Raw genomic sequence first — 130,667 nt, 5'->3', positions numbered from 1 at the left:
GCGCTGAGGTCCCTGCCACGGAGGGAGTCGCAGCGCACACAGGGAGCCCAGGCTGTTGAAGATTTGGGGCAGGCCTTCAGCAATGAGGAAAGTCAACTGGGGGAGAGCAGGCGCATGTGTGGGGCAATTGGGAGGGATGGCAGTAGCGGGTGAAGTGGGCTGGGGAGGGATCCCAGCTGCAGGGGAGCTGGGGCATTGGGGGTGCGGGGCAGGCTGAGGTGACAGGCCATGGTCTGTTCACAAAGGGAGCTCGTTACCTCATGAAAGGACCATGTTTGATGAGTTTTGCTGCACATTCAGAGCAGGAGGGGAATAGGAGGAGGATTATGGGCTGCATGGGCCGGCAGTGAGCCGCACAAGACAGTGTGCGGTGGGCTGGCACAGGGGGCATCAGGAATGGGACCTGAAGACATTTAACACGCAGGGTCCAGGCTGGGCCCCTGGCAAGCTTGGAAGGGTGGGGGCCTTTCAGCTGGAAGGACCTGCTGCCCAGCCTCCCATCGGCACAGAGCCAGCATGGCTCTGCTCACCCGGCAAAGCGTGTGAAGCCGCTGGCGTGACTAAAATGGAGCTTCAGAAACTGAAGGGAAAAAGCGAAAATGTTTTACAAAGTGAAAGCTTCCGGGAAAGCCTGAAAACGTCTCAACTAAACCACCCACGACTAACCTGCTGACAAGTGACATCGCTGGGGCATACGTATGGTGCGCTACAGCCGCATGAGCCAATGCAGCTCGTCAGGCAGCTCGTCGTAGGTGACGAACCGATGGAAAGGCGACAGCACGGGTGGCGTTGCATGGCCCCTGCGCTGGGAGTGTGCCATGACTTCAGGCATGGGACAGACAAGGAGAGGAACTTTGGAAGCTGCTAGCAATGCAAGCATGTGCTGCAGCTCACGTGACTGTAAGCAAGCGAGAGCAGCAAGCCGGGTGATAGCAGCACAGCACGAGGGGAAGCCAATGAGCCAGTCCAGCAGTACAACAAAATAAATCTCCTGACAAAAACCTGGTTGGATAAGTTAGTACAGGCACTGCTGGGGGCTAAATTAACTGCATGATTAAACGACACCGACATCAAGCATCGCACTTAAAAATGCTGTTATAACTTACGTTTTATGAACTGCCTCGCCTGTTAAACACCAAAACGATTGCGAAACATACTCCTGGATGGAAGCTGTAAAATGAACAATTGTGAAACATAAATTCAACTGAATGCTTTTAATCCGTCCATCTCCAACCCGTAATTGCCCAACTGCGTGCTCCTTTAGTCTGCCTCGGACGCACCTGTTGCTGATGGACATGGGAGGCTTGATTAGATGGGCTAATGGTTTGCTCTGCACTGGCCATTCCCACGTTCCATGTTCAGAGACGAGCCATGAGAATAATTAAAGGATTGGGAAACCTGCCTTATAGGGCAGACTCAAGGGACACAATCTGTTCAGTTTAACAAAGTGAAGGTTAAGGGGTGACTTGATCCAGCCTATAGGTCTATCTGGGGAACAGAAATTTGATAGAGCACTCATCAATCTAACTTAAAGCTAGACAAATTCAAACTGGAAATACGTTTGTTGTTGCTGTTAGCAGTGATGGTAAACCACCATTGGAACCATTTACCAAAGGTTGAAGTGGATTTTCCATCACTTGAAATTTTAAAATGACGCTTGGATGGTTTGCTAAGCTATTTGCTCTAGTTCAAACAGGAATCAGTTCAGGGAATTTCTCTGGTCTGTGTTACGCAGGTCAGTATAGATAAGCAGAATGGTCCCTTTTGGTCTGATAATCTTTATATCTATGTTTGTGGCTCTCAGACGCTCCCGAGCACTGGTGGACGGGTCTCTTATGCCCTCACTGATGGGCTTTTGCTTTCAGGCTGTTTCCCAGATGCTGGCACTGGAATCCAAAATCCAGATTCTCAGTGCTGGTTCTGCTTTCTCAGCCTCCCCAACCCATGGCTTCCCCACCCATTGCCCCAGTACAAGAGTTTCATTCCCAACATCAGCCACTGGAGGCTGTCTCACCCGGCCCTGATAGCTGCTGGCCTCCTGCACGTGGGCTGGCGGGAACACAGAGAATTCCTGGAGATTAGTGAGAGACCGGGACATGGGAAAGAAACATCTCCAACTATAATCACAGGCAGGAGATGTAACCATGCCCATGCCAGAGTCACTGGGGCGCAGGGCATCCCCGCTGACAGACTGTCCTGATTTTTAGGGGAGCAGCCTGAATTGCGGTGCAATGTTGCCTTTTGTCCTGAATTGAGCCAAAATGTCCCCCGTTCATGGGACATTACTGTGTTATGGGGACACCAGTAACAGAGACTCACTCTCAAATGTCAGCACATGGGAAAGCTCCCTAGAAGTGAAGAGGGAAGGAGAACCTCTCTCTAGAGCGTAGGTTCCACCCTCTCATGCAGAACAGAGACATGCATCCCTGCTCCAGGGTTCCACCAGAGATCCAGGAACTCATCCTCTGTTCAATTCTACCAGGTTAGCGTCATTGCGATTGGCCCCTAGTAAAAGTCTACAGCCACTCTGCAGGTTCCATCTCTGTTCTGCTTTTCCAGAAGGGCTTGCCCAGCTCTAGTGCATACACAAAGGTGGGCTTCTGGGTCACCTGCATGTATCTAGGGCCTGCAGGGGCTCAGATCTGACTCTCTGCAACCAGATGGAGGGACGCTGCAGAGGAAACCAGGAGATGGAGCTGGGGAGAAGAGGGTGGGACTAGATGACTTCCTGAGGGCCCTGCCAACCCTCATCGTCTATGATTCCATGACGTCAGTAACAAGGCAAAAGTCACTGGGAGACTCAGGGTCCTGAGTTAGTGACGCTGATGGAGATTCACCTAGAAGAACCATCAGGAGGATAAGGGCCAGTCTGTGGGGTTGGTGGGGACTGGAGTCTCTTTAGGCGGTGCAGTGGAGAGGAAGCCGTGGGGAGGGGGAAGGCAACCGCCATGTTCAGTTCAAGTGTGTCCTTGCCCTTCTTTAGCCTTCCCCGCAGGAGCACTGCTTCTCCCCATTGTCAGGGAGATGCCCTCGGTGTATTTCCAGGCAGAGCACAAGGGCTCTGCTGCCCCCGCCCAGGCCCAGGAAACTGATGGACATGGGGAGCCATCACTGACATGTGATGGGAGCGGCGCTGTTTCATTTTCCCTTGGAACCATGGCATCAGCACAAAGGTCGGGGACAGTACCAGCCTTTGGCATCAAGGCAGCAGCAGTGGTGTCTGGGGCCTTAATTGGCTTTTGAGTGAGGCGTACTTGGGCACAGATGTGGAGCTGCTAGGTGCAGGAACCACTTCCCGGACTGGGGAAGGTGTTTTTGGTGGATTTGGTGCTGAGGGAGTCTTGGCCCCAAAGACTTCCCACAGGATTTTGATTTCCCCACCGTTGGCTACAGTGTGGGACTGGGTTTCTTGGCCAGTGGAGCAGGACTCTGCATAAGGCACCCATAGGCACAGCCAAGCAAAGCCACTCCGGGGCCTACTGGGAACCTGGGGTGGTTCTGCGGCCATGGTCCAGAGAGGCTCATGCAGTACGAAGGCTGGAGCCTCAGTGGAGGGCGTGACAGCCGTGCAAATGCTGCTGTGCCCTCCCACAAAAGGCAGGCAGGCTGGGTTTCTAACTTGGTGGACAATCCCAGGGCAGGAGGCAGGCGGTTCAAACACTGCCCCCCCGTGCAGGGTGCGCCATGGTGAGTGCTGGGCACAGGCCAGAGTGTGAACGCGAACTAAGAACTGGAGCAAAACTACCCTGAATGTGCACCATGGAAACATGCTCAGCACGAAGCACTGATAGCTATAGGCACAGAAGAACCAAGGACGGAGGCCCAGCTACCAGCCAGGGTCAGAGGTGGGCACGGCTGGCAGGCTCCTCCATCCACTGTCTCGGGGGCTCAGAAAGGAACTGCCCCAGCGAAGGTGTGCACCTCCCTTCTATAGCCTAAGGTCCCTGGCCAGCTGGAGGTGCTTTAAAGCACCACCATGGCACTAGAAGGACTAGCCACCACTGTACTGTCTGAGCACCTCACACGCCTTAATGCATTTATCCTGACACCACCCTGGGAAGAAGGCCAGTGCTAGTAGCCCATTGTACTGCAGGAGAAACTGAGGCACAGAGTGGGACTTGCGCAGGGTCTCCCAGGCCAGTGCTGGATTTTTTTTTTGAAATGGTGAAGCAAGAATTGACCCAGGGCTCATGCAGCCCAGGCAAGTGCTCTAACCACTGGGTTACCCTTCCATTTTGCTGCAGGCAGCGGTAGGTGTGACTGAGTAGAAGGTGCTCTCCTTGCAGAGTCCGTGCTGACCCTCTGACTCTTTGCTTCTCAAAGTCTGAAACTGGGGTAAGCTGCACGGGTGCAAACTAGCTCCACCCGCATGGGTTTGGGCTGGCGCACCTGCCCTACTTCTGAAATCCTAGCATGGCTGAAACAAGAGGCAAAAACCAGGGTGGTAAGACTCTGGTGGGAAAGGTGTTTCAGCCCCAGACAGCTTTAAGGCTCCGCTTCCCTGGTGAGTCTCACACTTTACCCTCAGGCTCCTCCATCCCATTTACTGATAGCCGTGGCCATAGTACTCATGCAAGTATCAGAACAGTCACGATTCCCCCTCGCTGCTGAGCACCCTCTTTTGGTTGGTGCAATAATGCCAGGGAACCAGCTTAGTTTCCATTTTCAGGCTCCTTAAAGACATAAGTACAGGTGGGGCCAATATTACCCCCTATCTGGGGCTGATTTACAACCCTGGGTAGTGAAAATAGTCCTTGAAAGCCCCAAATTAGTTCTCTCTCCGCCAGTGCACGTAGCCTGTGAAAGTCTGCAGCCTCAGTCCAACAACACACCTCATACTGCAGCTCTAGCACCTCGTGGCACACCTGGACTTTCCTTCAGTCCCCGGTGGTTCTATTAGCAAGACAGCTGCCCCAGGCCGTTGAGAGGGCATCTCTCCCACCCTTTCAACTGCTGTGTGGGAGGGCAGCAAGCTAACTCCTCCACTGGGCTCCCTCAGCCCTCTGCAGCCTTCCGGCCACTAGCCTACCGCTATTGTGGCCATGGTTGATAACTGCTCTCATTACACGCCTACTGCCACACGGCACGCTGGTTGTGCTCAACGCACAAGGCACAGCTCCGTACTGGGACACGGCACGTTCATGCCAGCAGACAAAGAAATCAAGCCTTTGCTTTCATCTGCAGGGAACACTGAGGGAGGTGACCCCAGGCAGGGAAGAGAGGCAGCTTGACTGATGGAAGCATCGGTGCAGCCTTGGCTTCTGCTTCAAAAAGAGCAATGGGGGAGGGGGCCTTTTGAGATGCTGAATTTGGCACCTGCTCAAGATTTCCAGTGAGGCCTTTCTGCCAAAGGACTGGCACGTTCTAGGCGCGGCTCTCCTGAAGCAAGGTACATCCACCAGGCATGGAAACGAGGCCCGCCGACTAAGGGGAGTCCCATGGCCCTGAATAAGCCCAGCACACACTCTTCTCTAAAGCCTCAGCCCTCTATATGTGACACAGAAAAACTTAAACAGCAAAACATTGTAATTGTGTGGCCCAAAAGAAGTGACAGATGCGTTATCATAGTAGTAAGTTTGGCACCAGTTCCCGGGGAATCGTTGTGGTCAACATATGAGAACCCCAGATTATGAACCCTCATAAAGGGTGAAATCCAGCCTTTTGCAGAGGGTCAGCCTGAGGCCTGTGCACCACTTATGGGTCTCAAATTGCCCATGTCCTCTGCCTGGAGCTGAACCAAAAGCTGGTCACCTCATTCTAGCACACTATGCTCTCTTATTGGGGTGAACACACCCTCGTTAGCACCTGCTCAGGGATTGTATTATTATTAAAATATACAGCACCTCACGCTTTATAAATTACACTTCAGCCAATTCGTTCAGTCAGACGCTCACACATTCACTGTAATGTTAAGGTTATTAACTAATTTTTTAAAAGTTAAAAGACGCTTAAGGTGGCAAAGGCAATTATTCAGAAGTTAGGTAAGGCCAGAATCAAGGATGCCCTTGTGCGGCTGTATTATAATACAGTCTTTTGTTACATGAGCACATTTCCCCCCCCCCCCCCGCCGCCTACACAGAAGGGACCGTGCTCATATTTCTTTTCATTCTCATCATTCAATGTGTGGCCCCATGTCTTATCTTCTGGAGCATGCCATCCAAACCTTGCACCAAATACAGAATTATTGATTGCCTCATGGACTTTTCTACAGTGCTCTCACAGCAGTATCTTGCAGTGAAGTGGTATTATTAACCCCATTTTACACCAAGGGAGCTGAGGCACAGAGAGATTAAATTTAAATTGGGCATAAGTGCACACTAATTGTAGGTGTCCAGCTTGAGACAACTAGGTCTTCGTTTATTTCAAACTCCTTAGCATCATCTAGCACGTTAGATGTTCAGACCAGCGCTCCCCTTGACTTCTGTTACAGCTCAGTGCACAGAACTTCTGCAAATCAGGGCCCCAGTGTCTTGAGTCAGATACCCAGAAAATAAACATTTGGGTTTAAATGATTTCCCCAGCATGAATCTAGAATGCGGTAGCACATGCAGGGGTAGAAGCTAGTTCTGCAGGTCAGCATTTGAGTGCCTTATTCATGAGCCCATCTTTCTTGTCTCTTCCTGCAGTTCCCTGCCTTGTTCACTCCACCCTCTCCAAGCCTTTGAGGAGCACAGGGTTGCAGAGGGGGGGAGATGGATGTCTTTGCTCAGGGTACCCCTCTGGCTCTGATTCTCAGCCTTTGACCTCACTCCTGTCCCTGGTTTTTTTCATTTGATGTCCCCAGGATTTAGTTGCAGCCTGCGTCCAATAGCTCCTCCCCTCAGTTGCGGGGGGTGGCTGTAGATCCAACTGTCCCAGTACCAGCAAATAGCTACACACTTGCCAACTTCTGCCCCAAACGAAGCTGGGTATCCTAAGACAACAGCCTCCTTCCTCCACAACTCTGCTTCATCCCCAGGGCAGCGCATGTGTCGAAAAAACCCCACGCACCTTGTGGGCATGTCATTAAAGACTATCATAATGTGTACGTACAAGGGGAGGCTGAATTAGAGTTGCACAGGCAACCTTAACTGGGGCATTTCCTTACTTCTGAGTACTTGACTTTGCCGTTGAACGTTTCTCTGCTGTAGTTTTTTTTTGGAGGAAGGGGGATGGAGACAGACACTTTGCAGTTAGTTTTGCAGCTATTGTTCAGTGGCAAATGGGTGGGGCAATGCCAGAATCTGCTGTTCCATTGTAGGTTGTGTAGGGAAGTGTTCTCTAGTGGTTACAGACCCTCCTGCTGCTACTTTCCCCTCCCCCGCTCCTGCCCCATTCTCTCCTCTGCTGCATGTCCCCCTGCCCCGGCTTAGGGGGCCCAGACAGCGTCTATCCTCTCACCTCCGCAGCACCTGCCCAGCCTTGCTCCTGCCCCCTGGCCTCAGTTCCTCCCCATGGTTCCCACCCCCAGCTTTTCTCCTCCCCCCACTCGGCTCCTGTCCCTCCCTCCCTGTCCTCCTCTTGTGCCTTCCCCACTCTCCGTCTCCTGCTCCCCCCCCCCCCCCCCCGCTCCTATTTCGATCCTCCTCGTCTGCCTGAGCTCCTGCCCCTTGCCCCATTCCTTGCTTGCGTCTCCCCCCATTTCTCATCCCTCTGTATTTGAGGCAGGCTATTTTCTCCTCCCCCCACACTACCCTGGAACTAAGTCGCCATGGCAGCGCAGGCAGCAGCCTGGACGAGCTGGGCTGAGTACAAACCCGCCTGGAGCCGATGGGTCCGGATGGGGCCCGGTTAGCCCAGGCTGCCACTCGCCCACTACGGCCGCGCGCCCCAGCTGTGCCATCACGGCTCAAGCTAGGAGCTCCCCCACCCCAGCGCCGAGGGTAGACAGAGCCCTAGCGAGAGGAGGAAGGTGCTATCCAAGGACAAGCACCTGGCAGCTTTTATAACTGACCAAGTCCACTTTGTTCCTGCTTTTCTTGGGACCCATGAGAGGGGCAGGGTGGGTACCAGCCCTGGCTAGGGGCAGAGGTTGGATCGTTCAGGCCTCTGGCTGATGGAATATGCCAAGGTGCCTTCTCCAAAGGCAGGAGGGCTGGTGGAATCCCAGGACTGCCCATTCTGCCATCAAGCGCCCTGAGACCCGGCTAGCCAGGTGTCTGTGGGGCGGAAGCAGTCTGCACTGCTGCCTCCATTCCCCATGGCAGAGCTGCTGCAGTTCCTGCTGATACGGACGCTTCCCCGTTACCAGGAGCTCGGCCTGCAGCGAGAGGGTAAACGCCCGCCTGTGTATCCATCTCTGTCTCTCTCCCCACCTCCGCAGCAGGCCAGCCTTGCTCTGGTTCCTCGTGGCTCATCTGTGCTTGCCTCTCCTTGGTCTGCCCAGTCTCTTTTTCCTTGCTCTCTGCCTTGGTCTGGCGGCTGTTTGGGGCAGTCTTAGAGGGTAAGCTCCTCCCGTAGAGATCATGTGCCATCTGTGCATTTGCAGTGCACAGAACACAAGAGGGCCCCATTGCTGACGACCAGGGCCTCTGGGCCCCAGCACCATTAAATAATTCTTATCTATGCCCCCCCTTTCTCTTCCCCCAGGGATTACCCCACCCCTAGGAATCCTTTAATCGCTGGATGCTGGTGTGGAAAGTGATGGATAAAGTGAGAGACTGTCGCCACGCCGCTGTAAGCCAGTCGTCCTTCCCTCTTTAGAGATCTGATGAGCGACGTTTCCCCCAGGTACCCCTCCAGCCGAATGCAATCCAGGGGAGTCTGTCTTTGGGGTCCTTTTTGGGGGTCCATGCTTCTGGGTTCCTCTTTTCCAAACGAAACGCCCATGAGGCTGATGCTGTCTGCTTGGAGCAGGAGCTTAGGGGCATGACCGTGATTTAGGAGTGCCTCTGTTTGCTGCAGATTATCCCCCGTCAAGTTTCAGGAAGAAGCCAAGCGGCTGCTCTTCAAATATGCTACAGCTGCAAAACAGCTCATTGATGGCAGGTTGGTTGAGACTCCCCCTCCCCGACTGTTCTCTGTTCATTAGCACAGCTGTTATGGAGTTTAAGGCCTTTCTAGAAGCGGCTGCTCCTTCCCCATGTACTCTGCACAGTGCCCAGCCTCTCTAAAAGAACGAAGCAGGACTAGGAAGAGCCCCAAGAAAGCGAATGGAAGTGAGCAGAAATGCCGTGTGGGGGTGGTAGGCTTTAACAGGGACCCCAGGGCACCCCTTGTAAGTCACACACTGACTACACGGCCCACACGATGCAGCCGATGGGAGGCTCATGCAGATTTCATCTTTAATTAGGTCCTCACTGGGGCAGAGGGCGTTGTTACTCCTCCCCTTGAAGCGTCTGTCATTGGCCAGTGCTGGAAATGAGAGATGGACAGGTAGGTGCCCGTGGCCAGAGAGAAGTAAATAAAGGAATTGCAGAGAGGAAAGCAGCCAACTGCTCTGTAGCTTGGAGAGATCTGAGAGCGACTCATTGCAGGAGCCCTGCCTGACAGCACCAGGAGACTGCCTGGAGGAAGATCACACTGCAAGGTTCCCCACTGATAGGGGCACTGTGTGGGGAAGCGATTCAGCAGCTGTGGGTTGAATTCCCCTTTGCCTCTTGCATGCAGAATTGTGGCAACAGGCAGCAAGAATGTGGTGAAAGAGCCTAGAGGACACTGTCATTGGGCTTTGATGGGCCCATTCGGCCTCCAAAGAGGAAACATGGTTCGTATCCTCATCCCAGCTGAGTGTCTGGGGGAGGCTGGAGGGCAGGGAAAACCCCTCGTTGAGCTGGTGGCAGTTTCCTTCTCACTTGCACTCACAATAGGCAAGAGGACGGCGTTAGACGCTTGTGTGAGGCCAATGGGTGCTTCTCTGTGGCCCACAGGACCACCTGGAGCACGTGCCCAAGCAGCAGGGGCTGTGCCCCCACTGAATCCCAGGATGCCATCAAAGGCATGGGCAGGGCGATTTATCACACATCGCTCGCGTATGTCAGGCCCATGTGGGAGAAGCATTGCGGTCCTCAGGGACAGGGGTATAGCTAGAACCAGCCAGCCAGTCACAAAGCAGTGCAGCACATGGCAACACGTTGAGACAAACCACAGTGCAACGAACCGCAGGAGCAGCTCATTCTCTCTCAATCCTAGAGGGCGTGCTTAATTCAGGGGGGAACAGAGTCCAGTGCTGGCCTCAGAGATGGGACAGGGCATGGATGGCACACTGGGGACCAGGCACGTCCCCTCCTGAGACTGGCCAATATCAGCTAGCAAGTGGCATCGTGGAAGCAGACCTAAGTCTTTGGAAAGAAGTGGAGGTTCACTCAGCAGGTCATCAGGATTGGCTGCATTGAGGACCTATAACCTTCCCTGATGTGCATTGGGGTGGGTTTGATGTCCTCCCCTCCACCCTATTAGCCTTACTCTCCTCCCACCATGTATGGGGTGGAGGTAAGGCCCATTCCTGTCTGTTCCAAGCTGGCCTTGACCCTGGCTGTCTCTCGCTCTCTGTCCCCCATAGCAGAGGTGGAAGCTCTGAAGATCCTGGACTGGCTCACCTACTATTTACCCTTGGAAACTGCCCAGTCCCTCCCCACTGTGGAAATGTACTTGGAGAACATGACAGAGGTACGGCCCAAGGGTTGATGGGGGAAGAGCGAGCTGCAATCACTGCAGCAAGCTGGTGAGGGCGCAGCTCTGGCCCAGCCTTCTCTCGCTATCCTGGAGGAAGCTGTGCAAGAGCAGAGAAACTTGTGTCCCATCCTGATGTGCCTTCCCTTGTTAGTTGAAGCTGCACCGGAGAGCTCTGCCAAGCTGCTGATCTCCATCACCATTCCTGAGTGACGGGACCCACCAGAGCCAGCCTTGAGCCCCCCTTCTCCTCCCAGCAGATGATGCTCAAACACATGGTGCCAGCTTTTGAGCCAATGAGCCCAACTACTGAAGCATGTCACAGCTCCTCTGCCCTGAGTAGGCTCTGCTGTTGCCTTTCTCCCCGCTCCTGGGTCCTGACTGGGATGCACTTTACACTAGTTGAGGGGGGGAGAGGCTGATAGTCGGAACTGCATCCCAGGTAAGAAGGAAACTGTGATGTGACCTACCCAAGGTGAGTGGGGATGTTGGGTCAGGCCAGAGCAGAAGATACAGAGTCACCCTATTGGGGTGGGAAATGTCCCACCCCTTGGGACATGCTGCTGAGTGCCTCTCCCTAGTGCACAGTCTGGGCTGCATCTGCTTGAGCAGAGCCAATGCCCGGGCGAGTAAATGCTCTGGCTCTTCTACCATTGGGTGGGTAGGGCTGTTCTCTCCCTCTGTTGTAGGCAGTTTAGCAGGGTACTGGTAGACAGGAAGTACTTACATTTCACTTGTCAGCTGTCCTGGGCTGCCCAGCAATGTGACTTTTCCTAGCCGGGATGGTAGGAATTCCCTGCTCTGCTTTACAGAGCCGGGAGTTGAGCTGCTTGAGTTGTAGCGCTCCCTCATCTGTAATTCACTGAGCCTGCTGCTAGGACAACCATCTTCCTATTGCCCAGGGCCAGTCGTCCTGCAGTGGAGTCACGGAGTATCCATGGAAAGCAACACAAACTAGTGCACTGCTGTCAGCCTTCGGAAGACACTTTGTCCATGACTGGGCACCACAATCCTCCCTACCAAGTTTTAGTTACATACGGCGGCTCTACCGGAGGGGCCAGGTCCCCTGCATCTTCCCCTGTCCTGATATCACTCCTTGGTGGTACAGGACGAGGAAGAATGACAAAGGCACTGCTCAGTGGCTTACTGGGTTCCTTTTTCTTCTCCGGGGCACAGCAAGGCCTGCCCGCCTGTCCCCTTCCCTCACAGAGATGTTCTGCAAACCCACCCACGTCACAGCCATTTTCTTCCTGCAAAACAACCTGGAATTCACCAAATGGAAGCCCACAACACAGCAGTTGCAGGAGCTCATCTCTGCCTATAAGCACTTTAGAGAGACCCACAGCTCCTCTGGTTCCTCCATCACAACAGCAGACAAGGATGGGAGACAGGACAAGAGCATAGTGCTAGATGGGAGGCAAAAACCAATCCATGCAGGCAGGGCAGGTGATCTTGGAACAGACCCATGGTACCAGATTCCTTGACTAGACGCTAGCCCTGGCCAGTTACTTTCTGAGTGGGCCTGTCCTCTTCTAGCAGGGGCTCCCCATTACTAAGGGCCAGGTTTCCAGAAGAACTCGGAACATTTGGTGCACAATGGGCATTGAGCTCTTTGGAAATTCTGGCTTCCAGTATTAGGAATAAACTTAGCATAAATTTGAAAATTAGTCTGAAATCAACAAGATGAAATTCAGCAAAGACAAGGGCACAGTACCACACTTCAGAAAGAAAAATCAAATGCACAACTACAAAATGGGGACTAAGCAGCTAGGCAGTAGTACTGCTGCAGAGGATCTAGAAGCTGCAGGGGATCCCAAATTGAATATGAGCCAAGTCTGATGCATCTGCCAAAAAAAAAAAAGGCTAATGTGATTCTGGGGTGTGTTAACATAACAGGAGTGTTGTGTGTCAGACAGAATTGTCACTCTACTCGGTACTGGCGAGGCCTCGGCTGGAGCGTTGTATCCGGTCCTGGGCTCCGCACACACTTTAAAGAAAGATGTGGACAAAATTGGAGACATTTGAGAAAAGAGAAACAGAAAAAAAAAAAAGTGATAAAAAACCTGACCTCTGAAGAAAGGTTAAAAGGAACTGGGCATGGTTAGTCTTGAGAAAAGATTGAGGGGGGGAACCTGATAACAGTCTTCAAATGGTAACAGATGTTATAAAAAAGGCTGTTCATCAACTGTTCATCTCCACTGAAAGCAGGGCAAGAAGTAATCAACTTAATCTGCAGCAGGGAAGATTTAGATTAGATATTAGGAAAAACTTTCTAAGTTGAAGGACAGTCAAGCTCTGGAACAGGCTTCCAAGGGAGGTTGTGGAATCTGTTAGAGGTTTTTAAGAACAGGTTAGACGAACACATGTCAGGGATGGCCTAGGGCAGTGGTTCTCAATCTATTTATCATAACAGTGTGTCATGTGGGCCGCATCCAATACTATCTGTATGGCCCTGAGGATGTCACATGTGCTGCAGCTGCGTGCTGATTGGGCTTCAAGCAGCCCATGGGCTGTAAGTTGAGAACCACGGGTCTGGGGTTACCTGGTCCTGTCTCAGTACTGGTTGCGCGCGCACGCACAAGGATGTTGATGGTCCTTCCAGTCCGACATTTCTTCGATTCTATGCGTATGAGCAACATGTAGTCTGAACTGCCTTTTTTTTTTTTTTTAAATAAAAAAGTTGATACTGTTTTAGCGTGAAACTCCTCTACCTTGCCACAGAGTCTTTCCCTCAGTCTACATCAGTTTCTGTTGAGGGTAGCCATAGCTTGTGGCTAATGTGTCATTTTTCAGAAGCCTTCCTCTCGGTCTTTTAATCTCCTAACTTTTGGCTTGAGATTTTTCTTCCTTAATGTCCTGGCTGTATTTAGTAAAAATCCACCTTCTAGTTTATTTTCACAGTATTACTGCGTAAGATCCTCCTTGGGATGGGAGGATAAATGTAATTATAGGCTCTAGAACTTCATGACTCAGCTACACGCTGCCCTGTCCCAGTCAGGAGACCAGAAAGAAAAGGATGCTGCAGCAACTGGCCTTCAAAGAAGCCATTATTGGTAGTGCTGAGAAAAATCTTCGGTGCTGTTTTCCGTTGAAGTTACACTATTGGCAAAGGAAGAGACCAGCACTTGAAGAAGAAAGGAAGGTTACTTACCTTATAGTGACTGGAGTTCAAGATGTGTGGTCCCTGTAGGTGTTCACTATGGGTGTGTGTGCGCTCCATGTGCCCAGGACCAGAAATATTCAATAGCAGTGGCAGTTGGTCTGCACCTGCGCCCTTCACTTCCTTATGGTCTCAACCGAGGGCAGAGAATGGCACGGATCGACTGCCTCTCCAGTTCCTACTCTACCACAAATCTGAGGATCTGAGCAGAGAGGAAGGAGGGCAGGACGTGAATACCCACAGGGACTGCACATCTCAAAGGACTCCATTCACTATAAGGTAAGTAACCTTTTCTTCTTGGAGTCCTGGTCCCTACGGATTTTCACTGTGGGTGACTCCTAAACAGTATTCATTGAGGCGGCCAGCGTGAGGACATGCTCCGCATCACAGTTTGGGGGATTGCAGAACCTTAAGGAACCATCCCCAACGAGGCTTAAACCAAAGTGTGAGTGCCTGGTAAACATGTAACTGGAGCCCCAGGCTGTTGCTCCACAGCTCTCCAAGAGTAGGATTCCTTGTAGGCAAGACACGGAAGCAGCCTGAGGTCTGGTATGAGCCCCTGCCAGAATGAGGAGCAGGGGCTTCTGCAAGGTCAAAGCAGAGGAGGCTGCAGCTGGAAACCCGTTTTGAGAGTCCTTGGAAAATATTGCCTCTCCTTTCATTCTCTTTGCAGTGGAAACAAATAGCCTCCGAGATCATCTGAAGGGCCACGTCCTGCCAAGGTAGAAGACCAGAGACCTGCGTATGTATGTCTAAAGAGTGGAGTTTCCCCTGCTCCCTTGTATTATGACATTTCGGGTCAGATACAGGTAGGTGAGCCATCGGGTGCAAGTAAAAGTCAGAAGGAACTTTGGGGATAAACTTGGGATGCAATCTCAGGGATACTTTCTCTCTGTGGAAGATTGTACAAGGCAGGGCTGCCATAAAACCCGCAAGCTCATCCATCCTCCCAGCAGCAATGACAGCCATTAGGAAGACCACCTTCACTGTAAGTGTAAGAGGCAGCAGGAGGCTAACTGTTCGAAGGGCAAGTTCGTAAGTGCCAACAGCAGCAGGTTCAGATCCCCGGAGGGTGCAAGCCTCGATGCCGGCAGGAATGTTCCAATGAACCCTTTAAAGACCTTTACTGCAGCGGGGTGGGTGAAAGCAGGGGTCTCCGCTCGAGGATGAAAGGCGCTTTTAATGGCTAGATGTAGCCATAGTCATCCCAGCCGTGATGTTTGTAAAAACCCACAGCCTCGCAAAGGTTGAAGGGGAGCATCTTGTTTTGGAAATGCTCTAGGCCCACCGCAAACCCTAGGAATCCCCTGTGTGCTGCATGTCTATATGAAAACAAGCATCTTTCAAATGGAGACCCGCCTTCATTCACGGAGGGGATGGTGGCAGCTAGGGTCATCCTCTTGCATCTTGAGTGGCAGATGAAGACATTCAGCCACATGAGGTCTCGGATGGGTCTCCATCCCCTTCTTTTTGAGGATCAGGAAGTATTTGGAGTTCAAGCCCCTCCCCCTGCAATGAGGGGATACTGGCTCCATAGCCCCTAAATAAATGAGAGTCCAGCTCCTGTCTGAGAATGCTCTTGTGAGAAGGGTCCCTGAATAGGGGCAGGGAAGGGAGGTTTGGGTGGCAGCAGAAGGAATTTGATCATGTTGCTGGATGCAGTGATGTCTAAAAACCCATTTTGTTGATGTCATAAGCTGCCACATCAGAAGGAAATGTGCCAGGCAGCCACCAAAAGAAGTGAGGGAGACTAGTTGGGTACAGATAGGTTGAGGGCTCTTGAGAGTCCCAAAGTATTTTCTTGGTAGGCTGCTGGATCTGAAGAGTGGATAGTGGTGGTGCAGGTGGGTCTGCCAGGCTGCATCCACTGGCATTTTCTCAGTGGCTCGTAGGTCCTCTGGTGACAGAATGGCTGAGGGGTGGGGGGGGGGGGGAATCCATGCGGCAGCATCTTAAGAATATTTCCAGAGAAGAGCTGGGGTTTACATTCCCAAGGAGGAGAGCACGAGTCCTTAAGGGAGTGAAGAGACTCATGGGTTTTCTTGCTGAAAGAGGTTATCCTCACAAGGGAGATCTTTAACTGTCACCAGGACCTCCTTGGGGAATGCTGATGGCTACAGCCAAGAGGCCTGCCTCATAACCACAGAGGTCACCATGGTCTGGGAAGCCACATGCACTGCATCAAATGCTACCCGCAGGGATAATTTGTGAACAGCTTCCCTTCATCTAGGATCACCTGGATCTAGGATCTTCACCTCCATCTGGGATCGCCTTCTTGATGTCTTACCATTCTCCATCACTGCTTTGATCCAGAGTCTGAGAGTACACCCCCATCTAATTAGCAGTTGTACTCTTAACAGCTGGGATTATATTCATATAAATTCTACTCCAAGGTTCTCTTCACCCAGCAATTACCTTTAAAGTATGTATAACACTTTGCTGTAAGTACTCAGTACCATGTGCTTCAAGGTTTTCTAAAACTGCAGCATGGGGGTTGAAGATGTGCGTGGGATCTTTACATTGGCAAGCGATCACAGATACATCTAGATCAAGAATCATAACCACCCATTCAGCCCGACTGGTGGAAGCTGTAGCATAAACAGAACTCACCAGGTCACCTAACACTACTGAGTCTGCTAGTACAAAAGGCCAGAGATCACACACAAAAAGTAAGAGCCAAGATATATGCACACACCTCTATTGATAAACTGAAAGGAGCTCCAAGTAATAATGCAATGCCATTAGAGTGAACATGCACATTGGCAAAACTTGATTTCCAATATCCATATAGAGTTTTATTCATTTACTCTAACTGGCATATGCAGAGATCGAGTTTGAGCTTGAAAAAGGCTTTTTGTTTTCTAACACTGAGCTTTGCAAGTCTAGGTAACAAAGTCTAAAATGCAAGAACTGGCCCAAAATAGAGCTAGAAGAGACCTACATTTTCTACTCTAAAAACCTACAAATGCAAGGACACCATCGTTAGCGTGGCTAGGTAATTTTCACCACTGGGGCACATTGCTTAGGATGACATACCATGCACTCCAGAAGGGTTAAGCTTTGAGTCACATTCTGATGAGTGTCCTATTTTTCACACTGGGAGAGGTTTTCTTAAACTGTGCGGCAGAGTGGGTCCTCTAGCCCCACGTGGGCATTAACGAGCACATGCCTGGCAGAAGGGAAATGATTTAAGGGCAAGAAAGTAGATGATGGGCATGGGAATCTTTGATTCCTCTTTGCCATCCTACCATCATGTCCTATCCCAGCTTGGCAGAAGCAAACTGATGCAACAGACACAGAACTTTCTTGTAGATATATGAACACTTACACATGCCAGTATTACATTCCACAAATGCACATTTTACTACTGCTAAAGCATTTTAAAAAAATGTTTTGTTGGTGCTTTCATTTCAGAGTGTATGCAATTTGTAGTGGCATAAGGAAGGGACCTATCAAAGCAGACTATGATGACAGAAACTTGTAGAAGTGGCCTTGAGTGAGTCCCATACACTACAGTCAAGCAGAGGGGGAGATTATACATCAGAACATACAAGAAAGGGTGTCTAACAAACCATACATAATATAGTTTTTTTTCCAAACACATTAAAGGCAGCTGTCATGACTGCCTCTTTAGGCAGTGGAAAGGAACAGGCAGGAGGATACTTCCACCCTTTTATAACCCAGCACTCTTGTGAAGCCAATCCTTCAGTCTATTCCACACAAAACAGGCATAGCGCACAGTAACCAGATTGCAGGCTTCGTTGCCAACAGAAGAAGGGCCCACTTATACTGACAAGTTTACTAGCATAGAGAATCACAATAGACACACCACCATGTCCTTCACCAGACTTTCCTCTCCCATGATGCCTAGAAAACAGTCTTTTGACCATGGCTAGGCGGATGGTAGACAGAATGCTGCTCATTATATACTACATCCTACATATTCCATCACCTTATACTCCCACCCACTCCCATTAGGCTGGGTCTGACACGGCTTTGCACCATGCCATAATCCTACAGGGCAAGCTCTCTAGGGAAAGGGACTGTATCCATATGGCACCTAGCAAACTAAGGCCCTGATCCTTGCTTGGGGTTTAAGTGCTATTGTAATTCAACCAACATACCACCAAATCTGGCCAATTTATAGCTTCTTTGTTCACCTGTGTCGTCTGGATCAATCTGTTAATCCTCCGGCCTGTGTTATAACATGACTCCCTGCAACCATAGGATTTTTATGCATATGGGCCCACCCTAGGAAGCTGATGGGCATAGTGGAAGACAAAGTGCAAGAGACAAAAGCAGAAGGGCACTAACAAGGTGCCATCTTTTTACTAGTCTACAATGGCAGCAAGGTTCACATTACAAATGTTGGGCATCAGTCTAAGCACAAGGCTTCAATTTTCAAGGCTTCCTGTGGAATTCAAGCCACATTTTTTAAAATGTAAGTAAGATTAACAAACATGGGGCTGGACAGTTTCTTACTTCTGCCACGGGGCTAAAGTGAAGTAAAGGAGGCTAAGTCATTGCAGGAAGATTCACACAATTCTTCAAGATTTAAAAACAAGATAATGTAAACTGTAGCACTACATGTACAATTTAAAAAAAAAATCACACCCACGTAGGATTGGCTAATCAGAGCTATAGAAACATCTATTAAGCAGAGTTACAAGAAGTAGGCTTCAGGCTTGTGATTTACATAACCACTGTAGATTTCCTGTAACTCCAATCATTTCACTTGTGGCTATTTCCTTAGAAAGTCTCTTCGGACTATTGAAAACAAAAATCTGTGAAAAGGAAACAGAAGACTCCTTCTGCACCCCGCAAATTACTAACACTATTGCTATACTGATGATTAGGCTGATCTTAGCCTAGAGGTTGGGGAACCATCTTTCCTCTTTTCCCACCACCTCAAGAACAGAGGTTATAGCTACTTTCCGCTGTGGGACTGACGGGGGAAAATGAGACTGATCTATTATTAAGGACACCTGAAACTGAAGTATTTCTGCATTGCATGGATCAGAATGAGTCCCAAGATCGAACCAGGTTTCCCTCCTCTCAGCATTTATAGTCAAACTGACAAGGATCAGCACAGAACTGTGGAAGGTACAAGGAGGGAGTTTATTTATCAGGTTTGATGTATTGCAGCCCTTTGGATAAATCAAAATGATTGGAGCGTAGGAATCCAGCTGGATTGTGCATGCCCTCTGACTTAATGGTATCTTCATGACATCCAAAACCAAATTTAATTCTTGGATTCAAGGACGATCCTTTACAGGAAGAGGTGGTGGGAACCTCCCCATTCAATGTCAGAAGCCTATTTCAATGTCAATGGCTGCACTATGAGCTCTGGGTCAGGAGGTAGGTCTGCTGCTACTTTGTCATCTTATCTGGACAAAAAACAAATCTAACGGGCATGTGCAAATTAAATCTTTCCAGCTGCTGATTGACTCTCATGGGGTTATGAGGTATGCTGGAGAAATGGGAGACATATCCCGTTGCATTCAAACCACTGAAGTGAACACTGAAATACACTCGTACACAATCATATGCAGATAGAACATCTTTCCCCACAGCCTATTGCATGAGTTCACAGACATTACAGACAAGTAATGTCCATTGTGTTTAAACAGCTCTCAACTCTGCCCTAGAGGTTAGGAAGAAGCCCATTAAAAAAAAACAAAACCAAGAATATGGTCTTTTTTATTTTAAAGGGGGAAAATATCAGTGCTATAAACTGAGGTTAGTTTTGAATTTTGTTTTATTTTTTATCAGCCAGCTGTCCTTGCTTTTTTAAACCTTATTCCTCCACGAAAGTAAGGAGATCCTGATATAATGGAAGTCGGGCAGAGAGGCTTACACTTGCTTTTGATTATCTAACATGGCTTAAGACACTGACAATATATGTTGCCCACTGTAAACCCATTATAGGATCAGCCAGGTACAAGTATACTGCTTCACTATGCCTGGCCAGAACCCAGGGAATAGGCTTGGAATTCTCCGTGCAGCTGAGTAGGTATGATTGACTGAGGCAGTCTGAAGGATCCCCACCAATTTAAAGAGGTTGTTGAGAAGCTCAGCCAAACAGGCTACAGCCCACAATACTGAGCTCAGAAAACAACCGATCAGCTGCTTTTGGGAGAGTGCCCCAGAAGCCTGGGTACTTTGGAAACATGAATAAGATGAATTCACATTCTACATGTTCCTAATTTTAAAATGCTAAGAAACTCTAAAAAGCCCTATTTAAAAAAATTCCAGCAAGTCAAAGCTTTCTACCCAATTTAAAAACCAATGCTGGATTTGAGCCACGTGGCTTATGGTCAAACTTTTTTTTTTTTACAGGTTCTCATTCCAGGCTATGAGATCTATATATTGGGTGGGCAGGAGGAAAAATCTGTAATACTATATATGCATAGACACAGTATACAGTATTCACTTAAACATGATTTAGGATTTTATTTATTTTTTTTTGCCTTTTTGATCATCAACACCCTGGTTTAAATTCCTTTGGGACTTCCCCCACACAAGATCTCCTCATTCAAACAATAAGATTGCTCAATTTGGGGGCAAGTGCTCATTTTGGGAGGGTGGAAAAGAACTCGATGCTGGCATTCAGTCCCAGCTCCAAGAAGCTAGACTGAAAAGGGGGCCTGAGGGGGGAGAAGAGGCTAAACAGAATCAAAATATTTAGCAACCCCTCCCCCCACCAAAAAAGCATGGGATACAAGGAAAAAAATCAGATTACACACAGGGTATATATTTTTACACACACTTTTACACACATCTAGATATAGTACATGTAAAAATATATGCTATACATACGTCCACTCTCACTGAGGTGCTTTTAATACACCATCTGCACGTGTGTATGGGTATGTATACGTGTGTATGCATTAAATATACAGATCCTAGTAAGTGTATATGTGCATATGTACACATACATACAGGTAGGCAGGTTGCTAGCCTGCCATTAGCCACTCTGACCTTCCTTTTTGTACAAAACCCACAGTCCTCTGCCCGGAAATACACGATCATTCCACCCTTCCTCCCCTTGAAGCAGGTCCCCACTGTGTAGCAGCTGCTTTTTCAACAAGTGATTCTCAAGGAAAATAAAATTTGTAGAAGGGGACAAAAGTGTGTGTGTGTGTGTGTGTGTTCGTTCCACACTTGTTCCACCACGTCATCTTTCCAGCTCCCATCCTGTGCCTGGAGTGGGGCATCTTTCTTTTGAAGTCGGCCTACTGTGTTCTGCCCCCATCACCACCTTATTGCACACGTTTGCTTCCAGGTTGCATTAACAACTCTGTATTACATTCCACAGATCTTTTCCTGCTTTCATTTCAATCAAATATATAGATATGTGAACACTGCTGCCCTGCCCCTGCACCCATACCCTCCCCCCCCCACTAAAGGAAAAATAAAGGCTGCTCGTTAGCAGAGTGCAACAACAGTACACGCTGAACAGATGTTCTCTTCGGGAGCTCTGTGGAAGAGAGGTTATTTCTAACACAGTAAACAAAGCCATGCAAAAAGTGGGAGAGCGGAGGTGGACAGGATAGAATCAGAGGTAGAAGAAAAAAACCCTAAGGATAAGGAAGAACAGAGTTGAGGAGAAGGAGAAAGAACGCAGCATGGCAAGTGCTCAAGGCTTCATTTTTTTTGTCGTCCTCTTCTTGTAAACAAGCTAATAATTCTCATTAGATTGAACAAGTAAAAAGATTGAAATTCCAAGTCGGAGGGGCTGGGTTTCCAGGTGTCTGTCCAGTCTGTTCCACAACACCACAGCCAGTGAGAAAACAAAAGGGGAATTTTGTTGTTGTTGTGTGTGGGATTTTTTTTTTTTTTTTATCTTCATTATTTAAAACAGAGAAAAAAAGCCAAATTGGGAGCCCTTTGTAAGCTTGGCTCAGTATCTCTAGATCGAATAAATCACACTAAGAGAATTTTTTTTCCTTTTTAATGACTTAGAAAAATGCATTTTTCCTTCCTCTTCCCCTTTGCTCAAAGGCGGGTCTGTGCCTCGGGGACGTAGATTTCAATGCTGTCCGCACTCTCCGTGGCAGAATTCTGCCGGACAGAGGCAGCCCGTTTGGCTGCCATGAGACGCTTGCGAGCTTCCTGGCGCTGCTTATCCACAGAGTCAGAGGCTTTGTCACGGTTCAATGGGGTTTTGGGCTTGGCTGGCTTCTTTGGCACTGGAGGGGGTGGTTTCTTCTCTTCCTTTAGAGAGACAGTAAGAAGAAAGACAAAACATAAAATAAAAATGCACTTACAAAAGTACTCTCTCTTCTGAGCCAACAAGTAGAAGGGATGGTTTGTGGCCCGAAGAGAGACACGTCTTTAAGCACCAGAGAATCAAGTGAAACGAGGAAAAGGATTCTGATACAAGACACTTTTGTTGTATCGTTTTTACTCTTTGCTTTTCCATTTAACAGACAGTGCATTTAATCTCAGTCTCTGGTGGCACAGAATCCCACCCCGGGAAACAGATCTAGGTTTGCAGGTTGCTCCTCGGGCTTAATGATGGATCAGAGCATGTTGAGAAGATTAACAGAGATGGAGGCAGAACAGCAGTGTTCAATACAAGTTTTAAAATACATAGTGAGTTGAGGCAATCCTCCCCCTCGTCCCCCCACCCCCAGAACTGTTGTAGGATGTAGGCATAGAAACACAGCACACATCTGGTGACATGGTTCTCATAGGTACTTATTACATCCTATTCAGTATAAACTGAGCCTCTTTATCCAACATCCATTAAAAAAAAGCCTGTCTTCACCTCCTGCTATGTAATTGTGCCCTATTCACTCATCTGCCCCTTTATCCCCAAACACTTTTTTCTCCAAGGTTTCAGGAGTCTCCAAAAACTGTCATTTTAATTTATTGTATAGGAATCTTCTTAAAGCACCTCACTGGAGGTTACGGAGTGTGTGTGGGGGAAAGGGGGAGACCTCTTTCTGCATCTCAACATACAGGAAACCACTATTATGATTAGATGCATTAAACAGGTACAGCATCCACAGCAAACAGAAGACAGCAGCATTCCAAAAATCTAATCCATGAGATCCAAGCCCTGTGTTCTTGATCTACAATAGAAGGGCTATTGCTGACTCAGCACAGTGCTTAGTATTGTGGCCACTCTGAATTGCTCCATGCTCACCTTCTTCTCCGGTGTTTCTGCCAGTTGCCAGCTGTTAGCCTTTAAGTGGTAGAGCTCATCAAATTTCATGCTGATGTCTTCAATGGACAACTGCAAGAGATCCCAAAACCCAGCTAGGTCCTGGGCTGTAGGTCTGGGATTGGCATTGGGGTTCTGCAAGGGAGAGGATATCAGTAAGAAAATAATCAGTAACAGCATGCCACTGAGGTCATGAGACTACAATCGTCTGTGCCATTTTACACCCTTTGCAATTCTGAGCTCTTGTCAACAGCTACTGACTGCAATTGAAACTGCAAAAGTTTCTCTCAAGTGTCCACAGGAAGAGGCCAACCAAATGTCTCATCTTCACTATGCAGTGCATGTTCTATTCTGTTTTACATAGGTTCTTATATTGTACTCATCAACATAGTACGAGTGCATTTGACAGTGCTTAAGTAATGTGACTACATATCTGTCACGTTTGTTCTCTCATTCTGTTCCAGTGCAGTACCTTGTTTTGGTAGGGTTTTTAAAATATACATGTTGCTATGTTACAGAAGGCACGGTCAAAAAACATGCCTTGCGCTTGGAGCGAAGATGGTGATGATTAGTTCTTGAGGGAATTCATTCCACAGTCTCAGACAAGCCCCTGGAGAAAGTACCCTGTCCCGCAGAGATATTACTCATGAGGCCGTGTTCTTGGCCAACTCACAAACAAGGTCTAAAACATCCTGACAGCATTCACCACAGAAGAGACCTAATCAAGAATCCAAGTACATGGTGGCAGCAGAAAGCAAGATGGCTGCTTAGCCTGGTGAAGTTCCTATCATGTTGAAAGTCTCAAGTTTGAGTTCAGAGACCAGAAAATGTGGTTTTGAGACATCTAGATGCTATAGTAATACTTGAAATAACAAAGACTGGATAAAGCACGATCAGACCAAATGGAATGCATAGAAATGCAAACAAACTGTTCGTTTCTGCTAGAACTTGGTCAGAAGTAAAATATATTCTCTCTGAAATGGAACTGTGGAAGTTTAGCAGGAACCCAAAACTGGTTTGAAAGTTTCTAAATAGGTGTCAGAATTTTCTCCAAACAGTTAACTGTTCCAAAGAAACCGAAGTTGGATCCCTGAAGAATCTGAGCTCCGCACATGGGCCTGGCTTTTAGACTGCTCAGCACACACAATTGGCGTCAGATTTTTAAAAGATCTCAGTACTCAGCATGCACCCCACATGCTGAGCTCTCTTGAAAGTCTGGCCCCTGGATCCCCTGCCAATGCAAATGTCATTACAGCTACTGTCAGCAAAACCAAAAAGCAGACATTTAACACTATCCCCTATTTTCATGGCCCATAACTTTTCCAAGAAATGTCCACTGAGCCTGCAGTTTCACTCAGATCTCAGCCTGAAGGCTAATTATTTTCCCCGGGATTTCAACAAAAGCTGCTGAGCCCTGATTGAAGTGTTTCCTAAACAGAAAGGGGCTTTCATGCTGGGATAAACCTAAAAATACAGTTTTAAAAATTGTAAGTTTATCCTGCTGAATCCTCAGCTAGGACAAGCAGCTTTGCCATGTTTGAAGAAGTCTGATTCACACACTGCATTTTACAAGCAACTGGAATCAGTCCTGTGGGGACGGTTCCATCAGCCATGCAGAGGAAGTGTACTCCGAGAAGGCTTGGGGGCTTTTTACAAACACTTCATTTTTGGCTAACCCTTTGCAGTTCACCTTGAAAAGCACTTCAGAAGTAATAAAAGATGTGGTTCAAGCAGGCATCCTGAGTGCACAACCTCTCTGCTGCCTGTCAGGATTCAAGCCTGGAGTAAATTTATATTGGCAGACATTTGTTTCAATCCTCCCTGATAAATACTTCCAGCCAAATTCTACCTTCACATAGGTGTGCTTGGCTACCATAGATGTCAATGAGAATCATGAACAGGTATCTCAAGGCAGAACATGGCTTTAATGTTGCACACACTAAGAAAATTTGTCATGTGCCAAGCTACCCCTCTTTGGTGGCTAACGGACAGTAAGTGCGTTAAGAACGTTGGCCTCCTGTTTCTGCACAGCTTGTGAGATGGGTTTAGTTTTTATTTAAAAAGCATAATCATCTTTGGCACCAGGAAATGGCCAGGTCATATTATAAACAGAGCTGCTTCAGCTTAGCAGTACAGAGCTGTGATTAGACTATTGCCATTTTAAAACCTGGGCAAGCTCTTAAAAAGGCCTCATGTTCACACACAGCCACATACCAACCATGCTATAGCAGCCTGCCATTTACAGTGCTTATGAAGATATACTTTTTCGAGTTACTTCTACTCACCAAGTTTTGCTCGCAGAGGCCCCGGAACTGCTGGAACTTTTGTGACATTAGTAACTGTGCGCTGCCCACTGCGCTGAGGACTTTTCCTAAGACTAGGAAGAAACAGGAATTTAAGATGTTAGATAAAAAACAAAGACAGATGAATGCAGCAAAAAAAGTTTCAAAAGGTCAAGATGCTTCCCAGCATTTATTTGTATCAGCTTACACTCATTCTCCAAGGAAAATTGTACACTTTGTTCTCCCTTGCTCTACTGCCAAGAGAACCACCAAGGATGGCAGCTAGCCATGCTGCCACAAGATTCTCTGTTTGCAAGAGAGCTTTACTGAAGTGCCAAGGCAAAGGAGTCATTTTAGAATATGTCTACATGGCAAAGACACCTACGGCAGCGAGTCTCAGAGCCCGGATAACTGACTTGGGCTCATGCTATGGGGTTAAGAATAGGCTGGAGCTACCTGAGAGTGAACATCTACACTGCTATTTTTAGCCCCACAGTGCAAGCCCAAGTCAGTTGAGCTGGCTCGGAGACTCACTGCTGTGGGTTTGGTTTTTTTTTTGGCAGTGTAGTCGGACCCTTAGAAGCCAATCTGATATCTTCTAGATCCTCTTATCCCTCTGATATGCATTTCAAGAAAGTGAATTCCAGAGACCCCCTAAGACAGTTAATTCTACAGAGAAGGGAAGCCACATACCAGCTGTGATGGACTGCTTCACTTATTGTCCAATCTGTACACAATACTATCGATATCTATAGCTCTATGCTTCCTAAAACAGAGCAGGGCACTAAAATCATTAGATTAGAGCCTACAGCAAGGTTGAATGACAAGTTTTTTAAGGCACAATCTATAGGCAAGCCCCTACTGCATGAGCAATAACCCAGACCTGCAGGCACACGCACTCAGACAGACCTTAACCCACTCTTCCAAAATACAAGAGGACACAAGGAGGGCAGACCAATCATCTCTTTTCACAGAAAGGTTTAAACACTGAGCAGTTCATAAATATTTAGCAGAACGAAGTGTTGAGGTCCCGGATTTAAAGACTCTTCCGCACAGAGTGGTCAGAGGAGCTCTTAGGTGTGGAAACATTGTCCCCACTTGCCACTAGTAAAAGTATTTGGGTTTTTTACTACTGGGGGCTCAGCTGAAGACAAAGCAAGAGCTCTCAAAGGCACTGCAGGATCATATGGCAGTGAGGAACTTAATGACAGATCCTTTACCTTTTCCAGGCTTTAACTTTTTTAGTATTTTGGTCCGGTTTGTTGGGCATGAGCTGGACTCTCTTCAAACACACTTTCAGACTTAATTTTGCATTAAAGAATTGGCTACGAAATATTTACTAGATGGACCTCATCCCCTATTAAACCCTTGCTCAAATGAGCAAGGGCTGCTCAGCCTGCAGTTCATGCTATGTGGGGAAAGCAAAAGGCTGGTCCCTTGATACTGCCCTTGCAAGTAAGTGGGTAAGGAGGGTCCAAGAGAGGTCACAGTCCTGCACTGCCCATCTGACTTGCCAGCCAGCACTGCTGATTTGGTGTACGGGAGCTGGGGAAGGGGAAAATGAAGAGTAAAAAGGGATGAAGTAGCCCACTCCCCAACAATGGAGCTGTGATTTGTGACTGAATCACTCCTAGAGGAGTGCAGCTTGTAGCATTACAGCCCAGCCCTAGGTAAAGGTCATGCCTGCAGTATCACCCACGTTTACGTTCCTAAGTAACCAAACTCTCCGTTTGCTCCATGAGATTCGAGAATCACTCTAAAACTTATCCCATTCAATCCCCTTCTGGCCAGGGTAAGCCTGTTTTCCACAGCATATATACTAGGTTTTCCACCCATTTCCTTTGTCAGATTGTTCCACATGCTAGCAAGTCTTAGGATCAGTCTACACAGGGATAAAAGACCCATGGCACGGCCATGGATGGCCCATGCTTGCAGGATCAAAACATTGCTATGTAGATGTTTGGACTCAGGCTGGAGATTGAGCTCTGGGATCCTACCCCCTTACAGGGTTTTCAGTCCCACAGCCTGAGCCAGCTGAGCTGGGCCAGCTGCAAGTTTTTTATCCCTGTGTAGACATACCCTCACTGTCAGGAAGCTTCTCCAATTATTCAGCTTCAATTTTCCTTTCCTTAAATTTCATCCCATCACCAGTTTCTGTATCAGGCCACTACGAACAGGTTTGCCCCATTTCAGTTATACCCATCGTACTTCTCCAATGCCATGCAGTTCTCAATACGCACCTTCTTCAGAGAGATTGTTCTCTTTGGTCTCCTGGTCCATCTGACGGCACCATCCTTCTAACCTTTCTGTTTCTGCCTGCAGCAGTTTCAGAAACCAGTACCCATCCCGCCTGCAGGCTCCTGGTTGTGTGGGTTCTGCTGGTGAGTTGGAGGAGGTCTCGAGCCAAGGGTCAGGAGGAGGGAGGGAGGAAGGCTCTAGGGCTGGGTCACTGCTATCTCCATAGGAGAGGTTTCTCTTGAACTGGGAGGGCTTGGCTGGTTGCCTGATGCTAGCATCAACGCTGACGGAGTTGTGGCGTGGGGGGCAATCAGCAAGGCTTCTTTCAGAGGATTTACAGCTAGAGTGATTCGGTTCCTGCGTGTCAGAATCGGTGTCCTGTTTGGAGGACATACTGCGAGAGTGGTTGTTTCTGCAGAAAGAGCAGGAGCAAGAGAATTAAAGGTGGCCCTCCAACTGGCTGGATTCACACGCTGGTATACAATGAAACCGTTTGTTTACGATGTGTGCAGCGGAGCCTTGTTCTGCCCAGCCCATCCCCTTACACACGAATACACACACCACACATGCAGACAGACAAAATTATAGGGTTGCCTGCTTACTGCAATAGTCATTCAGACAAAATGACTGACACGCATCTACAATTACATCCCTGGTTAGGTTTTTATTTCAAGCTCCCATTGATTTGGCTGTTTACATTACAGAGCAAGGACTTTTTTTTGATAAAGGCATGTATGGCTGACAAAGGGGTTCTGTGGCCCCCTCCCCGCCACTCAACACAGTACAGAAGCATGAAGCTGAGGAGACACAAAGGTCTATGCTAAATGGGAAAATGAAGTGTAAAGGGATCAAATAAAAGAGCCTGCATCTTTCACTTACCGCCACTCGCCCTCTACCTGCACTCCGATGGACTGGAATTTGGTGACTGGTGGAGGGGGCTCCTCTTTTGCCACTGGCTGAAGGCAGTCAACCTTATTAAACAAAAAAAATACAGACAAGGAACAAAACACAAAAACTTGCTGCTAGCATTCACGTTAGTAGAACAGGAGAGCTGCACCCACCCACACAACATGCAGATGCTGTAAACCTATTCGAAGGCAGTTCCAGGATGGATGGCACAATACCGCTAGCCCAAGGAGGAGTCACCAGTGCCCCAATCTGCTCAGGATATCAGATTTTATTCCTGGCCCTGCAGTAGCCAGACAGCCATTCTGGATCTAGCTCTTTTAACTGCCACGACAGAAACAGGTAGGGGAAGGATTTTTGCACCTCAGAGCAGTTACATGTACAAGGCAGGCAGGCAGGCAGATGGCTGTTCTGAGACTAGAGAGGGTAACAGACTGACTGATCAAGGGGTATCCCTAGAACAGGGTTCTCAAACTTTCTGAAGCCAAGTACCTGGTCATTAACTTCTGCTCTCTCCACCCAAGAACAATGTGGAAGCCTCTGATGAGTTAACTGAAGCACTAGGTGAAATCCAGGTGCTGGAGGTAGGGAGGAATGGGTCACAGCACGAGAACCTCGACCCCACAATTGGGTCAGGGAGGAACTTAAAAGCCTAACCATTTCAAAAAGGGAATTCTCCCCCTACCCTCCACCTCCACCCCATCCCAGTTTGCTCTAACTCCCACTATTTCTGTGGGGAAGAATCAATATCAAGGTGACATTGGAAGCTACTCTGCCAGCTAGACCTCAGCAGCAGAGAAATTCACAACCCAATTTAAAGCCTAATGTTATGTCCAGTTTGCATGCCAAACTTGCAGAGCATTCAGAATGATTAACTGTAGACAAAATTGGCAAACCAGGACTAGCCTGTCTGCTTTGGATATGGCTTCAACAAGGAAGAGTTTAATCTATTTATATGGATATAAATATTACTCTGGATGAAGAGTTGTTCCTACACATTGAACAAAACTGGAAAGTCTGATGCTGTAGAAGACGTGTTTTAAACTGCACTTTCAGAACGCATACTCACACCTGCTGAACCCACGTTTTGCATTTAGACTTGCAAGTGGGAAGGCTACTACGTCAGCATGTCATAAGGTGACATATGCAGCAGGAACTTATGGACACAACAGATGAGCAAAATGTTTAGCCACCTGCATTTAAAATTTTGTCTAAAGCAAAAGGCAAACAGCAGATTTGGAGAAGTTTAAAAAAAAAAAAGTCAGCCTTTGCAGGACAAAGCATGGATACACTTCTCCCTGAGCAGTTTTCATTGGGCTTTAAAGCCAGCAACTGATTTTCATTAGTTTGCATGTAGATTTACATGGTTTCCAGAAACAGAAGTTCTCAGAGAACCAATGCAGGTGAAGGACGGGCACTCCCATGGGAAGACTGTATCAGAGCCAGGATGCTATAGCTCAGTAATTCTCAACCTCTCTTGACTACTGTCCCTCCATTAAGGAGTCTGATTAGTTTTGTGTAGCCCAAGTTTCACCTCACTTAAAAACTACTTACTTACAAAATCAGACATAAAAATACAAAAAAGTGTCACAGCACACTACTACTGAACAATTGCTTACTTTCATTTTTACCATATAATTATATAAAATAAATTTACTGGAATATAAATATTGTACTTACATTTCAGTTTATAATAGATAAAGCAGTAAAACAAGCCATTGTATGAAATTTTAGTGTGTGCTGACTTTGCTAGTGCTTTTTATGTAGCCTGTTGTAAAACCAGGCAAATCTCTACATGAGTTGATGCACCCCTGGAAGACCTCCGCATATCCCGAGGTATGTGTATCCCTGGTTGAGAACCACTGCTATAGCCATTACATATGATACTAGCCCTAAATATGCTTAATAGTTCTGTAATGGAACATTTGAATCTTAAATGAAGTAATGCCTTGAATTTTTGATTGAGAGCAAGCAGGGCGACTTCAAAATACAGTATGGCACACAAACTCGCATTTGTGTATATGTACTTTTGGCAAGAAGCCTCTTTAAAGAGAATTACCTATTTAACAGAGCTCCATTATTTTCTGACACTTCTTTTAATTCTGCACTGAACATAGTCTCTTTTGGCCTGTTATAGGAACATTTTGTTATACTTCACCTCTGGGTGCACTGGAAGATTGTTCTACAAACTGTTTAATTTCTTTAGCTATTTCAGCTGCACCTTTAGTTACAATACACATATCAAATGGATACATTAAGAACATTCTCTGTTACACAAAGGAGTACAAACTATTCCATACTTGTATTCCTATAGACGACAGTTTCCTTTTGGGGATATTCTCCACCTTAGGCTCTTCACTAGTCAGAGTTCCTTTGTCACTTTTCAAGGTTGCATTTTTCTGGGGTAACTCTGGAGCATCTCTGGCTGGAGTCACAAGACTGCCTCTTGTCACGCTGGGTGTTCTGGTGCTATCTAAGCTGTCTGAAGAATTGCTCAGTCCCGACTGGCTGTTGACCTCACTCTTGTGGTCCTGGCTATCTAGGTAGGTGTCCTGGGCGGATTCAGTGCTGCTCTGCACGGTGACTGAGATGAAGGGCTTTGAGGTGGTCCGAGGTGGGACGGGGGGAGGTGTCTTTTTATATGCCACTAGGCATGATGAACCTGCAATAGTAAAGGTGGAAGGAGCGAGGGAGGGAATTGAAGAGAATGTGATAGAGATATAGTGAAAGAGAAAGAAAAAGCAGGTCAGTTATAATATTCAAGAGAAATCGCCAAGTAGAAATTTGAAGAAATGCAGAAACATCAATCTAATGCCAGCAGCTTGTACTGAGTGACCCACACCACAGCATTTAAAGGGGAGAAAAAGCCAGCACTACCCTGCAATGAAGTTCAAGAGAAACACCGTGCTATATGAGAGATTGAAAGGTGGAAAAGCAGGAAAGAAGATCCTGCCAAACTACTAGAGTGTTTGGCGGGGAAAGGCTACCACACAGTAGAAATTCTGAGGAACCCTGATTTTTTTTTAAAAATCTTATTTAGTGTTCTGGTAAAGCCAAGTATCTCAGTTCTTTGTTCCCGTAAGTTGACAAGTTTCTGTATCCGGACCGGCTGGTGTTTGTTCCTACAAAAGGGAGAGAGTCCATAAGGGTTTCTTCCATCAGACAGTAGCTACAATGTTCAAAAAGCACTTTTACAAGATTAAAAATTCTGAAGGTCTAGTTTTTAATCTTCAATGATATTTAGGTGCTTAAAGATGTGGGATTTTCAGAAAGGCCTATGTACATCTTTAGGTCCCTAAATACCTTTGAAGTCTGGCTCTGAGAGCCTAGTACATTATTTGCCACTATTAATTTGAGAACTGGAAACACAGGTATCCAGCATCTTCTCCAGCATGTGGCTTAGTTCAGGGAACTGAAAGTCATCATGGATTCATGGAGTTCTCATAGGGATTAAAAAACATCAGTCAGTACAGTGGTTCTGAATACAAAGCAATCCTAGCAATAAATTAGTCAATAGCCATCCTTGTGCCAGCATTCACTAACTTTGATATGGTAGAAGACTTGAGACAAAAGATACCTAGGAAATATTGTATGTGCCAGTCACGGTTTTGTATTTCCAAACAAGAGATGTAGGTATGCACTACCACCTATAGAAATGAGCTGAAACAGAGTTCTTACAGAACTTCACATAGTAGGAAAGCCTATAAGCTCTAACCATTTAGGAGTTTAGTCTAGGATTTTGAAGGTGTTAGTAACCTAGTGTAGACATAACAGTGCGCCTTTAGGATTCCCCTGAAGGTTTAACTTGATCAATTTAACATGTGATAAAGGCGCACTGTGCTTTGTCTATACGAGGCTGCTAACACATTTGCTAATACCTCCCAAATTCCAATCAGGAGAAGGCCTTCATGTTAACAGTCTTATAAGCACATATCACACTCGGCTGTGATAGTGAAAATCCACTAGTGGTAGTGCCTAAGAGAATTTAACAAATCACCAAGAAACATTGGTCTAAGGTCGAGTACAAGAGATCCACCTTCCCACTTCTGCAACCCAAAAGCAATCATGTCCTTCAGCCAGCTGGACTTATTCCATTAAGTCACTCAAACTAAGTGCAAAATGGCACCAAAGATAGCCACAGACAACATCGGAGAATTAACCAGTGGGAAGTAAACAGCAGCCTACATTATCACTCATGTTTTAGCATGGGCCAGTTGGCGCCCTTCGTTGTGGAGACTGGAGCAGCATGCAGTCAGTATAGGAGAACCTACATGTTTTGTTTCAAGTGCTTTTAGATACTCTGTTGGAAGGGCAGATTATTTTCTTCAGTTATCTCCTTTAAATTCCTGGCAGTTTCTGTACATGTATGTGTGACAAACCTTTCTTTTACTGTGGTGAGGTCTATGCTAGAAAGTTTTGCCCACATTTCTATACTGGCAGAAGTTCTTGTGTAGACGCAGCTTATGCTGGCAAAAAAGTGCTTTTGTCAAGGTAGCTTATATCAGTTTCCCAAGTAAAATAAGCTAGAAGTTCTTTTATGCTGCTATAAGATGTGCTTACACGCTAGGACTTTTTCTGGTATAGAAATGTTGTAAGAAGTTACACCCCTAATAAATACTGCTCTACTGGCAAAAGTTTCTAATGCAGACCTGGCCTGTGTCTGGGACAAGTAGAAACCATCCTGCCTGGTTTTTCCCACCCTGCCTGACAATGGTGCTACTATAATCCCTTTATTAAATACCTGGGTCCCTCTCATGCAGACACTCCATTCTTCTGGAACTGGATACAACACAGCACTAATAAAACTATTAAAAAGGTTGTTTAAGTTTAACCAGGTACTTTAACCTTAGGTGAGGTCATCTGCCATCATAACAATGAGGTCCTATGACATAGCCTAGATTACAGCAACACTAAAATGGTAAGTAGCTAGTGTTTTTCTGCTGGACTGTAAACGTATACAAAGAGTACAAACAGTTTCCCTGGCTGCAGTTTCAACCCACCATGCTGCAGAATGATTGGGACAGTAAATCAATTTACTATCCTACTGATGTGAATCATTACTTGTAAATGATTACTTGTATGCAAAACAAAAGAGCGTAGTGGACTTCTGCCAAACCAGTCACTATGTTCAGAACAGGAACATGCAGGGGAGGAGGGGAACCCTCACTGGAAAAACGGTTTATTTGGGGTTGTCGAGCTAGACTAACACCAGGCCCAGTAGTCCAGCTTCCACAGGCTGCAAGGACACTCAGGTGCCCTGTAGATTCATTTTGAAGGTGCTCTCTCTTTTTATTCTTGTTCCCAGTGATCAGCAAAGAAAGTGGTCTTGATGTGTCTAGGGACAGTGAATGCAAGGAGAAGGAAGCCTACAGAAAGGGAGCAGTAAGATAGTCTACATTAATGTCAGCATTCTCAGTAAGAAATGTTACAAACAGATCCAACAGTAAAAGCAGAAGAAACAACTGGAAACAAGTCAGGGAGTCAAGGGCAACGGAGGACAGTCTGGAAAACAACATGATTAAATATTAAACCTACTCAAGTACTTTGCAGAACCACGGAACAAGCACATCCGACCCTCGCAGCAAATGGAACAAAATCTATGTTGTCAAACAGACTAAAAGAAAGTAAACTGCAAAGTAAACACTGCCAGATCTTGGTCTCTAGGCCAGCATCTCTCCTTCCCTCAATCCATGCTAAATTAAACTACAGCTATTTTAGTGAAGCAAGTTTCAGAGCTCTGATATTCAGCCACTTGTAGAAGACACTGGATAGCATTTTTTGGAACAGTTAAGTAATTTCACAAGCCATAACCCAGGGGGTGCTGGTCACTTGCAAAAACATGCCCACTTCACCATGCTTCAAGCAGGGTTTCATGCCAACTTGTGAACGGGCCCATCCCAGAAAAGGTGGCTCAATTTTGAACAAGAAAATGCCAGTGGTATCCCCTCCCCATTGCAGACACTCCTCCCCCCCTTCCTGCACATCTTCAACCCAACAAAGTTGTTTCAGCTGTTGCCAGCTCTCCACCCAAAAAATGAATTCACTGCTGTGTCATCTCAAATCTAGCTACAGTGGAGCATTTACAAAAGGCGCGAGTAGACAAGTAGCACCCTGCATGTAATCTTGCCTCCAGCAGCCACATTTGCTTACAGAAACAGAGGACTTTCCATCTTTTGGTTGTGTGCGTATAGTCCCTAGCACAATAGCTCTCTGATGGGAGCCTCCAGGTGAGACAGCAACACAAATATTAAATAATTTTAAATTGCAGATTGGTTTGGAGTCATGAGACTTACAATGTTACATTGCAGAACTGTTTACAGGTCATGTTAATTTCTGTCAGGATAGGACAGTGCAACTCCGGCTGGGACTCATGATGCTTATGAGGTCCTCATCCGCTCTCTGCTCTGCGGGCAGAATTTATAAGTCTAAGGACAAGTCCCAGGCAAAGAGCAAAAACAGTGAAAATGTTTCTACAACAAGGTTTCTGGTTTACAAGCACTAGAATCTTCCCATTCAAAAGGTATTTTTTGCTTTTGAGTCCTGTCTAAACAGGTTACTAAAATTCTTAGTGACACTGTAGTTAACTGAATTGATTGGGGGTGAGGACAGAGCATTTGGGCTTTTATAGCCTTCCTGGCACAGCTATTTTTAGAATACAACACACTGAGAAGTTGGCATCATCCATTTGACTTCATCTGCTGCTTCCAGCCAGTCTTGGCCGATATCTACTAGCTCACTCTCAAGCCAATTTTAGTTTTTGTCTTCAAGATTCACAACACAGTCTATGCCTAATCTTTATGATTTTCTCACTTCCTATGGGAAAGCATGCTGATTGCTTGTTAAGGGCTAAGGTGCATGAGCCTTAAAAAAATCCAACATCACCTACTCAATGCTTTGAGAGGTCCTTATTCTTCATAGCACCATTCCACTACTTGCCTGCAACATACCTTCGTACAAGGCTGCGCTGCCAGAATTACAACCAGTGTTTTATTTTTTTATTTAGATATATCAACCGTTGCTGCTGTAAATAATGCAATAGGCCCTGCAAGACATTGGCTTTGTTGTTGCTGTTGACGAAGCCAGCACAGTCACGGTGGATTGCCTGCCCATTTCTCAGCGAACTCAAGGGACAGTGGACATTACTCTGAGTTTTAATTTTTTATTATTTGATTTTCCTAAGAGCACCAAACCCATTATTTGTAACATAATATAGAGATTTTCCATGAATGATTTACCATTTTATTTCTTCCCTGTTGTATGCATCCCATTCATCCCACAAAACATCTGACGGAACATACATACATACAATTTCCTGGTGCACAGGGCACAGAACCCCATTCACTTCCCCTGCCAGACACAGCCTGCATGGGGGAAGCGGACAGGACTGCGCAGAAGGGCCGAGGTCACAAGGGGGGCCAGTACTCATGGTGTGCAGCATTGTTCGCTTCTGGGCAGGGGGGGAAGTGAGACAGGCAGGGAGCCGGGTCTCAGCAGTGGAGATCGCCCTACCATGGCAGGGAGTGGAAGGCTTCCTCATCTCCTACATGAGGATTATCCAGTTCCCGTACGTACTGGGCTTCCCTCCCCACCATGTCCCCCCCAAGGGACAAGAGAGGGGCCACATGCATGGGACATGAATCTCCAAATAGGGCTCCAGCAAAAATGTTTGGGAACCTTTGCACTAGCACAATGCTTCAAAGTCTAGGTTGTGGTAAACCACAGGAGAATTTAAGAGGGCTGCCTCCTGCCTCCCTCCACCCCAAAAGCTATAGCATAAAAACTCAAATTATTTCCAATGAAAATTGTTTTAAACATTCCATGGTTAGGGTTTAGAGCAGCAAATTCTTCACTCCCCAAGATCAGAGATTCTGAGTTTGACTACCCTACACCTCCAGGTTGTGGACATAGATTTGAAAATGTGAAACATAACACCTTCCTGAATCTACATACAGCCTCGAAACAACTGCTTTAATACAGGGCTTATCAACATAGGGGTCAAAGTCTCTAGGGCTGCTGATACATATAGGTAAAGGGGGAGAAGGATATAACCACTCTATCCTTTGTGCATTGCTTAAATAAGAGAGAGGTCACTGTGCCCATTCACCTGCAAAAGTGCAAAATGCCATGCTATATTGTATTTATAAGCACTGCGTATCCTGCAGGATTAAAGAAGATATATTCATAGTGCATCCCTGACATGAAGCCAGTGCTGTTGGTGGAGGATGGCAACAAACTGGTACAGATCAAGGCACAACAGTACGTGTGAGGGAATTTCTGGCTAAGGACATTGGGGCAAAACTCTACAATAAGTGCAATCTCTAATTGTCCATACCACGCCTTTAGGACAGCCTCTTTAAACTGGTCTACACAACATTCCCCATCTTTTTTTTTTTTTTTTTTTGACTGAACCAAGTACATTTCTGTATTAACAAGAACTTGAGCAGTTTGTGCAATATGAGTCTTGGAATTAGTAAAAAGGAGTTCAATACACTGTTTTGTTGCGTGAGAAAATACGATGAGTATTCAATGAAGCACATTTATATAAACAGTTATAGTTTGTCTAGCTTTTATATAGTGGTTTTCATCTCTAGCTTTCAATGTGCTTTTCAAAATAGACACATCATTATCCCCATTTTACAGTCACAGAAAACTAAGGCAGATTAAGTGATTTGCCCAAGGTTACCCAGCAAGCCAGGCAAGGCTAAGAATAGCGCCAGACCTATGGTGCTGGTCCAGTATCATCCACTGTACCATATCTATTCTCGGCAGGTACAAAGACATCTAAGTATCTCTTCCAGCAGCAGGTTTTTGGGTTTTTTAAAAAAACTTTTGGGAGCAAGCTTAATGTACATGTTTTTGTGTGCAGAACATGTGATGTGTTAAACTTCCTTAGAAATAGAACAGAAGACTGCCACCAAGATAACAACTGCAAAGCTTTTCTAGAGTATCCGCAGTCAGCCACTCACAGTAGCTTCAACATGCCCGCAACCTGCCTCCTGCAGCTGTCTCAGCCTTTACTTGTTGTATATGCTTGTTTCCTATTAATTACATGCAGATGATTCACAGATCTGGCCTTGCTTGCAAGTCAAATTACAGAGTGCGCTCCGGGTACTGCTTATTAACAATCTACCTCACAGGGAGCTGAAAGAAAGAAAGAATATGTACACAGCTGAAGCCCTTGAGAAAGTCTAGCACTCCTGCTATAGTGAGATCATACTGGGATTAGAGGCATCCTTAGTTTTCTGGTTTCCATCAGCAACTCTTCAATACACCTGTGTCACTTGCCAAGTGGTTGTGCAGAATGAGTTCTAAATTCTGCTTCTCTTCCCACTTATGTCTGTTCTAACCATTTACTGATATTCCACAGCAACTTTGACATTAAATTTGGGGAGGCAAAAGGGACCAATGACTTAACACAGACCTTTCAAATGTGAGATATGATTTATTTATTTATTACCCAGGTCCACTCTTCTTACCTCATTCTTCTGTGACATACTGATGTCAAAAAGGTGCCTGGGATTCCCTCACCTCACTACACTCTGGGCATGACTACTGTGCAGGGTTTATGGCAACAAAACCATGACTTGCACTTTTATATAACTAAACACTGGCCAGGAGGAGATCACAGCCCTACCAAATCATTATGACCCACACTGCACAATTGTTTCCTCCCCTCTCACTCATACTGCCTCTATTGAGGAAGATGATAAATTCTTGCTTCCAAAACAGATGCAAATGAGATGCTGAGCTGGTTTGATTTTTGTCTTTATATGGGCAAAACTCAGACTGTTTGTTTATGCTCTTACAAGCCTAGCTAACTTCAAAGATGAAATATTAATCAGCATGTCACTCTAGGCACAGTGACTTCCAATTAGAGGTGACAGCAACTCCAGAGAGCAACATGAGAACAGTAAAGAAATAGTAGCTGAAGAGTCAACAAGCAGAAGAAGGAAAAAGCTCCCAAAACAAAAAAGACAGGCCCTTAGGCTGGAACAAAGAGATTATCAGAGAAGCAGTCTTCCTCCTCCCATTCACAGCTCTTCACATATATAAACTGAAGGTCATGCTCAAAACAATCCCAAGCAGCAGATGTCACTAAAAGCAACTATGCAAGACACCCAAAGTCCATTTCTTCAAATCCTATTTATTCATTTCCTTGAATTAAATAACTATGGATAACGGCTATTTCCACCTTAATGCGATCAGCAACATTATCTCACCTCTGAACAGGAGTGCATTAAAAAGGGAGAGGCCCAGTTGTCATTTATTTGTAATCTCTCCTCTCACAAACACACAGCACAATGGGTTTGGTTTCCTCTAGGAACAGGCACAGTAATTACATCAGCCTTGACCTACATTCTCTCTGTTGCCAGGGCCTGTATTTGGTTTCTAACAGCCCCACTCCATTACCAGCTACCTTGCTTTTCTTTTCTGCTATCTTGCTTTTCTTTGTAAAGAGGGATGTCATTTTCCTCAGCCTTAAATTGAAGAAAGAGTGGTATATAGGGGCCCATACACTAGGTAATGAAGGGACTGTCAGGGAGGACAGGCCAAGAAACCAGCTTAACCTTAATATTAGAGCCCTGTCATCCCCTCGCTGATACTTTAAGTAATTAGCACTTTTCATATATTAATATAACAAGCCTTTCTAAAACAAGAGCTTCAATACACATAAAAATCTCAGTTTCCCAGCTGAGTAACCGCTCACCAAAGCCCTGTGTTAAGCTCATGTCACAACACAGGTGTTTGTTATATATTGGTCTTCCACTCTACCTGCACCAGTGTCAGTACCCTGCCTTGGTCAAAGAGGAATGCAGATCAGAGGGATAGTGTTTAAGGACCTACCAGCCTGTGACCAATCTGAGTGACATAATCCCAACTATATATATAAAATGATGGGGTCTAAATTAGCTGTTACCATTTAAGAAAGAGATCTTGGATTCACTGTGGACAGTTCTCTGAAAATATCCACTCAATATGCAGTGGCAGTCAAAAAAGCTAACAATGTTGGGAATCATTAGGAAAGGAATAGATAAGACAGAAAATATCATATTGCCTCTTTATAAATCCATGGTATGCCCACATCTTGAATACTGCGTACATCAAAAAAAGATTGGAAAAGGTACAGAAAAGGGCAACAAAAATGTTTACGGGTATGGAAAAGCTTCCATAGGAAGAGAGGTTAATAAGACTGGAACTTGGAAAAGAGATGACAAAGGGGGGATATGATAGAGGTCTATAAAAGCATGACTGGTGTGGAGAAAGTAAACAAGGAAGTGTTATTTACTCCTTCTCATAAGACAAGGACTAGGGGTCACCAAATTAAATAAATAGGCAGCAGGTTTAAAACGAACAAAAGGAAGTATTTCTTCACACAATGCACAGTAAACCAGTGGAACTCCTTGTCAGAGGATGTCGTGAAGGCCAAGACAACAAGAGGATTCAAAAAAGAACTAGATAAGTTCATGGAGAATAGGTCCATCAATGGCTATTAGCCCGGAGGGGCAGGGATTGCTGTTTGCCAGAAGCTGGGAATGAGTGACAGGATGGGTCACTTGATGATTGTTCATTCCCTCTGAAGCACCTGGCATTGGCCACTGTCGAAAGACAGGATACTGGGCTAGATGGACCATTGGTCTGACCCAGTAAGGCCATTCTTACGTTATGTTTTTAAGTTATGAAATTATGCAAACACACCTGTTGCTACCCTTACTTCACTTATACCACTGCTGCATATTGGGTAAACCCCATAATGTGCCTTCTCTGGAGCAGCAACTGGCCCTGTGTTTGTTTGTACAGCATCTAATATAATGCACCCTAATCGTCCCATCTGGGATCCTTGTTTACTACTGCAATAGAAATAAGAATGCCTACATATATGTAAAATAAACCAAAGCTAATCCAGGTTTACACTTGCCAGCTCTGAGAGTGTCCTTTTCAAAGGAGAGGACATAGCCACGGTAAGAGGTTTTCAACAAAAAGTTAAATGCTTTCTTAAAAGTCCAGGAATAAACATAAGGCTTCTTTGAAGGGTAAACATGCCTTTATTTTCATACAGCTTTCATCCAGGAGGACCCCAATGCCATTTACAAAAAACAGAAGTCATTTCATCCAGGACTGAATGCAGCCACCTATAGGGTGGAATGCAGCAGTAGTGTAACAGCACATAGCAACTATACAACAGGATAGGTTAAAAATACATTGTATATAAGCAAACCCAAAGGTGAGAGGATGGAGATGGAGTAATGTCTTCCCCCCGCCCCCAAGAGTGGCATGGGATGACCCTCTATAATCACAACTTGTAAGGCCTTAACAAAAGAAACACGCAACCCTTCCTATACTATAGCAAAGCACACAGTGTCCTTTGAACAAGAGCACATTAAAGATTCATCAACACATTTTGAAAATGCCCTAGCTTCTCAAGGATGTTCTTAATTTGATATCAAGGTTTAAGGGCATTTGGTGTATAACATCTTGTAAGGGTACAAGTATTTATGTTACTTTCTTTGCAAGAGAGTTGTGTTGTGTTTCCGGCATTTACTGACATCCTTCTAGCTGTGAAGTCTCTCTACCCCAAAAAGGCCAAAGCTCTACAAAATCATTTTCCACCTGGTTAATTTTCTTTTTTTAAAATCAAAACATTTCTAAGAAAATCCAGTATCCAGACATGTGCTTTTAACTGTAAACCACTCACAAAGGTCAAGGATTTAAAGGAGTGGCATGTCAGATCATACCACCTATGAAGGTGCCAATTTAAAATATGCTATCCCACACTACTGTGATTCTCACCCATGTGTTCATCTCCTTTCAGATGGAATCACAATTTTCTTTGGCAGGGTTGACGAGTGCCCTGTATGTGAAATCTTAGGAGCAAGACTGAAGAATGAGATACATACTTAAGTGGCAAGTTAGCTAGCCACAGCCACTCCCAGGCCCATCTGTGATAACTATTACTGTAACTTTTAGTGGCATTTTACATTTGATATTTTCATTTCCTCACCATCCATCCAAAAGTAGTTTTCAATGCAGGCTTTAAAGTTAAGTTGGGGCAAAGGGATGTAACTCAACTCTACCTTAAAGAGAAGCTTAGCAGAATTTGATTTTTTTAAAAATACGTTTATATCTATATATATTTACAGATAATAGTGATGTTTATTTTTAGGCTTTTTTCTATTTTTAGAGATTTAAATTTTCAGTTGTGTGAAACTGGGGAGGGGTGAGAGAATTTAATGACAGTAGGCACTGATTTAAAAAAGTTAAAGCTTTATTAATTGTTAACACAAATTTGTCAACATCACATGTCAAAATATACAAAGCAAACATCCATAAAGCAAACTCTAATAAGTTCTCAAGGAGCATTTTTCTTATTTTGTCTATCTACATTTCAATGGTCATCGTTGGAAATATTTCTTCATTGGTTTGTGTGCGCATAGTTAAAAAGACGTTTACCACCATTTACTGGTAAAAATTGATTACTTCAAAGCCTACCTACAGGTAAGCTTTCTGGACATGTATCTTCATTTTGGGAAGCAGGCAGGGCTCTGGTTCAACTGGCATGTGGCAGTAGAGCAGTTTGAGAGGTGTCAACATGCCATCTTATTCTTCAGAATCTCAGCTTTCATTTAAAAAACCCAATTATGTCTCTAGAAGTTACAGTTGAAGAAAATCTCACAACTGTGAACCAAACAACTGTCAGAGATGCCTAAACACAGAAGTCTGCAGAAAGCTAGGAACGATATATTAGAGATGCAACTGAATGCATTAAAGATTGTGAAGTGCTCAGATGCTGTGGTAATGGAACCATATAGGTTCCTGAAACTGACAGAACTGCCCCTTTCATCTCAATGAGCTGTTACTTGTTTCAGATACCAAGTGATACATTTTTATCAACACTCTTAATTTCATTCCTCATGGGGTGTGTGTGTGTGGGGGGGGGGAGGGGGGGGGGTCATAGATTTGTACATTTTACTGCAAATGACCTCATTTTGGTGCCACAAGCCGAGGGCATTTAGGCGATACAGCATAACACCCCCAACTTAATTAAAAAAACAAGAAAAAAAAAAAAGACCCAGGTTCAACTAGCCTAGCAGAGCGTAGAAGCACACTGAAGCCCTACTGGGGGGTTGGAGGGGGGGGGGGAGCAGAAGGGAGCTCAGGAATCCCAGTAGAATTTAAAGTTACATGATCATATTTTAAACATTTGCACACTTTTGAGAACTCACATGGGTGGAATTTGAAAGAGAACCATACTGCTGTCTCTAATGTGACCCCTGTATGCATGTTAAAAAAATCCTACACAGAACAGAATCCCCTGGAGGTATGGTCAATAAGTATATGTGACACACAGCAACCACTGCCAACTAAATGCTAGCACAGTCCCGGCACGCAGCAGATTTTCCAAATTGCAAAAGGTTTGCAGTATCAAGAGTTCATCTTGCCCCTAAAGCTAAATTGAAGTGTGTCAACAACTTGATAGTTTGCTTTTGTTTGCAGAGGATGAGGAGAGAGAGCGTTGAGGGAACCAATTAAAAAAAAAGGATGACAGTAGTCCTTTAAAAACAGCACCACTGATGTGAGAGAATTAATTCCCTCATTCAAAGGCCATGCACGATTTGTTTACTACATGGTTTCTGCTCTACAGACACAACGTGAGAGTTTATGCTAATATCTATCTTTCCCCACCCCTTATGCACACATCAAAGCAGTCCTTTAATTCACAGCAGTGATGAGCTGGCTCTGCCCCAGCCATGAGTCATCCCTGTCGCAGAAGGAGGAAGCGACTCATTTGGCTGCCTTGAGACAGGAAGGATGCTGACAAAGGGGACCAAGGAGTGTGGACCACTTACCCACAGAAGCCATTAGCACTCATGGGGAACCATACATTGCAATGCCCTTGAGTGTTACACAGACAAACATTGCACTGTAATTGTTTTTCAGTCTTCCATTTTTGTAATAGTTCACTTGTCTACACTTTTTTGAAAAAATCTCTTGCTGTTGCAGCTCCAATGACCCCATCACAAGTCATTAGCAAGGATCTGGGGGACTTCAGCACTACAGTCACAGACCACTGCAACCAGAACTAAAGCCATGTTTACATTTGGAGTGCTTTGTATGTTTAGGTATACCATGCGCTATACCAGCAAAGAACTCCTAATACAGCCAGTTTATATCAGCAAAACAGGTCATCCCTGTAGGCAAAATAAGGTATATTGGAAAAAGTGTTTTATCAGTAGAGCCATATCTACACTAAGGGCTTTTGCCAGTACAGCTATGTTGCTCAGGGATTACACATCTTCATATCCACGACTGACATAGCTATGCGAGCAGAAGTTTGTACTGTAGACAGGACCTAAATGAGTAACTATTAGTTGGCCTCAGTGGTTAGCATCTGGGGACTAACCACTAGACTGGGGAATGGGGGAGACATACCTTGAACATGGTCAGTTCTACATTCATAAATTACATGAACTCATCACTCAGCTGTGAAAAATTCTGTGCCCTGATCACCACAGTTAGATTGACCTAACCCTCTCTGTAGACACAGAGATTGACAGAAGTTACTACCTCTTGGAGATTTGGATTAACTACATTGATGGAAAATCCCTTGGCTGACATAGGAAGTGTCTACATTATGGCGCTACATCAGTACAGCTGTGCTGCAGTGTAGACATACTCTGACAGTAGCCAACATGGAAGTACACGTAGGTAGGCCTCAAGGAGTTTCCAGCACTGACACTGCCATGCTACCCAAACCTGCTTTTAAGAGACCAGTGACTGGCTGATATTAGTGTTCCTATCATTGCACCACAGATGGGAGCAATGGAAAAGTGTTAATATCATGTTGACAAAGCCAGAGATATTACAGAATGACTCCACTTTGCAGCCCACTATTCTAAAGGTGACTATGCTAATTCCAGTCCTCAGTCACATTACAGCTGTGACGCTAGGCCCAAAAAAGCAAGCAACTTTACAAATTGCATGGCCCAACTCTGACCTTCCAAGGTATATTATAGGAAAACAGAATGGTGGTGAGGATCATTCTTTATAAGTAGACTAGAGCTTTGACAAGGCAAGTGTATTGTTGGTAGTTACTTGATGTTGTTTACGTATCCCTTATTAGAGGTTAGCAGTGTAGATAAACTGTTTTGCTGTCTACTGATTAAGAGTTCAAAAGGAACATATGAACATTTAGATGGAACTTTGAAAGTAACAATACTACTGCTTGTATTTCTCTTTGAAGTTTAGGTAGTAAATACCTGTAAATGGCCAATTACCTTGTGCTATTGTAACTAGTTAAAAGTATGCACAGGACATAGGAGATGATACTTCAGAGTCCCAAGTAATCATCTACTAATTGTTCTAGGAGGCACCTGCTGTCAAGAAAGTATGCATTAGCCTGCAGTGGATCTATAAAAGACCCTAGTGGACTGATCCTTTTTATCTCAAATCTGTTCAAGCTCATTAGGGAAAGTTTGGACTGCAAGACAGATCCCAGCACCAGCCTGGAATCACCCTGTTCAAATTCTCCCATGAGAATTAGCAAATTCTGCATGTGGATTATTGAGTCTTCCTTTCTCTGGACTGGATTTCTAACAAAGAAGCTCTAAACAAGGACTGATGACCCCCAAAGCTCTTTGGGTAATTTCAGAAACTTTGCAATTTAAGAACTTTGCAATTCAATTATCTTCTCTACTTTGAAACTGACCTAAGAGCTTTATTTTCATCTGTGTATGTATGCTGACCTTTTAATGATTACTTTCAATCCTTTTTAAAAAATAAACATTAGTTTAGTTAATAAGCATTGGCTTTAAGCGTGTATTTGGGTAAGATCTGAACTATTAATTGACCTGTTTGTTAATGTAACTTTTTTACATATGATGGATAAAGATTTTCAGTAAGTCCCATCATATTTGACTTGGCTGTCTGGGGGCTAGCCAAAGGGCTGGATAGTTTTAAGGGAACTGGGTTTTGTCCACTGAATGACCAGTGAGGTCATCAGAACCTGTTTGTTGCTGGCTTGGTATACCTTATTGGAAAAAAAAAAAAAAAAAACCCACCAGTATTTAGGGCTTTGCCTGCCCATTCTTTTGCTATCTCAGCATGGCTCCCCTGGAGGATATCACCACAACCGATTTCCCCTCTCACTTTCAAATATACTTCACAGCAATTTAAAAATACTTCCTCCCTAAAAATATAAAGGCTGTGCAACAAAAAAAAAATCCTCAAAGTATTCCATCTGGGATGCTCTTTTGTCCATAGGCAGAGGGATTAGCTGGACAGAATTATGCCACAACATAAATTTCTTCCTTACCCTTTGCCAGTGTTCTAAATAAGGAATGAAAGACCTTGCAATTTTATATTCTGTAGCATAACTGAAGACAAACACTTGACAGTCTTTATGCATTTAATCTTCAAACCATTTAACAAAACTAACCAATTAATTTTGTGTCTTATTTTACTCCACACTGTTTCAAGAATATCTTGCAGCAGCAGTTCCACAAGTTAGTTATGTACTGCATATAATATACACCTTTTGTTTTAAATTTGCTGCCATTTAGTTTCATATAATGCCCTCTTATTCTTGTATTATGGGATGGGATGAGGAGCACTCAACAGGCCTTTGCTTTACTGTTCATTATTTTAACATTGAAAAGGAAATAAGAGACTATAATAGCCACACAAAGTAATCCCCATTCAAGAAATGCAAAGAGGCTGAAGACCACGGGTAAGGTCCACTCTAGAGGAATACAGGCTTAGGTTAAACAAAGTGACATGGGGAAAATGGAATTTAGTTTGAATTGTATTCGTTCTGCGTAAACTACTGAAGGCAGGCAGGCAGCAATCCATGTTTTAATTTGCTGTCCTTTTGAAGAGGGAAAGGAAATCATTCCCCCGTAAATTTTTCACATGCAGGTGGATGAGATTTTTTTAAATTAGAGTTTCAATTATGCAAAGGTGACTGGCAACAGGATTGCTAGACACCAAGGCAGAGATGCAACACAATGAAAACCTAGGCTCTGTCATCTGCGGAGAGGGCACTTTTCTTGCAAAAGTCCTTCAGCCCCACCTCAGTGGTTATCCTTCAGCCCACCACTTGCCCAACACTTTCCGTTGCTATAGCCTTCTTTCTGAGGGCTGCAGGAGCATAAGGAAGAGTTCAAGAGAGCAGGATCACACCTATTATCGTTCTTGCATAATAAAACATATTTTCGCTAGCTCAATCAGTCCAGCCTTAGCAATGGTGGGAAGCTTTTGAAAAACTGCCAAGTTGCAAAGACAACACAGTTTCAACTCCACCAGTGTTTTCAATCTTTGGAACCTCTAGTGTAGATGGGTTACCATCACTTTAAGCATAAAATTTAGCACTGCTTAAGAAGATCTAGCTGACATGGCTGAAAAGGCTAATGACTGGCAGTGGCTTGCCAACACAAGGCTTTCATTGTTATCAGCAGTGGAGCTGAATCAGTGTTAGCAATGGTAGAAAATTTTGTGCAATATTTCCCTAAAGTATGCAAGGCTTTGTGGGATTGTTCCCATTTACTGAGAGAACAGAAAATAATTTTGGAAAGCCTCTAATTCTCCAATCCACTTTAAATAAGTGATGCATCCAAATAAATTTCTGTTGAACTGGCTGGAAAGAGCCATGTAAGGAAAAAAAGATGAAGAAATTTCTTCTCCTTACAACACCAAGGTTCCCTACACACACTGTTCCACAAATATACCCCTGTGATGGTAGAGTTGGGATAATTCTCTCCTGGGCTCTGCCACTGTCATTTGCTCCCAGGTTACCGGCCCAGCTGCTGTGTCTATAGAAGGAACCATTCAGTAATGTGAATGTAACACATTAACCACCAAAACATATGGTGAACTATTGCCAGAAAACGATGTAACTAACTCTCCACGCCCATATGACTTTAAATTCTTCAGAAGCTAAAAACGAACCACACCCTGTACCCACAGGGCCAGTAATAGAGAGAACATGTGTGCATCAGCAAACAATACAAAGGAAAACAATGCAACAGAACCTCTCCACAAGCAAAATGGGAAATTCAATATGTGGAGAGTCTCTGTTCTCCTCCCTGCTCTCACCCACCCCATTAAAAAATCCCAGATATTAGTCAAGCCAGTCTGTTCCATTGGACATTCGCTATCAGGCAATCAACACCCAAAATTTAGGTTTTGTAAGATTTTTATTGTTAATAAAGGTTTTAAGTTTTTGTTTATATTTAAGCCATTTCCCCCGTTAAGTGTTTGTAACCCAAGCCATGGCAGCATTATGCTAGTGCAGGAGAAGCAGAAAGCTGACTGGAAACAAAAGTGAGCCTGACCAGGATACCTCCTTCTTTGCCCAAAGCTAAGAGTAAAAAAGTAATTAAAATTAGTAGAAAAGAAAAACTGATCATTAAAAAAATCCATTTTAACAAGCTAGCGTGGTAGTTACAAAGGATTTTTATCCTAAGGGACAACTGCTCACTAGACTGTACAAACCTATGTGGCAACCAAAACCCACAATAGCAGATTTCCCAACTTGCCTGACACACTAGTTCGGACAGTTTTTAAAGCCTTGAGACTCACTCACCCACCAATAAAAAAGGACAAGCAACACATTTTCATAATGATATGGAAGGTTTTTAGCAATGCAAATCCTTATTGTAACAGGAAACTGACCAAGTACACTTCGGCTGTCCAAACACCTTAGGCAAATGCTTTGAAAGCTTATGAAAATGTAGCTACCTCCACCACATACAGCAGAGCACAGTTGGGTTAATTTGAAATATCCCTTCTTTCTTAGTGGCATAGTACATAAAGAAATAACAAAGAAAGCCATCATCTGTTTGATAAATCTGCTGAGCCTTTTTTTGGTGTTCTCCAGCTTAAATTTTCTAAGAATTTTAAACATCAGAAACATTTTTAAAAACAATAGTTCCTTTTTATTTAGAGTGGGGTATCACTCAAAGCCTAGTAGGCGCTTTCTGGAAATGAGGGGGCAATTTCATTTACAAAGGAGCGACTATGCACACTGCTATTTACAAATGGAGTTCAGAGAACAAACCCCACAAGCATTAACACATTAGAGGCATAGTTATCTGTGACCCAAATGGCCCTAAGCAAGAGACAAGTTTTTTCTTTACAGCCTGATTCTTCTCTCCTACTAACTAAAGCCTCCCACAAATGACAAACTATTTGCTCACAATTTAAAGACTCCCCATAACCTTTAAGCTAAGGACCCAGACCACTACAATTCACAGCAAGCGGAAGCAGCCCAAGAATGTTTGGCATCACGTAACGCGGTAGTACATTTCCAACCAAACCCATATCAAACTGCACCTGTAGCTTACAAGAGGCTGGGCACAGCTGTTTTAGTGCAAAAACCTTTCTGATAAGGGGAAGGTGGTGTTAGAAGGCTAACACATTTTCACCCCTTTCCTTGATTTAGCAGATTTAATGGTGAACACATTTGAAAGATGAGTTCCCTGCCTCATTGCAATGCTATTTTGTATCTGCTCTTATTCTGAGTGCTTTCTAGAACCTCCCTCTTCTCTTTCGGCCATTATGAATTCAGTATCTTCTGCATGACTTACTGACCATTTGACTTCCAAGGAGGATTAACAATAAACCAGAGAGAGACTGTACCAGAAATATTAAAGCTACTACAGCATCGTGCATACGTAGGGTTGGCAGAATACCATTTTTATTCTTCATAATTTTGACAGATGATATAGATGTTTGCTTTTAAGCATTTTATTTTTATCAATTTAAATTTTTACAACTGTGCAAAATGATAAGAATTTGTTTTATTTTTATTGATTTTTGTCTATTTTCCCTGTTGTGGAAACTTATGAGGGTCTGATACTTATTTAACGGTAGATGTTGAGATTCAAAAATTTTAAAACTTCATAATCATTAAAAACACAAATTGTCAGATTCACATGTCAAAATATACAAAGTTAATATCACAAATCATAGTCTAATAGGTTCTCGAGCAGCATTTTGCTTACTCTGTCTATCTGTACATTTTGACTATTATCAGTGGGAAGATTTTTTTCAAGATTTTTTGTGTATGGTGAAATAGACATTTACCAACAAATCTAAATCCTCCCAAGCCTGCACATATGCTGCTTTTAGTGATTTGCATTTCCCACAGAACAGTTTGTCCCTTTTTTCTGATTTCAAAGAAATGCAACAAAAGACTTCCAGCCTTCCCTACAGTCTTACTCCAACTGCTCTGTTGCTCCCTTCCCTCAGACCCCTTCCCCCCAATCTTTTAGATCCAACAAAAAACAGCTGTCCAAAACAAACCCAATGAAATTCCAGTTATCCTGCTGGGGATTGTGGAAACTTTTTGCCCAAGACCGCAAAGTGCTGGGAACGAGAGCAGGGATTACTAGTAATCACAGATCTACCCCAACGTTATCAAACAACGTTACTGCCTTCATTTTTCTTGATCTGATCCCCAACATTAAGTACAATAAGGTTAGTGGAACTGGGATTGGGGTGGTGGCAAGGGGAAGTACCAGGACTCATTTATAGCGGCGTGAGGGGGAAGGTATTGAAGAAGAGGGCTCTGGAGGTGGAGATTACTACAAAGTGACTCCAGAAGGAAGACAGTTCTGAAAACCAGTGCAGGGAACACTCTGAAGAAAGTTGCTCATTGGTTGTCCCAGAGCTGGACAAACCCCGGTGAAATAAGACTGAAGCAAAATAGCCCTTTGGAGGCTGTGAACACTGAATGATACACATACAGCCCCAGTCTTCGTATGGCTAGCAGTCTGGAAAGCAATAGCCCCAGGGTGTCAGATTTGAGAAGACCTGTATGCATTCTTAATCTATTCTGCTTATCTGTAGTTTTAATTCTATACCCGTCACCATAGTATCCAAGTGCTGTCTAACCCATCTGCTTTAATAGTAATGCAAGCAGTACACAAAAAGTCAATGCTTTTTGGCTCTACAAGCCCCTACTCTAGATAAGGGCAACAGAAGCTCTCTGTTGATTACAAAGTAAGCCTAAACCCAGTGACAAATAGCGCCATGACAACAATACAGCTCTTATTCTGGCACACAGGACACAAGACGAATGCTTAAACTAATGAACCAGCTAAGATCCAAACTACTGGAGTCCACTCAGACTGGGAACTAGCCTAAAACTCTGAAAGCAAAACCTGTCACAATGAAGAAAACTTGGAGGAGTCCCAGTCCTACAAATAGCTATGCTGTTGTTTCCATGGAAACCTTCATCAACATAAATGAGACTCCTGTGACCAACTGTTAGGACTAATACCTCCCATGTGACAACCTACCTCCTCCTGCCCTTCTTTCTCTCCCCACAACCATGCATCCAAGCAGCAGACTTAAGGCTCGAAAATACAGCTCAGTTAAGTTACTTTGTAATCACTCTCCCCACACCAAGAGTAAAAAACAGACCTTGCAGACTAGGAATGCAGCACTGTTTCATTGAGTCTGCTTTAGAGATGAACCAGCAGGGATTTTAAGAAGATCTTAAGGAAGTTACATGCTGGACTTCCTTAGTTTTGCATTTTCAAAAGCAGTGAGTGATACCCTAACCCTGCTCCCACTGTGATAAAGCTCCCACTGACTTCAATGAGAACAAACTGACCAACATAGAATACCTCTGAAGATTCCACCCCTCTGTGCCTTTGAAAGACCCAGCCAAACCAGACATTTTGAAGACTGCCCTAGGTTGGAGGAAGGAAGGAAAACTGTTGGCCCTGAGTGTAGCACTAGCTTGCAAGCAGTTAGTCCTGCTCATGCCAATCGTTGCTCAATAGCCGGGCAGGTTTTAGGATGAAAATTCAAAGTCACAGCAATTTATACTTCCAGATGGGATGTCAGTCGTCTGTTGCAGTGATTTCCAGAGTTACTGTCAAGTATTTAGTCAGTCTGCTTCAGAGATGTGTACAAGTAGGGAAAATGAAAGTTTGGCTGTCCTGGTCATCCCAGTTTGATTAAGGATTTAACATCTTGTTTCTCATCAATCTAGGGTACATACAAACTAACAATCCCTGTACTATCCAAGAACCTGAATCTTTAATGTATTTATCTTTCCTATCACACAAGGGTTGTGTTAAATGCTGTTATCCCCATTTTACAGATGGCAAATTGAACAAGAGAGAGAGACTAAGTGACTAGTTCCAAATCACACAGGAAGTCTGGTGGAGCAGGGAATTGGATCTGGATCTCCAGATGCTTAGGCTATTGCCCTAACCATTGGACTGTCTGTCCTTCCTAGGAGACAGTATCAGGGTTTTACTTGTATCAAGCTTTTAAAATTAACATAAACCTTTATAGAGAAAAGAACTACCACCAACAAATCCCCAGAATCTAGCTGTCATAGCTAAAGTTAGGAGATACTTTACAAGAAAAATGTGAGTTACCAACCACTGAGTGTAACTGAACAAAAATACACCACAGCCAATGGTTAACGCTTCAGAACGGTGTCCCTCCTCAGAAGAGAAAAGTTATTCTTAAATCTCAGCCAGGCTTAAGGTAGAAAGACCAGTGGGGCAGGAATGATTCAACCTGGATCCCTTGTGTCAACTGACTAGCAGATGTGGTTTAAACTTCGTCACATCCTCACAGCAGATAGAGATCTAAGAGAAGAGAAGAGATCAATGTTTCCAATGTGAGCTAAAAAGAGGAACTCATAAGAATTATTCCTACTCTATTACAGGTAAAATGCAATACTGGAGTGTATGCAATGGGACTTTGTTCTTCTAAGAGGAGAAATTAAGGAAAAAAAATCTATCCAATCATTGACAACCTCCAGCTGGAAACCCTTTGCAATATTACTAGCAGAATACATTTACCCCAAAAAAAAGGAGAAATGGATATAATCAGGAGGGGAAAAAAAATCGCAAAGACAATCCTTTGTCTAATTTCTTTTGCCTTAGAATCACATGAACCTGGTAAAATGCTGAAGCTGTCTTTTCTTCCACTCCCAGCTACAACTGTGTGTTAATTCTTAGCCAGCCAAATGGGCTGGTACATTCCAGGAAACACAAACCGGGTTCCAGATGGCTGTTGCCTAGCAGCAGCCCACATACTTGGTTGCTTAGGGAACTGATTCCTTGCATTCTCATTACACAGCTGTCTGCTGGAATTGTTACTCCTGTCTGGGAAGATTACTCACTCAGCTACAAGCTGAGGCAGAGATTTCAGTCAGAACATGTCACTGAACAGAGATGTGGCCAGCCGGCAGCTAAACTGAAGCAGAGCATGTGGGGGCAGGGTGGATGGAAATGAAGGTGAGAGGATTACTCTTCCTATGTGAAAAATTAAACTTAATATTCATAATGTCAAGATTCTCTTTTTAAAGAAGGAGGACCACCACCAATAAAGAAATTCAGGAAGTTAGCAACATAATTAAGCAAGACAGACCATCACACAAAAAGTGGCCACTAAAGGCAGCATCATTTGTTAGTGCCTGCTCCCAGAATGGAGCATTTTTATATGACTATGTTTATATACATAGAGCTAAATTATGGATTCCATGCGACAGACTGAGAATTAATCAAATTTTTAGACACTGAGTTAGAGGCAGTCTGTTTTCTCCACTGGTTGAGAGACTCACATGATTTAATTACTTCTTTAAACTAGTTAATATTTTAAAGCTTGTGACACTAATGCTATGCCTCCTCACACACTGAATTACTACTGTCCAATTACAACAGATAACTTAGCTGGAGCCAAGATGCATTGTTGCTATTTTGTTAAATCAACAAAGTATTTTGTAACAAGTATTTTGCAGTAACTACAGTTAGTAATTAGATAAGCATCAATTTACAAATCACTATCAACTCCTGGGAATTTTAAGATTAGGAGGCCCTGAAAGGTAAAGGCAGAGCACTCCCAGGGTTATATAATTATGAGTTTTCATCAGCTTGCATCATTACAGTCTGTACATTTTCATCAGTCTGCCAGGCCAGCACCATACACTTCAACACATCTAGACGAATTTTTGGTCTTCCACCTCCCTCTAAAGTACCAACATTGTCTATTACTCCCTCTTACCATGCCACCGAAATCCAGTTCCATCTCTCCAGCATGGCCACTCTTCCTCCAACTGGGAGGGACGTTTGCATGTCCTCTAAGCCTAAGGCTACACTCTTAGAAGTGCTCCATGCAGGGTGAATAAAAATCAATTTTAAAAAAATCAGATTTTTAAAATTTAAATCGGATTTTTTTTTATTTAAAAAAAAAATAATAAAAATACTAAAATTTCTCTCGTTTAAAAAATAAACTTACAATTAAATCTCATTACAAACATGCTAAACCTACACTTACAGTCTCATAAAAATGAATTAATGGCTCTAGTCTGTCCAGCATAACTATCAGCTTTTGCTTCTTGAACGTTCTGGGCTTTCAGTTTCTGTTTCTCAGCAGACTGAAGTCACATGTGCAAAGAAGGACAAGCTGGATAGGATTGTTGTTGTTCTATGTTAATGTGGTGGTGGAGCTCAAGCAAGGCAGAGGAGTTAGTTAAGACACTGTCTTAAAGACAGAGAGACAAAGGACGGAGGCAAAGTAGAAAGGAACAGTGGAGTGGACTGGAAAAAAAAAGGGAAGACATTGTTCCATACACACATGGCTTCCTATTTCCCCCCCCCACTTTTGCCACAGAAAAACTGTCATGGCTTCTGGGCATAAGAGAGACCCTCTCTGGGAATATTTTGAAGAAATTCCTTCCCTGGATAAAAAAGGAAAAGTATCAAGTGTACACAGTGCAAGAAGGAGATGCAGGGCCTAGTTGCAAGAATGAAACATCATAATGAAAACTGCTTATCGGGAGAAAATGACGTGGATATGTCTGAAGAACAGTGTGGATCAACTGGTTAGTAACTTAAATAATTCGCTTTGCAATGCGTCCTCCTTCAAGACTCTCTCTCTATGCCTTTTAGTATAAGTGTGATTTAACAGGTAAATTCCCAAGCTGTTTGCTATGTTAGATGTTGCTAGAAAAAAATGTTTAGCTTAGCTAATCCTTATGGCTTGTTTAATTAGGTAACTAGGTTTAGAATCTATCACCCAAGTATATGGTACAGAAAGCAGCAGTAAGAGAAATCTAGAGTTGCCAGTTGCCACTGGGTGTCATTTTCTTATTTTATATTACATAATACATGCCCCTTATTTTGGAACATCATGGCCACAGACCATAATGGTGATGCCATAAGTCTATTCTCTATTTTACTTCAGCATAACTCAGCTTTCCCAAGGGAACTCCATCCTATACTTGTTCTCTCAAAAAACAGAAGTGACAGTGAGTTCTCTGGGGCTTACTCCAAAATTAAGTACACTCTAAGTGCAGTCAGTCTTAGCTCTTTTGGTAATTTGGAATCGGATCTACATCCTTGCCAAAAAAAATGTAAATGATAACTGAATAATGGAGTGAGAAGAATTGAGAACGACTATTCAAAATCATTTTTTAATTTTGTTTCAGGATCCCATTTAAGCATAAGAGACTTTGACTGACTATGTGCAACAACTTCAGAATCATCCATTGGTACTCTTAGCAGCAGTGCTACAACTAAACATATTTCAGACAACAAAATATCAGTAGCAAGCAAAAGATTTCAATCATTCAGTAAAACCACCACCATGGATGGGTTTGTAGTAAGGACCAGCAAATACCAATAAGACACCATAGATGAAAAGATTGCTCGGTTCATTTATGCCACAAATTCTCCTTTTTGCATTGTTAACAATAAACACTTCATTGACGTGGTTGAGTCCTTAAAACCAGACATTGGTGGAAAGTTGCTAGATACAGTGTATGAGAAGGAATTTGAACAGTGTGCAAGAAATACTGAGGGGAAATTTGCCAGTTTAAGCCTTGATGGGTGGAGCAATGTACACAATGATCCTGTAATATGTGCCTGTGTGACACCAGAACATGGGGTTGCATATCTTTCAGAAACCATAGATACATTGGGAAATGCACACACAACAGAATATTTAAAAGATGTGGCAGTGACAGCTGTAGTAAACTGAACAAAAATTCAACAGTCACGTGCGCAGTTTTGTCACAGACAATGTTGCAAACATGGCAAAGATGAGAAGATACTTAGAAGAAGAAATGGAAGGATGCTCCTTAACATATGGCTGCAGTGCCTATTTAATGCATCTTTTAGCCAAAGACTTAAGTACATCTTCTCCAGGAAGAAAAGAAAATGTTGAAGTTGCAAAATACTTCCATAACAACCATTTTGCTTCAGCTTCACTGAAGAGAGCAGGAGATCCTAACTAATTCTCCCTCAAGATGTTCGATGGAATTCTGTGGTTGATTGTTTTCAACAATTTATGAAGAACTGGCCTATTCTCATTAAACTTTGCGAAGAAAACCATGATAAAAATAGATGGAAGTATCTCATCCAATGTATCTAACATTGGATTTAAGAGGAATGTAGAGGATATGCTCAGTATACTGAAGCTTATATCCATAGCCTTAAATAAACTTCAAAGAAATTGTTGCTGCATTGTTGATGCTGTTGAAATTTGGAAGGCACTTCAAGAGACATTGAAGAAAGGAATTCCTCGCCAGAAAGTTAAACTGCAGGCAACAAAGAACCAAATGGATCATGCACTACCTCCACCTCATTTTCTTGCAAACATTCTTGACACCAGATATAAAGGAAAATGCCTAACTTCTGAAGATGATGCTGCCATGGCATGGGCATCTCAAAATCCCTCCTCAGTTATGCCAGTCATAATAAATTTCAGGGCTAGAGTGGAACCATTTAAACGGTACATGTTTACTGATGATGTTTTGAACAAAGTCACTCCCCCGAATTGGTGGAAATCATTAGCCAGGCACCTTGAAACAGAGTTCCTTCAGTTGCTAAGCCAACTTTTCACAGCAGTAGCTTCCTCTGCAAGCAGAGGATATTTTCATTGTTTAGTATTATTCACTCAAAGCTAAGAAATCGACTGGGAGTTGAAAAAGCAGGGAAACTCGTATTTCTGTTTCAGTCTATGAATAAAAATGACAGTTTGAGTGGGGAAGATGAGAGCTAGTTGTAGAAGTTTTAAGGACAGTGTATGTTTAGTGTTGTGATGACTTGTCTGTTAGAGTTAATAAAATTTGAAAAATTAAAAAAAAGTTTAAGGACAGCTGGCAACTCAGAAGACTGCTGCAATTGCACATGTGAAACATTTATGTAACATTTAAGATTTATTTTAATAAAATATAAGTGCTATTGTGTTTGTGTGTGAGACTTAGTTCTTATCATTCCTAATGTACTGCTGCTGCATCTGCAGCTTGACACAGATAATGAGTATTATGTACTATTTCCTACGTTAATAAAATCAAGTTATCTAAAAAATTAATTTACAACTCAATACATCTTTGTTTAACATGTTTTAGTGATCAGATTTGCACCATTGTTTAAGAAATATGTGAAGAAGTATCAGTGGGAAATTTGATTTAAAATCAATGATTTTCTCTTGGTGATGTAAATCAATTATTTAAATCGCCTTGATTTAAATCAATCCACCCTGGCTCCATGTAGAGCCAAATGGCTCCCAAGATACCTAAAACTCTTGATTGGCCCAGCTGTGGTTGAACCAAGTTTGGCTCCAGAGGTTTTCCCTACCACATCACAACTGATGGGATGCTGCATTGCAATATGCCCCTACCTCAAAAATAAATAAGACTCATTCTGCATACAAAACCCACCCAATCCAATACTATTCATCTTTAATATAGTATCTTTCATATGCAGAGGTGACTACTGAGACTATTTTAGAGAACTGGGTATAATTCATCTGGGCACAAAAATAGATATAGAAGAAGAAAAGCAGAAATATATGGGTCTTCATGCTGATCATTTAGTGAGATGAGAGCTAAGAAAAGTACTAAGGTACACAAGGTAGTGTGCACAGGACTGAAACAACAGGAGTCTACTGTAGACCCCACCTGTGAAAACCAAATGAACATTTCCTATTCTCTTTACAGAGGGTTTTTTTTAGGGGTGTAGGGAGCAGAAGAACAAGAGTTCTAATTTTGCCAATTCAAAGAACTATATTGTTCCCATGCTCTTTGTATTGTGAGCAAGTTTCTATTATGCTCATTTCTGCAGCAAGATAGCTAAAACCTAAGAACTGGAAAGGTAGGGTTACTAGAATAATCAAACAATTTTCAGAGAAGCTCATATCCACGCCCCTTTCCTTGTATCCCTACAACTATGACTTAACAACAGTGCTGTAACTATCTTGTCTCTCTGGCCTTCCCTACTCTCCTGCACACATGCAGTACTGTTCAGTCCTTGGCTGTAGATGCTATTTAGATACATGGCTGTGTATCTCACAGCAAGAAATCACACCTGATTGAGGTGCCTGGAAGCATGGCAGCATGTGTGAAAGGGGTCTCAGATGCAGGCTCTGAGATTTATCAACTTCCAGCAGCAAAATAAAAACAAAACAGTCTAGAGGAGACGATTCATACAATTTGGGATCTTTGTAAATGTGGGTCAGGAAGATGGGAAATGGTCATTAAATAGCCTAGATATTAATACTTAAGCACAAGCAGTATAAGTATTACCATATATTTCAATAAGACAAGTACCACTATCCTCTACACACAGATTCTGCTAGTCTCTGGAAAAACAATTAGTCCCCACTCTATCCCCTAACAGTAACTGTAAAAAATCCTTCACATTCTACTACACTGTCACCACCCTGCATTGCTCAAAAGAGGAGCGTAGACACCACAGTGATGGAGGCAGAAGCACCTAGAAAGTTTACAGCTGAAATGGTCATCTTAAAGGAGGAATATATAATGAAAAAAGACCAATCAGTAAACTGCTTTACTTCTGCGCAGGAAAAAATGAACTAAGCTTACTTTTGTAAAAGTTTAAAAGCAGACACTTTCTACTGAAAGCTTTCCTAAGACATCTAGCATCCATCTAAACCTAGGGGAAAGTTAGTGACACCCTTCTGTCAAGTCAGGTGACACTGAGGTTAGATTGTAGGAACCCTAATCCTGTCTACCAACCTGTTCAACCTTGAAAACTTTAAAACAAATGAAAAGCCAGAATACAGAGGAAAGTATTGACAGACCGGCCAAGAGATACAGCTATTTGAAACTAAGAGCCACATTTTTATATGTAGTTAGGTATCTAACTCCCACTGATGTCACCTTAGAAATCTGGCTCTAAGTTTTCTGTCCTGAGTTTCTACTCACTTGATAGTACAGCCATGTCCTTGAAGAGATTCACTTCTTCACCAGTCTGACCTAATTTCTGTTGCAGAATCATCTCTGAACAGAAAATGACAAGAAACTACAGAAAGATAACATCCAAAGCTAGAGTGAGGGCTAATTTGCAGTTCAGGAGTCCAGTATGTTATCACAGAATCCTCTTGTTATTCAGTTAGGTTACTGATGAGAAAATTGCTTTATAGTTTAGTTCAGCAGCCACTAGCAGAATGAATACGTTTGCCTTGGGTTTATGATCCTGTACTTCAGATCCATGAAACCTCAAAAAAAAACTATGGAATATTTCACACTTTCTTTACATTTCTGTATCTAGAATGCCTATCCTCTGTGCATTTTAATATCAGGCTGCTCATTAGTTTCTATTGGGCTTGTTTGTGTGTGAAAGCTACAGTGCAAACAGTAATAGGGTGTAGTAATAATAACATCAGCAATTTTAAAGCTGGCCTCCAATCTGACTCATCCCTTATAACAGCCAAGCTTCACACTGCCATGTACCATTATTATTTTGAGAAGTGCTCACTGCCCCAGCAGAGATACAGGATTGAGATGCTGTCTCCTTGACAGAGTCAGAAGTGAGAGAGAGAAGAAACTGACAATGGGAATAAACAGCAGAAGCCATAATAGCATGTTCTGCAGGGAAATTGCAGAAAGATTAAGCATTTATACAAGAAATCTAGTATTTGTTGCTCTGAAGTTACAGTTCCCTTCCCACTTCCCCTGCTTAATCTTGTTAGTGAACCCTGCAAAAGATAGTGCATAGCCTAACAAGAGCTGCAGCAAGTACCCACTTCTCAATCAAGTGACAAACTTAAAGCCTGGATGGAAACATTTCAGCAACAGTTAAGCAAGTACTGTCTAAGAAACCAGTGCTCAGCTACAGTCATGACATTTGAGACACTAGGCCAGATTCATCCCTGATATAACTTAACTATGACAATTTGGATTATTGGCCAAAACTCAGTCCTGGGTGCCTAACAGGCTACAAAGTATGTTTAGGTGCCTAAATAAGCAGCCTGGTTTTGACAGCGAGAGATGATGGGTGTTCAATACTTACTATGGATTTGAGAACCTAACTTTACGTAAAGTTCATTTTCTTCCTTCCCTTCTTCGCCATCATCACATTCCCCTAGGATGGGCTCTTTGTTCACTTGTTCTTTTACAGGAGATTTTTTCCCCATCAATCCTTCTGCCTCAGATGAAGGAAGTTTTTCTGTAAACCTCATCCTCAAGAAACAAAGGAGAAATTTCACTCTCTCCTGGAAATAAAGCAGGGTGGGAATATGGCTTCTTTTAAAAAGAACTTCTGTGTAAGTCACCTAACTCCGTGTGCATATATACACAAGCTTGTGCCCTCTACAGCTGTGGAGCCACAAGAACACCCCTTCAGCATATATTTAATGGACATATGACATTAAAAACAGTCCACATGTAAAAATTTGAATCTCTTGCTTTGCAGCCTGATATAGATAGATACACAGAGACCCCTAGCTGCTGATCTCTACCGCTTTATTTTTATTTTTTTACACACACACACACACACACACACACACACACACACACACCAGTGACTTTGAATGATCACAGCATTGTGGGTAGACATGCAGAAAATTGCATTTTTACAAGTTTCATCAATATTCCACTGGTCCTGGAATCAGTTGTCTTTAACACTACAATGACTTGTATAGATGTAAGATATGCAAATGAATATACTGTCCAAATAAATAGTAACAAGAATAGCTTTTGGAATTCTTTATGGGGGTGCTGAATCCCTAAGTACAATTTCAAAGAATGATCTGTTGCTGAATATCTATTTGAGAAAGCTGTGGGATAGTCAGGATAATGTACTAAAAAAGGAGTAGTGATATCAGTACCTTCTCCCAAACAGAAACTGTAGATAACACTATGATCGCACACGTTCTAGGACCCAAGAGTAATTTTGCATAGATTCTTCTGTGAAACCAACTGCTTTTCCTGGCAAGTAGTCACAGAAATTATCTTCCTCCCCCGTCTCCTGTTACTCTCAAGTTCTTGGCCCTGAATCCCTGACAGGATGCAAGGTCATCTAACACTAGCAGAGGCTGGGTAGGAGATACAGGAAGACCCTTCTCCAAAGGGAGACAATAGCTGCCTTCTTTTGAAAGGAAGTTCAAGTATTCAAGCCTGCCCCCCGTTTCTCTCCTTCTGCACATTTGTGGCATATTTGGGGGAGAGGAAGAAGGCACTCTAATCAGCTAAAGTGATGGAAGGAAACTGGATGGAGGATTTAGGAGGCAAACATCAGAGTTTACAAAATTGTTTTCTGTGAAGGATATAAATTGTATTGACACATGAGAGGGACAAGCTCCCAATGCACATGGCGAGTCTATAGAGTCTACCAGGCCACTCCCTCCACAGCCAAATTATCGACCCTGCCAACAACTGAAGTGCCAGGTATTTTCACAATGAAGAGCCTATTCAAGTGTTTTGCTTCAGGTGGCTTTTGTAGTAAAAGTGCAAAAACAGAAATCCAACTCACAATATTCTTAGGCTGTGTCCATATCAGCTTTTTAAAAAACACACCCCAAAACGACAAAAAAACCCTCCTATTATTGCGCGCCTGCAGGAGTGGCACCAGGTCCAAATGACAGTGGTTAAAAAAATAATTCCACCACATGTATCATTTGTCCTCTAGTGCTCCCCCTGCTAGAGCTACATCAGTGGTAATAAGCCAAGGAAATCCAAAAGAAGGAAGACAATCTGGTGCCTCCCTACCAGTTTTGACCTTTCCCTTCCATTTGTCCCTCTTTTAAGCATGTTTGCAGAGTTTTAAGAAATGGTGCTCAACATGAACTGCAAAAATTGGACAAGTGCAGCAGACCTGCTCTGATATTTCTAGTGCTAGCTGATATTTCAGGGCAATATTTGTCACACTAGGAAGAAGTGTGCTCAGCTTCATTTTGGTCATTCCCTTTTCCTCTTCACTGACCACTAATTACTGATTAGAGGTTAAATATTACATTGGAATCTATTTTTTAACCCATTTGCTTGCCTTTCTTTAGGAAGTCTTTTCACAGCATAGCTAAAAGGCAGCCTGCTGTAAAATTTTCCAACACACTAAAGTTACTTAGTTGCTTTTGAAAAAAATGTATGGTTGGTCTACAACCTTCACCTACAATTGTTCATTTAGGAATGTTAAATGGTGTCTTATTACACCACATCTCTGCTCTCTGAGAATTATCTGCTTACATTCACACAAGAATACACCATTATTAGCACTGCAGGGTCAGACATCTCTAGCTGCAGAATCTTTCTTACAAAGGGTAGTGTGAGACAGATACAAAAGGATTTGATTTTCACATCACAGACTGAGCTTGCAACACTAGAAGACAGAGTATTTGTTCAATTTGTATGTCAACAAGTTATTCTAAGCAGCATCACAGCCCTGTACCAGTTCTCAATGAATGAATGGCTGGAGCCTCAATAGAGCACGTTGCAGTGATTTCTATTTGTCTATCTTTCGGCAAGACAGTAATTTCCTGTTCCGCAGAGTCACTTTGCAGTACAAAGACAAGCCAATACCCCACATGCTCCTTAATGCCCCACTTCTGAGGCTGCCTATTGTATTGCCAGTGACCCTTCCTTTGATTTTAAAAACATTTGTCATTTTTCTGGTGATATTAGATTCTTACACATTGAGATCTCAAGACAAACCATGGACCAGTCTTTTTAAAGCCAAAATACAATGATTTCCAGAAGGCTTCACTAAGATATGTATACCACAGAATACCTCAGCTGCTAGCTCAGGTGTCTTCACTATTACTACTGTGCATTATTGCTTACGGAATCCAACCCATTCTAGTTTCAGAGAATATGTTCACTTTGCAATGAGTGCAAAGCAAAGGGAGAGGGAATGCTGCACAGTAAACCAACCAAACAACTTAGATTCCATGCCCTGAGGCCTGGCCTTTGGCACTCCCACGCAATGGCCACCTCAGATGGAAGGAGGTTTGGGGAACATGGACAGTCCCGCAAATCTTGGATAAGGAAACCCCCAGGAGCCTCTAAGGCCAAGGCATCCACACAACTGGATGGCCTTTCTTGGCTGCCAAGGTGATGCCTGCTCAGTGAGGCAGCAAGCTGCTTACCCAATCGTTCCCATTCACAAAACCGAATGAGAAAGTCAAAGTAGTTTTTTACTTTTTCTTCCCATGGAAAAGTTGTTGAAAGCAATATATTTTCATAAAATTTTTTAATTTTGACAAGCATGTTTTCTGACGGAAAACTGACAAAACGTTTTTGACCAGCTTTATTTAATAAGTCTCATTTTAGTCCCTTAGATATTTGATCACACCATGCAATATGGAACAACTGGCAATGTCTTGTACAAGACTAGATTAATGGGGGCCAGGTGTGCAAAATTGTTGTAGGTTGGCAATAGATTAAAAAAACTGTAAGAGGTCAAGTATGAACGGCACCTGCCCCACTATGTCATGCTCTCACCACACCGGGTAGCCTCACAACCTAGATATATAAAATTGTAAGATAAACACATATGGGTGACAGCAGTCACTATGACCATTAATGGAAACAACACATTTATATTAATGTCTTGGCTATAAAAGTTGACATTTTTGAAAGTGATAAGAAAATGTTTTTACAAAAGAAATTATTTCCCCAATCTCTAAACAATCCACAGGTTATAAAAGTCATTTGTAAAGAGTGTGGAAAGAGTCAAGTTCACCGCTACCATTTCCATCTCTACTCAGCTCATCCATCACAACATGCAGCAAGTTAAATCATGTTAGCATCTGTGGTGATCTCAGATCACATCTCAGGTATCTTGACAGCATGGCTGCTATACCACATGGGTAACCATTACCACAGGGGAGTTGGAAAACCTTCTACAATGTGGAGAAGGTAGCAAAAAGCCACTCTGCAAACTACTTAACTGTGGTGTCCTATGTCCTTCAACAAGTGTCAAAGATCTACTGCTTGTCTCTAAAAAGGCTCACATCAATCACGTATCAAAATGCTGTAGCTGGAAGGCAGCCTAATAGATACTTTTCATCACACAAATATTTAACAGGGTTGAGTGGATCAGCATTATGGTAGTTAAGGATTTTGGGCTTCCTGCTATGTTCTTTAAATGTGGTCTCAACACAAAGGGCAGCAAACAGGGTAGGTGCAATATAACTATTTCAAACTTTCTCCCCCTCCACAGAAGGGGGAGAAGTTAAAATTACAGCCATATTTCAGGTAAATTTAAAACTTCACATTTTATTTCAACTCCACATATCCATTTTGTAATCTACATCCATCAGTTACTAGTGGTGGGGGAAACAAACAGAAGCTATGCTGCCCATCCAGTGTCTTGTCTGATTCATTCACTGATGCCACAAGTTTGACATCACAATTGTTTCCATGATGACTGACTGACAGGACTGAATCAAACAGAAAGAGACCAACCAGTTAGAAAGAAATAAAGCTTTCTTCTGGCACAAACACCTCGGTAACTGGCAGCAATGAGAGAAGGTATTACACAGAGTACATGATTCCTTAGTGGTTTCAGCAATAAATATATTCTATTTAGAGATCGCACAGTGGTCCTTTAAAAAATAAAAATAAAAAATGTTGGTTAAGCATAAAAACAAAACACCCTATAATGGAAGCTAGTCATTTTAATTACACGATTAGCTTCTGCCTTGACTTCATGAAGAGCAGGTGTCCAGGACCAGGAAGTAGCCACTGTTTTCTCTTAGTTCAAACCAGGATTCTCTTCTTTATAAAGGACAGGAGAAAGCTTTTTGTTTGTTTTTTAAAAAGAAAGTCTTCCATAAGCCTTCCAAATAAAGTTGCCAGAATAGGCTTCTTCTGGAAAAGCCTACACATGCCACAACAAATCAATGTTAATTACCATACTACGGCAACCCATGACAAATCACTAGCAAAGAAAGAACTTCTACTTCAGAATGTGCACAGGGCTTTGGGGCACATAACAGAGATGGCTGATGCCACACAGAAGTTCCATATGTATACTGTATAACAGTTCTGAGGGGAAGCTAGGGTGGACACACTGATTCTGCTGGTGTAAATTGGCATGACTCCAACAGAGCTCTGCCAATTTATGAGTGCTGAAAATCTGGCCTATTGATTGCTTCTACACTGTTGCAAGCATCTTATTTTATATACAATGCACCACATCCACACACAGCACTCTCTGCAAGCATTACTGGGCTTTTGGATTGGAGAGAGAAAGTGTTTTCTACATTTTACATTATCTTTGTGTTCCTTCACTGTTGTTCTGTGGGTAAAGATCTCAGAAGTGAGGAGACTAGGCCAAGCTGAAAGCAGTTAAATACTGCATCAGCTGCTCTCAGGTCTATTCTAAATAGGTGGGGGAAAGATGGGTAAACCAAGAGCAGCCAAAGCTGCATGCAACCAGCTTTACAGGTAGAGCTAGTGCTGGCAAAACTAGTACTGAAGGGTGGGCACGAATATTCTAGTTTGCACTGGGAAGAACTGCACTGGTGCAGTTGCTACTCCAGGAGACTGCCCTATCAACACACCTGTGCAGATTCAGGTAGTAGTGATGGTACAACACTTAGAACTGAAATTGCTCTAAGCAAGGCTGAAGGTGGCGTAAATGCCTGTGTACCTCTGATAACAATTCTATGTGGTTTAAAAGGGTGCTGGGGGGTTTGCAGTGCCAGTTCACCAACATAGATTTGGCCCTGCAAAGCAACTAGTGCAGTTCTGGTGCACAAGAGGTAAGGCAAGATTTGGGAATCCCATACAGAGGATGTGAGAGAGCAGAAATATGAGAGAAGGATTTGTGGCTATGCCATTACCCTAATCCACACTGTACTGTGCACATGCCAGTAATGAGGTTTCTCCAGCCCAGACAGTGAGAAGCAGCTCTGCTGCTCCAGAGTGGCCAGGGCAAGACCCAGTCAGGCTACAAAAAACAACAACCATCCTTCAGAACATAGTCTAGCTGCTTAGGGTGCACACTGTTGTCAGGATTTGGGCTTTAGGCTACTCATTTGTCAAGCTGTTTACACTACAGATTCAGCAAAGGAGCACTAGTTACACTGAGAAGGTTTTCTAATTTTTTGGGTTGTAAAAATTTTTTAAAATAGCTTATGAATTGCAGAAACAGTTGTGTAAGCTCCAGGCTACGTCTTCACTGAGGAGTTAATTTGGGTTATCTACACTTGAGTTATTCCTCTTCAGTTAGCCTAGCTCAAGTAAAAGCAACCTCACATACACAAGTTGCCATGTTTACAGTGGCACTGTACTTAACGTGTGCGGGGCATATGTCATGATTCTTAGTGCTGCTGTGTAAACTGAGCTGCTCTGAGGTCTTTCCCGGTGAAAATGTGGAAGAACTTGATGGTGTTTTCTGGGCATGCATGGGAAGAGGGATTGTCAGAAGGCACTGAAGCAGCAGCGGCACTCAAGTGGTGCAAGCCTGCATCCACACTGGCAGCTGCTAACTTGAGTTTTATCCTACAACTCCCTCTCAAGCCAGCCAAATAGAATTAAAAGCACCACCACACTTCAGTAAGGGTTTGTGTGGGAGCACAAAACTTCAGTTAGGGGCAACACTCAAGTTAGTTTTGCAGTGAAGACAAACCAGCATTAGGATGAGTTTCCTGGTAACTTCACTTGCCAGTGGTTTTCAAGCCACAATCAGTGACTGACATTTCTAGCTCAAATGATGTATTATGATACACCTCTACATGTATATATAGGTTTTTAGCAGTACGAAGGGAGCCCATCACAACCACTGTCTAAGCTATTCTTTACTCTCCTGAAGAGGGACTTAGTCTACACACAAAACAAGTTTCATATTATCAAACCAAGAGTCAGGAAATAGTACCTCATAGTACTGAACTGGACACAATTTAACATTCAGGAATCAAGAAAAGCTTATGTGCAAGTGAAAGACACACTGAAAGGAAAATTGATAATTCAGGGTGTTTTTCTCTATCATCCTCTAAAAATGTGTTCTAGGGAAGCCAGAAGTGAAGAGATGCAGAAGCTGTATTCCCTCCCCCCGCTGATTATTTCATGACACATTTACAGCCCCTTGGACTCAAAGGGGGAGCAGACAAACAAACTGAAGTGCCAGAAGAAAGCAAATCTCAATATCTGAGATTTACAAAGATTACGGCAAAGCTTACACTTGTCAAGACATCAGCCTTCATAAAAACAATTAGCCCAATTCTGTCCTATAACTCAAGGATGCAACTCATTAGCTCAAGTTCTGTTTAGCTATACAATTGCAAATATGCAACAACTCTGCTGACTTCAATGAAGTTATGCCATATTTACACCAGTGTAACTGAATGCAAAGTTTTGCTCATTGACTTCAAAAGAGACATGTCAGTGTATGGGGGAACAGAACTGCCATCAGTGAGACTCCCATCAACTTAACATCAGATAATCACTTCTATTGAAGATTTTGTTACCGTATTGCAAGTAACATCAAGATGACTATAGTTGAGACATTAGAGAAAAATATTCTCAAGTCTCCAAACTTGATTACTTTGCATATTTGACAGCCCTTTGTGTATAGTCAGTTTCACAATTTCCCCTGTATAGCCTTGTCTTACTAGCAAGGATGAGATAAAACAAGTACCAGATACCTCATTCATCACTGGTGTAGCTCCATTGTTGGTAGCAACGGTAGAAACCATAGCCACAGGCTGGTCTCCAGTGTTTGTCACCACGCCATCTAGCCCAACTCAAGCTCTCAGTGCAGATGAATTACATCAGTGTAATAAGGGACTTGCCCTGGTAGGCCTATCCTGGTTTGAAACATCTATTCTGGGGATTGGTACCAATGCAAGTATCCCCAGTATAGGCAGGCCCTAAGAACAGGCGGTCAAAACATTAGAGCCCTTCCTGCAGTGTAGCTTCCACCATTGTGGGTTTGAATTTTGCTAGTATAGATACAGCCCTTGGTTCTCTTTACAAGAGAGAAAGCATGAATTTGCATAACTTGGCAGGAGGATGCAGGGGCAGGTGTTGTACTCAAAGCCACTTTTAATAAACTAGAAAAATTAGTTGAGGTGACAGTGTCCTTTCAATCTACCAGAGCCCACATGAAAAATAGCAGGGCAATATAAGGACAATAACCTAAAAAACCAAACACACAGAAACCTCTACTCTTATTGTAAAGATCAAGTTAAATAGTGTTTGAATCAATGCATCATGTATTTAATCACATATTTATGAGCACTTTAGTAATCACATCACACTGAACAGTATATTGGATTTAAAATGGATTATGGTATATTTGACAATCCGTAAATGGACATCATCTATTCCTGGCTTAAGATGCAAAATTAACAAGAAGAGTAAATAATCAGAGTAGTTTTTAATCCTATATAACTACATTTAAAAAACTCCCTACCACCACTAGTGCTATGTGTAGTTTAAAAGTGACATAACTTACAATGCTTGAGTAAACACTACAATACTTGTAATCTTTTAAGAGAATCCAGGAACAGAACAAAGTCCTCTGTCAGCCTAATGATACTGTTGGTTTCCTTTTACTTTCATTATTTTGCTAATAAACTTTGGACTGGAATCTCAAATCTTTCCCCTTCTAGTCTTGTAAGAAAGCATTTGACAGAGCAAAAACCTAGCTCACAATGTAATTTGATATATATTTTACATACAAACAAGATATATCATTACTGCACTAAAGAAAAAACACAGGACGATTTTAAGGAACTGAAAATGGTAACCCCATAAGCATCCTTTGATACTTTTGTAAATGTGATAGAATCAAGATGACAGATTTGGGTTGTCTCAGAGGGACAGTAACATACTGTGTTTTTAGAAGTATCTGGTTTATAGGATACATTAAACATGTTGTTATAAAAAAACATCTGGGGAAGCCAGTGATAAAGCAGCAATACCTCTCAACTCCAGCATTCTTAACTCTGTATTCCTGAAGTCCTAATAAATATTTTCCTGGCTAAACCTAAAAAGTTTTACCCATAAACTTTTACTATTTTCACTGTCTCAATTGCTGCCAACCTGAGAGTTTCACACCCCCAAAGCTACCCTACTGAAACACAAACACACTCACTACCCATTAGGATACACATTTGGTTTTTGCAAACACCCCCGCCCCCTTCTCCCAGTTTTTGCACAATAACAGCAAACCAGCCTGCTCCAGATGAGTATAATGCAAACAGAGAGTGTAGGCACCCCTCCCCCCCATACACATATAGAAGATCGAGGGGGTGTAGCTGCCCCCACAGAAGAGTGTGGGGGGTGTATAGGCGACCCACTCTCCACCCCACGCAGAGGAGCAGGGAGAGGGTGAATGTCGTCCCCCCCCCACACACACACAGGAGCCGGGGCGGGGGCTCCCTCCTCCCCACGCACCCACCCACCCTCTCTCTCTCTCTCTCTCTCTCTCACCCGCGGTCCGCAGGGCCGTCTCCGGGCACAGGAGCGGGGCTGGCTGCGCTCCACGCCGGGCGGGCAGGAGCAAGAGGCGGGGCGGGGCCGGGAGCGGCCTCTGCTCCCCTCCCCGCTCGAGCCCCGGGGCGGTGGGGGGAAAGCAGCAAACACGCCGCCCCCGCCCCCACCGGCGGGCCGGGGCCGGAGGGAAGGCGGGGCCGCAGTCACAGGACAGCTGAGCTCAGCCACCCCAGGCACGGCGGGGCACAGCCCTTCCCCAGCGGGCGGGGCGCCGCTCACGTTTTGCGACCTGCTGCAAATACCCCCTCTTCGCCCCCCCCGCGCAGAGCCCGGCCGGAAAGCGCGGCCGGAAGAGGGGCAGTGTGAAAGCCGGGGGGGGCAGGACGTGACCGAGCCTGGGCCCCTTGTGTGACGGCAGCCAGGGGGAGGGTAAGAATCCCATACATTTATTGGGGGAGGGCGGTCTAGGCAGCACGGCGAGCCCTGGGGCAGCAGTGAGCGGGGATGGCACAAAACGCCCAGCGGCAGGGAAGGGGGCTGATGGCAGGACTGAAGGTGCCCTGCTCACAGGAGCCCCCGCTGCCCTCTCCCCCCACATGAGCAGTACGGCAGGGGAACGGGGTAACCCACATACACCAGGCCCCCACCTATTTTGTGCTACAGCACCTGGCCCAAGGACCCTGACTGCGGTAAAGCATAGGGACTCCCGTGCACAAATCAGGCTCAACGGGTACCTCAGAACTGAGGTTCAAATGAATCTGCTATACACGAAGGAGGTTGGGCCACAGCTAAGATGTTACATTTCTTGTCCAGCTTTTGATAAAGCCATACACAGTCCCTCCCTGGATACACGCTCACAGGGTAGGATCTCATTTTATTATTTTAATTAGTGATTAAAAATACAATATGACAGTTTGTGTTCAGAAGCCCCAAAGAATAATTGGCTGGTGGAGTATTAAATATGTGGTTCATAACATATGCCTTTTGAAGTTGTATGTTAAAAAAAATCCTTAAGAGAAACAGTCTGGGTTAGACGAAAGACTGATGCAGCTCTCCATTTTTTGTTCCTGTAACACATTTAGGGTCAGAGCTAAAGGCTACTGCAGTCTGGCCCTCAAATATTTAGTGTGGTGTTCTATATGATGGAACTGATGTGCTGAAATTGCAATTGGCTTAGTACAGAATGGTTCAGAGGCATCAAGTCAAACAGTCCTAGGAAAAAGTAGGTATTTTCACATTGTGGTTTAAAGACACTATTAGGATATAGCAAGTAAAATGCTAGTTTAAAGGATGCTCTTAACCTATTTAAAGTTCCCATTTTTAACTTCCTAAGTGGAAGCAATACTTGATGTAGCATAGTTGAAGAATGAAGGGTACAATATGTACAATTCCCAGACAAGACACTTTACTAAGAGTGAAGATTTAATTAACCGATCTGTGTTTACAGTGTTATTAGAATGTTGTGGTAGTTTTATTAACTAAAGCATGAAAACTGGAAATTGTATTACCCATATGGTGCAACACTAGTATGTCTGAAAAATAAGATATCCACAGAGAGGATAGAAGTAGGGACAATATTTGTATTTTGAGGCTTGTAAAATGCCACCTGTATTTTAGCCAAGCCATAAAACTCAAGACTCTGATCCTGTGTGATCAGAGGATTCCCTGGCACTTTTCACAAGAATTCCCTGGCCAAAATTCCAGCTTGGTCAATTATGTTCTAGATCTCCTACAGTGTTCATTGGATTTAGTGTTCTTTGCCCACAGAGTTTGCCTCAGAAAACAGTCTTTAAAATATTTGCACAATAGACTGTACTTTACTCTGCTTACTACATTAAAATGAAGAGGAAGTTTATTTCTATTGTATGTTTGTTTATTGAGTATCATAGGCATTCATTGATGATGCAAAATCCTGAGAGCCATAAAATGAAAAAATGTGGAAAAGCACAAAATATGTCAACAGCTAAAGAACTAATGTCTGATTATTTAGTGCACTAGTTTCCATCTGATGGTTACATAGTGGCCAATTCACATTTGAATCTCAGGCCAGTTCCTGTTGAACAGGTGTCCATTTCACAAAAGGCATGCATTTTGTACTCGTTTGCAGGCTTAGCAGCCACGGCAATGATTGATTGGTACAGTGACTAAGCATCCCTCACACTTAAAGGTAGTCCAGGGGTTCAGGTAGATGGGAAGAGCAGGAGAAGGGAAATTTGCACTGCTAACATTGCTGTACCTGTCCTGCGTATAGGAGACTAAGGAATTGACATATGCAAGGATTGCCTCTCCACTTTTACAGAGATCTCACTTTCACAAGCCATTCAAAGTTGTCACTGCATTGGGGAGCCAGAATGACATCTACTCTGTATAGAGTGGATTATAAGAGCTTACTTTAGCAATCTCCACTGAGTAATCAGAAGTGTTTTCTGGCATTGGCATCTCTAGTAAGCATATTGGCACAAGAACAATACACGTTAACATGCAGTGTAATACTTAATACCCACAATTAGCTGTGGAAATCTCTTTAATGCATGAAGAGATTTTACTGTCACTTTGCAACTATACTTACCAACAAACATCAGAACTTGGTGCTAAGAGTAAGCTGAGCCTGTTACTGTTCATGACCCAAGCTGCTCCTTACACAATGGGTTGGCTTGCTACTGAAGCAGCAATACTGGGGGCCAATACAGCGTGCTGCCATTTGGCACACCCCAACCAGTTTTCTTGTGCCCAGGCTTTTGCTCCCAAGAGAGCCTGACCACCTGCAATTTTACTTCAATTAGAGTTACAAGTGCCAAGAACCTCTCAGAATTAAGCTCCAAGTTGGAAGGAGCTGAGGTTGCTACAGAGGAGGAGCTCAGAAAGTGCAGCCCAGGGTAGAGGTGGCTTTAAACCATTTTGTGCCTCCTGAATTCCGGCCTGGTTAGGGGTCTGACCCCCAGCATAAGATTACAGCAATCCCTGGGGTTGCTCTCAAAAGCTTTCCAGAGCCTACTGGATACTTCACCAGCTCAACAGCCAGAGTCCAGAGCGCTCTAGCCATGCCCATCCCCAGAACATCTCCTTTTGTCCCTGGCATACATCTAAACTAGGGGCTGCAAGGGGTTGGTATTGGGTAATTATGCCAGCTCTATGTTGCCCAGGAAGCTACACCGCTCTGAGTAACTGCATAAAGGGGGCAGAAGGCAGCCCAGGATTGAAAGAGAGGACACTGGAGGGGACAGGAGTGTTTTATCAGTCCAGTCAGTAAAGGGGTAGCATTGTAGGTTCCTTACAGGCTTCATGAGCAAGAAGGATATGACTGTGACTCAGAGCCTCATGTTTAGGCAGAAATGGCAAGCTGGGAAGTAGTAACGTTTCCAACAAGGAAAAGATAAGGGGTCCTGTCGCAGGGCAGCTGCTCCCTGTGAGTAGACTAGGCCCAGCTCCCCTCTGTCTGAGCAGGTGGAGCCAACAGAGGCACTTAATTGGGGGGGGGGGACCCAGGGCTACAATGGCCTGTCAGAGGGCAGGAAGAGGACTGATTGGGGCAGGTTGTGCCTGGGGAGAGGAATTGCAGAGGAATTATGCTAACAGGGGTGGTGGTCCCGAGAACAAGGGGCCGCGTGCTCAGGGAAGTAGCACTGGGTGGGTGTTCCAGAAGGGGAGCAGAGCTGGCTGAAAGACCTGGCTGTGAGAAGGGAGCTGGCCAAGACTGGGAAGCTGCAAGAAGCAGGATTACCAGAGACCCCCTCAGAGGGGAGGCTGAGAAAGGCCAAGACAAAGGGTGAACCGAAGGACTGTTTTAGTCTATTATGTGCTTATAGCTGGACAAATAAACCTACTTAAAGGAGAATGGGCATGGTAGCGAATGCTTCTTAAGCTGCCATGTCAGATATGATGGAGAATACAGGCAGAAGGGGAGAGCAAGGTGGATCTCTGGTACCCAGTGAAGAGGGGGAAAACAGATGCACACACATGAACATAGCTTTTGCCATACTGTATCAGTGCTCCCTCTAGTCCAGCATCCTGTCTTTGATAATAGCCTGTATCTTCCCCTGAAGCATCTGGTATAAGAATCTTCATAGAGGACAATTATGGAATAACTTGTCTATTGGAGGAAGTCTTCTCAATCCCAGGCAAGAAGTGATGGCTTTATGCCTCGAAGCATGAGGATTTTACATCCCTTTTAAGTTTGTACAGTGCCTAGCACAATGGACTCTGATCCATGACTGGAATCCTTAGATGCTACCACATCAACAGCCATATAAAATGTCTAATCCCTTTTTGAATCCTAAACTCTTGGCCTCATTGATCTCTTATGACATTGTGTAAAATCACTTCCTTTCATCAATATTAAATATATTGCCTTTCAGTGTAATTAATATCCCCTTTTTCTCGTGTAATGACAAAGGGTAAATAGGAGTATCTAATTTACCCTCTCTATACCCTTCATTTTGTATGGCTCATCTCCTTTGTAAACTAAGAGACCCAGTCTTCCAATTCTCCTCAGACAGAAAACCTTTGCCTTTCTCTAATCTATTTTTGCTAATAGGGCAATGGGGCTGAAGACAGTGGGTAATTTAATAAGTGAGTTAGACAGGTGCTAAGTCCCATTGACAGTCAGTGAAAAGGGGGCTGAAGTGATTTAAGCATGTAGGTATTCTTGAAAACTTTACATAGTATTCCAGATGAACATGCATACCACTGATTGATATCCTGGCATTACAACACTAATTATTTCTACATTCCATTCTTTAGACATCCTAACACTGCTTGCTCTTTGATTTTTTGAGAATGGCTGTAACTTCCTCAGGCTGTGCTGGTCAGTCTAGTCTGAGATTTTTCATCACCTCATTGGTGACGTAAAGGAACTGACAGGCTTAACCCAGAGAGTGCCAAGAGGGTAATGAGAATAACTAAATTCCTGTGTGCACTGGTTGATAAGAGGAAAGAGCAGCAGGGCAGGTTGTGGTATTTTGGCTGATGTAGTTCTAAGAATTTCTCCTTCTGCATCACAGCACAGGCACCAGTGACTCTGCAAAGCCATTGCTACTTCATTCTCCTTTGTACTGCGTTACAGAGCAAGCCTGAATGCAAGGGAAGGAGGAAGAGACACAGCAAAGCTCTTAACTTTTCCCCTCTGTTAACCGCTTCTGAATCTTTAAATTCTTTATAAAGAAGGATTAAGAAAAAAATTGGAGTCAAATCACCCTCTCCTCCTTTGTGAGTCAATCAGATCTATCGTAGGCCACTAAGAACACCAGTCTTTTCCTAGGCTGAAGTGGAAAGTGTCAAAAGCTATAATAAGTCTCACTGTCCTATAGGTTACAGCTTAGATGATATGAGGAACCACAGGTTCTGTTACTCAGTCTAGGGAGAGAGAGCACCAGTGCACTGTTAATGTCTCAGTCAGCGTCCACTTATCTTTGGATTTGTCAGAATCCTGTCCCTCCCATCCGTGAGATGCTGCTGTATCCTAGGGTTGTGAATTGCACTCATTGGATTGTACGTGCAATTCCGCTAGGGCAGTGAGTCCCAGACTTTTTCATGCTATGACCCCCTTTGGGCTCCCCTCTATTAACAAGATCCCCAGGGGTCTGACAGTACCTGACAACAGGTATTGGGTTCACATTGGAAAACAACCTTGGGCTCAGGTTGGGTGGGCTCCCGTGTTCCTGCCAGTATGGTTGGCTAGCTGCGGCTAGCTTGTTGTGCTTACGAGTCCCATGCCTCTCAGTGTGCAGCGCACGTAGTGCAGTGAGGTGGCAGCAGTCAGGGTCACTCACTGTGCAGCATGCATGTCTTAAGAGTCACAACCCCTGGTTTGGGAAATGCTGCATTATGGAGCTTTAAAGGTAATCTGTCCTTTTAAATTAGGACACAGCTATATTAACTCAGAGCAAAAAAAACCCCAAAAACTCTCCTACCTCTTCACCACCCTTGCATCTCAAACCATTCCAATCCACACAGATGTGTGCCATTCTGTTTCCCCTTCCATTCCCCAGGGCTCATGTTATCGCCACATGGCTACTATCATTGTAGTATCCAAGCACTTCCCAATCTTTAATGTATTTATCCCTACATCACTCCTGTGAGGGTACTGATAACAGCAGGACAGTGCTATCATCCCCATCAGTAAAATGGAGACCTGAGGCACAGAGGGGCAGTGACTTGCTCAAGGTCACCAAGGAAGTCTGTGGCAAAATGGGGAAATGAACCCACATCTAAGTCCCTGGCTAATATCCTAGCCACTGGATCATCATTCCCTTCCTGACTAGCACACTGATGGGCACTCAAGAGGTCTGTATGTGGACTTAAATACAATCATCTGGAACAAAGTACAAGTCATTAATTTGGCATGATCAGCAGGATCAGACAGAATTCCCACTCTGTGTGGACTAGCAAATTAAACAATTAAAGAAAAAACCCACCATTTAAGCAAACTGAAATTAGTTTCCACCCCCAATCTGATCCTTTAGTGATGTGAGCCAAGGTATAGTTTGCAGAGAGGAGCCCCCCCCCCCCCTTTTTTTTTTTTTTAAAAGCATCTTCCTTATGAGCAAACCGGAGTTCATCACTCTGTCCTCATTACAACCTTTGTGGAACTTGATCCTGACAGCATGGACTCTAATCTGCTGTCAACGGGAACTGCAATTATACTTATCAGTAATTTTGTAAAATCTGCTTTGACAGGATAGAGTACTGACAACTTTTCATGGCAGAAATTAGAGTGGATTTTTCTTAAAGAAGGCCACCCGTCCACAATACTCTAATCCTCCCAGCTCACATATGTCACTGTAACTTGCACTGCACTGAATCCAATTACACCACCTCAACCCATGAAAAATCTGCAGCCATTGTGAGGTTTGCAACAAGCAGAAAGCATCAAATGAAAGGAGTGGGCAAAAGAAGCCTTACTGCAATTTGGCTCTGAAATCTTGCCTCTGCAGACAGGTAAGTGTGCACTGTCATTAAGAAAATACACCATTCTCCATCACACTCACATGGTGATCCAAACTGCCCGGTTGACACACATTTGAGCAAAGTATGGACAACAGAAAACATATGGAAGCCAAGCTGATGTGCAGCTGCAATCTGGAAGTGCCTCACAATTCTTATTAATTCCATTTTAAAAACAATTTTAAAGTACATTGCTGTGGCTGCATGAACAAGCTGGCAGTGAACTCCACCAAGCAGAAGTCTCAAATGCATTATACACGTGGTGTTGAAGCAGACAAATAACTTCGGGTGAAGTAGTCAGAAACGGCCTCAAAAAAGCTAGCAAAATGGCATGCAAAAATAGGGTAATTGTGTGTCTAACTGTCTAACATGCACCTGGTCACACAAGCTAATGTGAGTTGTGGTTGAATGGCAAAAAGGGAAGGATGTAATGATTTGTGCCAGTTTGTGGACAGCTGAAATTTTTCATGTCCAGAAACCATGGCCTTAACTTTCCAAATCAACCCGCTTTAAGAAGAATATTGAAGCCACCTTTTGACCTCAGTAGAGACAGGCAGCGTTGCCCTTAATTAGTGGCAAAATATTACATTTGCCGTGTTTCTCCATATGGCAGACACATATATAAGGTCAGATTCTGCCACCCTTACTTACATTTAGTACTCACTCTGCCAACAGTCCAACTGAAATGAGCAGGACTGCATGTGGAATCCGTTCCTAATCTGGTTAGAGATCTAGTGGATTTTTAGTATTCTGGTGGGAACACATCTGTCTTCTCTAAATACAGATTACATGAGCTGAAGATCTGGCCCATTCCTTCCTAAAGGACAGGTGTATTTTCAAGGCTCCAAAATTGCATGTTACCTCTTTGTAGGCAGAGTTTGGACTGGGAGTCAAGACATCAGCGTTCCATCCCTGTCTCAGCCATAGACTTCCTGTGTGACCATGGGCAAGCTGCTTCCCCAACTTGTAATAAGGATAATGATACTTCCTCTACCTGAAGGGATGTTGTGAGGCTTAATTTGTTAATGTTTGAGTGCTTTGAAATTCTGGAACGGAAACAGCTAAAGAGATGCAAATAACTGGAACATTTCCATAGTGCTTTTAAAGCAGAAGGACAAAAGTTCTTTATAGACTGACTATAGTAAGGAAAAATTCCCTCACCAACACCATATATCCCACTCATATACAGCCACCTATTGGGTGGAACAGCACCTCTATGATGGTGCACAGCAACACGAAACAGTTGAGGAAAAGAATAAAGATCATCAAGTAAATCTGAAGGCCAAATTCTAAATCGGTCACCTTGTTACTCCCTCCGGCCAGAATACTGCTAATGGTCATAAGGCCTTAACAACCACATGCACACTCAAAGCCTCAACTTTTGTGTTTCATCCAACACACACCCTGGCCCCAAACAAAGCAAACCCAAACAGCACCCCCAGCAGCAGCCAGTGTCCTTTACGGAAGAATGCAACCTAATGACACAGCAATATCACTTCTGCAGCATCTATATACCCCTAAGAGGTCTTTAGTCCTAACCTGGTACCAGTATTGTCCTGGTATGACCCCCTCTCAGTTTGAGAGGCAAGGGAATCAGAACACAAGGCTGGCAAAGTTTTAGCCTAGCTTCGGCTTCACCACTTCTCAATTAGTCCAATACCTAGAAGCAGAAATAGTAAGCCAATGAATTTCTGTTTCATGCTGTTGATGAGTCTGGGTATTAGTTCTTGTATTCTACAGATAGAAGTGAAGTATAGACAGGCATGCTAAAGTAATAGCTTTGGTAATTCCATCAACGTGTCAGTAAGGCCATATGGTGGCCACACAGCCCTGAGCCAACAATAGCAGACTTGGGGGTGAAGGGTTCCTTCTGCATAGGCCATGGCAAATCTCCACAGCACACAGCCTGGCTTCTCACCCTGTGCACTCTAGACACTTTGTTTCTTGTCTCTCCTAGTGCAGGGAGAGGAATGGGTCAATTCAGAGGAAAACACAGGATTCCCACCTAAAAGGCAAAGTATCTTCTGCCCAGGGATCAGAGCAGGGGAGAAAAAAACCCTTCAACTGCTCAAAACACATTTTCATAACATCACCACCCAGATGACAGGGGAGGAAGGACAAGATTACACCATAGGCTCACTTGTCCATCCATAAGTATTTATCCCCATAAACAAGGTTGTTCAGGGAGATATATGGATGAGGGGGAAAAAAAGAGGAGAAAGTAAATCAAACTAGAAGGTAAGTAAGTCCCATGTAGGATTTACTTAGCCATCCATCCAAACCTCCCACACATTATGGTCCCTCTGTGTACATGGACTTCATCATGCCTTAGTTATAAAGCAAATCATTAATCAGATGTGCAGAGCCAGAGCGATAATCACTCTATAGAATGTAACCTACAATAGTCCCCCGAACTTCATTTAGGGGATTTAACAGAGACTTCTATTGGACAGTTTGTAAGACCTGTACATAAAGAGCTCATTCTCTTAGTTTCTATAGAAACTTACTCGGTTTTTATAGAAGCCCATTGTTTTCATATCCATTAAAGCCTCTCCAGCTTTTCACAAGGGAAACAACAAGGAACCATCGTACTTTGTTTTTGTATTAAAAATATCTCCCCCACCCCCACCGAGTTTAAAATGTACCTACTGTGTAAAGCGACAGGATCCAATTTCCCAGGTTTCCCGTTAACAAACAAACCAACAAACCCTTATTAATCCCAGGCGAAGCAGCAGCAATTACCTTAAAGAGGCTCCCTCGTGACAACAGCCACGGAAGCCTCCTGCCCGCCTGAGCTAACACAGCCAGCCGCCCCACCTTGAAACAGGATGTCGAAACTCGCCAAGTTACGCGGCGATCAAAGGATCGCCACGGAGTGACCCGGGCGAAGCCAGCGAAGGAGCGAGGCGCCCCATCATCGGGCCATTATTACTCAGGAGGAGAAAAATGCGGCTCGCTCAAGCCTGGGACGGCACGGCACAAATATAGGCAAATGAGATCACATCCTGTCGGGACCCGGACCAACGGGGCTGGGTGAGAGTCTCCCAGTAAAAACACCCACCCGGCCCCGCAGGGAGCCCCTCGCTGGGAGAGCCACGCAGTCAGGCTGGGGTCCCTCCATCCTCCTCCCCGGCAGCCACACACAAAGCGCCCCCAGCCCCGCGCCATCCAGCTGAGCGGCTCGGCGCCCAATCGCACAGCCTCCCTCCGGGACTCCCCCGGCCCGGCCCCACCCCAGGCGACCCCGCTCGGCCAGCCCCGCACTCACATCGCTTGCACAGCTCCAGACACAAAGCCATGGGAGACACAAAGGAGGGGCGGCGGAGGGAGGGGCGGCTCCTCTTCCCTCCTGCGGACCGGCGGAGGACGGGCCCCGGCAGCTGCTCGCGGGCCCGGGGCGGGCGATGCAGGGGGGCGGCGAGACAAGGGCAGGGCCGCGCTCCTCTCTTCTCTCTCCTCGCCCTGCAGCTGGCTGGCTAGCGCCGCCCCGGGGCGGGGCTCCGGGGAACCGGGATGGCCACGCCCCCGCGCCAGGGCTGGGTGGGGCAGGCTGGGCGAGAGAGGGAGACGGGCTCCGTGGGGCCGGAGCAGCCAGGCCGCATCCAGCTGATCTTCCGCACGTGACGCCCGGTCTGAGGCTCTGCCCAGACTGGCTCTGCTCAGGCACTGGGCTGCCAGTGGGATCCCGGGGGCAGCGGGAGCTCTGGGACCCAGCGCCCAGGTCCATAGCTTGTTCTGGCAGCAAAACCCCTGGGCTGTGCCCCCCCGCATCACGGGCCCTGGCGTCCCTGCTGTCTCCCTGCTAAATGGAGAGGTGATGGGCTTGGGTGGGTGTCCCCAGCCTTGCTGCCAGCAGCGCTTAACATGTTGGGGGAGGGGTGTCCTAGACCCCCCCAAACCAACATTAAACATAGAGCTGAGCAGCAGGGTTTAAGCATTGTCTTACCACAGCGGCTGACCCCCATTATGATAGACCCCCCCCTTTTTTTTTCAGACCACTTTCAGCACTGGCTGCTGGCAGGGGAAATTGGGGATTATGTCACTTCCCCTTCATCTATATTTATTCCAGAAATTACTGGATCATTGAGGGGTTAATGACTCTGGCCAGGCCATGCTCTAGGTGCCTCTGATATATTAAGAGGATAAGGCCCCCAATATTACATGCCAGCAGCTGAGATCTTACCATAGTTAGTGAATTACCAGTACAACATTCTCACCAACAGCTGAGCAAACCAGTGGTTAGGGACTAAGCCTAGGACCCAGGAGACCCAGGTTGAGTTTCCTGCTCTACCCTGTGACCTTGGGCAAGTCACTTAGCCTCTCTATGCTTCATTTCCCTTCTGTAAAAAGGAGATAATAGCCCTGCCCTGCCTCACAGGGTTATTGTGAAATACATACATTAAAGACTGTGAAGTGCTTTGAGAGTTACTGATGAAAACTACTAGATAAGAGCTAAGTATTGTTACTTACCTAATAAGCAGCTCATCCTCCAGCTGCCGCCTGAACTGGGGAAAATAAGTGCAGACTGTGTGCCCAGAAAGTTAGTCATCCTGGGCTCTGGAGGACCAAAACTGGGAGCCTTTATGGCACCTCCCTTCTCATTTATAACAGAGGGGTCTGCTTCAAGCATGTCTGCCGATCTCAGTTGTGCTGTATGGCATGGGGAGATAGTTGATCTCCCAGGTTTAAACCACTTAAGGATTTGTAGGTTAAAACCAGCACCACCTGGAAACACTGGCAGCCCATGCAGCTCCCAGAGCACTAGTGTCATATGTTCCTGGTTTGAAATTCCACTTTATACACGGGCAGCTGCACTTTGCATTAGCTACACATTCTGAATGATGTCAAGGTGTAGCGTCGAGAGCACACTAGAGTAATCTAGCCTCAAGCTAACAAAGGATGGATAATTGTGATAGGGTCCCTCGTTGGCAAGAAAAGGATGCATATGGCGAAGAGCACTCCTGGCTCCTGCTGACCTCTGGTGGTCCAGAAATAATCCAGGGCAGGATCTGAACAAAGGATGCAAATGGCAGACACACTCCTTCAGTCAGTGGAGCTGCGGTAATCTTCAGCTCTTCTGGCTGCTTGCCCCAACATAGTAACCAGTGCTTAATTTTTGCCAGGGCTGAGTCCCGGTACCTTTAGACTTGGCAGTTCATAGCCCCAGCTCCTCTGGGCTTGCCACATCGGTTATGAAAGTAAAAAAATTGCTTGAGCCCCGGCACCTCTTTCATTACAAATTAAGCCCCGCTACTAACATTACCTCCATTTGATCCGTACTGAACAGTAGCCAACGAACCTTCTCCAAGCCCCAATCTCATATAGACACTGCACTGGCTGAATCAGGAGTGATGGAGACATAGAGTGGGGTGTCATCAGCATACTAAATACACTGCTGCCTGTGTCTCCTCACTAAGCCTCCCAATGTTCTTGTACATATGTTGAACAAGACCCTTCTGGCACCCCATAGGGGGTCACTGAAGCCACAGGAGCAATTGCCCAACACTACCTTAAAATAAGAAAGAGTACAATCGCTCAAGAGTAACTCCATCCATACCTGCAGGTGACCGCAAGTACTGAGGGCAGGACACTCAGGCAGGGTGACACACAGATAAAACCTCATGGTTAGTGGTATCAAAGGCAGCAGACATCTAGAAAGGATAGCATGGACTCTTGGTCATCCTCCATCCTTCAAGGAGATCACCAACCAGATCCCTTCCCTGAATAGTTTACAGTCTAAGGCTCAGATCGTCAAAGGATCCCATGAGGATCTGGACCAAGTATAGGTACACATACAGAAACAGGAGAAAGGGTGAGAAACAATTACTGTTTAATTAAATCCTATTAACCTCTATGATATCCCACTCAGTCCTTAAACTTTGTCCAAACAAGCTCTCCCCAAACTTTTGCACCATGTGGAACCTATGTTAATAGACTGTCTTGTGGGTGCAAGCCTTCACCTTTCCAGGTCTCTCAGAAGAGCCCCTTGGCAACTCCAGCATTTTCTTACATGGGACAGTGAGATTAGGGCAATATTTAATGGACATTTAATTCCTCAATCTTGTCCTTTGTGAATAATGGTAATCACAGTGTCTGGTTTTGCTCCCCCTCTCATATATTCTGTTTTTCTCAGATGGAAACCAGGCGGACACCCAGCAACATGTAATCAGCTGGCTCCCTGCAGATCACTGGCAAGTGCCCAACTTGAGACGCTCTGGCCTTAAGTAACTTACAGTTGACCCCAGATCTCATCTGCTTGGGCCCATGGCACCTTGTTACACACACCTCACTCCACAGCCTGGCTGGACTTCTGAGCATGGTCTGTAGTGCAGGCAAATGCACCCATAAGTAAGAGAGAGAAGAGGGAGAGAAGTGGGCTGGCAGCTGGAAGCAGGACACTGCCTGGAATGGTAGACCACGCTCGTGAGAACTGAGGCATTTGCAAGGAGGCTCCATGCACTCTGCGAGGGGCAGAGGGAGCGTGTCACCGCTTTGCATGCACACACTTGGGTGCAGGACAGCCATCACGACACACAAAGCTGCTTGATGTTCAAGGCATTCTGCATCACATGCAGAATGGAGAAGTGTGCAAAGGTGGCTTCCAGAAACAGCCCTTCCTCGGAGATTCTGACTGAAGGGGATTTGGTGGGGGGAGGGATGTGGTCAGATCACTGCAAACAAAATGGGGCGTTTGGAGGTGAAATCCTGCCAAACAAAAACTGCCTTTCACACCCCAGCTCTGCAGCCGAGACGTATCGTCACGGAGCTGCCAGCCAGGCTCAGCTACACAGGACTGACAGCTCAAGTAGTGACGAAGGGCGGGGTACCATGGTGACAGTTTCCTCAGCACGACTCTTCTCCCGGAGACTCACACATGCACAGAAGGCTTTTTGGCTGAGGGGCCACTTCCAAGCACCCATTCTCCTCAAGCTGCTCCTTTCCCCTAGGGTTTTTTATATAATCCCACGCTTCCTCAGTGGGAAGGGCTGAGTTCTGCTGGGGATGGCTCAGCTCCCTGCCAGTCGAGTACAGCAAGGGCTGGGAGCGGAGAGACAAGTTCTCCTCCCTACTCTCATCTTTGAGAGGGGCACAGACTTTCGAGCATTGCTCAGTCCTGCGTTTCCACTTGTGGCTTTTCATGCAGTGCCAGATTCAGGGCACACTTGGTGCCGGACTTGGGCTGGATTCTGATCACAGCTGCAGTGGTGTAAATCTAGAGCAACTCCAGTAAGAAGAAGGGGGTTACTCCTGGTTTATAGTGGTGTAACTCAGAGCAGGATTTGGCCTTTCAAGTTCTGGCATAGAGGAAAGTCTTTTTCTAGAGAAGAGATAGACAGATGGAAAGAAAAATGAAAGTGGCTGAGTCCTTGTGCTCACTGATTCTCCCTTCCATGCGCCTCCATCTGAGGAGGCCTCCGTAATGGGGGAGAATTTAACTTAATTCTCATTTGACTTGACACCACTTTCAGTCATGCATGGACCTGGTTTTATGCCTCATATTAAACCCTCTGAGATGCAGCCCTGGGGTTACAGTTAGGATTGATGGAGTGGGAGGAAGGGAATCCATAAAGCAAACTTCCAGCCCTTCTGGGAGCATAATGGCTGATCAGAACCAACCAATACATAGGCCTCACCCACCTGGGAGCAGAACTGAACCATGTACAACCCAAACAGCCCCCTTGGGAACAGACTCGCTAGCCTCTGGAGTCTGGGACTCCTATAATAGAGAGTCCCTCCCAGTATGGTTCAAGTCAGGGCGCCCAGCTGCGCCTGTCCTGGCTCTGCTGCAACTTCCCCATAGAAACAAAAAGCTGTGTGCTGAGCCTGGTAGTATGCTAGCAGATGGGAAAGGTCTGTTAGATCACCAAGGTAATGCCCTTGTAAAAGAAGGTGATTGTCTGGCTACACCCATGCCACAGTCTGACCGCCGGCCGTGCCTATGTTTCTAGGCTGCCATGCCAGTGGCCACAGCTCTGCCTGGACAAGGTTGTTTACAGGAGGTCCGGCCTGTCACAGGCTTGTGGCTCTGCAGGTATTATGGGTCCCTGTGCTGCCCAAGCAGGGAGTGTGTGTACCTCTTGAACTACTTGCTGTGACAATAAGTCCTTGAGAGCTAGATTTATTTATTACTGATTGCACTAAGCTCTGCAGAGATGAGCCGCTCTGGCTTTTAAAGTGACGAGAAATCAGAGAGTACGTTGGTAACTCCCCCTCCTTGACTCTGACACTTCTTGTTCAAGGCAGGCATTAGTGAGATGTGTCTGAGCTAGTATCAAAACCCAAACAGGAAGATGGGCTACAGGAGAAACATGCCTGGGACCCAGCCACCCTTTTCTGAGCTTTGTAGAGGTTTGCATCCAGACCTGAACCTCACAACTTTGGAGGGGAGTCTAATCCTAGCAGCTCGGGGCCCTCACTGTGCTTTGCCAAGGAAAACAAATCATATGTTGATTCAATTGTTTCCTGCCTATGAGGCAGATGCAGATCCTGGAAATGCAGAATAACTCCTGGTGGAGGGTTTGTTACACACACAAGGCTCTAGCCGGCTTTTTATCTAACTTGTTCTCTTTCTGAGTCCTTATTGATACTTGGATGTGACTCATCAGATGGGAAAAGGCAGAGGGAAGGCACTGAGGCAAGAGAGAGAAAAGAGCCCAGTGGGAGACAGATGACAGAGCAAGGGAGAGAAAAACACATGCAGGCACAGGACAGACACATGCAGAGTAATCCCTAGTCAGCCTTATTACCCTGGGATATGCATGCACTCAGTTCCTGATGAATGAACTGGGAGGTACTTGCAGGAATCTCCCAGTACGATCGGACTCTGTGAATTTTAGCATTTCACACCAGGGACATTGGTTTTTTTATGTGCCTGTAAGTACAAAGTACAATCGTGGTGCAGGCCCCAAGGCGGAGACAGAGATGGAAATTGGGCACAGCTCAAAGGAGGGCAGCAAAGAAGCCAGTTATGGCTCCTTGATACTGGGAGCCCAGTTCTATCTTGTCCCCATTGTACAGCAGAGCAGCACGGGGAATGCCTTACACAATGCCAGCAGGCCATGGCCTTTACGGGCCATATCCCAGTTGAGAATAGGCAGAGGGCAATTGTGGTGAGGTCAGGTTCCTTCCCACAGGACTTCTGCAGCGGGGGGTGGCATAGGAGCTGGTAGTACTGGCCCCACAGCAGCTGAGGAGACCCAGTTGCTTTCCAGCTTCTTGGCACCACTAGGGTAGTGGAACGAGACCAGATCACAAGGGAGAATCCGGTCGAGGGGGCCAGAGGGAAAGACCCATCTACCCAGCACAGAAAGAGACACGCAGACAGAGAGGAATACGCATGCTGAGAACAGAGGTAGAACTAATCGAGGTCAGGGCAGAAACCACAAACATGCCCGTAAACGGTTTGCACAGCACCTCAGACAAGCCACTCCCCAATGGTGCAGAATGGGGCATGCACAAACCGTCCCGGGCTCGTTGCTGTTCGGTGCAAGGGAAGGCAGCTCACACCACTATCTAGGAGACCAGTTCACGGGGCACAGCAGCAGCATGGAAAATAACGAGCTGGAAGCAGGCCAGCCTGTGATTTGGAGCGGGGATGGGGGTGGTGAAAGCACTGAACGGCAGGCCTGGCATCCATCCCTGCTGGTAACTGCACTGGTCAGGGGGCAGCCTGGCCTGGGGGGAGCAGTCAGGAAGTGATTGAGACCAATTCAACAGCACAGTGAGCTGCATCAGACTGACACATAAGTGCAGCTTATGGAGCCTCCAGGGGATGTCCAGGGCTAACACGTGTGGAGACAGTGTAGCCCTTATAGCTGTTTTGCCAGGACACATGCAAACCAGCCATAAGGGCTACTCTATTCCACACGTGTTAGCCCTGGAGGCTCCATAAGAACAGTCATACTGGATGAGACCAACAGTCCATCTAGCCCAATATCCTGTCTCTGAGAGTGGTCAGTGCCAGCTGCTTCAGAGGGAATGAACAGAACAGGGCAATTTATCTGTGATCCATCCCCTGTCATCCAGTCCCAGCTTCTGGCTGTTAGAGGCTGAGGACATCCAGGGCACGGTGTGTCCCTGACTGTCCTGGCTAATAACCCTTATGAACCTATTCTCCATGAACGTATCTAATTAAGCATGAAAGCAAAGTGTAGTTTGAACTTCGTTTCCCTGACCCGGGTGGAGAGAGGTTCTATTGTTGATGTCTGAAAATATGGTTATAACTATGTAGCAGAACAATGCTATCGACTTCCTGGGGAAAGGGAGCATCTAGAGCAGTTACTGCCTGCATAGCTTCCACCATAGCAGGGAGGGTCCGAGAGAGAAAAATACACATAGATCTCATTTCCCTACACGTCTGTGTCCCTCACACACACACAGCATGGAACATAAATTCTCTCTCTTTCTCTCTCACTCACACACCCACACATCCTAATCCCTTTCTGCTGGTATGCCAGAGAAAGCTATTTCTGGAACGTGAAATCTAGGTCAACAAGAAGAAAGTCTAAAGGGAAAAATAATTTCTCCCTGGGAAGGCTGGCTGGGCTCAGCTACAGTCGATATGAGTAGCAATGGGGCTGATATGGTCCTCTGCTCCTGAGCTTGTCTTTCACCTACAATTGCTGAACTCTGCTCTCTGATCAGCTTTTCTCTTTGCACTCACATTTGCACAATAAGCTGCTTCTCCATTTTGATTCCTCAAATGGGAGGGGTTAGGGAACCCCATTCTATACCCAGACAGGCCAGGAAGGGGACATCACTCAATTCTGGCTCCTGTCTTGTGGATGCTCAGCAGGCCCACACATGTGGAACAGGGCCACAAGCACAGATTGGTAAGATCACATCGTCATCTGGACCCGGGATGACAGCAATAGGTCCAAGAACTTTCACATGAAGAAAGCTACGTTTCTGGAGCTTTATGAGCAGCTTGGCTTGAGCCTCCAGTGTCACAACGCACACACGAGTGTGGCCTTGCCCATCCAGAAGCAGGTTGCTATAACCATCTCTGGAAGCGGTCTGCTCTGGTCTGCTACAGGTCCATTGCTAACCAGTTTAGTGCTGGAAAGTTAACTGTGGCTAAGTGGTGGTGAAGGTTTCTGAGGCGATCAGGCATGTGATTTACCCAGCGGTGACATGCGTAATCAATATCCTGAAAGTAACAGCTGGTTTTGAGAGAATGGGGTTTCCAAGCTGTTCCTGGGCCATTGATTGGACTCACGTGCCCAGCGATTGCCCTTCTCAAGGAGCACATAAACTGCAAAGGGTACTAGTCCGTTGTTATTCAGGCTCTTGTGGAAAAAGTTCATGACCCCCAAGTTTTTTGCTAGTCGGAAATCTACCTTCATGGTCAGGCCAGGATATCATTCCCAACAAGGGACATGGTCATAAATAGAACTACCCAACTGTTATTCTAGGAGACCCCTCCTTCTGCCTTGGCTTACAAAGCCGTAACCCAGTGGGCCTGGCAAAAACAAGGTTTAATTAAACTCTCAGTAGGTGCATTGGCCAGTCCATCAGTGGCTTTTGCTCCTGGGGAAGGAAGGCTGAAGGCATGTGTGTTTCTTTTTTGTCATGGGGCTGGGTTTTCTGAGCGTGGGCAGGTGAGAAGTTGCTTTTGTCCAAGTTCTTTGTGCTGTTTCAGATGTTTGATGAGGAAATGGAGTCCGTGGAGCTGGGATCTTCCCTTGTCAGGTAACTGTCAAAGAAAAGCCTCCTTTATTTTCCTCTCTTCCCCCCTCCTGGATAGAACCATTCGGCAGCCCTCTCTGAACACAGCTCTGCTGTTCAGCAGGGGAATATTGGGCAAGCAGTTGCCCAGCGCTGCTTCTAATAAGAAGGAACTAGAGCCGAGGATGAGATGCTTTGTTACAGCAAAGGATTGAGAATGGCTGTCGGCAGAACTTCTGGCAATTAGATGAATAGCTTCCACCCGGGCTTTTTTAGTCTCATGCTTTGCAAGGCACAGAGGCTCTGGTTGAGGCTGGATCAAAGGCAGTTTATCATCTGTTCTGCTGGCTGTCAAATGTGAGCTAATGGCCATGTAATGTGCAACTGACACATGCATTTGCAGGAGGAACTGGAATGGCATGTCTGAGCTATGGTGTGATGGCTGCCAAACCCCACCCCCAGCCCCACCATACACACACACGCCCATTCACACACACCCCCATTCAATAAGCCGAAAGAGCTGAGAGTACTCAGTGAAATCAGGCAGGAGGGAGAGCACGCCGGCTTTAATCAGCGAGCTGGGGACTGAGTCTCAGCTAGGCTGTTTAATTTTAAGGTTTGGCTCTCCCACATCACTTATATTCCCTGAACTCCCCCTTTCCCAAATCACCCCCGCTCACAGAACCAAGGGCTTTCAGGTGTGAACACGGGGGCATCTTCATCGCCATCGCGGTTATTGCTCTGCTGATGCACTCAAAGCTTCACAGTACGCGCACACAGACAGGAGGCCTGCTTCTCTCACTTCCATTCCTGGACTGACATCTGTGTCATGCTGGCCTAAGTGGCCCACTCAAACAGCCTGCAGGCTAACTCAGACCAACTGTGTACACAGGTGACAGATAAAGCTCAGCATGGCCTGTAGACACTGTGCCTGCCTCTGAATTCAACACACTAGTCTTAAGTTATTGATTTAGGTCGATACAACAAGGTTAAGAGGGGCCTGTCCAAGGCTCTAGGTGCCCCTACCACCAGTCACGGAACCAAAGCCAATTAAACTCCCAGCAGAACACTCCCCTCTGCCCTCGAGGCAAATCTGATGCCCCTCAACAGCCCAACTCCACAGTAGCCTATGCAAATAGAGAGACAGGCCTTGCAGAATGCCCTGGGTGGGGACTGCATCATATCAGAGAGGAGCTTGTTCCAGAATGGACGGCCCCTTGCTGTAAAGGCCCTATCACCTGCCCTGGATCTTCTAAATCCAAGGGGACTCAGTGCAAGCACCTCCGCTGATTGCAACGGCAGCAGGACGGCATGAGGGGCGAGGTGGTCTGCTGGGAAGCACCCTTGGAACACCTCACTAATGTCAGTGGAGTTACTGTTTTACAGCCGTGCTGAGATCAGCATCAGGCTCGTAGTGCCCGGGTGAGGCGATCGGTGCTGGCAGGTTTGAAGGAGAAGAGGCAGCAGGCTGGGCTCGCTGGCAAGCTCCAGGCATGCAGTGGGGCATGAGAGAAAGTGGAGTGCTGAGGAGGAGATGAGAGCAATCAGGAGAGGAGATGTGCAGGGCCTGGAAGGGGAGCACGTGGCGTGTGAAGCAACCAAGCAGCTCCGTGACCTTCCTCTCTTTATTCCACCCTCCCTCTAACCCCCCCATCCCTATTACCACCTCTTCCAGGGTCCTGTCCCGCCTTGATCGATATTGCTTGCAATCGCTTTGGAGCAGGGGCTGGGTCACTACTTGCTAGGGGAAGTGCTGCAGGCACCAACGGATGGCGCCATAGACAATGAAGAAGAAAAGCCAGGAAAGGGTCTGGAGAGGGAGGAGCCTGTGCACAAGCACGTGCGCGTGTTTCCGAGAGCTAGTGTGCCTGGCAGTAGCCTTGCCCATAACCGATGTTACCAGCCTACCCTTCAAGTTCCTCATTAGCAGAGGGGATTGCTGTTGGCTCTCTGTTACCATAGGGTGGCAAAAGTCAATACAGGGGCCTGGCATTACAGGCTGTTCTTAGTGTTACTGCAGGATCCCGGTGCTGGGATTACTATATGCTCCTGATTCTCCTGCATGGTCCCAGCATAATTGTAGGTTCCTGGCAGTAGTTCAAGCTTCTGGTGCTCCTGTATGCTGTAGGACCCTGGCTGGCATTATTGCAGGCCTTGGGGATTACCACATGCTCCAAGTACCAGTGTTACGCTCCATGGTTATTTCAGGCTCCTGGTCCTGCTGTATAGGGTCAGATGCTGTTAGCATCTAGGAACCTCATACCCTGTCCTGCCTTCTCCAAACTGTTCCTTGCATGCCCGTAGTGTGTGCTGTGGCCACCACTTGGGAGGCCCAGAACTAGCATCCCAGCACAGCCGACTCTTTCCTTTCTGCAAGGCTGAGCATTGGCTGTTGCTATTTTCCACAGCCAAAGCGACAAGCCAAATCAACTGAAAAGCCACAAAATCCAGAGCTTCTGTCTGCAGACAAAGCCACTGTCTGCAATACCAAACATTGGGACGCGCCGTGAACTTTGTGAGGCAATGGATAAAGACAACAGCAAGTGTGCTAAGAGGGCGCAAAGGAATCATTCAAACCCAAACCGACTGTGCTCTCTGGTTACCCAGGAACAGCTGAGAGGCACAACTGAGACACCATCTGCCAAGAGATTTAAAGAGGTACACACACTTTTGGGTGTTAACTATTTTCAAAAGTGCACCCAGTTGGCACCATTGACATCCATGGGAACAGAGTTAGGCCAACACTGGGAGCTTTGGAAAATATCACCCTTAGTCGGTGCTTAGTCTGTAATAACTGTCATCCCAGTCTGGGAAAACAGACCATTGCCTTTTGAGTGAGACCTTGGGGGAAGAGCGTGGGTGGTAAGAGAGGAAGGCGTGCAATGAATCGTGCTCATGATCAGTGCTTCCATGGCTAACAAAAGGCACGTGTCAATCCTTGCTCTGCTAAGACAGTGATAGGACACTGATACACACAGAGCTGACACTACAGCCTATCTCTGTGGCCACGCCGTCCCGAGGAGCGCTCTTGTCATAAGCTAAGAAGCATCAAGATTAGTTACAAACTGGATGGGAGACCCCCTAACTGTACTTAGCAGCTGGTGGTGCCTGTCATCTAATAAACATCCTTCCCACAGAGTCGGAACTGAATGAATCTCCCAGCATGGTGCTGGCAGGACAGACTGACTGACAGGCAGCCTGCCTTTTGGACAAGATATAAAACTGATACCCCGGTCACTTCCATTCGGCTTCGGTAGGGCACCCACCAGCACAGTGTCGAAGAGCACTAGTAATCATCAAAGATCCCATGACACTTTTTTGCAAGATTGCTATTCCTGGTGATCTGGCCCAATTCCAACTTGGCTCATAGCATTTCACCTACCTAAATTCCTCCTAGGGTTTCAACTGCATACAGTGTTCCTCACTTCTTGCCTTACACTGTTGGTTTCAGTTAGATTCACTATTCATCACTTCCTATCCTAAAATGTCCCAAAGAATTGATGTGTAGTATTAATAGCTGCTGTGTATCACCTCAGAGGTGGCTGCCTTCCAGTGATAGGTGAAGCAAGTCCTGTATGTAAAATATACAAAGCCTTTGGGAGGAAAATTGTCTTCTAAGTGCAACACAGTCTGAGTATCACAGCCACCTCCCGCAGACTGCCCGACAACAGAACGGTTATTATTACAATCTTCCTGGAATACCTGAGAATTGCCTGTTGCTAATCACATCCATGATCAGAAGCACGTCAGGTCTCTTCCATACTCCAGAGTAATGAAGCTATTCCTGATTTACACCAGTATCAGAAGAGAATCAGGCCCTATGCTTGGTCAAATATACTAATTACTAATCATAGAGATAGATCTGGAATTAATAATGCTCCATCCAAGAGCAGTAGAGATAGGCAGAGGAATCTGGATCTGAATGCATTATTTGCTAAGTGACGATGATGAGCCAAATTCCCAGGGCGCTGGGAGTTTCAGCTTTGGAGCTAGATCTGGCTCCCATCTGACCTCAAATTCAGGGATGTTTGGATCTGGGGCTTTGCTTCCAGCCCATCACTAATGGATAATGTACAAATAAAACTCAGTACATCAAAGACATGGTGCCTGTTCAACCACAAGATAAATCCCCAGGTGTCTGATGGTTAAAGTGACTTTGAAAGAGGATTAGTTGCTAACGCCAGAGCCTCAAAGGTACTCAGGTACTTCTACTTCTGACTTCCATTGATCTGGGCCTAAGGTATCCCCAGCCACTCCCACCTTCTCCTCCTCTAATCTTTCACCTGCCTCAGTCTCTTCACTCTGCTAGCTTCACACATCCTGAAATATGCAAAATGGTCACAACACACTGGGATGTTTGCCTGCGTTTAGACTAACAGACTCAAAGAATTGAAGGCCAGAAGGGCCCAGAATGATCAGTCTGACTTCCTGCACATGGCAGGCCACAGAACCTCGCCCACCCATTCCCATACTAGATCCATAACTTCTGGCTGAGTTACTGAAGTCCTCAAATCACGATTTAAAGACTTCAAGGTACAGAGACTCCACCATGTGCACTAGGTTGGGTTGTGTTGCAAAACCCCGCCCAGGCCTGCCACCTTTGAGACTCTGAGCCCAGCAAGCATGGACTGGTTCATGTCTCTGCACAGAAATTCAAGGCTGTACTCTGAGGTTTGAGGGCTTGTTTGACCCTGAAATTCAGAGCGAGACTTAGAGGGTGCAAAGCCATGTGGGTCCAAACCTGCTGTTCCCACAATCCCCCTGTAAAGTGGTCCCACTGAATTTTGCTCAGCTTTAGTCATTAACAGCTGACTGCCCTCTGGCAGCCTTTGTGAAAGAAGCACAATAGGACTCAGTCCAGGTTCCAGTGGGTGAGTGTCCGCACCAGAAAAGCCATCCTCATCTCTAGTTAGCGCTAATTGCTCCCCACCCCCAATGTTGGGAACGCCATAGCTTGAATGACCATGGAAGATGAACCCCCCCGTCACTAAGGGTGGTCCTTCTGGATTACAGCCGGGGCCCATTGGTGGGATAAGGTAAGGGACGTTTTCACTGCTGCTGCCTATCTGTTGATGGATGACTACAGGGCTGGTCTGCAGGGTTGTCAATCTCTCACCTTTCACTGGAAACAGTTTTAGAAAGAAACTTCCAGTTTGGATAACTGAGCCCTGGATGTGACTCACACAGAGCTCCTATGTGGAGACCCCACAGGGGTTACCATGCTCATAACAAATGCCATCTCTGCTCCTATCACTCAGGAAAGGAAGGCCAAACCTTTTAACCCCCACCCCCTCCATCATCCACATGCTTCGGCATCTTGTTTAAAGTGCCAGCTCCTGGTACCCATGAGACCAGCTGAGATCTTAGCCCTTTGGGGAAACCGACACCCAAGGCGGAATCACTCCCACACTCTGAGGTCTCAAGGTGAATACACTGAGCAAGGCTTCACCCTCTGTCTGCTGCATCAATCTGTGTGTGAGAATCACAGATTCCATGAATGATGGTCAGGTGCACGGGAGAGAGAAGAAGCAGGGAGATGAGGAAGGATTTCACTGGCTGGCTAGTGTATCCCAACCCGATCCACATACCCAGGCATATTAGTGAAAGGATTCTAGGCCCTGGGTTCACATAAAGGGTTAGACTCTCCCTTTTTTCACTGAGCTCTAGGTTTGAGTGAATTTGGGACCTGGGACTCTCAGTCCCACGGGTCTAGACAGCAATGTCTTTGTCAACCTGCCCTGTGCTGCAAGGTTTGTGGTAGGGGTGGAAGTATGGAGTAGAATAAGGTACCGACGACTACTCCCGAAGCCACTAATATCAGGTCTAGATCCAAACTTTCCCAAAGTTGAGGGGAAGGAAGGTGAGTTCAGATGTGGAGTTTTGTTTGGCACAGCATAGAGTCCTCTCTCGCTTTCTGGTTTCAGAGTACTACAGTACCCAAAATAGGGGGCATCGGAGAAGCTCAGATACAAGCGTTCTCAATTATGAGCAGCACTTGGAACCTGGTTGAGGCCCACCTCTAACTTCAGTTCCTATATGAATGGACTCCACATCATCTGTCAATGTCAGGCAATTTCCCTGATGTACCTGGCTTAGTACAGCTACTGCTGGCTCAGCCAGAGCCTCACCTGGAACAGCTGCTACCTATGGCTCCGGTTCAATCCCCAGCTTGTGTTCAGAGCATGACGCAAACTCAGCAAGTCTGGCTATCAGGGGAAAGGCTCTGTTAGATGGTTAAGGCCATGTCAGTGTCTGGACACCTCTTGATGTAGACAGCTCAGCTGCACCAAACGGGGACATCTGGGCTGTACCTAGCACACCCAGCAGCATTCAAGTAATTGACGCCAGACCTGACAGCTCTGTTAACCATTTTAATGCAGCCCCAGGTAGCTAACTTAGTGCTGCCCAAGGGGACAACAGTCGAGCAGAATAGCAGCAGCCAGAGTCTCTGATTTCAGACACTAGCTGTCCTTGGCCCTGCTGTCCTGGAGCTCCCGTCTCAGTCAGAGTCTGCCTCCCCAGTCCCAAGTCCCAGTGCCAGGGTTCCCCTGCCACCCCAGGACCCTCCTCCACCACACACAGCCCCTGGCACTTACTGCTGTTGCTGGGGAGTGTCCTGCTGCCACTGATGCTGTTGGCGGGAGGCGGCGAGATGGATCGGATGGAGACCGTGTCTTCTTCCTGGGAGCAGCCCGCCTGGATGGCTCGGAGATAGCTGTGGCTCCGGGAGCGGAAGTAGCTGGGCAGAGGAAGGTCCAGCACCTCCACAGCGGCTGACTCGGCTTCGCTGTAGGCTGATTCACACACCATCTCGTACTGCTCGCTCAGCTCTGCCTCCCTTGTCTGCAGGGGAAGAGAGGCAGGGTCAGCTACTCCCCTATTCAGAACCCTCTCCCTCTCCAAAGGCTGCTCTTGTCTCTGCTCCCCGTGACAGCCCCGTCTTGCTGAGTGCATAGCTCTATCAGGGCAGTGTTTAGCAGGGGGTCCGGTTTATAAATGGATTTTATTTATCTGTAGTAAGGCTGCACGGTGGAGTGGTCAGAGCTGGCAGGGGGTGGGGGTGGAGCAGGACTCCTGGGTTCTATGCCAAAATCTTCCACTGACTGGGATTTTCGGCCTGACACAAGTCAGTTGTTCGCCTGTCTTGGTGGAGTGTCGTGAGACTTAACTCACTGGTGTCTGCAAAGTGCTTTGAGGTCCTCAGTGGAAGGTCGCAGGGAAGTTCCAGGCACTATGAATTATTGTACAGTACCAGAGTTTCTCAGCAGGGGCATGGAGGGGGTGGGTTACAATTAAATTCCCTGCTCAGTGCTCAAAAACCTGCCAAGTTTGTACCACTGTAGTGAAGAACTCAGCCCATTCGTGCCATCAGTGCCTAAATTAATGGCTGTGAATAGCCAGGTAGATGGTGGGGACCCAGAGACCAGGCAGTTCAGTCTCTCCAAAGGCTGATCCATTCTCTGCTTCCCATTTCACCACCCCATCTCCATCTCAGCTGCCCCTACTTCCTGTATGCCCTGGGCCCATCCCAGACTGGCATTATCTTGCTCTAGAAGCAGAAATAAGGAGTGGTTCAGATTAAATAAAAGCTGGCCTGAAATTAATAAACGTACCAATAAATGCAGATAAGTGATTAGTCAACAAGGTGTTCAGGTTTAACTGCAAGGATAGTAATTATCTCTCTCCTAGCCCTACCCCTGTAATCCTCCATGTCCAACTATTCTATGTCTATTCTTTCTCACCCTTTTGCCAGTGTCCCCTGGAATCATGGGTAGGAGTTATTCAAAGTGCCCCCTTCCCTGGTCTCCAGGGTCTGATTCAACCCTTACTGGAGCCCCACTGACCTCACCGGGGCCTGGATCAGAAAAGTTGCATGGGAGATGAGGCGCTCTCACACATACACCCAGACACACCCATTCCCTCTCTCTCAAAAACATACACTCTCCTTGTCTTTCACATGCACAGAGGCACGCTCCAAAGCGCTCACACAATCTCCCTTGTGCGCTCTCATGGATGCTGCTTGGCTCCCATCCTACGGTCTTAGCTCCAAAGCGAGCCGGGCTGGGAAGATCCAGGCTGCAGTTTTGAATGCTGACCATTTTGGCTCAGCCGAATCCAGGACACTGGGATCATGCATGCGTCAGGCAGTCCATGTCCTGCTCATGTCCCGAAGTAATTATCGCATCAAACGACCAGCTAAAGGCTTGTGACCAAGAACACAAAGAGACTTTCTCTGAAGATGCATAGCGGCTTCAAAGTAGCAAAGAATTCACTCCCTATCCTGACACCAGAGGCGTTTATTCTCCCACCATTTCTCTACCAGTCCCTACTGGCCACGTCCTGATACAGTTTCTCATGATGTACTACATCTCCAGACACATGGCCTTCATTAAACTGGTCAAGGGGGAGACATCCATAGAGGGCAACAGAAAAAACATCCACAGGGGGCAACAGGAAAATGTCAGAGGGACGGTACCTGCTCTCCGTGTGTAAATATCTGTGGGATAAATGAGGACTGTCCAAATATCTGGAAGAAAGAGTTGGAGAAGGTTAAAGCACAAGAACTGGGGCCCTGTTAAACACAGAGTCATTCCCCAGGAACTGCAGACCAATGGGGATAAACAGATGTTCCCCCCGGCACTGCAACTGCCACCCTCTTTGCTGCCACCTATCTGGAGATCTCTTGAAATGTCAAAAGAGCAGAAACTGCCTCCTTCTTGCCGGCTGCTAAGATGGCTGCACAAATACAACAAGACAAAGCTTCACAGGACTCTTCCAATCCACAAAGCCACGACAGGACATATTTAGTCTATCAGAATACACAGGTGCAAATGCCAAAAGTCCAACCACCATCACCGACTGTAAGGAATGGGACAAAATCCCAGGAGACGTCTTGCACCGACAGCTCCGCATACACAGGAACTCTCCGAGCAAAGGAGCAGAGTCAGGACATCTCTGCTGCTGACTGCAACACATGCACGAAGGCTCAGCTTCCGGCACCAGCTCAGCCAAGGCATCATATTCTTCCTCCCCAAAGCTCTGCCAGATGCAAACCAGCAATCCGACCAGGAGACGTGCCATTCTTACCACGCCGCATCTGCACTGAGCATTCACAACCCCTCTCCTGCCTTTGCTCTGGCTTCAGCTCGCTTCCACTGGTTTTAGGAAGAGTGGAAGCGCTGGCATAGACAGGCAGAGGGTATTTTGACCAGCACATCATCTAACTCTGCTCAGAGCAAGGCTAGAGAACATGGTGGTAAAACCACCTGAGCCTGGTCTACGCCAGTGCTTGCATCACTGCACCAATGTTAGTGCAGGTAAGCCAAGCTGTGGTAACACTCCCGTATCTCAACAGCAGAGCCATGACACAACCAAACCTATTCAAAACCAAAGAGTACCGGCTTTCCTTTAAAAAGACAACACACTGCCTGCCGGGGTGAGTGCTGCAAAGACACAAAATGCTGGTTCCTCTCTTCTAATCTATTCATGTGCTGTGCCCATCACCATAGGATCTGGGAACCTACACAGAACATTGTCTCCAGCAATACTTTACTACTAGACATGGGTCCAAGATGCATCACTTGTTAGTATCTGGATTCAGAATCTCCCCAAAGTTAAATGGGTCAGATCTGGGGTTTTGATTTGGCTCATTACATAGACGGGGTCAGCTACAAAGTGTGGATGTTCAGAATTTGGAAAGATTCAGGCCTAGATCATTTCCAAACTGGAACTTGGCTGTTGGTACCCATAGCTATAAAGGGCTGAATCCGAAACCAAAATCTGGAGTCCCAAACTTTAGGGGAAGTATGGATTTAAATCCAAATCTGCATAAAATTTAGTGGCTTGCGCTCATCTCTGTTGGCTAGGAAGCAGCTTTGCAAATCAACATGACAAGACACGCTGGAATGGAGAGACACTGTTGTCTGCTTCACTGGACAAAGTATAGAAGATGCTTTGGGGAGCTCTTAGAAATGGCAAAAGTGAGGAAGAAAAACTGCCCAACTTTGGGAGGACAACAGGAGACATCACAAATAGCCCCACAACCCACCAACAAATCACACATGGACAGAGACATGAGATGGTCAGGCTGGGACAAGTCCTGCATTAGCATCAGTGCTGTGACTTGGGAGTGGGTCCATACTCTACAAAACTCCATCATTGCTGCAAAACACTTCTCAGGCTCAGAGGGACAAAGTCAGCCCTTGTTTAGCAGGTGAAACTCCAGCGAAGCAGTAGAGTGACACCAGGACTGAGTTTAATCCAGACATTTGGTGTGTTCCCTTTGGTAACACTGGTACCCTTTGTCATGCCAATGAAATTATTGAAATGGAAGTGAATGTTGTATACTGGGATCTCACAGCACATCCCAGAGATCATTCATAGCTAGTGTCTGGATCATCTAGTGAAATCCAGGGAAAGTCTCCCATTGACTTACTTGGGAGTTGGATTGAGATTTTAGGCAGTAACCTTAGTTTGTCTGGATAGCAAAACACCCAGCACGTTGTTGGTGATGTACAAAGAATAATAATGAACTGCAATAAATACTCCCTGGTGGATAATGTTTGACATCTATTTAGTATCTTTCCTTGAGGATCTCAAAGTACTTTACAAAGATCTATCCCCATTTTACAGATGGAGAAACTGAGAGGTAAAGGAACTAAAATTCCAAATCTAAACACCGCATCTGGATTGGAATGTCAGAGTGTGGCCTCTCTGGCCCCATTAGTGGATGGGAACAGAACTCTGATTTCCTGATAGCCAGTCCACCTCTCTAACCACCACACCATTCTGCCCATCATCCACCACGTGCTATGGCAAACTTGGCAGCGTGTGAGCACAGGTTCAGAAGGCGCATGATGTGTGTGTGTCTGTGTGCGCACGTACATGTAGGGAGACTCAGTCTGCTGTTATTGATAGAGGCCTGGTGTGACAGGCTAAAACAGCCTGGAAAGGGTTACAGGATACCTGCCTGTCTAATCCCCAGCAAGGGATTTTAGGGAATCCTCTTTCCAAGAGCTGAGATGATGAATTGTGCCCTGAGGCAAGGGCCTGAAACAGACTTAGGCCAGGTCTACACTACACGCTTACTTGGGTATAACGACATCGCCGAGGGGTGTGAAAAATCCACATTCACTGAACAACAATTATACCAACCTTAACCCCCTGTGTAGACAGCGCTATGTTGGCAGGAGAAGCTCTCACGGAGGTGGAGTTAGCAAGCCAATGGGAGAGCTCTCTCCCGTCAGTTTAGAGCTCTGCACCCAGGCATATTTGTAGTGTAGGCCTGCCCTAAGGCCTGGCACTTGTTCTTTCCCAGGTTGGTGTGGGAACCTACCAGTTGAGACCTGGACCACACACAAAACTGCATCATTTTAACAAAAACTGTGTTGCTGCATCTGTCACAGTTCCAGGGTTAACTGCACTTCTACCTACCCTGTGGTCTGCTCACAGACACCCCATTATGCCTCAGGCCTTCAGTCATCACCTCTCTATGGGTGGCGACCCACATCCCTCCCTTCAGACTGGGACTTTAGGCTGCACAGTGCTTGTCCCAGCAGGTCTAACCTCCGTCCAGCAGCTGCCGCTCACTCTCCCCCAGGGACAATGACAGCAGTTCCCAGCTCTCACAAAGCACAGTACACTTATTTTAGGACAAAAGCATTACAGAGAAAACACAGAATAAAACGACAGTGGCCACGCATGCTGTGCTTACCAGGGGCTATCCATCATCCACCTGGAGACCATAGGAGGTTTCCAGTCTTTCAAACCCTTCCAGCAGGGTTTTGCCCTCTTGGTTCCAATCTCATGTCAGTTTTTGGATCAGAGCGAGCTTTCCAGCCCCAGTCAGTTCAGGCTGGCCCTTTTTATCACAAGCTTTTTCTTTGCCTCCTGGTCCTCTGGAACCCACCCCGAACCAGTCTCTGCAGTTGCCCCAGGGAGTGGTGCTTCCCAGAAGAGGTAACAGCTCCGAAGATTTGCAGTAATTACCGCCCCCACTGATTTTAGATCTTGGAGGACGTTTGGTAGCCGTTCCCAATAGAGCTAGAATACAATCCCTAGCCCCCAAAATACATATAACATTTAAAGATACAAACGTTTATTACTAATCCCAGTGGTTATGGCATCTGGCACATCTCCGTATCACAGACGTTTCCATGCTTCCAAGGCCTCATGTCCCTCACAGCATCAACTGAGTTAAATCAGTGCAATGCTGCACGTGGGGACACTTACATCTGTGTAAACTTGGCACACATCGGCATAAGTTGCATCTGTTAATTTGCAAGCTGAACTGATATAAACCAGGTTTAAAGTGATGCAGAGTGTTCACACACAAAGCAGCACTGGTTTAATTCAAATCAGGGCAACATCACACCTTTAGCTAAGCTAGTGCAACAGTGTGTGTAGACAAGCCCTGAGTTGAATTGGCAGAGATGTGCAGATGCAAGGCCTAGGGCAGCAGGTGCTTTAGTATTTCATCATTAATGTCTGGGCTGTGTTGGGACCCAGGACTGAAATACCAGTGGGTATTCCAGGTCTGAATTCAGTGGCACTGGTAGAGCTGTGTGGAGGTCTAGGACTGGAACAGGGGGGACTGTTACAGATCAGGATTCAAGTGCATTAGCAGAGCTGTTTTCTGGATTAGCAGGGGGTGATACATGCCTTCCTGAACTCAGGTGCGCTGGCAATGCTGCCAGAGGACAGCTTCCCATCAGCTGAATACACCGTGCTAGGTTTTGTGGCGGAAAGGAAAAGCCCCTCCCACCTCCCAATCCCCTTCCGCTGGGAACACCCCTGTCTGCCCTGCAGCGGCGGTCTCCGGCTGGAACTGATGCTGCTCACGCTCACCTGGCTGATGCAGCTGGACTCGTTGATGTTGTCAGCGAGCTGGTTGTATTCTTCCTCCCAACTTGGGAACTTTGGAGGTAAGAGGATCTCGACGGAGTCCAAGCGGTCCAGGCTCCTGGGGGCCAAGCGAGAGAGAAACTGAGAGGAAGCTCCAGCTTAGCAGGAGATGAGAGAAGCAGCCGTGGCTGTTGGTGACATTCAGGCAGTGCAGCCAGGGCCCAAGCATAATTTTTTCAGGCCCAGTACAAACTTGTAACACGGGCCCCTTCCCAGACACATACCGCAATCCCTCGTCCCATACATACCATCTCATGAGCCATGAACAATTTTTCCCTCATGGTAATAGAGGTTGCAGCCTGTGCTGGGCCCCCCAGGGCCTTCGGGCCCCAGTAAAATGTACCCTTCCCCCCACCCACGTGGGGGTCCTGAGTGCAGCCAATAACCAGCAGTGCAACCAGCCAAGCCTTCCATAGGCAGGTGCGGGCAAGTGCTCAGGCAACATAGCCCTCTGGCACCCTCCACTGGGCTCATTTGTGCAGTGTAAGAAAACCCAGAAGCCCCTCAGGCTCCAAGAATCCAGGGCTCAGACCCATATTCAGTGCCTGGAGGATGGGAGTAGAAGGAAGCACCTTTTGAGAGCTGCCTGTAGCTAAGACTTGGAGCAGCTATGCTGAGTTCAAGCAGACAGACTCACAGCTGGCACAAACGTGAGGCTTTTTAGCCTGCTGAAATGAAAGGGTTGGGGGCGAGGATGGATGCTAGACCCTCCATTCCTGTCCCTGTCCCCCAAATTGAACCAGAACAGTGATGGGGGCTAATTGAGGCTCTGTCTGCCATGGTGGAATCCTCTCCATTCCTTTGTGTCACAGCGTTAACAGCACGCATCAAACACAGAGGCAGCGCGGGTCAGTGGCGAGGGCATGAGACTGGGATCTTTTCCTGCTTGTGCTACTGCTGACCTATGCAAGTCCTGCCTCTGGGCCTCATCTCTGCCTCTTGACTGTAACTAGGGCTGGGGGAAAAAAGAGGGTTTTTGATGGAAACTGGCTTTTTCTAGTAAACATTTTGGATTTTTGTTGAAAAACTAAAAAAAACAAAAAACCAATCCCCAACCAAAACTGTTCAGCTGAAAAAAACAAAAACAAAAAAACAGCGAGGTTGTTTTTGTTGTGGTTCTTTTAACAAAACCCCAAAAGATTTTGAAGAAAAAAATGGAACGAAAAAGATGTTTTGGAGGATGAAATCTTTGCCAGGGAAAAAAGGAATTCCTGAGCAGTTCTAATCACACACTCTTCTGGGCAGGGCCTGCCTCTCGCTATGTGTATACACAGCGCCTCGCACAGGGGGGCTGTGAGCTTAACTGGAGCCTCAAGGCCTGTTGGAATACACAGGATAAAATGGGCCCCAACACTACTCCAGTTACCCAACTCCAGACACATTGCTTATCACGGCTCTTTTATGACAGCCTTGCAGCTTGTGCCCTGCCTAGGAGACAGGGCTCAGATCCAAGCTTAGATCCTGGGAGGTGTTTGCCTACATGAAATGATATGCTGTCGCTTTGATGGGTTAGGGGGTGCCACATGCATATTCTAATCTATCTACCTCTGTCATCACATTGGCTCTCATGATCACAGCATCGGGACACACAGCGGTGCTGACTGTTGCAAGACTTGCAACATTTGTGGTTTTTCTTAAAGCCCCAGAGGCTGGAATCAGGTTATTAGCTGACACTCTCAGCTTTCAGTTTTCATTTCTAGCCCTTGTGGCCGCAGAGAAAAGCTTGAAAATGTGACCCCCTAATGGCTCAAGCACCATGTGGCAAATTCTAAATCCCCCCCAGTGTTATTTTTAAAACTCTCATATTTTCAGGGACTGATTCATGAATATTTGGGATTGGCAATGCTGGATGCACCTTGGTTACTACTCACTAGGATTTCACCCCTCCAGCGTGAGAGAGCTGAGACTAGGAAGGAGCCATCATGAAACAGGTCAACGGCTAATCTGTATTCATCTCAGTTCCCAGGAAGGGAACAAGTGGGGTCCTTCTTTCTGCTTGTCAGGTAGGAGATGGAAAGGGGATGTCCAGCAGTATCTCTACTCACGTCACATACGTGCTAGTCATGTTATACATGTTCTAGGCCATGCCACACACATGCTAGGCTACATTACAGACATGCTAGGGCTAGTTCAGGTGCTGGAAAATATCCCTTTCAAATAAATTCTGATTTCTCTGAGCCACTGATCAGTTCCCCTGGCCATATCCTATAGACAGGAAACAGTGCTGCGAAGAATCCATCACTAACCACAGCAGCCACGGGACGCTATAGGAACACTGAGGTCCTCTCTTCTGGGACAGCGGTTTATACAGACATATACACCCAGGCAGGATAACCATGAATGGCCACTGGGTGGCAAAAATGCTCCACAGAATTGCACCTCAGGCACTGACTAAAGCTGCAAGGAAGAACAGAGGTCTAGGCCTTCCCCTCCCGAAACTCATCCTGCCAAGCAGGGCTCTGAGACTCGAATAAATCGTATGTTACAGGAACGCCTAGTGCCACTTCCAGAAGGCTGATCATGGGCCGTACCATGCAACAACCCACAGGGCCTGCAATGCAGGACACTCAGATGCAGGCCTTGGCAAGCGGGCAGCTGGGCTTGCCCTGCTGGCCTCGGTACAGGCACTGCCACGTCACTCAGGGTCTCTTCCAAGGATCCAGGAAACAAACTGGGCCTGGACCTGCTCCTGCTGAAGTCAATGACCGACCTTGCCATTGAGGGCCCGATCCAAAGCCCACTGACATCAACAGGAGCCTTCTCATTGACTCCAATGAGCTTTGGATCCGGTCCCGACTGTCCCTCGTCCTGCTGTGATCGCCGGTCGTGGGAATCAGAGTGAGCCCCTCTCATCCGGGCTGTGATGAATATCCTCACCCACCAGCACGGTGATCTGGCAAGTGTTTGTGTTCAGCCAACTAGCAAGGGGCTGATGGGCATGAGCAATGAAGAATCGTGTGGCTGTTTATCCATCACTCCTCGCTCATCCTGCTTCCAAGCAGATCTCCAGGGAAATGCGCTGGATTTACTGTAGTCCTAGGGGTTTAACACTGGGCCCATCACACTCTCCGGCTTGTCAGATGCACCAATAAAAAGGAACAACAACATCAAACCTTCCCCCCATCTACCAGGAAATAGAGAGATGGGCCCAAATCTGATGGGTGGTTTACTCAGTCAGTGCTTCCTCAGGCAAATCTCCCACTGGGCCCTAACGAGAGGGGCTTGCCTGAGTGTGATTTCATGCTGTGCCCTGGAAGTTAACAGCCCTGGGCTCCTGTTGGACCAACAGAGGAGGCAAGTCCAGTCGAGGTCCCTGCCCGAGACAGCCCAGCCCAGATGGTGGGAACCCATTGGCTGACCTCAGGTGGCCTGCAGGGAGAGGAGCCCTTTACCCTCTGAATTGTGGTGTTTGGCATTTAATGCATCAATTTCATCAACCTGAGATGACTCTGCACAAGGGGGAGGGGGGGCTCTCTCCGGTTGTTTGGGAATAGGGATGCCCCTCTTTGCTGCTATCAAGAGCAATGGGATGGCTAGGAGTAGTGTCAGGAGAATTAGCAGCAGCATTCTTCCACTCCAGGATCCCTGTGCATTTTTCTACCCCCCCCCCCCCCTCCTCCGGGAGGTAAGTCAATACTATTCAGACTATTATGCCAATAGAGAAACTGAGGCACAGAGTGGGCAAGTGATTTGCCCAGGGTCACACAGTGAGTCTGTAGCAGAGCTGAGAATAGAACCGAGGAACTCACTGTTTTGTACCGCTGTTCAGTCTAACAAGATACTGAGGTTCCTCATCTCCCTGTTTCTACTTGGACTCCCCACACACACCCCAGTACTACAGGTCAGATCCCACTTTTTCTTGGCGAAGACCAGAGGCTCAACCCTCTGGTCTTGTGGAAGTTAAACAGTCTAAATGATTGGCCTTTTCACAGAGCACAGGCCAGTTTTAATGGGCATCTCAGGAAGGCTGGTGAGAAGCCCTGAATGGGCAGGAGCAGCAGCATGTGCTATTGATGCTTCTTGGCCAGTCTGGATCTGAATGACCAACTCCTGATAAGTGGGGGGACTCCAAACAGGCAGCCCATAAGAATAACTGGAAGTGAGAGAAAAGCACGGCGGAGAGGCCAGCAGATGGCGCTGGTGAATTTCTCTATTCACCCATTAGTACTGTGTCAGCCCCTTGCCTGCCTCGGGTGTTTTATTTAATTTGGATACATTCCGTTTGTGCCCAGATCTTTCCATTTCTTTTGCCCACGTGGGAAGGAGGGAGCAGAGCAAAGGTCAGAAGAACAGAGTTAGGCAGAGGACAGAATGTGGAGCGTGTGACTTTATTCACTGAGGTACAGGAGTTAGAGACGCAAGAGGCCTAGGGCCAGTCTACACTAGAAGCGTGACAGTGGCACTGATGCAGTGGCACCACTGTCGAGCATCTGGTGAAGACGCTCTATACCGACAGAAGAGCGCGCTTCCATCACCATAATAAAACCACCTCCCTGAGAGGTGGGAGCTGTCGCCGGGAGAACTCTCCCGCCAACATAGCTCTGCCCACACCGGCACCTAGATCGGTGTAACTTACGTCACTCAGGGGTGGCTTATTCACACCCCTGTATGACATGAGTTATACCGACATAATCTATAGTGTAGACAAACCCCTATTCACCCCTCTCTAGTCTAGTCTTCTAGGGTAGTGCACATGGTCTCTATAGCTGTACGCAATGTAGTCACGGCTGTGCTGGTCCCTATGACACTCAAAGTACCTTTCCCAGCCCTGAAGAAGAGCTCTGTGTGGTTCGAAAGCTTGTCTTTCTCCCCAACAGAAGCTGATCCAATAAAAATTCCTACTCCCTAATGGTCCCTATAGCACATTTTTTAGTGCTTTGGCTTAAACACTCCCACGTGATTGGGCTCACACTGTTCTCCTTGGGACGCTAGTGCACAGCCTAAGGGATCTCACTACCTGACTGCCAGGCAAAACTTTCCTTAGCTCAGTTTCATCCTGTGCCCAAAATACCTCCTCCCTGCTCCTGGGTGGCCATACACAAGGCAGCTCCCTTGCGTGCCCTTTGTTGTCACTTGGCCACGCTGGATGTGTTTCGCTCTTTTGATCTCTCCTCCTAAGTCATGTCATCTCTGACTTCCTCCTACTTTGTCCACATTTTCCTGGGCTGAGGCATGCAGAGCTGAATGCAATACCCCAGAGCCTGATACCCCAGAGATGGGCAGGGCCTGATTCTCCTCTCCTACACTGCTGTAAATCAGGAGAACCTGCATGGAAGTCATTGGGTTCACAGCAGGGTAGTGAGAGGCAAATCAAGCCCCTGGACAGGGGCTGTTCCCTCCCTGTCTGGTGACCAGCTGCTCTCACACTGCTGCCCTCCAAACTATGTTCATGTTGCCACCATATCACCCCCGTAGAGCCGCATCTCATTTGAAGTCCACGACCACTCTGTGGTCTCTGCATGCTGCTCCTCCCTCGTCCTCCCCACCCTGCTGGCATCTCTGATTACTCCCCCCCGGACATATTAGCTTGTATTATTCCAAGCCGAATCGCATCCAGTTAATTTCCTGTCTCCACATCTACCCCCTTTGTGCTAGCGCTCTGTCCTCACTGGAACTGGCAGTGTCTCCCACTTTTTGTCTCCTCGATGAATTTCAATCAATCACCCAGGTTATTACTAGGGGCCTGGGGGAAATCAACACCATGACACATAGTGAGGGGAGACTTCACGGGCTTGTGAGGGAGTAGCTGTTTACATATACAGATAGGGCCTCCCTACCTTTCATTCTCCCTTGTGGCACTCCAGTTGCTTCGCGTTCTGTTTGACTCCCAGAAAGCTGGTACCTCCTTCCTGCCTCCAACACTTGGCCTTGGTTCCCCTCTCTTGGTCTCATCTTTCCTTGCTGTTGTCTCCACCCAGCTTGGCAATCCACCCAATCCCCTATCCCATCCCAGGCATCTTGTCGCCAGTGCCTTTCACTTAAAGAATCCTTCGGATTAGCCACAATAGCACAGCAAAGGAGGTGCCACAGTGCCAAGGATTCTGGGGGTGCATCTGGGATCCAAAGGCCAGCGTAGGAGTGTGAACGTGTGGCCATCCTGGGAGACACCCTGCTACAAGCCACCTTCAATGTCTAAGCAACTTCACTTTGTTTAAGCTTCACTCCTCTTTAAGAGCCAGATCTTCTTAGGTGTAAACAAGTGCAGCTCCACCGAAGGCAATGTACACCACTAACATACACCTGGCCTCAGGGCCTGTCCCTGTCTTATTCCTACCCTCCGAACCAGCATGCAATGGGAACAGAGATCCTGTGCAATTTCATACACCTAGAGTTAGTTTAGAATCACTAGGCAACAAACGACTGCTCCATTCCTCCACCTTATCTTTATCTTCCCCAGTTTTCATCTCCTCTCACTCCCTGCTTCCCAAATTCCACCTCCCGGGCTGCCCAAATGAGGGCAACACTGATAACTTCCCATGAGGCTGAAGGTCACACTCAGCTGGAGACAACTGAGGAGATGGCGCCGCAACCCATCTTAAACAAGGAGGCTGGCAGGCCCAGCATACAACGTTCCAGGTTCGGTGTGGCTGTGAGCAGTAGAGCCCCCTGAGCCACGCCCAGGATTGACCCTGGAGTACCCCAGTGCAAAGGAGTCCTGAGCCGGTTACCTGTGTGCCGTGCTCTGCTCGCTCAAGGACTGTTGGGTGGCCTTGAGGTAACTCTGCCGCCGAGCTGCAGTTTTCGGGGATGGCTTGGGGCTGGTTTCTGAGTCTTCGCTGTCGTCATCTCCCATGGCTTTGATGTAGCTCCCACTCCGCATGCGCCGGCATGGGATCTCGTCGTCTTTGTCCCGGGACAGCGTATTGTTCCACTCTCCCTGAGGCACCTGGAAGAACAATGCAGCACCTTGACAGTCTGTGTCCGGGAAAGAACGAAGGAACCTCTGAGAGGAAGAGGAACATGGGAGTTGGAGGAACCAAAGCAGGGCCCTCAAGTCCGGTATCCTGGCTCCAGCCGTGGCAATACCTTTATGCATCAGAGGAATGGAGAAAACCCCTCACATTAATATGCACCTGGCCAGCTGGGCATGGGCAAAACAAGTCCTTCCTGACTCCGACAGCCACCTTCTTATGTCAGGAAGCTCGGTTATCCATATCTTAGCATGGAGAAGTACACTCGTTACCCAGCCCTTCTTTAAGCCCAACTATCGGTACAGTAGCTAACTCTGACTCCTTAAGGCAAAAAACGCTGCAGGCTGGCTCCGCCCTGTGGCTGAGATTCACCCCTGTGCTACAGGGCAGCACTTTCTGAGCCCCTCTCGGGCTGGACCAGGCTAGCATGGTGTGCAGAGCTTGTGCCAGTCCCGCAGCGCATGGGTGAATCGCATCTGGGGTGAAGAAATAGTTTGCTTTTGTTAATACTATGTTTTCTGGTCACTGATTTAATGGCGTGACACTCTCTTGTTCTCTTGCTATGGGACTGGATACAGGGCTGCGGAGATGTTGATTTTTATTTTCAGCAGCAGCCCTGAATTGTCAACTAATGCTCGATTCATGGCTTTACTTGGTTAAAGTGGATTCACTTGACTAAAACCTGAGGTAAGCCAGATACAAGGAGAATAAAGGCCATTGACTTAGGGGACCTCACTTTCTAATAATCCCTGACAAGCTCACAGGTTTCTAGTCAAAAGGCCCAGTTCTGCCACCTTTATGTTGATTAATACTTTACGAAGCAAATAGTCCCTCTGCAATCAATGGGGGTAAGGGAGGCTGAATTGATCCTGAAATCTCCTGATGGCTGCCAAAGCCTTCCACATAAGGAAAGCTAGAGGGGTTAGTAGGCAGAGAAGGGTGATCCTGTGGCTAAGGTTCTGGCCCTGGACTCAGGTCACCTATGTTCAATTGTCTGCTGGGACACAGACTTCCTGCATCACCTTGGGCAAGTGACTTAATGCCTCACTTATAACATTTCCCCCACACTCTGTCTGTCTCGTTCCTTTAGACTGCGAGCTGTTTGGGGGAGGGATTGTCTCTTATCACGTGTATGTACAGCACCCAGCACATTGGGGTTCTGGTGTTACAAGGGGCTGTTACATGCTACTGCAATATAAATACAAAATAGACTGGACATGAGCCGAGGAGCCAGGGACTCCTGAGTTCTGACCCAAGCTCTTCCTTACAGAAACGTATTTGACAGTCATTCACTCCAGCCTCGCAGCATTTGTTGTAAGCTGCTGGCTTGGGATCAGTACTACAGAATAGTGAAGTGCCTGATTATAAAGGCTGCTACTGACCTTGTGCAAGTCACTTAACCTGAGCGTGTGATTCTGCCTCTGCAGAAGAGAGTGCTATTTACCTCTCTCCAGGGCTATAGGGGGGATTAATTAGTTAGCGTTTGCTCAGTGATTGAAAATGCAAAGTGCGGTATCATGGCTAAGTGTTGTCAAACAGAAGGGCTAATCTGAGCAATGCTTCCTTTCCTGTTTGAATCTTGCAACCCAAAAGCCTCGTTTCAGGAGAACGATCTTGCTCTTGGAATCCCTTAGGGATTAGTTTGTGTTTTAGTCGTTATCTGTAACCCAGGAGTTCTCAACTTGGGGCGGGGGGGCCACGAACAGGTGTCAAGGGAGTCACGGCCACCCTGTCCTCCCCCTATTGCTAAACAGGAGGGGGATCCGAGCACAGGAAGGTTTAAGAGCTGCTGCTTTGTGCTGAAGGCATTTGCTCATGCAGCATTGCTACTCTGTTGGCATTTTCTCACTAAACTTTGTGACCACAAGCGGACGGGTTCCTAGTCAGGCAGCTTTCCTAGCTCACTGTCTTTTTGACAATAGGTAGCACTGAAAAAAAAATAAAGAGAACCAGACTGAGTCCTGGAGGGGCCCCTTTTGTGTAGCAGTTGAGAACTCAGAGGCCTTATGTAGAGCCACAAGCTTAAGGGGGAACAGAACTGAGGACGGGACACAGGAATTGTCAGCGCAGATCAGACTAATGGCCTGTCTTGTCTAGATCTGGTGTCTAAGTGCCAGCTGCTTCCAAGAAAAGGGAAGATGCAGGAAAGCGCCAAACGGACAAGCATGCACTAAGCTGTCCTTAGGAGCACTGCTGCCTGCGACTAGGCAGTTAGCAAGTGGCCTACGTCCTGCACAGGAGGGTGGAGATTATTATGGGGCAGATGTTATGGGGTATTTTTATCATCCTTCTGCAGTCTAATCCCTGGCGTCTCTCTTTAGGGATGGGCAAAGGGCACCCCAGGTCCTGCACACCATGTTGGTGCAGAAGGCTGCTTTGGACCCAAATCACTGGGAGGATTGGGCTGGATAATGCCTCCTGAGGTGCACCTGCAGCTCCTACTGGCAGCTCTGGCTGAAATCCCAGTAGTCAGTGGCAAAACTCCCCTGAAATCCAGCAGGGTCAGGATTCCCACCCTGAGGGGGCGAGCAGGCCCCAGCACTTATTCCAGGCCAACTTTCTCCCCCTCAGAGAGGCAGAGAAGCAGAGGCCCAGAGCCAGAGAGACAGCACCATTCTTCCACACGAGGCCAAGTGGTGGGGCTTTACAGTGGTGAAAAAGACCACTGGGGAGTAGAGGCCTGTCCAGGCCCTTGCTTTGGGGTGGGATTTGGTTCCACGTTTCGTGGCCTTCCCAAGACTCCCTCACTCTCTCTCTGACAGTTCCCCCACATCCCACTTGCCTCCTCCCAAGCCGGGCTGGATTCATCCAGCTGTTGTGTATGTTGCCTCCTGAAGGGGAGGTGATCAGATGCTGCCACAGCCTTAGGCTGAGGCTGCTAAACTCCTGATACTTGTGGCACAATCATTGCAAACCTACCGTCTCCACCAGGGAGAGGTTTGTGTGTCACCCCCCTCAGCCCTGATTGTTAGCTCAGCCTCAGGGGGCGCATTCCCTTTGTGGCCTTCACCCCGGTGCCATGCTTTGGCTCAGGGTGCGTTCTCCAGAGCAGGATGGCCGTCCAGACAGACCCCAGGGCAGACAGGCCAGCGGGGAGTTGCCACCGGCTCCGGACCGTGCTGCTGCTACTCCTGCTTTGTGTCCCGGTGGCTTGTGAGCTGGCTCTGGTGACAGATCACCTTAATAACAGCTCTGTTCTCAAATCACCGCAGGGGTGATTGGCTTTGACCTTTCCTAATGAAGGTGACAAGAGGCTTCTGGAAGCACTTTTACACCGGCCGCCTCTGAGTCACGTCTGACGGGAGATTGGATTTCTCCGCCTGGCTTGTCCTCACCTTGTTAATTGCACGTCAGGAGCAGTCACCCCCTGGCACTGACAGCACTCACGGCACCAGTCTGCACAGCTGCGTGCCCACTGCGGGGCTGGCGGGTTGGGAGCAGAGGGAGTCCAAAACCCAGCAGGGGAAATGGAAACGTTCCTTTTTCGGCTTGCTACCTGCCCTGGACACATGGTGGGAATGCAAAGCAGGTGAGGGCCTGTGCAAAGAGGCAGATAATCACCAACCTTGAGGGGCAAACACAGGCGCCTGAATGCACTCACAGTTATTTATATTACAGTGGAGGCTCCAACCTAGATCAGTACTCTATAGTGCTAGGCACATACACACTGTGAGAGATGGTCCCTGCCCTGGAGAGCTTACAATCTGGGTAAGACAAAGGATGGGAGAAGGGAAGTATTGCTGTCCCCATTTTACGGGTTGGGAGCTGAAGCACAAAGGTTAAGGCTATGATTTTCCAAACTGACTAGAGATTTTGGGTTCCCAACCTGGAAAATCTTGACCTACGTGACTCACCCAGATTCACCCTACAAGTCTGGTGGTAGGCTAGGGATTAGATCTCAGGACTCCTGATGCCCAGCTCCCTGATTTAAGCACTACATCATGCAGGTTCAGAATCCCGTTAGCTAACATTGCCCCCATATGCAGCAGGGTGTTAGCTATTCTGAGATGCCAGTTGAGCAGTTTCCTTTAACTCTACTGCCCCAATCTCTCTTTGCTGGGGCAATCTTTTGACAAAGCTATGTGAAAAACAATGCCACAACACCAACACAATATATTTACCATGAAGCATTGCCCTATTGACAATGTCCACAGACTTCACAGATTAGAAACTAATGCAGCAACCATTCACTTCAAGTCATGCTGTCCGTCTCTGGTTTTCTCTCTCTCTCTTCCAGATACAAAAGTCAAAGCTATGTCAAGGTGCTCAAAAGACCAATTTAGGGCATTGAGGGCAAAGAGATCTTTTGATGGAAATTGGTTGAATTTGATGCACTAGAGTGGAACAAACAGTTTTAGTTGTTAGGGATTGCACAAGGGAGGTAGAAAGAGCCTGATCAGATTCCCAAATATCACTCACTGGCATAGGGCCAGGTTTTTAAAGGGATTTAGGCACCTAAAGATTAAGAGAGGTATCTAGTGTAATTTTCAAACACAAACACACATAGGCCCCATGGCTGGTTTTGAGAATCCCACTGGGCAACTATCTGCATCCAAATACCTTTAAAAACCAGGCCCATGGCTCTAAAGTTCTACTTTCTTGAGACCTGGGTGAAAAGTTGGAGGCACATCCTCAGCTGACCTAAACAGATACAGCTCTGCCGAAATCTACACTGATTGGCAAGAGCTGAGAACCTGGCCCCTCACTGCAGCCCCTGGTGTTAAAGAAAACATGATAAGGAAACAGCGCTACAGTGCCCCAAACCAGTACATACACCCCTGCAGGCCAAACAAGGCTGCATTTACTGGGTTTCTGTTACACCATCTTATTCCTGCTTCCATTTCAATATGAAAGGTAGGAGAAAATGGAAGATCTACCAAGATTTTCTCATTTATACTGGTGAAAGTCAGGAGTAACTCTATGGAGGTCAATGGGGTTACATGAAGGTGAAACTGGTGGGAGAGAAAAAAGTTAGGCCCCAAAAACCTGTTGTTCTAGCTCCTGTGGTGAATGACTATGATGGGGGCCAGTCATCTCTCTTGAGCCCCTCCTGTTGGTCAGGTGCAAACCTGATGTCTCTCTGCTTGTGCTGTCCCATCAGCTGTTGCCCTCATCAGGTGGATCTTCAGGGGCTTAATCCTCTAACTGAGTCACATAGTCAAACGCATGAGTGAACTAACCCTTTCCAGGGTAACAAAGGTCCAACAGGACCCCTCACTGTGCCCTTGTTGGTGTTTTGGGGCTCAGTTTTCAGCCCCTTCTAGCTCACCTTTAAGTCTGTCCGGGCTTAGAGCAGTGCCACTAAGGTGATTTCCCTGGAGAGTCTTCAAGTCCTGCCCTTCACTTCAGCCTCTAAACAAGCCTTATCCCCTTCTCAGGGCTTAGGTCATCCTGCCAGTGGGGGAAGACCCAGATCCACTCCAGGTGCTGACTTTGTTAATGTTAATGAGAACATACAGCAGCTTCCTGTAATTGCTGTTGCTGCTATTTCTTGGGCCACTTCCCACATAGCCCCTTCCACTTCACCCTTACTTCAGGGCTGAAGTTCTGTCTCACAGCATGCCAATGTCACCAGAACCAATCTACTAGTGCATCCCTGAGCGCCAGCAAAGAGCATCAAGCTCCCCTCCCCACTGGACACTACACTGCTCAAAGCACCCACCCTGCATCTCCGTTTAACTGAATCCGCTGAACTCTGATTGGCTGCTTCCCTGCAGCCTTTCTAGGCAGGCCGGGAAGACTGCCTTTACTGCTCCTTTTCTGGGAAGGGGTGTGGTAGGACCAGGAGGCCTCCAGCAGGGGGCCTCAAAGGGCCCATTATATCTCACCACAGCAGCCAAACTCTGGGTTAGGAAAAGGTTTATTTGCGGAGTTGCAGAGCGATTCAATGGCCCAGAGTGTTGGTTTAGGGAGCCCCTGGCATACCCTTGGTGCTAGGAAAGAATAATCAATCATCAGAACAATAACAATAATGAGGACAGGTTCTAGGTCACTTTGGATTGGCCCCTATTCAATCATTACCATATGGCAACTGTTTGGTGACCTCAGTTCAGTTGTTAATGAACCATAGAAATTAGAGACAGACCAATCGATTAGACCAGCCAGGCGTTTCCTACAGTGTCTTGTCCCACCTCACTTGCAATGTCCCAAGCCATGGTACTTCGACCCCAGTCTGTGGGATCCATTCAGCAGTTTGCAGAGCTCGCTGTCAGGAAGTTTTTTCAGTCTAAATGGCCCATTTTCTTAGCTTTCGCCCAATGCACTCACAGGGACCTGACTAAATAGCTCTTCTCCCACCTTGGTGGTTGTAATCTTCAGAGATTTAGGCCCAGATCCTCCGAGGTATTTAGATTCCTAACTTCCACTGATTTCAGAGGAGGTTGGAAGACCTTGGAGGATCTGGGTCTCAGAGACTTACTCAGTCAGGTTCTCCCACTGGGCCTGGCTGTGCTCATTGTGTGGCCTGAGCAGGGTATAAAGGCATCCAAGCCACATTTATGTTCCCCTGATCTTGGGGTCAGCCCCCAGTCTCTGACATGAATGAGCTCAGCACGCAGGGGATGTCCTGGCAGCTGGCGATGGTAATACAGACACCTCCCAGTGGTGGCTGGGGGTCTTTGAGATAAGGGTACTAGGTTATTTCTATTGCCCGTCACCTTGTACGTATGTCAGCACTGTCTGCAACTTACCACGGGTCCATCCCTGCTTCCACTGCAGTCAGTGAAGGGTTTTCCATTGACATGAACAGGGTCAGTCAGGATCCAGCTGCTCAACAGGGGGCAAATCCTGATCCCAGTGGGGGCAAATCCTGGGGGCAGCTGGGGGCAAATCCTGATCCCAGTGATCAGCAAGAATGACAAATGCCTGGGGAGCAGGGCCCCATGTAAGGCATGGGAACTCTCATGGGATTTATGGTGTCCCCTTAGTTTCTTTTCCACTTCCTTGCCGTTATGTGGCATTCCTTGGAGGTGGCTCTCTCTGATCCTCCCCTAGACCCCAGAGATGGGAGTCACATAAATGTTATTCTCCCTTGTAAACTGCAGCCTTGGCCCCTCCTGCTGGCTGAAAGCCTACCTCAGTGCTCACGAACCTTTCCCTGCGGAGCGCACTGGGCGAGCATACCCGGGCCCTGGAACGCGGCACCTCTGCAGCCATTCGGCCTCCGTATTCCGCTCCTCAGGAGAAGAGTCCCTCATGCTCAGCCGAATGATAATAAGTGGTGTGGGGAGGGGGCTTTGAACACTGCAGAGGGCTCCCCCTGCCATAAGGCTGCTAAGAGCATTTCCTCATCACCCAGAGCACTGACATGAAGGGAAAGGCAGTGAAGCGGGAAATCCCCCTTCCAGGCTGTGGGCAGATGCAGAAGAGACACGCTGCTCCCATTGCTTCAGCTGGAGCCAACTCGATGGCAGGGTTTTCGGAACAAGCAGTAATTCTGAAAGCACATGTACACCGCACGGGCAAATGTGTGCTCACACACACGGACCCACACACCACACCCAGCAGCACGCACACAAACACATGCACTGGTGCAAACGGGCATAGGGATGCACCATGGGCACAGTACGCACACGCAAGCGTTTATGTGGGGGACAAGCAGGAAGACACAGGCGCCCAGCCACAGTAGGCACTGCCTGGTTGCGGAGGGGAGGGCAGGACTGGGTAGCCACTTGCTAGGTGGGAAGGGGCAAAGACCTGCATGGCACTGGAGACCCTAAAATGAGGCTTCAGTGGCTTAGTGCTTAATCCGCCCCCAAGTAATAAACTCCTGTGGTAGGAAGCTGCTGCTTCCATCCCAGAGCCCTGCTATAGCTGGGGAGACTGGGGAACCACAGGAGCCAGGTATCAGCCAACTGGGCTGTAAACGGCTGCTTCTTAGCAGGACTCCCCAGGCACCAGCCCTTCATCAGGGCCACCCACCTGCCCCACTCACACAGCCTGGTGCCCCCTTCTCTTAGGCTTTATGCCTCCACACCGAGGGCAGCCATAGAAGCCCAGCTCCCTCCCCACGTGCTACGGAGGAAACTTCTCACGACCACCACGTCTCACCTACTGCCACCTAAACGCACGAGGACAGCCGAGGACCTCTCTGTGCTCAGCTGGGTTTGCCAGTGAATTCCCCCAGCGCAGTTTGGTAACAGCTTTCATACCATGGCTCTGCTGCCAGCCCCTCCTGGGACGAGGGCCTGGGTCTCTCTCATGGCAATGTCAAATTCTGCCCACGAGTTTCATTTCTATAGGGAGTGTGGGGAGTAAACCCCTGAGTCGAAGCTGATGCTACCCAGCAGTGCAAGGAGCAGTCCCTCAGTGCAGCCTGGCTGGGGGGATGCTGCTCAGACTATTGCAGGAAAGGTATCGGTCCCTGTAAGGCCAGTGTCCTGAAGCTGTCCTGCCTGGGGTATAGCCCTAAACATCCATGTCCTAACTGCTGCGACTCTATCATCTTCAGTGGAGCTGCACCGATTTATATGAGCCGAGGATCTGGGCTGCCCACCACCTGTCTGGGCTAGTGACACAGTTGTGCCCAGAATCCCTGGTTAGATTTTCAAGCAATTCAGGAGCGGTTCTTTATTTATTTCACAAATGAATGCATCCTTTTACCCTGAGATCCTCTCGCATGCCAAACTGCCAGTGACGTGGTAACAACTTAGTAAGGGCCTGAAAGAGCCGGCCAACTGACTTCAGGAGGGCTGCTGGCTGAGATCTATGTATGTCGGTTTCCATTATTTTATTATTCCATTCTGTTCTCACTTAGCAGCTGCGCCGCTGCGGCGCGTCTGGTGAAGACACTTTATGCCAATGGGAGAGAGGCTACCCGTTGGCATAATGCAACCACCTCCGTGAACGGCAAACGTTTGGGAGAAGCTCCCCTGCTGACATAGCGCTGTCCACACCAGCACTTATGTTGGTGTAATTGATGTCACTCGGGAGGTGGGTTATTCACACCCCAGGAGTGACATAAATTCTTCTGACATAAGCTGTAGTGTAGGCATAGCCTCACACCCTGGATTTCCCTATGTTGTGTATTTAGTGTGTGGTGCCTGGGTGTATTTTGTGGCTGACTATTTAACCTGGTAACACTTTAACACAAAGGAAAACAATTAACAACATTCCTGATCCAATAAATTTCTCAGTAATTTGATTTGTAGGAAGCGGAAAGCTAGGCATGAGGCACAGGCTGCTTTGCAATAATTAATCGCTCCTTAAACACCACAAACCCACTGCCAGAAGAGTCACTGTGCCTTTGTGTTAAAAATGCACTCAGGTGATGTACACATATAGCCCAGCTGATACTGCCCACAGCCCCAGCCATTTATTTTTATTCCCTGTCTAAGCATGTGTTAAGTTTTGTGTTCTTAAGTGCTACCTGTTGAAATACTGAAGTGTATCTAAACATACTTATGTAATGATCCAGCATAGTTTGAACCTGGGGCCTTCAACACTAAAATGTGGACTTCTACCACTTGAGCTAAAGGACTAACTGGTGGGAGTAGTAGGCTTTTATCTTTGTGGACTAGCCACTTAAGGGAACACAACTCCAATGCCCTTTTATGGACCATTTGGCCCATGGTAAATTATTATTATTACTGTATTGCCGTAGGACATAGAAGCCCCACTCCTGGACCAAGGGCCCACTGGACTAGATGCTGTACAGACACAGAACACATCAAGATAGTTCTAGGGAGAGGTGCATCCCAGAGACCTGAGCATGGAACTGGGTCATTTTCATGACAACAAGAGCTCTGCTCTGAAGAGTCACATTTGCAATGGGCTTTGTGCCTGAAAAAGATATTGGGCAGGTGCACCTGAAACTGGCCAACAAGCCCCAGAGCTACACTCCTTCCAGGCAAGCAATCTTGGGCCATTACAGGCTGCTCCAGAGCCCTTTGCAGGTATGCTTTTAAAGGCTGGTTGACTATTTGACTCACATTTCACCTGCAGTTGCCGTTTATTCCCCCTGGTAACACCCCAATGGGCTGCTCTGTAAGTGATTCTGTTATAAAGTGAGGTGATGATAAAGTAGCAGGAGCTGATTCGTTTTTTGGTCAGACCAGAGCAGTGCCCCTGGCCTCCCTGAGCCAGAGGCCTTCTTACCAATCGGAACATCACACCCGTCAGAGACCAGACGCAAACCCCGGCGTGGCACCCACCTGCAAGTAATGATAGGCTAAGTCTTGCTGGCAGGACTTTGATTTCAGCAGGGCTTTGTCGATGGTGGCGGAGGCCTTTTGGCACACTTCCCGGGCATGGCTAAGGGTGAGCGTGGACCAGGAGCCCCTTTTGATGTAGTTGGACTCGTTGTTGATGGGGATATTGGCGCAAGGGGTGACCTTGAGGTCGTTATTGCTTTTGGAGGATTTCAGCATGTGCTCACTGATGGTGTTATACGCGTGCATGAAGTACCTAGGCTGGCTGTGGTCAGGTTGCCTGCCCAGGGTCATGAGGCCCATGGGGTTGCGATAGCTGCAGGTGTCACTGTCTAGGTTGTCGTCCGAGCTCCACCAGCCTGATATGTTGGACCTGGTCCTGCGTTTGGTCTCGGTGGTCTTTGCCCGGTCTTTGCTCTTGCTCCTCCGGTTCTGCTTTGGGTCCTCTGTGCCCTTCTTGCCATTCACACTGCCTTTGGTGGGGCCCTCCAGGGACTGTGACTTGGCAAAGAGCTTCTGGACGGAGTGGACCAGGTGTCGGATGCGCCCGGGGCTCTCGCTTCGCTGCTTGGAATCACTCCTCTGGAACTGGAGGGTGCTGAAGCCGTCCCGGTGGATGGGTAGCTGCTTCTCAAATTGGTCCAAGAGGTTTGCGGGGAGGCGGTTGATCTTAGTGGCTTGGGCATGGCTCGGGAAGGGGCTCTCATCCGGGACCTCGAAGTGGGAATTGTAATGGAGCCGGGGGAAAGTGCTGCTGTTGGAAATCTGGTTGTTGAGTGGGAGGAGACAGTCACTATGGAGGGAATTCTGGGCTGGAAACCGGGGGTCCATGGGGTAGGAGTCAGTGGGGCTGAGGAGGTAAGGGTTCCTGTCTTGGGCGGCATAGAGAGAGTCTTGAGGGGAGTCCAGATTATCGGAGAGGTGGCGGCTTCTGTTATCTCCTAACCCCTTCATGGTCCTGGGGTTTCCTACAGCATCTCTTCACGGGTGACACTGAGGAGCCTTCTTGCTAGTTCTCCCTTTGGTCCCTCTCCCTCTGGAGACTATCCTGCAGCCACAGAGACAAGAAAGACGCACAGATCACTGAAAGACAGTTCCCTCTAGCCCTTTAAGCATTTCCACCCTGCTCCTCTCCCAAGACATCAGAGCAGGTGCCTGGCAATTCTGAAAGCAAAGACAACAAGGGTTATTATAGAGCTGGGATCATCAGGTGAGGAGGAGGAGAAGAAAGGGAGGGGAGGCAGGCTGCAAAGGGGGGAAGAAGGGAGCAGGAAGGGATGGCACATGGGGGGCTGAGACTTGGGAGAACGGTCAGGACGAGTGTTAGAACAACAGGAAAAAGGGTGCAAGAACATTTCCTAGCCATATTTAAAAGCCTTGTAGACCCCAGAGCTCAAACACAAATGGCTTAATACAAGCAGGGCTGCTATTTTTTGGCCTCTGCGTGGGTTCATTTAATAGCACTCACTCCCCAGCCAGCATAACGAGGACTAGCAGTTGGACTGTCAACAAATCATGGGCGTCTGTCCCATTATTTCAGGGGACTGAATACAAGCCTGCTGTCAAATATTGTGCCTGGGCCTTGCTGGAGCCAAGGGAAATGAGGAGCCCAGGGTGAGATCGGCTCTCTGTCATGTGGCCATTCGTGTTTCCGTGGTTACCAGATCCCTTCATGGAGACGATGAACCGGATGTGTGTGTTGCTTGGAGCGATGGTAATGTGATGGGATGGCAAATGTCTCTTCTCGGACAAGTGCCCGGATTTATGTTCATGTTATCCTGTACCCCCTAGGACAGTGCTTCAATACATATGACCAAAGCAGTGGTGTTACCGAGACACTCATGGGCCCGACCTGAGATGTCTTTTGTGGCTCAGTCATGACTCCAAGGTTCAGGTCCCCAGTGTCTGGCTTGATCACCATTGCTTGGGCTGCTTTGCTTCCAGGGTGGGTTATAATTTGCCAGGTTTTCCTGGAAACTAAAACCCTGTTACACTGGGAAACGGAATCAAAAATCCCAGCTGGCGATATGGGCTAGTAGTTGAAGCACAATCCTGGTAATCAGGACTCCTGGGTTCTGCTCCCAGCTCTGCAACACAGCTGCTGTGTGACTCAAACTCTCTATCCTCATGTGCAGGATCTTGAAAGCGAAACTGACTAAAAGTGGAATTGATTCAATGGGCAGCAATGTCAGCAAATTATGAAGTAATCATAGAAACTGACTAGCCTGTTGCCGTGCTGAGAAAAATGGCATTAATGCTGAAAAGCAAATGAGATTTTTTTAATAATAGTTTCAATGCTAAAAATCAAAGATGGGATTTATAACATAGCAAAGGAAACCTGTTTTTTAAACACGTACTGTTAAACCAGAATCCTTTTCACACAATCAACCTCTCCTCTCCATTGCTCTCTGAAGAAAGATCTTCTTAAATCAGAGAGAAGCATCGTACTTTATTCACCATCTGGGATCAAACTGATCTCTGCCCTCCATTTGAATCCGTAGGATTCCCCACTCAGTCTCAGGCCAGTTGATCCCATATCATGGGAAATCCTGCTGATCATCCCACAGGGAATCTGTTTGATTCCCACTCTTTGGTAACTCCAGCTGAGCCCCTTGGCAGAGACAGTTGGCTCCCAACCACTGTAAAACCAGCTGCTCACACTCCACTGTGACTGTCGTTCACCTTTGCGGCTAATCTCATTGAACTCTCACCCCATGGCAAAGATGGTTAAGCCTGCCCTATGGCAAAGCCAGTCCATCCCACCCACGGTGAGCCTGGACAGGCAGATGTATTTAATGATCTTGTTTGGGGCATTCTGAGCCATAGATTAGAAGCAAATGATTAGTCAAGACTTTTCCCTGCGGTGGCAGTCACTTTACAGCAGCCCTATAAAATAGAGGGGCCTGACATCACCTTGAGAGTTCACTTGAATCTCAGTGGCTCGGTCTTGCCGCAGAGACTAACGTTTAGCCGCTAGCTCTGCGGGTGGTGGTGGAGATGAGGCAGAAGGGAGCGGCTCTAAGGAAACCATTGGCTGAATGGCCAGGAGGCTATTCCTTTTTCTACTCAGGCACCTTTAAGGAGTTGTTTATGTCACTAATGCAAGATAATGTTACCTGTGTATTTTGCAAGCCTGGAGTCAGCCTCTCACTATATGCAGAGTTGCTCAAGCAGCAAGGGTGCTGCATTGACAACACAGGCATGGCTCACAGAAATACAAGGGTGACATTATCTTTTATTAGCATCCTTAAAAACCTTGGCTTCCCATCGTTTGGCTCTTTTTCCTTCCCCATCACGCAGCTTTGCAGATTGGTGCGTCAGATGCTCTGGAGCATCTAAGCAGCTGGGAAGCTCTCCCATGCACTGGAAGGGCAACTATAGACCATGGACAGGAGCATGCTGGAGAAGTGACAGGAAGAGGCAGTGCAGCCTCAGCAGAGACAATTGGACAGGCATAAAGGTCAAGGACAATTTAGGAGGATAAATTATACAGTCAGGCTGTGGTCCAGCCATATGGAGCTGCCAATGCATATGCATAGAACAGAGAATAACACAGAGGACAGGATCCCACATTAGCAAGAACGTTTGCAGCTATTCATCCTAAGATAATAGCAATCAAATCTCCTGCTGCTCTGGGTGAAAGCTAATTGCCTGAGGCAATCAGAGAAGAATTAATTCCCCCTTGTGTGTGATTGGCCAGGTGCATTATGGGTACGAGACACCTGCCTTCTTCTGAGGCATCAGGTATTGTTCAGTCAGAGCACTGAGCGTGATGGTCCACCCCTCCAATCCATACTGCGTTCCTTTGTCCCTAAATGATGACAATTCCTAACTCTCACATAGTGCTTTTTATTGGTGGCTCTCAAAGGATTTTACAAAGAAGGTCAGTATCTTTATTCCCATTTTACAGATGGGGAAACTGAGGCACAGGAAGAAGCAGTGACTTGCCCACGGTTACCCAACAGGCCTGTGGCAGAGCCAGGACTAGAACCTAGGTCTCCTGAGTGCCATTGCTGCGCTCTGTCTTGTAGGACAAGGCTAAAAATGACATCGCGTGGGTCGTCTTATCCAGGGATGTAACATCAGGTAGCTCCACTGACTTCCACGGGTCTCCAGCAGTTTACAGCAGCTGATGATTGGGCCCCTAATCCCTTGCACAGAAAAGGGTTTCCCTCTACCCTGACTCCTACAGGGTTTTATTTAAAATCTCAGCCACCTCCCACATTGCTCACACTCTACTGCCAAACCACCCCAGCCCCTCTGCCTTGGAGATGCCCAACTCATCTGTTTCCCCCTGTAAAGCACTTTCCTGGCTTTTATTAGAATTCCTAGCAGACCGATGAGCATAGCTCATCCCACCAGCCCCCTGCCTGGGATCTTCTGAATCTAAGCCAGCAGGAAAGCCACTCTCCTCCCCTTCCCTCTCTCCTGGAAGAGATATGAGGGTGCTGGAAAACACAAGGCTAGATCCGAACCTGGGCATTTCCCATGCAGCAAGCAAGTGCATTGCACGTAAGCTGCCATTGTGGTGCATGTTATGAGGCAGGGCAGCCTAGTGGTTAGCAGCTAGGGACTTTTGGTTTTAATCCATCCTGAGTCTCTGGCTCTGTGGGTGACCTTCGGGCAGTTGCTTAAGCTCCTTGGTCTCAGTCAAACCCAGTAAGAGCAGGACAGACAGCTGCTGCCTCGGTGCTGAGCTTTCCTGAGGAAATAAATCACAGGACGTTAGGCGAGGGGAGGAGGAGGAGCAACAATCTGTGATGAACTGATGCAGAAACACTGACTGGAATGGGGCGAAATACACAGCCCTGGCTTTAGGACACTGTCCACCAAGCGGAGGGCAGGGTGGGGATGGCATTGGGAGCATGAAGGCTAGAGAAATGTCAGCCTTTAATATACGGTAGCTGAAGGCTAGGTCTAGTCATTCTCAGGGTGTCTTTCTAGAGACACCGTTAGCAGAGAGGGGGAACTACATAGTGAGTTACGTTATTTGAAACATATGGGCTTTTGTACCACACTTTATCCCAGCATCTAGCAGTGCGGGCATTACATAGTTTTTCCTATTAACTCAGCTCTCATATGGGGCACATCAATGGAGTTACTCCAGATTTATGCCCCCCCATGTCCCTGAGAATTAAACCTGTGTCAGTGTTGTATAGCGTACAGTATGGACATCCTATATCCATCAATTATAATACCCCCTAATTCTGCCACACCTACATGCACTATATGATGTAGCTATAGCATATGTACCCACATCACACAGTGCACAATGAATAGCATATATACACTGTGCATTATATGATGTGGGTACATATGCTATAGCCACATCATATAGTGCACATACGTGTGGCAGAATTAGCATTGCTATAATTCATGTATAATATTGACGTTACTTTCAAGCATTTTTCATCTATTTAAATTTTCACATTTGTAAGACATTATGGGTGCGGGGGGGAATCAGACAGTTATTTAATGACTGTAGACACAGATTCAAAAAGTTAAAGCTTTGTAACTGTTAAAACACATTGTCAACATCACATGTCAAAATATACACAGGAAATATCCTTAACTCAAACTCTAATAAGTTCAGCATTTTTCTTACCTTCCTATCTGTAAGTTTCTTTTATCAATGGAAATATTTTTGTTGATTTGTGTGTATTCAGGAAAATTAATATTTACTGATAAAAAACTCTAATCGTTCCAGGCCTAAGGGTACAGTGTATGGACACACACTGTGCCCACATCACACAACTCATACACTGTGCACTACAGCTACAGCGTGTAATGCGCCGTATGGAACATAGTGTCATGGACAGGATATAGTCACACACAGATTTTATGTACATATAACTATATACACACACACAAGGCTGAGCAGAGAGAGGAGTCTGAGGCCTTGTCTACACTAGCACTTATGCTGGAAAACATTTGTCACTCAGGGGTGTGAAAAACACCCCCCCCCGCAGCAATGTAAGTTTTGCCGGCATAAGTGCTTGTGTGGACAGCGCTATGTTGGTGGGAGACGCTCTCCCTCTGCCATAACGCAGCTACACGAGTGCTCTTATTGTGGCACGGTTGTATTGGTGTAGTTGTGCCGCTGACGGTTTTAAGTGTAGACTTACTCCCTCTAGACTCACACCAGAGCACAGTGTAATGGACACACCCTTGAGTCTAACTGAGTACCAGGGCGGGGCTGAGAGCGTAAGCAGGTTTGACTCCCATGCTGAGGGCCTGAAGAGAGGGGGTGCAGCTCCCCAGAGCAGGTAGGTGGCAGGGAAAGTAGCTCTCTCCCTGTTTTAATTTATACCTTGTTCTGGCTTTTCAGCATGTGCCTTCACCAGCTCCGAGTCCCATACGCAGCAACACATGGGTGCAAGTGGGGGAGGGAAGGAAGGGGAGGGAGTGGAACAGACAGCATCTCGCAGATCACCTGTGCACTGGGCTTGCTGCCTGGAGGGCACTCTAGAGTCTCCAGGCAGGACATTATTCTGCCTGCTCTCACTGCCTGAGTCAGAGATTGTGCCCCTCATTCTGCCTCAGTTTCTCCTCCCCCCAGTGGAGATTTAAAGCGAGAGCCTAGCTCTGTGTTTCAGATTTCATCCTTAAAATATACTCTTCTCAAACCCTGTATCTTCAGGTGGGTTCATCACTTGGAGCCAATCCCTAGTAGGAATGGAAAGCCAGATCAGGTTTCTGCACACTCTGCTAAAGGACTGAGCAGCTGTGCGATGTCCCACAAGGGTGCTCCTTAGCTAACACTTTTCACCTGTGATGGTCACAGAGAAAACCTGTATTGGAGCATTTTAAACTTGGTCTATCCTGCATGTAATAGCCACCCACAGGCAGGTACCACTGTTCCCAGCACAATGAGATAGCAAGATCTGATTCAGAACCAACATGTGAACCAAGGGCAAGAGACTGGCCAGGCGGCAGGGTCCTTTGTGGAGTCAAAGGCCCAGTGCGCTTGGTTTCCAGAGGATTTCTGTGCCCTGAATGTCCTTGATGTCTCCCGCTCTCACTCCAAGCCCTACTGATCTGAGCTGTAGGAACTTTAGGAGCTCAGTGGGATTACGATATTAGAGCAGCCTCCAGCCTGACTCCCTGCTGCCCTTGCCCCTTAAGAGTAATGAAACAACTAGTCTGCATGCCACAATTAAACCCAACTGCAGCATGGCCGCTCTCCTGCCTGGGAGGAGCCGGGCGCTCAGTGCTGGGGCGGAAAGGACATGGCCCTGGAGTTAGTGGCTCTCGCTCCAGCCTGGTGGACTGACTGCAGCTCTGCTCCTGACTGGGGCAAGGCTGTCACTTCCACAGCAGAAGCAAACTACATCCCACTGGGTTGCTCGGACAGGGTGCTGTCCTACAGCACGCCCTCTCGTGGCCCAGCCGCTGCACAGCCCTTCGCTCCCTCCTGGTGCTTTGTGGGGGGTCTCACTTATGTATTCTGTGCAAGGCATTAAAACAGCCTCCTCCTTGGCCCCTCACAGCTAACCCTTCTTCTGGCCCTGCAGGGGCTAACGGTGACCAACATCCTCTCCCGCATTCAGGAGTCACCAGTCCTCACCCCAGAGCTGGTTCCAACACAGGCTCCCAGCCTCAGAGGAGGAGTCCAAAGCCCTCTGCCGGGACTGGGTTATAATTCAGGCCAGCCATAGCCCTCGCTCAGCTTCTCCCCAACAAGCCCCTTCTGCTCCATCCTTTCACCTGCTAGCCTGGGGAAGTTGTCAGGCAGGCAAGGCACCTGCTGCTAGCCTCTAAGAGCCCATCTCCTTAGCACTACCTCCCTCCAGCTAAGGCCTGGTCACCTTTTATCAGGCTCAGGTATTCATGAATCGTTAGCTGCCCACCAGCCACCCAGGCAGTTAATTGCATACAGGTGGGCCAAGATGGGCTCGTTCTTAAAGAAGCCAGTCCTGGGCTTCTGGGCCCTGACCCCCCCTCCTCCCCCCCCTAAAAGGGGCTAGTGCCCCCTGTACTGTGGAGATGCAAAGTTCTGATTTTTTGACTGTTGCACTGTTCCTGTTAGGGCTAGTGACATTTGCTGGCCAGATAGCCCTGCAGATCTCAGTCCTATGCCCACACTAGGAGCAGAGGCAGAGCCAGCTTCCTCCAGGTGTTCCTGCTGCCATGCCTCAGCTCTGACTCGGGCAGATCACGTCTGCCAGGGAGAGATGAATTCAATCTCCATGGCCCATTCCATCCTTGGCCTCTCTGCTGATCAGGGCTGGGGGGACGGTGGGTTTTGTGATGTGGGCACCTGATCACCTGGAACTGAACAGAGACTCTCAACTGTCTCCCATCCTCGGGGATGTTTACATTGCAATAAAAAAACCTGAGGCCCCGAGTCTCCAGACCCAGGCTGGAGCCTGGGCTCTGAGATCCCACGAGGGGCTGGAACACCTACACTGCAGTTTTTAGCCCCACGAGCCCATATCAAATGACCCAGGCTCTGAGTGTCCATGCCGCGGGTCTTTTATTGCAGCGTAGGCGTACCCCTAGAGCTGGAAAAGGCCAACTGGGCTCCAGTTAGTGTATGTCAGGGCACAATGGCTGTTTGTTCCCTGCAGTGAGTGTTTCATTAAGATATCTCAGGCAAGGAGATTTGCACCAAAGCTCAGCAAGCAGCTGTCACGTGACCGCGCCTTCAGTCTCCATGCTGGGGAAGCCTGCCTGCCTGTGCCATTACCACTTTCTTGAGCCACCCCAGCTCTTATTTTTAAAGGGCCAGTGCGTTGAAAGCCCCTTCCTGCCCTTTGAGCACAGCAAACTCAGGACATGAGGAAGAGACAGACGAACTCTTGCTTTACTCCTTTATCACCACAGCGGAGCTGAGCCGCCGCAGCTGCTTCCTACCCCAGACAAGGAGGGAGGAGGGGATGGTGGGTTTGTTTCCTTGCAGTCTCCTGACAGGATCTCAGCCCCATCTCCACAATGGGCAGTTTCCACCTGCAGTCTGGCGCGTCAGCGTCTCCCGCAGGGATGAAGCGGTGTGACACAGAGCAGCAGCCTGGCCAAGGAGGATGGGCTGGGTTCTGAGTTACTACAGAGAATTCTTTCCAGGTGTCTGGCTGGTGAGTCTTGCCCACATGCTCAGGGTTTAGCTGATTGCCATACTTGGGGTTGAGAGGGAATTTTCCCCCAGGGCAGATTGGCAAAGGCCCTGGGCGGGTTTCACCTTTTTCTGTAGCGTGGGGCATGAGTCTCATGCTGGTGGATTCTCTGTATCTTGAAGTCTTTAAAATCAATGACTCGAAGTGACTTGAAGTCAATAACATTCTTAGATTAGAGGTCTATGACAGGAGTGGGTGGGTGAGGTTCTGTGGTCTGTGTTGTGCAGGAGGTCAGACTAGATGATCCTAATGGTCCCTTTTGACTTTATAGTTTATGAGTCTATGAGCAACTGAAAGTGCTTATTCATCAGAGTGGAGAGGGACAAGTGACAGCAGGTGGGTGCATCTGGCCAGTCCTAGACTGGCTCTGGGTGGAGAGGGCTGCTCAGCTCCATGGCTGGGGAAAAGAGGGAACTTGGGCTTGTTGTGTGATCTGGCCGAACCAGGAAGCCACTGCAGGGACATAACCAGTGACTATACTGGAATTTTGGAGTGAATTAACTGCTAACGAAAGGAGGCCCTATACGTTCACCCCCTCCCCCAACTCTGCCAATGCCCTTCCCTCCTGACCCCCAGACCCTCCCCCAACTCTGTTTTACAGGGATCTGCTGGGTCAGATAGCTGCATAATAGTTCACAGTTAGGCGGCAGCTGAGGCCTGTACCTACCGGTCGTCATAATCACTGCGAGGTGTATGTCTGGGGAATCTTTAAGGAGTTATGTATCTATAGTGAAAATTATTTTCTTAAGGTCCTGGAGTTAAGGCAGGTCACTAGGAGGTGACGTACCTCAGAGATCATCCTTTCAGGCAGGAGGTTACTGACACCTATCGCCCTGTCTCGCCATCTGCGTATTGTCTGCTTCATGCTGTTTGCCTTTTGCATACTGAGCCCTGCGCTAAATGAGAGCTTGCAAAATGTACAAGAGAGGAAACCACAGACAGAAACAAACACCAGGGGTTGTTCAGTTTATGAACAAAGACAAAGGATTGCCCTGGTATATCTTGGAGTGCAAAGAGACACGCTGAGTCCTTCATCTAGGAGGTAAACTGGCAACGTGCTCGAGGCATGAAGGCAGGGTCACAGGCAGCCTGACTGTAAAGCGCTGCAGGGATTTGGAGAGAGCAAGATCTGACTAGACATGAGATCATCTTGTTAATTAAGTCTGGGCTCTAGGATGCGTGTTATGATTTTATTTTATAGGTACCCATTTGTTTCCAATACTCCTAGCTGCCATTACTCGGATCACTCGGCTTTGTTAAATACGCCTCAACTTGATTTCACTCAAAACAAATCCCAAAGCTGTGTGTTGCGTGGAGCAGTGAGCTGAGGTGGACCTGGGAAGCTGGGGGGTATCGCTTCCTTGGCAGAGCGGATCAGTGAACATGGTGAGTGGCCAGGCAGGGACCAGGCACTGACATTCCAGGGACGCTCGTTGGGCTCGAGGGGGCCTGTCGCTAACCTGCAGAGCAACAGCAGGGCCTGCATGGCCTAGTGGGTAGGGCTTGTGCTGTCTGAGGCTGGTGGGGTTGGGGAGCTGACCCCTGGCAGGCACAGACTAGCCTCCTTCATGCTAAGGGCAGGTGATAGTGAGGGGCCTCACAGCCCCGGTACCCCCAGGGAGTGTCACGATCTCCCACTACAGGTGGGTTTTTCATATGTTATTCTTTCCTTTGCTCTGCTGTCCCTGTGGACCTGTGTGCACCCACAGAACTGATCAGAGCATGCCTGGGGAGTGGAGCGGGAGCTTTCCCAGCCCGCAGCGGAAGGAACAGTGCTATGTTCCCAAACACGCCTTGAGCCAGGTGAAGGTTAGCAACACACGTATTCCTGTGAGACTTCCAGCCAGAGCTCACCGGCTCCAGGGGAAGCAGATGCAGTTCAGATCCAAGCCCGCCACGGCCCCTTGCTGTCAATCACAGCCCCAGCCCCTCGCTCCCAGCTGCAGCCCAGCTCCATATTTGAGCTGCATTCTGATTCTTTTATTTTCTCTCTGCTCACAGCCTGCTCTCCCGCCATTCCTGGGTCAGCACCATCCCATGCATGGACTCCATACAAGGGCCCAGCTTACCCATCAAAGAGGCGTGACGTGTCTGAAGCCGCTAGGCAGAAGAGGGGAGGATTCACAGGGAAGAATCAGAGCAATCCCCCTCCCCCTGCCCTATTGACAGCCTGTCCTGAACTGTACCCACCTATTCCTGGAACGCATCCTGCATCAACAACTGCCTAGCAGGGGATGGGGTTCAAAGAGTGGCCTGGCTATCCCGTCCCCACTGGGGGTTGCTCAGAACTGCAGCAGGGCTCCGTTGACTCTCTCAGCCTCCTGTTCCATAGATGCCTCGATTGCAAGGCCAGAGGGGACCATTGTGATCATCTAGTCTGACTCCTGTACAACACAGGTCAGAGGAAGGGATATGATTTGCCCTCAGATAATTCCTGGAGCAGATCTTTTAGAAAAACATCCCATCTTGATTTAAAAATTGCTGGTGATCGAGACTCCATCATAACCCTTGGTAAATTGTTGCAGTGGTTAATTACCCTCACTCTTAAAAATTTACACCTTATTTTCAGTCTGAATTTGTCTAGCTTCAGCCTCCAGCCACTGGATTGTGTTATGCTTATCTCTGCTAGGGTGGAGAGCCCAATATTAAATATTTGCTCCCTATGTAGATACGTATAGTTTGTGACCAAATCACCCTTCACCTTCACTTTGTGAAGCTACATAGATTGAGCTCCTCGAGTCTATCAGTATAAGGCATGTTTTGTAATCCTTTAATCATTCTTGTGGCTTCTCTCTGAACTCTCTCCGATTAGTCAACATCCTTCTCAAACTGTGGGCACCAGAACTGGGCACAGTATTCCAGCAATGGTCACACCAGTGCTACCTACAGAGGGAAAAAAGTAACCTCTCTATTCCTACTCAAGAGTCTCCTCTTTATGCATCCCAGACTAGTGGCCACCTACAGCATCACACTGGAAGCTCCTGGTCAGCCACTTATCCATCATGACTCCCTCAAATCTTTTTCAAAGTCACTGCTTCCCAGGATAGAGTCCCCTGTGCTATGGCCTACATTCCTCCTTCTTAGGTGTGTACATTTATATTTAGCCATATTAAAACACAGATTGTTTGCTCGTGCCCAGTTTACCAAGCGATCCAGGTCGCTCTGTAGCACTGACCTGTCCTCTTTATTATTTACCATTCCCCCAATTTTTGTGTCAGCCGCAAACTTTATCAGCGATGATTTCATGTTTTCTTCCAGGTCATCGATAAGAAAGTTAACTAGCGTCGCGCCAAGAACCAATCCCGGCAGGACCCCACTGGAAACACACTCACTGGCTGACGAGTCTCCATTTACTGTTACATTTTGAGACTGGTCAGTTGGCCGGCCTTGAAGCCGTTCAATGTGGGCCATGCTAATTTTATATTGTTCTAGGTTTTTAGTCAAAATGTCATGTGGTACCAAGTCCAGCCTCCTTAATGAGACTCACCCTACTATCCCACCCAGCTGGAGAGGCAGTGCTTGGGAGATTGTCCCAGGGGGACTTTTGCCCACTTGAGTGGGAGATGAGGCTCTGGGGTGCAGTCACATCCATGCTCACACACACTCTTCTTCTCTTTCACACACACAAAGACCTACTTCAAAATACACACACAGTCTCCCCTGTACGCTCTCAAGGATGCTGCTTGGCTCCCATCCTAAGGTCTTAGCTCCAAAGCAAGCCGAGATGGGAAGATCCAGACTGGAGTTTTGAATGCTGATCACTTTGGTTCAGCAGAATCCAGGATGCTGGGCCATGAAAGTGCCAGACAGTTCATGTCCTGCTCATGTTCCAAACTAGTCATCACGTCAAACGACCGGCTAAAGGGTTGTGACCAAGAAATACAAAGAGACTTTCTCTGAAGATGAATTAGTGGCTTCAAAGTAGCAAAGAATTCACTCGTCTGAGTCCAGTTTAAATAACTGTATCACATCCTTTCAGGA

General features: G+C 46.6%; 1 protein-coding gene and 1 long non-coding RNA gene across 4 annotated transcripts; both read right to left on the bottom strand.

Moving 5' to 3' along the window:
- Positions 1-21,687: 21,687 nt before the first annotated feature.
- DLGAP4 (DLG associated protein 4) lies at positions 21,688-118,542 on the bottom strand. Of its 3 annotated transcripts, XM_067554442.1 has the most exons (11): positions 117,577-118,542; positions 107,183-107,400; positions 100,458-100,572; positions 96,088-96,138; positions 94,208-94,454; positions 30,649-31,010; positions 28,322-28,413; positions 27,445-27,854; positions 25,208-25,299; positions 22,905-23,057; positions 21,688-21,967 (listed from the first exon to the last, which is right to left on the bottom strand). In XM_067554442.1, the coding sequence occupies exons 1-11, from the start codon at positions 118,525-118,527 to the stop codon at positions 21,749-21,751; spliced, it is 2,910 nt and encodes a 969-aa protein (XP_067410543.1). In that variant the 5' UTR covers positions 118,528-118,542; the 3' UTR covers positions 21,688-21,748. The 3 variants fall into 3 exon arrangements, with proteins under 3 accessions (XP_067410543.1, XP_067410544.1, XP_067410545.1); XM_067554443.1 differs by lacking the exons at positions 94,208-94,454; positions 96,088-96,138; positions 100,458-100,572; positions 107,183-107,400; positions 117,577-118,542 and adding an exon at positions 80,415-80,431; XM_067554444.1 differs by lacking the exons at positions 94,208-94,454; positions 96,088-96,138; positions 100,458-100,572; positions 107,183-107,400; positions 117,577-118,542 and adding an exon at positions 79,213-79,388.
- On the bottom strand, positions 109,224-113,049 carry LOC137157194 (uncharacterized). Its single transcript, XR_010921029.1, has 3 exons — positions 112,695-113,049; positions 110,761-110,926; positions 109,224-109,353 (listed from the first exon to the last, which is right to left on the bottom strand). It is a non-coding gene; the product is annotated as an uncharacterized lncRNA (long non-coding RNA).
- Positions 118,543-130,667: the final 12,125 nt, after the last annotated feature.

Source organism: Emydura macquarii, unplaced genomic scaffold (genome assembly GCF_026122565.2).
Source record: "Emydura macquarii macquarii isolate MOO-44397 ecotype Brisbane River unplaced genomic scaffold, CSIRO-AGI_Emac_v2 contig_1483, whole genome shotgun sequence".
In the NCBI taxonomy this organism is placed as follows: Eukaryota; Metazoa; Chordata; order Testudines; family Chelidae; genus Emydura; species Emydura macquarii.
The sequence above is the reverse complement of the archived record's forward strand: the minus strand, read 5'-3'. Positions and strand labels throughout refer to the sequence as shown.

Bases quoted from the DNA above. Each gene is read 5' to 3' on its own strand.
- DLGAP4 (XM_067554442.1), bottom strand. From the start codon at position 118,527: ATGAAGGGGTTAGGAGATAACAGAAGCCGCCACCTCTCCGATAATCTG. The intron at 96,139-100,457 runs GTGAGCGTGAGC...TCTTTCTTCCAG, and splicing joins AGTCCAGCTGCATCAGCCAG to ATATTTGGACAGTCCTCATT. The intron at 94,455-96,087 runs GTACCGTCCCTC...CTTCCCCTGCAG, and splicing joins TATTTACACACGGAGAGCAG to ACAAGGGAGGCAGAGCTGAG.